At 39.8% G+C, this 140,639-nt stretch overlaps 1 protein-coding gene across 1 annotated transcript; it reads left to right on the top strand.

Annotated features, from left to right (window-relative positions):
• The first annotated feature begins 19,233 nt into the window (after nt 1-19,233).
• Nucleotides 19,234-126,567, top strand: LOC124133679 (gamma-aminobutyric acid receptor subunit gamma-2-like). The gene is made up of 9 exons (XM_046498140.2): nt 19,234-19,621; nt 75,557-75,657; nt 97,008-97,075; nt 103,099-103,322; nt 109,264-109,346; nt 113,104-113,241; nt 116,112-116,264; nt 117,322-117,530; nt 125,967-126,567. The coding sequence occupies exons 1-9, from the start codon at nt 19,578-19,580 to the stop codon at nt 126,276-126,278; spliced, it is 1,332 nt and encodes a 443-aa protein (XP_046354096.1). The 5' UTR covers nt 19,234-19,577; the 3' UTR covers nt 126,279-126,567.
• The last annotated feature ends 14,072 nt before the right edge of the window (nt 126,568-140,639 follow it).

Raw genomic sequence — 140,639 nt, 5'->3', positions numbered from 1 at the left:
CATGTACATGAGGATTGTGTTGCACGACAACAGGGATGGTATGACATGTACATGAGGGTGGTATGGCACGACAACAGGGATGGTATGACATGTACATGAGGGTGGTATGGCACGACAACAGGGATGGTATGACATGTACATGAGGGTTGTGTTGCACGACAACAGGGATGGTATGACATGTACATGAGGGTGGTGTGGCACGACAACAGGGATGGTATGACATGTACATGAGGATTGTGTTGCACGACGACAGGGATGGTATGACATGTTCATGAAGGTTGTGTTGCACGACAACAGAGATGGAATGACATGTATATGAAGGTTGTGTTTCACGACAACAGGGATGGAATGACATGTATATGAAGGTTGTGTTGCACGACAACAGAGATGGAATGACATGTATATGATGATTGTGTTTCACGACAACAGAGATGGAATGACATGTACATGATGGTTGTGTGGCACGACAACAGAGATGGTATGACATGTACATGAGGGTGGTATGGCACGACAATAGGGGTGGTATGATTTATAAATGAGGGTGGTATGGCACGACAACAGGGATGGTATGACATGTACATGAGGGTGGTATGGCACGACAATAGGGGTGGTATGACATGTATATGAGGGTTGTGTTGCACGACAACAGGGATGGTATGATTTATAAATGAGGGTGGTATGGCACGACAATAGGGATGGAATGACATGTATATGAAGGTTGTGTTGCACGACAACAGGGATGGTATGACATGTACATGAGGGTGGTATGGCACGACAATAGGGGTGGTATGACATGTATATGAGGGTTGTGTTGCACGACAACAGGGATGGTATGATTTATAAATGAGGGTGGTATGGCACGACAATAGGGATGGAATGACATGTATATGAAGGTTGTGTGGCACGACAACAGGGATGGTATGACATGTACATGAGGGTGGTATGGCACGACAACAGGGATATTATGACATGTACATGTACATGAGGGTTGTGTGAATCGACAACAGGGATGGTATGACATGTACATATGGGTGGGATGGAATGACTATAGGGGTGGTATGACATGTACATGAGGGTTGTGTTTCACGACAACAGGGATGGAATGACATGTGCATGAGGGTTGTGTTGCATGACAACAGGGATGGAATGACATGTATATGAGGGTGGTATGGCAAGACAACAGGGATGGAATGACATGTACATGAGGGTTGTGTGGAACGACAACAGGGATGGAATGACATGTACATGAGGGTTGTGTGGCACGACAACAGGGATGGTATGACATGTACATATGGGTGGGATGGAATGACTATAGAAATGGTATGACAGTACATGAGGGCGGTATGGCATGACAATAGGGATGGTATGGCATGTAAATGAGTATGGTTTACCATGACATTAAATGCGACGGCTTGTTGAACGTACTCTTGGTAACAGAGCTCCATATCTGATTATGGGTTGACAATTCTTTATAAAGCACATTTATGGAAAACATCCCTAGATTACTCTCATTATTTACAGGTTAAATACATCAATGTCAGGCTTTTGAATGATACAAGAGAACCTGAACCGTGGAATTACAAATAGAGATATTGTAAAACTAATGCTCAGTTTTTCCCCATAGTTTCATGTTAGGCTACAGCAACTGCCACTTTAAATGGGGATTTACCCAATAGACGATACATATAGGATGCTTTCTAAATAATTCATGAGGCAGATGGGACAGACATGTTTGTGTATCACAGAGTCGATGTTTCAGAAGGGGGACATAGATCAGCCCCAACGTCACCCTAGTCCGGATTATTGCTGAGCTGGCTGATTTATGTCGTGCTCAGATTAACAGTGTTCTGATACATGCATAGGGATCGCGAGTTGATTGTCAATAGCACCTGCATGTATGCCTTCTACGGGGTTTTACACGACGCAGACATGTGCGTTAAGTACGCACAAATGTATAGAATGGACACACGACAAAGTTGCATCGCGAGGAACGCACAATAATATTCTTTGTACTAAGTTCTTGACAAGAAATATAAAGGTCAACTATTATCAAATACACTATATCATTTCAATAAATTACAGGATCAACATATTTCCTGTAAGGACCCTTTAAATTAAATTTTGTGGGTCCCCTAAGTGGAGGTAAAACTATGCTTCTATACATGTATGAACAAATAGATCCAACACCAACATGACCCGTGAAGTTCCGGGTTAGAAAATTGGTCTTCAGCAGCCCATGCTTGTAGTAAGAGCCAACCAAAGGGATCGGGTGGTCAGACTCACTGACGTGGCTCATAAAAGTCATCATATCCCAATTGCGTAGATCGGCGCTCATGATGTCTATCACTGGATTGTCTGGTCTAGACTTATTTTCAGACAGCGTCACATAGATGGAATACACTCGTCTGAGGCGCCGCGATTCCTGGTGCAGAGTTGCGTCCCTTTGGTGTGAATGAAACCCGTGACCGTGGGTTCGATTCCCAAATTCGCCACGATAATGTATCTACATGTAGTTTTGTAGCACTATACTCTTGGTCATGGGTTTGACGGTGCGGTGGGGTAGCCTTGTGGTTAACGCGTCGATCGTCACGCTGAAGGCCCGGGTTCGATTCCCCACATGGGTACAATGAGTGAAGCCCATTTCCCCCGCTGTGATATTACTGGAATATTTCTTAAAGTGGAGTAAAACCATACTCACACGTAGGTTTGCCGACTAAGACACGCATCACATCCGTCTTTCCAGTTATATTAAGTTGACACACCACGATTAAGCTGACACAAGGAGGCTTAAAAACCAACTCACTTGACACACATGGCAGAAAATGGCCCAATTATCTGAATACAAGGTGTGATAGTCGAGGTAAGAAATTGATTTCACTTACATGTGGGAATCAGTGTCCGAATAGATGTCCCGCATCTATTTCTTGTTTAGAAAGCCGATAAGAATTGGAATCTGATGGTTAGTCTGTGTGACTTTGATCATTGTGTTACCAAACCCCGACGGCGAAAGACGTTGTTCATAATATCAACCACTGATTCCCTGGTCCAGACTTGATTGTTATCATGCCCTGTGATAGAGCTGGTTAGTGCACACTGCGGTGTTAACCAACACTGCACTCGATACATGACATTATGTATCTGGAGAAATGGAAAGGTGCAGGTGCATCTGTGATGCAACTAATTTTTTGCTAGAAATGATCGTTTTTCTTCGACAAAGTGTCATCGTTTTTATTTTATGTTCTAGTAAAAAGTACATTGTTGTACAATGTTTTGTAACCATATTATTGACCTTCTCCGTGGTTTAGTGGTAGAGCGTCTGTCCAGAAAGCGGAAGGATGGGGGTTCGATCCCCTGCCATGTCATACCAAAAGACGTTAATAAATAGTACTTTTTGTTGCCGGCGTTAAGGGACTAAGAAAGGTACTGGAGTCGGTATAGTGCGTATGCGTGGGGTATTCATGTTAAATTGCGGCATGCTATCTCAGTGTCCTAACCCTATAAGTGAGTGAATTGGGTTTAACGCCGCTTTTAACAGTATTACAGTTATATCGCGGCGTATCAGCTTAATGTGGGAGGAAAACCCGAAGTGATGCAGGTCTCAGACATTTACCACTTCGGTGAAACCCACGAGCACGGGTATGGTGCTGACAAACCTAGAAACATAATCGGGGCGAACCGGAATTCGAACCCACAATCATAGGTTGCTGGCGTGCACAAGGCATGAAACTCTGCACAGCGAATCGCGGCGCCTTAGAAGACTGGGCCACCCGTGTCCCCGCTAACCCTATACAATCAACATTAGTCCGGACCAGTACAAGCATAAACACACACACACACACACACACACACACACACACACACACACACACACACACACACACACACACACAGAGAGAGACACACACACACAGACACACACACACAAACACACACACACACGCGCGCGCGCGTGCATGCACCTCGCTTTATACGCTATGAACGCGACGTTAAAGCCCATTTCACTTCACCTCACCTCACCTGTGAAGGCGCTTTTGCTATTTTTGGCTATGTCGAAATACGTGGCGCGTGTCCAAGATGTTTTAATGCTGGTAATGAAAACGTTAAGCTTACACGCTGCATCGAAACGATACGCTTTATTGAGAAAGCGACAAAATCCTTTCCCTAGTCATAAAAAATCTCCCCTAAAAGCAGAGACCATTGTATGATCGGACTATATCATAAGCACATATCCCCCCACCATGGCTCAAACGCATACAAATGCAAGTCCAGTTGTCACATGGGAACATTTGGTAGAAGTCAAAACTCACAACATGACATGAATACTGACGAAGGGAAATATCATGTCAGGTTTTGTGTTAAGTTGAGCTTAGAAAAGAGACCTTTTCTGGGTGTGAGTATAAACTTCACAAAACAGTAGCAATAAAAGTGCACCAAAACATCGATTGCTGCATGCGATTAGTGTAACACACTTGATAAGGTCAATGCGCTCCATCAGCGAACATCCATCCCATTGGGTTAAAGTGCGAGATGTTGGCATTTAGTGATTTGCCAGACGCTTGCCCCAGCTGATCTCAATTCAATAAAGGAAGTCCTAAAACGGTGGACTGTTCGGTCAGCATATGATCCGTCTTAGGACTTCCAAACCACATTCTACCTTGGTCCTATAGGCATGCCTGCATTATTCATAGTCAGATGACCCTTTGGTGTTAATCTGAAGTGAACCATGTTATAAAACGTGTCATCAGCCCAACAATCAGCACCTGCGCTAGTCATCGGGGACATTCTTACAACCATATAGTGTTGTTCTTATTGTCCGTTCTACATTTATAGCGTTCTTCTGATAAATCATGCCATTTCACATATGACCTAAGCGGTGACTTAGTTCGATCAACCCCCCGTAGGAATTCCGGAATAGAATAGGTCCATAGTAATGTATGCTTGGCGTTACGAGGCGACAATATGGGTCGGGTGGTAAAGATCTTTAACTTGGCTGATTGTGTGTCAGGCTACCCCGACTGTGTAGCTCTATGCTTATGCCATCAATCACAGGTTTGTGTGATTCAGACTTGATTATTACATGCTTGAGTCCATTAAACAACAGATAAAAAACTGAAGGTTTTTTTTAAAAAACCATTAACGATTTAGAGTTATTCTAATCGTATCACTAGTCGTTAAACTGCGGCATTGTATATCAGTGGGCTAGAGCTACAAAATCGCACACGGACATAGCCAATATAGAAAGTGCACGCTCGCACGCACGCACAGAGAGAGAGAGAGAGAGAGAGAGAGAGAGAGAGGGAGAGAGAGAGTAAGAGAGAGAGAGAGAGAGAGAGAGAGAGGGAGAGAGAGAGAGAGAAAGAGAGAGAGAGAGAGAGGGGGGGGGGGGGGGGGGGGGGGGGGGCAATGATCTTGAACATTTGAACCTCACCTCCACTGGTACTCTATGCCCTATACACAAGTATAGTTGACACCGGGTATTCGTGTACGGGTCATCATACTCTAATTCCTATTATCTATCCACCCATATATCGATCCCTATAAATAGCACACAAGGCATAATGCATTACACAATGCAATGATTCGTTTATCCGGCAATAAATAAATGCCAACTACTTCACTTGTAACGGTACTGTCTGGGTTAATGACATTCCACTGGTACTCTATGGTTTAACTATTTGATGGCTCTGGTGCCAGTGCTGCACACGGTGTCACTGAAGGGTAAGATAACTCCACTCTAGATCAGAAGCAAGAAATGCTCTCGCGTATATAAACACCGAAAATACAATCAAACGCAAGTCTGTTACCTCCTTGTCTGAAGAATTACGACTGAGTAATAGACATGTTTGGAATTTTCATTTGATTTGATAAAGCTAGTCAGCGATTGTCTGGAATATCCCAAGATTGATGTCTGGACAGGAATGTATTTGTTTTCAATGGCATCCTTAGCCGTACAAAAACACCTACTCGCGTTTGAACTGTATTACATATTCAGATTCGGTCCATCAATCATGCTTAATGGCATTGTAACGAAATCCAGAGGATCCTAATTTCTTAGCACACGTAGAGGTTCAACTTAAGATTAATTTTCCTTCTTCTTCACTACGCGACACAAATTGAATACTCGACCTCAGTTGTCTGAGGTCATTCAATTCTTGTTGAAAAAAATGTAGTCTAATTTGTCAATTGAGGCGTAAGAGATATACTACCCTTTGCTAATTTCTTGTCCGCTGAAAGAGATTGGCTCTTTTACTGATCCGCGATTTAAAAGACCATCACAGATTTCAATTTCCTTCAGGCTTTAGGGATGAGCAGATGCGAGGGGATGGGGGCTTGCAATACGTTACGTTACATGCAGATTGACCTCCTCTAGATTAAACGGTTACGTTTTGCCCGCTTCCCAAAATAAATGCAGGGAAGTCAGGGTCCTTTCATCATATCTATATCAAAGGGAGAATTACAAAACCCTTTAATGAACAAAGTGTTTCGCAAAAAATGGTTCTCCTAGTTCCACAGGGTATATAGCATATTACATATGCGCATGTGTCAGTGATCTATCGAAATATAATGTTATCAAAAGAAGAAAGTGTTTTCGGAAAAAAATCATTTTTCGGTTTCGTGGTTATGTGGTCATACGCTGCCATCGCCAAGTCTGTATTGACTTGAACCATGCTGTTTCGAGACATCGGTAATGATGTTATGGTCGAAAGTTTCTACACTTGGGCGTATAATGACTTGACATGCATTTCAGTCCTCGCAGTATTTGATGTTAATTTGTTTACGTTATTTAAACTTGGCTAAATTGCTTTTAGTACCTAATGCATCTTCTTAACATGTCCATATTGAAATGTCTGGTTCATTCCATTATAATCCTATTTGCCATAACTTGTAGAAAGGAAGACATGTTTTTACATATCCTGAACGTTTATGCATTGCAGTGATGCGTTGGCTTATTTTCTCTTAAAGAATATAGAATGTGTTAGATCACTTAACATCTTCAGCAAACCAAAAGGTTCGCGTGTAACATTATTGGCGAAATCAACAAATGTGTATAGATGAATGTTTTAAAGGAATTCGTTACGAGACGGTGAACATAAAGCTATTTCAGACTTTAATTACAATGTAAATTGACGCTCGTTGTGGCTTATATCCTCTGAAACTCATCTTTTGAATTTCATTTAGAATCTTTCCGTACGATTTACATAACCAAAACTACTGAATAGCCCTTATGCATGGCTGACGCGTTTCTGAAATCAATTCCATCACATCAAAGAACGGCATGTGTACATTACCCAACATCATCGTTGTACATTATCAAACAGAATAACAATTCCAGCCTTTTATGATTACCGTGAGTTTGTTTTATATAATACGATTACTCTGATTACAACAAGAGCATTTTATGATTCCTGACATTCATTACGTCTAGCCTTGATCATGGTACCCACGAGGTAGTATTTCAAAGTTAATTTTCAACATGTAAAATATTTTCAAGATAACACCAACCAACGCTCCTTGAAGGACATTGCTATAACAACGTGCAATGAATAATACGCTCACCAATGCGACAATTCCACAAAGAATTTTAATAAAAGTTAGTCATAGTGTCATTCATGATCCGCGGCAATGGTTTCTACCCAGCGGTGTTTAATTGTGATAACGTGGCGTTAGAAGCCTTGCATCTATCCACAAAGGAGCGGTCATTCCCAGACACCTTTACAATCATAGCACCCAGACGTGAAGTGAACTACCACATTTCCAACACGGTGGGCAATGCTATTTGTGCTTTGTTTTGTCATCGAACACCCGTCAGAATTACTGTCTGGTTTACAAAGTTGAATGATCAAACAAGATGGTGTCGCGGAAAGATGATCGTGAAATCGAAGCTTTCATGTTTTTATACACAGCTAGTATTAATGGTTATCTATTGATATCGGGTCCCCATCTTTTGGAAAGATTACCCCAAAACGACTGTATTGTTTCGCATACGTTTATATTCTCACGCTTTTGAAAGATGTCTTGCTCAAGTGTAGAGACTGGTCCTTGTGAGTCGTTATGTCTTGTGATCGAAATTTTAAGTGGCTACATTCCAAGAAAATGGTCTAAGGGGTGGTTGAAAATTTTTGAGCCTGACTATGATGGACTGCGGTGGTGCCTACTGTATTGGCTATGTGACGTGCTGTGCGTCGTCGATCATCCATAATCATATCATGTATTTTATCAACATGTCCCTAATTGGTGGCAATTGAAGATCTTCCTGATCTTGGATCATCTTTGAGTCTCTCTCCTCCCCACTTGCCCACCTCTTAACAGAGGCAAAGGAAGGACGAGCATGCCTTAACGTTGACACTTTGTCCGCATGGAGGACATTGTGAGTTATCCTTTTCATTTGGAGATGCTTCAGAAGAGCGAGGTAGCAAATTGTTGTTTATTTACATCAACAAAGAATACCTAGCCAACTGCAGTAATATGCTGCCTGGTTGTGTATTTGGTTCAAATGCATCATGTAAGCATAAAAGTATTGTACTTAATCCATGCAAACTGTTATGGGTGCACTATACAGTTTTCGTCGTTAGTCTAAAAAGTTTTCAGGCACTCCCGTATAGTACTGATGCTGGAGCTCTTGCATAATTATTCAAACTGTCTACCACAAGCTAAGAAATACGATTCCATTCGCGTGTGTATTCAATCCCAATGTTTTGTGCCGTTCATGAATGGATTAAGCTTACCGAAACCTATGTTATCAACTTTGCATTAATGAAGCATATCAAATAAGTATTCCCAAATCCAACTGCGTTATTAATGAGAACAATGTATGCTAATAGAAACACGTACGCATACCAAATTGAATGTTAGACATGCAAGGTTTATTCCATGAATACCAAATGATTGCGACGGTAAAATTGACCTGCATGTTTGCTTGATATTAATCAAAACAACAACGTTACTTCAGCTATGGTGCATCTACTCATGCATATCTAAGTAATATTACTGTAGACTCTATGCTCAGAATATATGTACATAATATCATGCACTGCATTTCAACTTATTTTGCCATACTGTGTGAATGCGGAATGGAACAAAAATTCCATTCAGGAATATCTTTTCAACTACGAAACGCCATATGTTATATTTGTTCGTAATCTGAAACAGAGAAATATCGATGTGTTTAATAGGTTTATGTATTCAGTAGACGATGAAATAATATTAACTTTTTATAGATGAAATGTTACTTCAAAGTTAACGGTATCTCAGCAGCACAGCCCGTGCTCAAACCCGTGCCAACCAGCTCACAGTAAAATCGTTCAGCTAAAACACAGTGCGATAGTTCTTCTTAATATTTGTTCGCTTTAAACCTTCCATCCAAGTTACACCCTCCTGAATGGTCTCGTATTCACCGAGGACAACCTATGATAATGATAACAGAGCACCAATATCAGGAGTTTGAAAAATACTTGATGTTTGGTAAAGAAGGCAATTAACCCGGCATGAGTTGCCTCCCCTGATTTCTTCCCCAGCACAACCGTTGACGGTTCAAATAACATACTGTGGCGACAGACTTCCAGTCCCTAACTTGAAACGCAATTTCCTTGTGACTTCAATTCGCTGGAGATTTCTAGACATTATTAAATCACTTCATGAATTTCGTCTTTGATTAGATCAGCCCGGAAGATGCGGGAGAGCACCGAGCCAGTGAAAGGATGGAACTGTACAGGGGCTCACCATGGTAGTGAGGAATAATTTAACAAAAGAATGCCTCTATTACCGGTATTTAGCATTCACTGAAAACGTAGTGCCTGAAAGTGCTATTGCACAGTCGTGGTACCGTTAGTCGGCATGGTAGTATTACTACGCGTTTCACCCTCGCAATCGGATGTTTGACGGTTGGGTTCAGGACGTCATCGACACAAGTGGTCTCTCTCTGTGAGTAGGACCCGCCAATAAAGACCGAAGAGTAAAACCGTTCAATGTATTAAGGTCTTAAACTGTCTTCATATGGCGGTCGTTAGCATTTAATGCGAAATATTGTAACTTGCAAATGGTTTTCTGATGCAGATGTGAATCATTAAGCTTTGCAATGTACGAATTTCCACACTTGAGAGGGTTTTCAGATAAAGATGATATTTCCATTTTATTATCAAAACCTTGCATTATTGGTATTGTATGACTAATATATCTATTTAGTGTCGTTTTATATGTGAATGGGACATATTGGCGGTTTAATAATATGTTAATATTTCGGAAAAGTCGGCCATAAATGGTGGCAACATTATTTAGAAAGGTAAAAACTCTGTTTAGCATTGATGATGTCGAGGGGGAATACTAAATGTGTGTATAAGAAGGTTATATTGAACTAGATCAGATCACACAGTTTGTCAAAGCTTTCATGTAAAACATAGGCCAAGAGAGAACAAATATCACTAACCATTTAAAGGGAAACGGTTAAGTGAGAATTAATTTGCAATATCTAAATCAGACTATTATACTGAAATGCACTGCATAAATCTGAATCAGCCACAATAATGTGATAAAAAGCAATCAGAATTCACTGCTGTGTGGCTGGAGTTATTCTTGTGGGATGTTATTGTCAATAAGTCCCAATAGGAGATTCAAGTATGGAAAGTCGGGGACAGGGTTATTTTCAGTGACAAAAATGATTCCCAATTTTTGACTTACCACATGTTCCCTACTCTCTTTAGGTGAGCAATTGACTTGCCTAAGCATGTGTCTATCACTACCCTCATATTGAACAGTTCCGTTTCATGTCTTTAAAATGATGTTTAAGCTGATAAAACAAGCCTTTTGTGGATTTGCTTTATAATATTCAGAAACGCGCAAAACACGCAGAAAAGCACAAAAGTATAATTTTCCTCGGGGTGATAAATTAATTATACACTTTGTGGTTTTTTCAAACAATTTGGAAAAAAACTTGTTCTGTGTTTTCTACATCAGAAGAGTTGAAACAATATTGTTGGATAGTCTAACGTATGGGATTAACATTCTAAGTTAAGTTACAATATTATTTTCTGGGTCTAACCAAACAGTATTGCGTCAGAGAGGCTCAGTGGCCGGAGGCTCTGATTACCTTGGAATCACTCTTTTATCTTACTGGGTTAATCTTGCGGTTGTGTTAAGGGTAGATAACTCCTCTGTCGTTTTGTTTGATCACCGCGGCTTGATTCATTAAAAAGAAGACTTTATACCGAATGTGGAATTACCAGTTTGGCCTTGAAATGTTCAAAGTCTACGAAGTTTTCCGCTTTAGATAGGCTATTACATTTTATTCAATTTAAAATGGTCGTAAAAGATGCTTGCACCAACCAGATTTGCAATGAAACTGCTTCAAGATTGGTCACTGAAAAGTGGGCGTATTATGAGGTGAGGTGAAATGGGGTTCAACGTCGCGACCAAGATTGATGCACTTATATTGCGACGTGCATGCATGTGTGTGTAGGTGTGCGTGCGTGTGCGTCTGCTTTTACTAGTGCGGACTAATGCCGATTTTAAAGTGCTAGCCCAATGAGATACCCCACTCAGATACCATATTCTGACTCAGCAACCCATGCTTGTCGTAAGAGGCGACTAACGGCATCGGGTGGTCAGGCTCGCTGACTCGGTTGATGCATGTCTCGGTTGATGCATGCCCATTTGCGTTGATCGTCGATCATGTTGTCAATCACTGGATTGTCTGTTTCAGACTCATTTTTTTACCGATCGGCGTCATATAGCTGGCATATTGCTGAGTGTGGCGTTAAACGACAAATAAACAGAATCAGAAAACAACATTTTCTTTGTTTATTCATTCATGTCTACCCTCACTACATACTTTCCTTTGAGTGAATCCCTACACTTTGAAACTATGGTTACCTTGAACACATAATACACACTGCCCTGTTTTATTTTAGCTTAAAACTAGCTGGTGTCGTGTTTCCTCTCCACATTCGATAATGAAGGATACTGTGTAATTACTTCAAACTTGGTACATTATTTTTACCGGAACTGATAGTTCACAATTCTTTAGATTAGGCGTCATGTTATCAGCGGAACCTCAATTATTTGAGAAAGATATTAGTCCTATACAAATGACTCTATTAAATGTATAAATGAGCTTGCTTTAAACGCGACACCTCGAAACTGAATAATTCGCTGGCGCACAGAAAACCGTTGTGCAGAAATTCTGCAAGTACTGATTATTAACGCTGCAATTCACCAAAAACAATTCTAACTTTTCAATTTGCAACATGATAAATATATCGCGAGTAATTTAAATACAAAGAGAACGTTGTGAAGCCATGTGTAGTCTTTCAGTATTCGTATTATTGTATATTAATTCTTTTTTGTAAAGTCTGCAATTCTTCATACACAATAACTGTCTATTACAACGATGTCACCGTCGACTTGTTTGCATAAGTTATAGCTTAACGGCCATGGGTACTTCTAAGACGATTTTAGATATACATGCTTTTTTCGAACAACAGATCTGGGCAGTGTCTCGTCAGGCAGAAATAAATAGTTGTGTGTAATATAAAATCGATCCCTATCTTATGGTGTCTGTTGGCTCTTATACTTTCTCATTTCCCTCAAGAAAGACATCTTTGCCTATATGAAATTGTGATAGAAAATGAACAAGCTTCCAAGCTCCTACAGAAGGGCACTAAGAAACATCACTTCTTCTGGAATAAATCGGGGGCATGGTTGGCCCAGTCGTCTAAGAAACATCACTGCTTCTGGAATATATCGGGGGCATGGTTGGCCCAGTCGCCTAAGAAACATCACTTCTGGAATATATCGGGGGCATGGTTGGCCCAGTCGCCTAAGAAACATCACTTCTTCTGGAATATATCGGGGGCATGGTTGGCCCAGTCGTCCAAGAAACATCACTTCTTCTGGAATATATCGGGGGCATGGTTGGCCCAGTCGTCTAAGAAACATCACTTCTTCTGGAATATATCGGGGGCATGGTTGGCCCAGTCGTCTAAGAACATCACTTCTTCTGGAATATATCGGGGGCATGGTTGGCCCAGTCGTCTAAGAAACATCACTTCTTCGGGAATATATCGGGGGCATGGTTGGCCCAGTCGTCTAAGAAACATCACTTCTTCTGGAATATATCGGGGGCATGGTTGGCCCAGTGGTCTAAGAACATCACTTCTTCTGGAATATATCGGGGGAATGGTTGGCCCAGTCGCCTAAGAAACATCACTTCTTCTGGAATATATCGGGGGCATGGTTGGCCCAGTCGTCTAAGAAACATCACTTCTTCTGGAATATATCGGGGGCATGGTTGGCCCAGTCGCCTTAGAAACATCACTTCTTCTGGAATATATCGGGGGCATGGTTGGCCCAGTCGTCTAAGAAACATCACTTCTTCTGGAATATATCGGGGGCATGGTTGGCCCCGTCGTCCAAGAAACATCACTTCATCTGGAATATATCGGGGGCATGGTTGGCCCCGTCGTCCAAGAAACATCACTTCTTCTGGAATATATCGGGGGCATGGTAGTCCCAGTCGTCTAAGAAACATCACTTCTTCTGGAATATATCGGGGGCATGGTTGGCCCAGTCGCCTAAGAAACATCACTTCTTCTGGAATATATCGGGGGCATGGTTGGCCCAGCCGTCAATGAAACATCACTTCTTCTGGAATATATCGGGGGCATGGTTGGCCCAGTCGTCTAAGAAACATCACTTCTTCTGGAATATATCGGGGCCATGGTTGGCCCAGTCGCCTAAGAAACATCACTTCTTCTGGAATATATCGGGGGCATGGTTGGCCCAGTCGCCTAAGAAACATCACTTCTTCTGGAATATATTGGGGGCATGGTTGGCCAAGTCGCCTAAGAAACATCACTTCTTCTGGAATATATCGGGGGCATGGTTGGCCCAGTCGTCTAAGAAACATCACTTCTTCTGGAATATATCGGGGGCATGGTTGGCCAAGTCGTCTAAGAAACATCACTTCTTCTGGAATATATCGGGGGCATGGTTGGCCCAGTCGTCTAAGAAACATCACTTCTTCTGGAATATATCGGGGGCATGGTTGGCCCAGTCGTCTAAGAAACATCACTTCTTCTGGAATGTATCGGGGGCATGGTTGGCCCAGTCGCCTTAGGCGCATCAGTTCGTTGTGCAAAGTAGCGTCCCTTAAGTGTGCTAGAAACCTATGGTAACTGGTTCGAATCCCATTTCGCCCTTATGATGTTTCCAGGTTTGTCACCAAAATGGTAACGTCTGATATCTACATCACATCGAATATTCCTCTCACACTAAACTGACACTTAGTGATATAACTGAAAACTGTTTACACAGGCGTTAAACCAAGCTCACCAACTCACTCACTCTGGAACATCTACTTTCCTAACAAGAACTGCATCTCTGCAGTATTGTATAGTGGGGTCTTGCAATCGTTTACTTGAATTCGGTTTTAGGTTATTAAATCAATATGTTCATTTACAGCTATCTATACATGTGTACTCTGTAATACACAACCAGAAAGGAATTGTCAAGTCTGTCCTCAAACATTAAAGTAACTTTTTCCAAACCACTGCACAAAGGGAATATTGGCAATGTATTTACCGATTCTTTATTTTATACGTCTAAAAATAATATCAATGCAGGAACATTATGAGAATAACAATGCTTTAATTTCCCTGTTCCTGTATCATAAATCACTATTTTGACAGTAATGACAGCTTTCAAGGGAAGAGGGACAATGAGTGTCTTGCTAACGCCGACATGACCAGCACCAATGTCGGACTTGCATCGCAGTTATTGCTAGTAAACATGGACAGTTAAAGTAATTATTTTTGAACTGAGTGATGAAACAGTGAAGATGTGATTGAGTATGCAAAACTAGAATTTTACGTCCAGAATGACAGGTGTTTATGGCGTTGATACACCAAATTCATAATTGCGATGAATTTGGGATTTGAACTAACGATTAGCGGGTCCTGTCCGATCTGCAAAGGTAGCTGGAGTGCATTAAGCTCTCCGTGCTCGCTAAAACGTTGTGTTTAAAAAAAATGAAAAAAATGAAATATAAAGTAAACATTACAACATGCTGGAGAAACTGAATTCCTAGGATAAAGCAAAGTTTACTTTAAGATACAGTCTGAAGACTATGTGACATTTAAACAGACACTTTGTGCCCATGGGGTTTATGATATCTTACCGACATCAACATTTGCTGAGGTAAATGTAGCCCTTGTCAGGCTTCCACTGTGCGGCTCTAGTTCGCATTTACGTCGACAGCAACAGCAACAGCACACGACATCATGGAAGATTTAACCCGAGGGAACATAGGTAGACGTGTTTCTCACTCAGCTGTCAGGTCAGTTCTCATCATGAAACTATTCATGAAGGTTAGGATGGTTTCGTGCAATGAGCGATTACAATTCTGAAGGATCATCGGCTTTAGATTAACTTAAAAAAATGTCTATGTAGAAATGTCCTTTGCTCATGAATAATCAGTTTGGTTTAACGTCGCTTTGGATAGTATTTCAATTAAATCACGATACATCAGCTTAATTTACTAAAGTCTGGTTGCTTGTTTGTTTGTTGTTTAAAACCGTACTCATCATTCCAGTTATATGACGGCGGTCTGTAAATAATCGAGCCTGGACCAGACATTCCATTGATTGGCATCATGAGCCTCAATCTACGCAATTGGGATACGATAACATGCATCAAAGTCAGCGAACCTGACCACACAGAAACACAGTGAGAATTCGAACCCTCGATCATACGTTTCTCGCAGGTCGCAGGAAACTCAGGAAAGCACATCGACTTGCAGCGTTTCAGACGACTGGTCAACTATGCCCTTCATAAATAACAATAAGCGATATAGACATTTGTATCTTTATGATCCGTCTATTGAAGAATGTAAAACGTATATTCCAGGTTCCGCCTTTCGTTGGTTCGAATCCCAATTCCTTCTCTATTGTCCACCTTGGTTTGTCAGGACCATGGAAGGCCAATACTGAAACATCTACAATGTCTATAGTGTTTAGCTTTACCTCAACTCTAAACTGACAGACCATGATCCAACAGAAATATGGTTCACCCCAACGTCAAACCCAATTCCGGAAACATGGTGGATCATGCATGCGAAGGGAGCACACGTAAGATACATTGAACAATATAAAATACATACATTTATCAATTTAAGAGACTTATTGCCAGGCACTGAATCGGGGGCTCCACTGTAACATGAATGAACGACTCTCCAGTGTACAGAGACAAGAAGCTTTTACCCCGACTGTCCTAACTTGGTGAGTTATGTACTTTATACAGACATAAGCCGAGGTGTACTCAGTAATAAATCCATCAGTACACCATCTATTTGCTTCTTTCAGTGATGACCAGTCCGAGTATTCATACTGTAAGTTGTAGCTGTGGATCTGCATACGTGTTCTTGAGGGTATCTTATCTTTTTATATAGAAACCATTTTCTACATTGAATGGAACTTGAAAATGTTACCGTTTTTTTTCATGTGAACGGTTGACTTGCTTTTGTATATGTTTGTGACGGATCCCACCAGTGGGACAGGATACCCTTCGCGAACACCTTGAATGATAACATTTTGATAGTTAGTTATAAATATATGCACATGGTATAGCCGGAATCCTACAATGAACTCTGCTTTTAGAAGACATGTTTGATGATTGTGGAAAGGGTGTCATAAATTTAATCATTTATGCATGCATATTTTAGAGCATGGAACATGTTACAAACGATGATTTCAACCATGTATCTAAGGAAATGCATCTGCAATGCGTCGGACATGTGCATGCCATGAAACGAATTAACTACATAAAAAATAGAAGATCTTTGATTGTGGTATGTACTCTGTTTCACAACCACACTTTAAGTAGAACACTACGGAGGACATTCCTGTACTCATCGACAATTCCATTTATGCCCTCCCTCCTGACAGTAATTGCGAGTTAAGGAAAACGCAAGGGTCGTATCAAGTCTTCTCCAGCAGAGGACAGTATTACAGTGTTTGTGGTTTCACACTGCCTGATAACTCTACCAAGGGCTCTCTTGTTACTGTCTGTCACTAATGTTCAATGCATTTGACATGTTTATGGCTACAACTTCGTAAGTAACGGTCGAAACCAAGCCTGTAAATAAGCTATGTTTGGAAGATGTTAGAGCACTACAGCGATAATTACAATCACACACAAGTCCATTGCTAGGATGGCAGGAGGTGGCTTAGCTTAAGGGTCTAGCGTCATAAGTGTTTGATCAAATATCAAGGCATTAGTATTCTGTTATAGGTTATACAAACAAAGGTGTATTCAGGACATATTCTATACCAAACAGCTTCGCTGACAGATTATAAGGTTCGGGGAGTGCTCTTCATTAAAGGGGCATTGAATCAGCAATGGATTTTGCCCAACGGCGAAGGGTTTTCTGTCTCTATAAGCAGTAAAATCCAATACCAGTGTCAATCCCTTTTGAAATGTTTCCCAATCCACCCAAGGAATCATAGAAGCAAATCTAATTTCATGGTGAATACATTTCCTGTTTTTTTCAAAAATGCATCTCATCGAAACAATTTTCGAATTGCTTTTATTTTTTTCTGTATATTTTGAAAAATATGTAAGTGGGATGGAGAAAGTTTTGATGTGGATCTGGAAAGGATTGGATCAAAAGTCAGTTCTACTGATTTGCTTCTCAATTTAAAACATAATAATTTGATACTGATTTTATTAAACGAAAAATACGAACTAACAAATGAGATTAGTTTGGAATGAATTTCGTAATGGCAAAATGAACAGATATGAATACAAGTTTTTAAGATGGCGTCTGAGAGTCTGATAAATACTTAAAACGTCTTGCAAACGTTGAAAACATCTTCACAAAAATTGTAAAAGCTGGGGAAAAGATATATCATTGTAAGAATGTATGTTTACCAGTTATAAAAATATCAACATTTGAATTTGCTTTCGAGTTTCTTCAGTTTGAAAAGTAAAAGTTTGTCATAGAAAGCGCATGCCGCAGATAGATTATTGAAGCGGGAAGACGCATCTTTACATTTGTTCATACGTTTATGGGATTACGTATAGTTTTTGCAATTTCCAATTAAGAAAAACGATTATCTAAAATTAAAGAAAACAGTCGGAGTATATTCATGTATGGCCAATACTAACTTTGTTTCTTTAATATGGCAAACTTCTCAACTGGAAATATATGATAATGTAGTTCACAATCCACTTCAAATTCAGACAAAAACGGGGATAGAAAACTGTCAACTTCCAATTTGTGTAAAATACATTTCCATTTTATTTTCTCATAAGTTATGGTTTTTAGGCCAAACTATTATATTATTGTCATACTTTCGCCATTATGTGATCGGCTGTTTTTGCTTCACCATCCTGCAACGTTGTTTCGAAGATAATGAAAGTTTTCTTTTAAAGTTTCCAGATTTCTCTACTGACTCACTTCGCAACTCTCTCCATCCTCCCTCTGACACCTATTTATCCCATGGCTACATTTATCAATACCTCTCATCAAATCAATATATCTAATTTTCCATAACTTCACGTATCATTACCAGTATTTGTATTGAACATGCGGCAAAACGGCGATTAGAAATTCCAATAATTATAAAATTAACTCCTTTTTGCAAGAAAGGCGCCAAGTCTTGGCTTAAAAACGATTTCTTTAGCACCAGTAAGCCCCTGTTTCATGACGATGTCTATAAAAGGCTTGGTACCATTAATTGGTCGCTGTTTTCTATGGGTCGAAGCATCTGAGAAATGTATCCGAGGAAGAACTGTCAATGGAATATAATATAGAATAATTAATTTGGTATAAGAAAAACTCCGCTAAAGCAAAAACGGTTACCCTCACTATTCGAATCTTCGTTTGGCAATACCATTCAGCCATAAATCAAATTTACCTCAATGTTTTAATATTCCTCATGGTGAACCTCTTCAAATTAATTGGAACTTTGATCAAATATCTTGATTTGTCGGGACGGGCAGAGCTTTTCAAAAGCAGTCAATCGGTTATGTTCTCCCCTGTAGGATTCGGACTATGAGCTCGCCCAAGTCATGAGCTTGCATTGCTTCCCTTTGCAGTTCTGTGTTGACAATTGGTTGATCGGAGAGGCAAGATTGATGGGAAAGTGCCAACACACGTGATTGATGTCAGAGCGCTCCACTTCCGCGTCACGTGGTCACAGCTATAGAGTTAGAACCAATGAGGATCCATGTTGTATTTAAGCACGTGCCGCGTGCTACATGCTTCTAGTCTCCTCATGGTTCCTTCCTATCCTGGAACCAAAGACTTGCCTCAAGGCCTTCTTTGGCAATTACCCTCACCAAGTCAACGGAATCAACCGCCGATGTTATTGACAAGCTAACAACAATAAAAGAGTACGAGTCACGCCGCCTGAATCAGTGCTCCCCCTAGCCGAGTGACTGCTATATACATCCAATACCACCTGTCAGTTGCACCATCGCTTGCTCAGCTGGGAAGAACAAGTCTAGTAGTCAAGCATAGCGCCTACACGGCACAATTGTAACACAGGACTCCAGATACATCCCAATTGATTTCATCAACGATAATGGACCTCCTGTTGTCAGTGGTTTCTCTCTGCATTCATTTCAGGTAAGCCATCACTGTTATTCTTAACCTTACTACCTCATTGCAAGCGTATCTCTCACACGTTTCATTCCGAGACATCAATCATAATAGAAACCTGGTGATTATAGGTTCGTTATATATGATTAATTGACATTAGTCAGTTTCTCAGCGCTTGAAATGCCCACGTGTTCATTTCATACGGACAAGGCAGTGTCGTGTTTTAACTCAGAATACTATCGTAGGCTGGTCTAACTTAACGTCTACACGGCAATCCCTTACAGTGAGAACGAAGAAAATCAATTGTTCCATGTCTCTGTTGCTCCCTGACTTAAGCAAACACCAGGGGAACACATGTCCCGGCCTCTCTGACAACTCTTACACATGCCTAGACTGCTTAATATCTTCCCCATATCGCAGTCCATTGCAGTGTCCCAGCGGCGTGATTTATATTATTACCTGCAATGTACTATAGCAGGATCTGCATGTTGAATCGAATTGAAATATCGTTAGGTAATATTGAAAATGATGAGAAATAACTTTTATTTTTCACGATTACAAAAGAATGCAATACCGTGATCAAAATTATCCATTGTATTGCCCGGTTAACTGGCAATGATGACAATGTATATTGTCAATGCAAGAGAATAACTAGTCAAGTGTTGTCAATAATCATGATTAAAATAGGATATCGATAATAGGACGTTAGATCCTTGTTACAACAGGAACAAATGCCTTAATTATTAAACATCGTACAACCTTGACCGTTGATGTTATGGTGGTACTTAAGTCATAGCTGATAACTAATCAAATTTGTTTGGTGTGTAATTGGTCTCGTGGAGCTGGAACCGAGTTCCTGAGCTTCCAGAGCTGATAACCAACAGTAAATACGGACACCCAAACACATGTAGAATCAGGTCAAGAACTAAATAGTAATTATCTCCCCAACAATAACGGATTCCGACCAATGACCTGTCTCCGTGGCATCGTATATCAAACAGCTTGCCTTGTCAGTGAATATTAACAGTCAACACAGTATTGTCAGCAACAGTAGGCTTCATCTTGTGTCACAGCCAGACAATAAAGAAGGCGTACTTAATATCTGTTTTGAAGAATGACAAATGTCGAGCTAATCACAGAGTCCGGAACGGAACATTGATCTGTTGTGATCGATAACGTATTTTTTTAATAAAAACATTTTTTGAAATGTGATTTGCAAGTTCTACAGTAGAAATAAGGAGAGAAGCATTTGAGGCCAAAGAGATGTTGATGTGGCGACTATGGTCGATTCTGCTCGTGCCTCATGTACTATAATATCTCTCGGCACAGGTCACAGCGGCCAGCTGTCTCAATCTGAAGCACTTGGCATGGTTTACAGAGAGTCTGGTGAATTTAGGTCTCCCGTGACATTGGCATGGTCAATATTAGGGCAATGGAGTGGAAGAATATTGGTTAGAGCCTTCGAAAGCATTGGATTGCAGGTATTGATTACCACATATGTAAAGTACAAGTAGGGATCATGAACTTAAGGGTGTGTATGCATGAAATTAGCATTAAGCACCTTGGTAATGAACATTTTCAACCGTACTTTTTATGTAGAGGAAAGGGCTTATCGAACATGTTCTGATCTGAAGGAATGGCGTTGGGCGTAAAGTATTGCTATAAATACCTTCATCATAAGCGTTTTAACTTTAGAGGGGAAAGAAAGTTTTCCCACTATTTGACACTATTTAACTTCAGTTAACTGTTGAGATACGTGTTGTCATTAAGTAATAACTACACATATTAGTATGTATACCTCAGTTACGTATGCTGACTTGATCCCACTAAATAGCTTAATATAAGAAATTAAAATAAAGGTAAGAAATGAACACATTGACCCGAAACAGTGGACACGTCAATGGTATTTACAATAGAAATATACGTTCGGTGGCATAAGTGATTGCATTGGCCTACTGACAGAAAACCAGTAAATATGATTGATGAATCCTATTTGTCAAGTAGGATATTTTCAAAAGGCTCGGGGAAGCGTTTCGCTTTAATAACACAAAAAATGAATATGCACCTGAAAAGAATAGTAACCGGATTTCAGTTTGGAAAGGCTCTATGCAAACTAGCTGTTTTGAAAATGACAAATTTGTCTTTTGCCAGTAATCTTGTTATATGTCCTTCTTATCGGACAGCTAATGAAGAGTTACTCTTTTTATTGGTATTTATAGATGGATCACGTAACAAAAAAAATCTAAAGTGGCAATATTGTTTAAAGTAAAGTATAATCTATGTGTCGTGTTTCGGTGAAATGACTCCAGCACACTGTCACTACCCTTTCATCTTCATTGCTTAAATGTTGACAGCCATTCCTATTATCACCGGTGTAAAAGTTAGAAAACCCTTTTGAAACAAACTTTTTGTAAACGTTCTAAAAGGAACTCTTCATTAAAAAAATACCAATTGACTGTGAACGCAAGTTGTTTAACTTTATGACTAAGGGATGTTCCTTAGCGTTAAAAGACACTGGCTCTCCAGAGAGTTCAGCCTCAATTCTGGTTCTGGACAATTAGATTTGTGAATGTTAACGATATTACCTGTCGAGTAGTGTCTAAGTGTTGGATTTTAGGCTCTGGCCTTGTCAAAATATACAGGCACAGCGATGGTTGTTAAAAGCACTGGAGGGGACAGTGCCACGTTCAGATTGTAGTAATTGGCTTCAAACTTTAAGAGCGTCTGGTCCTTTCTCGCTCATACGTGAATGGAAAGCATTTACGACCACTGATTGTCAATATGTGACATGTCTGCTAATGAATAAACGGTTTACAAATGCAATGTACCATTATCAACACAAACCTTTGTGGACCTCTGTAACCTGTTTCGAGAATATAACAATCTTCTTGTACTATAAAATGCCAGGAAAAAGAAGGTATACACCCGTGTTTGATGTTCGTTAAATGAATTAAACAAGAAATGGTTGTTCGATGGTGATGTATTTGATACGGGTATCATAGTTGTTTGTAGTGTTTCGGCGACTGTTTTCAGCCCAGATAACGTTGGTAATATTTGATCAAATTACATTTTGTTACAATTTCTTCTGACAATTTATGTGATAATTATCAAATATCTGACAAAATAACATACTTGTGTTTACACTTTAATTCATATTTTTTTATTCCTACCAAATACACAATTGTGCTGAACATCTGTAACATAAAGTTATGATATTTTAATGCATCATGTATAAATTATCTGATGGTGTATAACATATTGTTTTTACAATATTAAATATGTTGCAATTATCTGACAATATGTAATATGATATTATAACTGTTCGTGCAAAAATGTTACTTATTTCTTTTTCAAGTTGTTAACTATCATTAAGTGATATATACATTAAGTAATCTTCTGAATTACGTAGCATTGTCCTGACAATCTGAAACAACATTTTCTCAAATAGTATAACCATTATCTGTAACATATTGTTACACTTCTTCATGTCACAATTTGTTATTCTGTCAGAATTTACACATTGCTCTGGGCAGATAACGTTACATATCTGGAGAGTGAGTGAGTTTGGTTAAACACCGCTTTGTACAGAATGTCGGTTACACCAAGTACGTGTCGGCATATTTTCGGAGGAAAGCCTGAAGTTATGCAGGTCTTACGCTTACCACTTTGGTTCAACCCGAGCACGGCTATGGTGCTGACAAACCTAGAATCATAATCGTGGCTAATCTGGGATTCGAACCGAGGATATTAGGACTCCGGCATGCAAATGAAAAGAGGAAAAATCTTTGATGTTTGTAATCTAGGAATTTATGCATGTGAAGGCAATAGGTCATTTGTTGCAGGAAAACAATCATGAATCCTTGTTGTATCGTGTACGCATTGCATTCCACAACATTTAATGGATGGTCCCCATTTCATTATGTGTCAGCTAAGTCATTTTCGTCATCGATGTGAATACGGTATACGTATATATCAAGCATGACTCATCTCGGGATGAGAGTTTTTATGCCAGGTCCCGGAAGAGCTTCGTCATCACGTGACTTATTAATGTATCAATAAAACATGGAAGCGTATTCCACACACGCACACACGCATGTATGTATGTGCACACACGCAATCAGAAATACCCCCTTTCAAGACTTTAGAAAGTAGAAAAACATGGTGACGGTGCTTGTTTTAGTTGACTGTGAAATCTTGCAATTTAAGTAATATCTAGGGTGGCCGCATACGGTGAATCCCACCGTGTGTCTTTTCATATCAAGTATATTACAGGAGTCGATAAAGTTTAAAGCTCCGAGGTTTGCAGACGTAAAAGTTATAAACTTGCATAGACTCGTGTTGACATATTTGATATCTAAAGACAGAAATGACCGGTATCTTGGGTATAGAATGTATAGCTTATTAGCTGTAGGGTCAGAAACGTAAGTGATGTCATTTGATTATGACGCCATGGCAACTGATGAAGTCTACAAAGCATTGTGATGCAATTTATTGCAGCGGTATCCCCGTGGAAGCCAGTTTGGGATGATAAATTCCGTTATCCAACGTTATTGACTTTTATATCTCCAGCAATACACTTTCTTGGGGGCCGGGGTTCATTTTGGAGAGTTACGTCAGTGTCAAGATCCTATGATGGGGGTTCGACTCCAAGATTCGCCATGATAATAATTCCTGATTTTGCGGCACCATTCCCGTCGGTTACACTAATGTGGTCCAAGAGCCGACCAGCATCTTTTTCGTGGTTTCCTCCTAAAATCAACCTGCGTGATCTACTTAAAAACTGTTCAGAGTGGCGTTTAATCCAACTCACTCACTCACCATATGAGTTTTATGTGGAACAGAGGTTACCCTTGCGATATCAGAAGATACATGTAAATCATATACCCAATACATTATACATTACAACTGAAGTAAACGGTACGATCATGTAAACACAGTCCCAGTTTGATGTCTGGTTATGATGTGAGTGGCGGGTGCTAACGGTGGGGTAGGACATGCTTACCCTTTTCATGAACACCTGGTGTCATCACTGATTTTCTGTGATCCATGTATAAACACTTTTTACCGCTACTTTGTCGTTTACGCTCAATGGAATCGGTTTCGGCGGATAATCGAGACTGGTTATTATCTAGCGTTGACGTTTTGTTTTTAATGAAGTAGCCACTGATTGGATATTTATGTCATGTTTGTTTACGATTAAAATGTTTGTTTACGATTATTGTTTAATGTGCGCCTAATATTATATACAATATACATAATCTGATATTAAAGAAGCTATAGGCTATTCATTTAGGTCAGTGTTCCAGCAACACCTTGGTTAAGTCACTCAATGACGTTTGACATCTGATTACGTTACAACATGGCACTGTATTTGACAAGTCAACATTTGAATTAAAGGCATAATCGAAGTTTAGTTCGATTGTGCCACACAGGTCACGGAATGATAGTGAAGGCCGTTCAGAGGTTCTTAGTAGAAAGGCGGTCGTTAATTTGGTGTTTCTTTAATCAATATAGAGATATCGAGTGAGGCTTACTTTTCATTCCAGTAGGAATTTCATCAAGGTTCCTGCAAATTGCCTTCAACTGAAAGAACGAAACTCTTTTTTGAAAAGAGAATGGCTAGACCGGTGCTTCCTTCCAATTGCTGCAGGCATGATTGCCTGCCTATGCTAATAGATAAATCACATATATTGTTCTTAATGTCACAGTTTTTTGAAGTTCAAAAGACTGGTTCAGACCTTTGTCCTTTTCAGAATCCTAAACATATCAGTCGAACGTAAAAAACAACAATTTAATGCGAGGAGATTGCATCTTCTGTATTGTCAGATTGAAGTTTCATCAAGAATCATTTCACTGTGGATTATGTACCCCTTATAAATGACACCCCGCCCTTGCTGCGTCTCCGTGAGGCTTCAGGGGCAGAATAATACCCCATGCTTGTCGTAACAGTCGAGTGCAGTGAGGATCATGTTGTAACAGTGTTTGGTTCTGGGTCATTGTATCGTGAAGACATGGCCCGTTGCTTATGCCGGCAGCCAAATCAACCATTATTTACAGGCAGTCCTGATATCGTTTCCATATTGCTGACTGCAAGAATATTCACTTATCTTCCATATATCGTAAAAATATAATTAAAACGTCCACGCCAGAGAATTATCTGCCGAAACAAATTTCATTGGGTGTAAAAGGCAAAATAGCTGTGAAATATATGAATGGAAAACACATTGGATTGATGACACCAGGTGTTCGTCAAATGGTAGCACTCGCCACTCACACAATTTGCACAATAAAGTCGATGATAATGTGATAAGTGTTTGTTTCCTGCCATGCGACAGCGGTCTGTAAACAAACCAGACAATCAAGTGATGGACCAGAATATCCAGTAACACGATAGCGTTTTTACTGATTTTGTTAAAAACTAGAAACGATATGATACTAGTATTCTATACAAAGGAAACAATATAACAAAGTATGATAGTTATCTTGGCATGCCATTAAATTGTTACTTGCGATGCCATCTATCAGGTGTCATGTTGCAGTTGATATGACACTAACATCTGTCAAATAGGCTTTCAAAGTAAAGTGTTGATATTCATGTATATTAACAGTAGCATCATCTGGGTCACCATTTAAGTATCTCCGTTCTCCCATCAGCGTAGACAATGTAACTGTTTCCGAATGACTACTCCCAGGTTAATATTATTTTAATTCTTATAATGTTGATGCAATTTTTTATATTTCTGACGAACTTTGATCAAATGTATCAAACATCATACAATTAATATTCCCATGTTCATACTTATCAAATAGAAACGACATATTAATCGTAACGGAATAATTGTATATTTTATTCATTAAGGACAGTCCCGTTAGCAGAGAACAAAGGGTAAAAACATGATTATCAATTTACTTAGTACAAGGTCCAACAATTATCTTTTATTGTTCATTGACCTTAGGTTAGCGGTTAATGAGTTTATCTATCTCTGTGACGTCCCCGTCCCGAGATAGCTATACAGCTGCTATCCATGTATTCTGTTTTGGTCAACATTGCTCTCACGAGAGTGATAGGATCGACGGGAAGCTACATAAATGCAGGGTATTAAATGTTATTAGATGGCACGTAAGTGATTAATGTGAAGTCAATGATCAAATCGTTGTGAAAACAAGAAAAAATGTATCTCTCAGAAATTGATGCTGATTTCTTATAAATTCAATCAGTCATCTATTCTTTAATATTCCGGACACTGTCTTGCCCGATTACGGTTTTCAAGAATGATTAAACGGCATCTGAAATAACGTAGAATAATTATTGATTAAACTCCACTGGTCTAATAATAGCGACAATAATATGCATTTTTATTGCAAAATCGAAGCTTGGGTATCTGTACTTAAGTACGATCGACGTGCCTCTATATGGTCGACAACACCGCCAGTGTTATGATAAAATAACTAAGAAACCCAACTCCGTACATGGCCCCAAAGGATGCTATTCTGGCAGTCTATATACATACTGACATAGTTCAATACATCATCATCTCGATGTAAATATAATACATTTGCAGCTTGTCTTTGTGATTTACACAAAACAAATATACTCATTTTATTCAGAACATCCCGACATAGATCATATTTCATGTATGTTATGACATTTTCGCATTAAGGATTTTACACGGCTGTTGGCACACATTGATTTTTTCCATGAAATACTAGAAGCAAGCCGTGCTTATATGGTCGAAGATAATATATTCCTTGTCAAATGGTCATTATCCTTCATATGTATATTCTTATGGCTTAGAAAGGACACCATTGTTGATCATGTTGTAAATTGGTTAGGATGAAACGGAATAGGTCGAATGTGCCAATATACTAATACATGATCAAATAGTTGAACATAACTGTTAATGGACCTGGTATGATCGATATTATATATATGTATATGTATAAATGATGGCCTGTTTGCTGTCTTGAAAAGGCACATTGGTATCGCTCCCACACTGATGCCATGATCGTCAGCACTTACCATCAGTGCCGTCGATTGGCTTTTTAGCATCAGGTTTATGTCAAATTATGTGACAAAGATTGGGCACTTTATGGATCTATTTTGACATTGATACATGAGTGAATTGTGTGGCAACATAGCAGTATTACAAATTATGCTCTTACTTGTAGATATACAACAAAGTAAGTTATCATACCATGAGGCGGAGGACAAATAGTATTCTGCGTTCCAGAGAGCAAGTGTATTATCGGATATATAAACTCAAAATTGACTATTAATGTTTTGTTGCAATTCAAAGCAGCGAAATAAACTTGTAGTGTCACAATTGGTGACATCAAAAATAAGTTTCACACATATCACACATGTGGGGAATCAAACTCAGACCTTCGGTATAAGGAGCGAACACTTAACTACTGGGTTACTAGCACCTTGAAGCGCATAACATCAGATCTCACAAATCCGGAAACATCTTCCAGAGATCAAAGTGTTTACTCTCCGTCATAAACTGCCATAAAAACAAAACAAAAAGGATATGTTATTTGATGATGATGTATCCGGGTATCATAGGTATCTTAGGTATCATGGGTATCATAGTTGTAGTTTGGACCTTCAGTTTGCTGTGTATCGGAGACTGTCTACAGAGTTACATTTTGATAAGGTTTGCAAAATTTTGGTCAAATCTAGTTTTCAAGTGGATACTTTCTTTCCCTCGGTTTTAGTATAATGTGTCTGTTTTCAAAACAAAACCATCTGTTTAGATAGTGTGTGACATATGGAGAGCTGCTTTTATTAGATGCAAGAACAGTGTCAACTGGATATATTGGTGAATGAGATTGCGTTTGTGATATCCCATATTTCAAAGTGATTCAACACATGGTTATGATCTTGTCTGAATCGCACAATGGACTCTGCTTTTAGCAGAGAGATATGTCTGATGATTATTGAAAGCGTGGTCTCGCTTTTATTAATATTATAGAATATTAATCACTGTACCTTGATAACACACTGAAAAAGTTACAATATTTCCTGAGAGGATGGGAAATACCAGATAGTTTCTTTAATATGAGTATATGAGTATATGAATATGGATGGGACAGGCTATGCATTGACCAATGATTTTTTTTCTACAATTAGTAACGTAAAAGGAAGGATGAACAACGCTTCTTGCTGTCTACATCTTAACTTTGGTGAATCAACACTGAGAAGTTGTTATGTTGCTCAGCAACGCCGTTCTCTCCTAACACGCGATTTGATGCCAGTGTAATTGTATTTTTTACAATATTTATGAGCCCCGCTATGCCTACCCTCGAAGGTAAATGTATTTTGTAACGAAGCAAGTAGAACGGTTTCAGATCTCTGTTTTTTTGTTTCTCTGTAGGGCCAACACGAAGACACACCTGAAGCACTCAGTATGCCTTCGCTTGTGTAAAAGAAATTGACTTTGAATCTAATATTAACAGGGCATCGATCCCTGCAACCTCATCTGTCAGCAGATCGAAATCAATGACGCCCTAGCCGTAGAATTTCATAGATGCGTTATGATGCCTAAATTTCCATTATCCCAAAATCAGGATCAATTGTCAAACTTAGGTCTTGAGCAGATATATGTCGGTCTTATAACGAATGGCATTGAAACATTTTTTTCATTTTAGACAAGCAAACTACTAAGCATGGAAAGTTAAATTGGTTGGATGATGTTGGTTCTTTTCTTATTGTCGTTGGTTCCATTTGATGCGTTGCGAAAAAGATTTAATTTAGTATTTGCAGTACAATTTCAATCAGTTGCTAGAAGGCTCAGACAAAGTACTGCACAGTCGCCTGGGTAATCTGTCTGCACCTTGTTTGGTCGTAACCTCCATACTTAAACGTTTAGGAGTATTTGAACTTTTCGAACAAAGCATTCACATCAAAGGAACCGCGGTATTAGTGGTTTCAGGAAAACATCAGTGGTGGAGGTCTCTCTTGAATCGGCATCAGAATGATAATACCCTTCAAGGGACGCGTCTAATTATGCAGCTCCCCATCTGAGATCTCCCACATATCTTCCAGCAGGCACATCTACACGTGCTGCTGGGGGTAGTCCATGACAAAACAATAACTAGGATAGACTCCTAGGTTTCTGGGTAAATATGTCTAGCCATCCGCTGACACGACCAGATTCTGGAGGGATAGCGTCCGTTTGCTTTCCTCTTGCCTTGCCTCTGCTCTGTGATCTTCCTTCAACAAAAGAACATGAAGTCGGGGTTATGACGCGAAGCTGGTAGACTGTGTTTGAGATGGCTCGGAGTTACACATGTAGTCTGGACGGTTCATACACCTACTATTGATCTAGTATCACACTGGATGGTCTGGACGTGAGCCTTGGATGACTGGCTGACTATCTAATTCACGTAATCCCACGTTATGAAATTACCCTTCATAGATCCTTTTGGGAACTTTGATTTGATTGTTTAAAATCATGTTAATTAACATAAAGACTGTGGGTGTGATAAATTTGGAATGATTTCGAAATTATTTTAAGAATGAGATATAACTTCTTATAAGTATGTGTAAAATTCAAAATTATTTTATTGAAAGAAAACATGTCACTGCAGGTTTTTGAAATTATAATTATACATAGATCAAGTTCATTTTAGTTTTGTTGTGAAAATTCATATTGTGCCATATCCATTAGGACCGTCCCTGTGGTCTAGTGGATAAAGCGTATGCCCGGAGCGCGGAAGGTCGGTAGTCCAGCGCGTCGCTGTACAAGTGAAATATTCTTGAACGCTCGTCGAAGCCAATTTTACCTCAACTCATATGCTGTGAAAAAGCGTCCCTGTTCGCTAGCAGCATTATGCAGTGTTGTGCATGGAAGAAAGAGTGGGCGCGAAAAACAGGCCTCACGAGAAAGACGAAGATTGAAAACTTAAAATGATCACAAACATCAAAGGATCATAGGGGAGATTTCTCCTTTGATGCGTGTAAACTGTCGAAATATACAATCTTCTGACGCAACACCCCCCACCACACAGGCACACGCAGACACACACAGACACATATACACACGCCTTATATCACATACAAACAGAAAATTGATCAATCATCACCCAATACCAAGGATAACACGTCTTTCCTGAACACCTGGTGTCATCAATATTTTTTCTGTGATCAATTCATTTAATTTCCCCAGCTATTACGCCAAATCTCATTGGAGAATGGTTATTCGTTGTCACTGACGTTTGATAGTTAGATAACGTGAGAAAGGCTTTGTCTATTTTTTATTTATGTATTGGATACAGACGAATGGTTTGTATTTTCAAATTCAACTCTCAGTCGGTTAATGCTGGGGTGTTTAGCTAACCATGCTGTCAGTGCTTGTGATGCCGAAAACAAGTGTTGACTCACTACTTGGTGAGTGAGTATGGTGTTACGCCGCTTTTAGCAATATTCCAGCAATATCACGGCGGGGGACACCAGAAATGGGTACACACATTGTACCCATGTCGGGAATCGAACCCGGGTCTTCGGCGTGACAAGCTAACGCTTTAACCACTAGGCTACCCGACCGCCCCACTTGGGTACAGTGTGTGAGACCCTTGACCCTTAGTGTCGCTGTGAATATTCCTAAAACCTCAATTACAATGTAAATGTTGGTCTTTCAACATATGGTGAACGAAAGAGGTCGATATTAAGGGTATAGACCATCACATAGTGCTGGCGCATTTACTGTGGAAAGTGCTTTTACCTTCTACTCATACGACTAATTATGATTTTAAGGTAGATGCTTTTTCTGGATACGTCCATAATGAAATGGCCTGAATTCGGAGAATCTGATGGCTTTTTGTGCACAACACTTTCACAAAGTGCCATGGATGCAATTCGTAGTGTCGACGTGATATGTTTGATAAGTCTTAAATGCATTAAAAGGACTTTCTGTTTTGGGAGTCTAGACACAATTACTTATCAAGTGCCGATCTGGATTCAAGCATGGTCGTTCTTGGTCCAAGACGTGTAATCTGAGGCACAGTTGGTGTCTTGCCCTAATTGGCCAACTTTCTCCTTAAAGCAACGTATGGGTCCTTTATGGTTGCAGTGGGAAGTACGTTTAAGAGAATGCCAGGACATTAGTAGCGCAACAATTATGGGCACGAATGGCTAGTTTGAAGAAAATGATAATGTGTATCTTTTCGCGAGCGATTCAGGAAACAGTGTCACATTGTAGACAAAACAGCAGCCTTTTTACCAATGTCTGTGGCTACTATACCCCATGACTGTTACAGCGATTGGATTTTCAACCAGTGATGTCTTTACAAAAACACCCACGTAGGGGAAATAAAAGCGACGAAACAGTTTCCATAATTATTAGCAATCTCTGCTGTAGGCAGAGTCCATTGTATTATTCCGACTATATAATAACCATGGGCTTATGAATCACAAAAAGTGATGATATCGGGTTCGCGAAATTGTGAGCGTAACCTGCCCCACCGATGGCACTTGTCACAAACACATGCAAAGGCAAGTCAACTGTTCACCTGAAACATGAGGGAAATATGGTGCAATGTTAACTCATTGTTGTTACGGTAGGCTCCATGGAACGTTCTTATTAATCCCATGAACCAACATCGGCTCTCCGCTTCTACGTTTAACTCGATATGTTCCCGAGGCATTCGAGGTTTCATCGTATTATTCATGATTTATACACAGACATTGGACATGTGGTACACTTGCATTATGACGTATACCTGTCGGCCATACATGATGATTCTAATAAAACGACACGCGATAGCGTAACTATTTAAAAAAAGGGGGATAAGGCTCAAAACAAGCAGAAAACATGACCCCGCTTGCATGTGGATGGTTTAATATGATTAAAGCACGAAACTGAATATCAAAGCAATGCATAAGCATCGAAATCAGACATAAAAACTTTGAAAAATTACTGGAAAATAGAAATTCCATAATAGCGTGCGGCAACCTCATTTGTTACATGCATCGGGGCCACATGAAGTATTTTTCATTAACTTCGGTAACTGAAAATGGCATTTACTTACGAAAGGTTTCATCACAAGGACGTGTATGGAGGCAAGCCCCCAAACCCCTTGTTAATTTAGCGAGACGGCTAAAAGTAGAGGCTAAACAACTTAGAAACCGTTACTAAGGAAGGAGTTCGAGCACATCCTTTGCCAAAATGGCGGAAGATATCCGGTATACTGTAGTCTCGCCAAACATGTCGTTAATGTTGCAGTTACTGGGGTATTTGGAAAGACAAATGCCTTCAATAGGTTCAGTCAGATTCTTCCCAGGATCTAGTTTCATAAACCGAGGAGACAAAGAAAGTATATCGAGTTTGTTTTTGATGTAATTTAAAATTTAAGAACTGTCGTTAAAATTAATTATGTCTATTTAACCATCACTCACTCCTGCAACTGTTTGTGAAAAGTTATCTGTGGCTAGGTAATTTTGTGTAAAATTTATTGGTTCAATGACTGGGGTAAGAACTGAATTTGCAACCACATGATCCTAATATGTTTAAAATGTAAATTTGTGCCGAGAAAAGAAATGTATTGATTTTCAAAGATAAGATCGTTTAGACATCAATCAGAAGTTATGGGACATGTTTTCAATGTTTAAAAAAGCAAAAGCAATGTGGAAGTATTCATTGAAAGCGGAATAAATGCAAATTCAGTTTATTTCTTAATGATATCGCTGACTTAAGATGTTTTCAATTCAAAATCCAACATATGATGAAATCAACTGAGAGCTAGAGGTTTCCTTTGCTCCTTAGGACGAATGTTGTCGTTGTTGTTGTTGTTGTTGTTTTTGTTCAACAATGTAACACCACGACCGCTTTGTGAAACGGATCCAGTTTCATTTCATGGCAATAACATTGCAATTATGTAAATACGATAAAAAAATAAATATCATCAAAAATACAATGTTGACATGATAATGATATCCTGCACAGCAATTCATTTATAATTGAATATAGAAAATGATGGTGTTTGATATTGTAAACGATATTCATAGAATAAACACGTATCATTATCCACATAGGAATATGTCAGGCGATCATTTACCAATACTAGGCAGTGTTCGTAAGTATTTATGAGTAAGCAATGAACGGTCTAGACTAATATCCATTTTGCTTGTGTGTCATACAATGTCCAATGTCAATGGCTACAGCCACTGTGATATTTGCATGCCAAACTAGCGCCTATGTTCCAACATACGCCATCATATGTCAAATATATGGCGGTTATCTGGACCCGTGCTAGCTGGAAACCGTATTTCAAACTGCCACCGCTGTAGCCATTCGAATTCAATTTGAATTACAGTACAGGATGGTCCGATTTCAAAACATTTATATTTCAAGCTGGATTTTTTGGTTTACTGCTCGAGTATGATATGAACAAACACAGGTCGCCCGTCTGCGACTGGTTTAATGTCGAGGCGTGAGGAGAACGTATGCGGACGTTTTATTCAGATTAAAATGTACTAATTCGGATGTAAATAGTCAATATCGACCGTTCGGAATTTCATATAAAACTATGGTCTTGTCTATGACTGCACAATATATTCGATGTCAAGAATATTAACGTGGTGTATTCACTCTACATACTTAGAAATTGTATCGATTTTATATGAAAACATTTATCTTCCAAGTGTTTAGAAGTAAATTGAGAGACAGTCGTGGTTCCAGAGGTGCTTGTTCCTACAGGATAGTTACTTAAAAACGACGTCTCTATCTCCTTGAAGAATAAAAATGTAAGTCGTTTATCAAATAATCAATAATACACCTTTCCAGTAATTCACGTTCATATTATTTTCACATCGCCTGAGGAACTCCTTATGTCTCGAATACATTTATCCCGAGTCAATGTAATCAAATCCTGATCTAAAGGACTATGTACAGAAAAAGGTAATGCCATACCGCTGAAAGTTGAACCAACTCTTTCGATTTATAACAGTTTCACTAATAACATTTCGGTCAATGGTTATTCATAAACCATCACTTTTGGGTCAATGTGTCTACATAATACCATCCATAGCGGTTCAACGGTCACATAAGCCATCAGTGCCATTGAATGCATGGGTTTGCCGTGCCCTTGAGGACAACCACACAGCCAAATTTTAGCCATGTGCTTCGTTAATTCACAAAATTGCTGCATTTCCAAATGTGTTCAGTTTTTATTTATAAAATCAATCTCCGAAATATGCCACTACTTGGTATGCATTTATGCTGTATGCGATCTCATAGAATATCGACGTCTAGTCTCACAACACTAGGGCAACATATCGCATTTATCACCAGTCATTTACACCTTGTGGTATATACTAACGTATTCAATGGGCTAGACACATATACAATTGCTTAAATCTTAATATGGGCATTTGTCATCCATCCACGCACCCATTCAATTACATAGTACTTGGTCTTAATGATATGTCACGTAGGAGAATGTGATTTATGTTGTCATCGGATCTCTGGAATATTACTAGCGATTATGAAGTTGCTATGAATCAACTCCTAATGTGCTTAGCCAGCAGGTTTTATGAAAGGTATATGTCTATACCAGGTTAGATCTGCTATGCTTTAATACTGTATTTAATGGTTTCTGGTTATCATGCTGGTGATGTTCATATGAAACTTTAGGATTTCTGTGGAAGTGATGCTATGGGGATTCAGGCAACAATCACTTACTTTTTGATGGCAACTGTGTGAGTGGCGGGTGCTATCTCTAGGGTAGGGCATGCTTACCGTTTTCGCGAGCACCTGGTGTCATCACTTTGTTTCAGTGATCCATTCACATAATTGTCACCGCGGTTGTGCCTTGTACGCCAAATGGAATATGTTTCGGTGGATAACGGTGACTAGTTATTCTCCTTCTCTGACGTTTTATGATTTTAACCTTACAGTAAAAACAGAAAGAGAAAATAAATTTTGAAAGACAGGGATTACGAATTGAAGGACAGTTTCGACATCTTTCTCAGATCATGCGGGTCCTCTGAAAATCTGACGCAAGAGTACGTTATTCTTGCAACGTTAAATATTTTCCATTATCCACTCTCATCTTACTACTTTTCGTTACTCGGTGAACTTTAAGCCTGAGTCCCAAAAGTATAATGAATAAAAAAGTTTTAAAGAAGACATTATCCAAGCGTCAAGTTTTTTGTTGTTTTCCGATACTCAAACTCCCATCATTGCACCATCGCCATCAGTATCAGGTTGACAAATCACCTCTGCCGTTCTTTCGATCAACTCTCTTTGTGTCCCCGTGGGGATTAAAGTGACGAATAGGTCCCCAGTAACCAATACTTGTCGTAAGAGCGACTTAAGTCTAGATCGGGTTGTTGCAATGTGTGTGTAGTTTGTTACAGTACTGACGACTTGAGTGGTGTTCATTCTATCAAACACTTGTTTGTATGGCCAAGACTCCATTATATCCAGGCGTTGATGTGCAGTAATAAATCTGACTGCGGTTCGCCTACATTTCCTGCCTGTTGCCTGCGTGGCCCTTGTCAAAGCGGCTGCCTCTGTGGTCTAGTGGTAGAGCTTCCGCCCGGAGAGGGGATCTGCATCATACCAGAAGACGTTAACATATGGTACTTATTGTTACCCTGCCTGGCGCTCGGCATTTAAGGGCTAACACAAGGCCTGGTCGGCTCGGAGTCAGTATACTGTGTCTGAGTAGGGTATTCATGTTCAACTGCGACATGGTATCTCAGTGGGCTAGCACTATAAAATCTGCATCAATCCGGACAAGTACAAGCAGCCACACACACACACACACACACACACACACACACACACACACACACACACACACACACACACACACACACACACACACACACACACAAACACACACGTGCTATATAAGAGCTTTTATCTTGGACGCGACGTTAAACTCCAATTCACATTTGCATTTCAAACATGTGTCTCTGACGGGTGCACCGACGGGGCAGGATACGCTCACTCTTTCGCGAACACACATGACTGTAATATATTGTCGCAAACGTACATTAACTTTGCTTTTAGCAAAGATGTTTATGATTATGGCGAGGGTTTTGTCGCTTTTATTTAATACAATAGTTCACTTTCAATGTCAAAGTTCCATAATGCTTACAAAAGGGCAAGTTACCCGAAGATATAAATTAATAGGTGGATGAATAGATACAGAGGTCCAGACAGCTAGATCAGAAAGATTAGATTGACCCGCTGATAAGTCAAGGTCTCAACACTTCTAGGGCTTCCGCCGAGATTTCTAGTGGCTAAGGTAAGGATTTTGTCACTCTTATTTATTGGGAGCATGATATTGAGGAAGTATAAAAGGTAGTAGGTAGCAGTCCTCTGATTGTTGGGGCATAACACGCATGGAATCTTGTTATAACAATCTCGTCCGTCAATGTTTATGTCCACATCAATATAACCATAGCGCCATATTGATTGTGTTTGATTCATTAGCTTCAACGATAAATATAAATCTTATCAGATTGCTCAGCACATTAGGGTTAGAAGGATAAAATCAAAGGCACCGTTAATTGGATGCTTCGAATTTTTTATAGCCAAAAGATTCCACCGAACATTAAATACTGCATTTATAGCCGAAATAAATCGACCAGTTATTAAAGATAAGGAGATAGCAGATTCTGAGGCGAGTGGTGTACCGAGAGCCTGGGTTAAAGCAAGGAAAACTAATATTTGTGAAATGTAAGTAGTTTGAACGACTACTAAATGTCATGATATAGCGATCCTAAAGCGAGAGGTTGGAAATTTAAAAAAAATATTTCACGCTTTGTTCCTTTAATTAACCAGACAATATTTTGGAAGGCAAATACATCACAAAATGACAATTATTTGACTGAAATATAATTATTATCATTCCGTTTTGAATGAGACAGTGGACATTTGCTGTGTCCGAAACACAGTGTCATAAACGTCTTCTTGTCACAAACTATAAAGGCAGTCTTGTTGTAGGCTGTAGCAGTGCTATAAACTCTTCTGGTCATAAACTATGAAAACAGTGTGGCGGTAGCAGTGTTATAACTGTGTCTAGTGATAAACTATATAGGCAGTGTTTGTGTAGGCTATAGCAGTGTTATAAGCGTTGTGATAAATGTTGTGACACACTATAAAGGCAGTGTTTATATAGCAGTGATTAAACCTTGTCTTGTGACAAACTATAAAGGCAGTGTTTGTGTAGGCTAGCAGTGTTATAAACTTTGTGCAGTGATAAACTATAATGGCAGTGTTTGTGAAGGCTAGCAGTGCTATAAACGTTGTCTTGTGATAAACTATAAAGACAGTGTTTGTGTAGGATAGCAGTTTTATAAACGTTGTCTAGTGATAAACTGGAAAAGGCAGTGTTTGTGTAGGTTATAGTAGTGTTATAAACGTCGTCTAGTCATAAACTATATAGGTAGTTTTTGTGTAGGCTAGCAGTGTAATAAACGTTGTCTAGTCATAAACTAAAAAACGCAGTGTTTGTGTAGGTTGTAACAGTGTTATAAACGTCTTCTAGTCTGAAACTGTGAAGGCTGTCCGACTGTAGGCTGCAGTAACGTTATAAATGTTGTCTAGTCATAAACTATGAAGGCAGTGTGGGTGTAGCAGTGTAATAAACGTTGTCTGGTCATAAACTGTAGAGGCTGTGCGGCCAAAAAATACATGGGGTGAAAGGCACAGTTATTGCTGGAACCGAATGACTGGTAACCAAGTTAACACATTTTTCAAAGCAAACTACGTCTCAATACTTTCTCTTTGACTGAACACGCAAACCCTCGTTTATTTAAGTAATTAATTTACCATCCCTAATACCTTTCCTAACTCAATATACGATGTCGAAATCCTGACAGTTATACATTTTTACTTGTTTCTAAATTGGTATATATTGCAGGCGAGACACTGAAAAAGAACAACAGCCCGATAGGTTTTCTATTGATATATCTGATAAATGCTTGCAATTAATTTGCTGTTCATCACGTCGGTAAATAGAATTCATCGGGGACATTTATAAAAAGAACGAGTTTTTTGTCTGAAAGAACCATCGCGTCTATATTAAGCCATTTATCACACAGAAACAGATTGAACAGATGTCAGCAACAATGAAACGGATTATTTGGAACCAGCAGCCGATGTACTGATGCATGTGTTTGTTGGAAGTTTTCGAATACACACTCTTGAACATTTATTGTAGTTGAGGAAGATCAACCTGGATATGTTCCTGGTTCTACTGCGCATGGTTTAGTTCCCGTTATATCTGTTCATGTGAAGGCACTCGAAACAGTTGACAGACGGTTTACATTAAGCCTATTCTAACTGAAATGTCATTGATTATTCTACAAGGAACATCAAAGAGTTCAAAATCGGGTTTCATTTGTGCTGGTCTGGATTGATACAGCGATGCGATACGCCTGTGGTTTTGAATGATATTGACTGAGAAGAGCAATATTGGTCGAATATATAATTATATTCACACGTGCAATTATGACTATTGTCCTTGACAGAACCACACTGATAAGCATGTAACGATTCTGCAAATCTCATGCAAATATGATGATGATGATGATGATGATGATGATGATGATGATGATGATAAGAACAATCTCAGTCTCAGCTCCATGGAGAATATACAACACAACCTTCCACAAGCTTTAAATTCAAATCATCATCATTATCCTACCGGGTACCCGTTCGATGCAGTGAGTGCAAAAGCAATTATAATTCTCTGTTGTCTGTAGAGTTGATCAACACGTAATATGACACGTGGGAGTGTTACATTGATATTCATGTTTGGGGAGTCATAGACTGACCTACCTCCCACAAAATGCATCACGTGTCATGTCCGTGTTCCCGTGTAGTTATTCAGATAAACAATTGACTTGCATGTGCATGTGTTTGTGACGGGTGCCACCGGTTGGGCAGGATACCCTCACCCTTCGCGAAAACCTGGCGTGATCACTATTGGATAGTGAGTCATAAACACATTCATGCTTATGATAAAGTCGGAATCGTACAATGGACTTCTACGCTTTTAGAAGAGATTTCCTGTGATTATGGGAAGATTTTTTCGCTTTTTTTTTATATAAGTATCCCATGAGTCACCCTAGCCCTAAAACCCGAACGTCCTAATATCAGTACTCCTTCCATGGCGGCGGGAGCACTAACTGTTGATTACAAACCGTCTGTGCCGTCCTACGTTATGTTGATATGATACTCGATTTAACGAAGACATACATAGGCTCGGTTTTATGCCCGGATGCAAATGTACTTGAAGGTCACCCTTGGAAATGACCAAATAACAGCTGCAGTTCCACGCGTTTTAGCTTCATTGCAGGATCTCGTAAAAGGAACATGATATTTGAAGTCGCTGTGATGTTAATCGTTTTCTCAGCGCCATAGAAAGTACGAAACATCTTGTCGGGAGTCTTGGGGTGCTTGTTCATGCAGAAAATGTCACCACGCGACTGTCTGTGGTTTCATGGGTTTAATCGTGGCTGCGGACGTTATTGCCATGATGGTGGCTGGTGATTTGGCGTGTTCTGGCACCTGCAACAAGGAGGTTATGCGATGACGTCCAACTCTGTGTGAGGGCTGATTAAAACGACAGCAGCAAGTACCAACGGCATATAGTGACCCATGATGTACGCTGGTCAGAGAATTACTTTTCTTTAGAATGTCATGTAAACGTTGTCGACGTGGTTCTACATGCAACCAACGTGGTTAACCTTTATGAAACGCAGTAGAAAGTCTCTATTATCAGGGGGCGGTGGGGTAGCCTGGTGGTTGAAGCGTTGGCTCGTCACGCCGAAGACCCGGGTTCGATTCCCCACATGGGTACAATGTGTGAAGCCAATTTTCCGGTGTCCTCCGCCGTGATATTGCTGGAATACTGCTAAAAGCGGCGTAAAACCATACTCACTCACTCACTCTATTATCAGTACACTGACAATGGTGTTGGTGTTTATAAGATTGCACTGTAATGGCCAGACATTTCAGAACAACCATTTGTACAGATGGTACAAATCGTATGCTATATTGTATTACACTTTCATTAATAATGATTAACAATCATCAAAGATAATAAAAGATGATATACTTTTGTGTTATTGGACGTTAATGTCTTTTAAACTTCGTTATACCTATGTTTATGGTTTTCACTTCTCGGATTCAAGCTGAAGTACACAATGTTACTTGGTGCAAAAAGTACGCGCCCCCCAAATAGTACAAGGAAATCAATGGAAGGTGATCAAACAAACAGGATCTCAATCCGAAAGTAAAAGGATAGCCTCTCTGGGCGATGAAACACAAAACGAGTCCCCAATCATTCCTCTGTTATAGCGAGCCATGTGAGTATCTCAGGAAAGAATTGGACCCCAGAATGGATGGGGTAGTCAGGGTCGATGGCTAGGTTGGTCACAGGTCATCGTATCCTGACGCATTAGATCGTTGTTCATGATATCAATCGTTGGGCTGTCTGGTCTTGACTCGAGTATTAACAGGCCTGTGTATTTAAACTACCGGACAAAAGAAAGAATACACACGTTTGAAGCTGCCTAAACAAACAAGAAATGGTTTGTCGATGGCGATGCATTTGATAGGAGTACCAGAGTTGTTCTTTGGTTCTTAAGTTTGCAGTGTTTCAGCAACTGTTTTCAGCCAAAGTAAAGTTGTGATAGCGTTTTTTTTATTTTTTTGGCCAAATCCAATTCCCAAGTGTATATCCTCTTTTGCCCGGTAGTGTAGCTGGAGTACTGTTGAGTATCTTATATAATGGAAAATTAAGCGGATACGACCTCCTCCTTCGCCAGTACATATATTTTTTATTTAACTGACAAATTAACTTTGTTATACAGCATTGCCCTCACAAGCATCCATTGTCAATTTAACGTTTTTACCATCTTAAATAAGTTATCCTTTAATAGGGATGACAGATGTCATTGCCCTGACAACAAATGACGATTATCTGCTCTCTATCTGCCTCTCAGGCTTGTCATCTTTCTCTAAGGTTTACATTCCGTCAGTCATTACTTGAAGTAACGCGATTAACCCTTTCGCGTCTACGTTCAATGGCTGCTCCATTTAAGGAACCACGGCTCTGTACATGAGTTCTAACCGCGCTGGCTCAGCACCAGGAGACTGCCGGATTGATGTTTGCACATCCCTTCTGATATCGTGACTGAGGAGCTGACTTATCCACTAAATCATTCCAGCTGAATTGCATGACAAGCAGCTTTGGTGTTGACGCTGTCAATGCTTCGTCGAGAAAGGTATCAGTCTTTTGTGAATGTCACTAAGTGCGTTTATATTTTTTCTCAAGGTTTTTTGACTGGAAAGTGAATGCTTTCATTAAAGAGAATGAAGACAAGAAACGTTTTCAAAAAGGTTTTGCAAATGATGATGACACATTGAATTTTTTCTGTATATTATGTTGATAATCTTTGTTATCCCCACATTTATTTTTACAAAAACCTGTCCTTTTGCCTCAAAGTCAAAGGGAAGGACCAAAGTTGATAAAGTCGCGTGATCAAAACATGTTTTTTAAAAAAAGCCAAAAAAATACGCGATGGAGGTACAAACTACAACAAAGGAGAGGATGTGTTTTTTTATTCTGAGTTATTACAAATAGTCTAAAATGAAAATATTGGGACCATATCTTCAGTGAAATGTAAATAGAAGTACAGGTTTGGTTTAAATGCAACCAGTGATGTTCAACCCATGTATGAAGAGAGCTGTTTCAATCTTCTCCAAAGTCAATACCAGAACAGCTTTTACAAAACGTATTGTGTTAATGTCAGCGACATGTTCCATATCTACGAGTGTATGTTATGCAGGTGTAGTTATATTGGTTTGAATAAGTCACGTCCATTTTACTGTCATAAGCAAGGCTGTTTTAGTCGCTAGCAGGTTTTTCTTTGTTACAGAAGTTATTATCACTTCTAACCCGTGAAGATCCGGGGTAGAATAGGTCTTTAGCAACCCATGCTTGCCGTAAAAGGCGACTATGCTTGTCGTTAGGGGCGACTAACAGGATCGGGTGGTCAGGCTCGCTGACTTGGTTGATGCATGTCATCGTAACCCCATTGCGTGGATCGATGCTCATGATATCAATCACTGGCTTGTCTGGTCCAGACTCGATTATTTACAGGCGGCCGTCATAAAGCTGGAATATTGCTGAGTGCAGCGTTAAACAACAAACAAATAAACAAACTAACAAACAAACATTATCACTTTATTACAAGAGCTATCATGTCACTGCCAGAAATAGTCCTGCTAGTAAGAGAATTAAAATACACCAGTGATAGTACCTATAACATATTTAGAGAATAACCTACGAACTAAGCTTATAGGTTTTCCGTGATATTTTGGGTCTTGGCAAGAAACTTTCAACTTTAATTCACGAGGGCAAGATAATCCGGATTTCTCAGTAGAGAATATAACCCAAATGTTTCCTGATCCCATGTGAAAACATCAGCTATGTTGGAAAATTTAGTCGTATGTCACGTCATGAACAACAATTATGGATGACGCCATCTTTAGTATTTGTGAGTCAGTTCATATGATGATAAATTGCAATGAAACGCTTCGCAAAACAATGAAAACTATGGAACAATCAGCATAAACCATAAATATGCTGTATCAAGCTCAGTAAGAATTATTTCACCTTTGTCCGTTGGTTCAGTAGCATGGAGAAATTATTACGCTGTTCTTATCATTCGTGAAATCCGGTGATAAATACTCGATTTCCGCTGACCCATCAGTGCAAATTATACAACATACAATAAAGTACGGTTATAACGAACTCAAAGGGACTACTAATTTAAGTTCGTTATAACCGTAGTTCGTTATAAGCATATATACAGCATAACCAAAGCAAATAGTCGGGACCAAAAAGTATCCGTCAGTTCGTTATAAGCGTGTTCGTTATAACCGTAGTTTACTGTATATCTGATTGATTGTTAATACACGTAACCCGATATGGCATACACTGACATGACCTGCATGTCTTATTCACACTCCTGTATGTAATACAGCCGTCAAACTGGTCTTCCTCCCATTCCCGATGAGTATCTACAAGACTGAAAGCCTCCTTCCCTTAGGCACAAATGATGCCCGATAAAGGAATCATTTGCCAGCGATAACGGAAGACTTTATAACATGGTTGTGGAGGCATGATGCTCCAAATGATACGGGGATGTTTGCTTGATGCTGTAGTTTAGGATGACTTGCATGATATCATGAGATTTATTTTCGCTCCCGAGAGGACAGGATAATGTTTCTTCAACATCTAATAACGGCATGAATACGCGACAGAATATGTTGGTGGCTTGCACAAATTAGGGAGGACCTTTCACACAAATATGACCCGATTTAATGCAAACGGAAGGTCAAAGGTCATCCGGGGACTATGTGACACGATGGAATTAAACTTAATTACTGTTAGAGGAAATAGAAAAGAGATATTTGTTTTCGAACCTTCTCGTATTATGAGAATGTAAACACAATACTAACACAAAATTTGAGTAGGACTTGCAACATACATATCACCTTGAGTCATTTTTGCTAGAGACCGAGGGTAGCACAGAGAAAGTGATAAGACACGAATGAATCAAATATACCATGTAATGACTGTTCTTATAAACCTACAGAGATAAGGAAAAATTATCATGCTTATTATGATTGCAATGGAAAAAATAAGCAATGACTACGCATGAGGTGCATTTGGTATACCCAAGTGACAATTTGTATTTTAGACTAATGTAAGCGTCCATATGCACATAACGAATTTGGGCTGCGACAAGTATTGTAACGTTCGTTCCGGAGGGTTCGCCATGTTCGTAAATTCGGGCCGGGGTGGCCTAGTCGTCTAAGGCTCAACAATTCGCTATGTGGAATGGCGTCCCTCAGGCGTGCGAGAACCCTATTATCAAATGTTCGAAGCCCAGATTCGGTCAGATCATGTTTCCGGGTTTTTCAGCACTATACCCGTGCTCGCAGGTTTCACCAAAGAGCTAAACTCGAAGACCTGCATCTCGTCGGGCATTCCATCTACATTCGGCTGACTTGCCGTGATATAACTGCAATAATTTTTTAAAGCGGCTTTAACCAAACACACTCACTAACACAAATTTGTATATTATAGTTAGATACTATCAAAGAGTATCTAACGAAAATATATGCGCCAAATTCAAAAATCACGAATCATATTAAAGTTGCATCGATAACAACAAAACCACGCGTATCAATCGTTCAGAATGATGATATACAGTGTATTTTTGGATCACGAATTCTCCTCAAGTTTAAATTTCCTAATACATATAATTGCAAATACAACCCACTCCCACATCGGGAGATGTCATTCCGGTATATGCTCTCCGAGGATTAATCTGACCGGGACAAATTCTCCGGCGGCGGGTTTATAGCATGATACCGTGGTGACACAGTTATTTAGGTAAGTGTAAAAGCTGTAAATAGCCATGCATGCCAAAATGGCTATTTCGCCTTGACACAAACCGTCCCACACATGAATCTCCACCAACAGGCCTGTTAACGGTTTAATGATAGATCGGCAATGACATACAAGTACACACACAAGAACAGAAGTAATGTTGTATAATGACGGTCATGAAAGAGGGTCAAATGTGTAAGAGCATCACAAACGTGTGTCATTTCAACAAATAGGAGAGGCCCTACGTGCTACTTTTAAGGCTGAAACCTATTTCAGAGACTGCCCATTAATTCAAGACGTCTAAAAACTACATATGGTAGACTAAAAATATCCAGTCCACAGAAACGTTTAATTTGTGTTAATTAATTCTTAATCGAATCGATTTCAGCGGCAACTAGTGGGGAAAAAAATGTTACTCGTAGCGTCCGGGATCTAAATTTCGGCGAATTCGTTTCGAACCATCGACCGGGACGCAATTTCATATTGATATTTGGTATTACCTTGGTTTGTGTGAATGAGGCAAGGATTACACAGTCCACTTTACTGTAAGCGTCCCCCGTCTCTGTGGTGGGTAGAGCGTCTGCCTGGGGAGTGGTAGGTCGGTGGTTCGATCCCCTGACCTCGTCAGAAAGACGTTAATGTGGTACTTCCTGTTACCCTGCCTGGCGCTTTGCATTAAGGGGATAAAAGTCAGTATATTGTATCTGAGTGGGGTAGCCATGTTAAACCGAGGCATGGTATGTCAATGGGCAAGCAACATAAGACCGTACTAGCACAAGTAGCCGAACAAACACACACGTGCATACAGGTCACTGTATAAGCGTAATGATTTTAAACACGTCGTTAAACCCGATTTCACCTAAAGCAATGTAAGCATTTTTGTGCAATACTTTACATGCGTTATGTAATCGAATTAGCACCATACTTGTCTTCATATCATGCATGCATAGATTCAGATAAGCCGCAGAACATGAACGTAACATAATTATGTGTCATGCGAATAATAATTATCATTTTATAACACCCATGTGTATATATGATACAGACTCAACGTCATTAATGCCCCATGCTCCGTTAAATTAGTCTGTGACTATATTGAACTGTTGTGCGCTAACTAACTACACACACGTACATTGTACCGATAGATTCGACATGCTTTTTGCGAACATCACGAGACGTCCGTAAGTACGGACACGCGCGTAAACATTGCCAGTTAGATCAGACATGCTCTTCGCGAACACGCTTTGGCGTAAGTTACTTCACGCACGTAAATACTACGAGTTATATTAGACATACAAATAGCGAACACCACGAGACGTCGGTAACTACGTACTTGCGCGTAAACTTTGCCAGTTAGATTAGACATGCTCTTCGCGAACACGCTTTGGCGTAAGTTACTTCACGCACGTAAATACTACGAGCTATATTAGACATACAAATAGCGAACACTATGAGGCGTCGGTAACTACGTACAATCACGTAAACGCTACCAATTAAATCAGACAAGCTCTTCGCGAAAGCTTTTTGTGTCAGTAACTACAGACACGTTATTACCACGAGCTATATTAGACATACACTTAGCGAACACTATGAGGCGTCGGTAACTGCACCACGTTAATGATAACACCGTATTGTGTTGTTAACTGCAGGCACAAAAGTACTAGGGGTCGGGAATGACCTGCTCCCGTTACTCTAATTCTCTAACTGTCCTGCACTAACTGTCCTGGTATACTAACCTGTTTGGAAAGAATTGTCACATTTTTTGCGAACACTTTGTATCGTCAATATTTACAGAAACGTCATATATCTATAGGCGAAATCATTCAGTCACTAACTCTGCGAACATATTGTATCATCAACAGTTACAAACAATTGACTAAATCATACAGTGACTAACTCTGCGAACACAGAAACGTCATATATCAACTGGCTAAATTTTTCAGTCACTAAATTACTAATTCGGGGGGGCACGGGTGGCCCATGGCCAGTCGTCTAAGGCGCCGCGATTCGCTGTGCAGAGTTGCGTCCCTTGGGCACGCCAGAAACCTATGATTGTGGGTTCGAATCCCGATTCGCCCCGAATATGTTTCTAGGATTGTCAGCACCATACCCGTGCTCGTGGGTTTCACCGGAGTGGTAAACGTCTGAGACCTGCATCACTTTGGGCATTCCTCCCACATTAAGCTGACACGCCGTGATATAACTGGAATACTGTTAAAAGTGGCGTTAACCCCAACTCACTCACTCACTCACTCACTAATTCGGTGATTATATCATCAATGTTTACAGAAACCTCATGTATCAACTAGTCACAAACTCACTAACTCTCCCAAAACACAGCCGTTGTATCATCAATGTTAACTGAAAGTCAAACATCAAGCGACTAAATCATTAAGTCAATAACTTACTAACTACGGACACAGTCATTGTATCATCAATGTTGACAGAAACGTCAAATATCAAGTGGCTAAATCATTCAGTCACTAACTCATTAACTCTGCGAACATCAAACGTAGTAAATCGCAAGTGATTCGTGAATAATTGCGTTTCATATTTTTCCAATTTCCATTTGATGCATGTGACAATGATATCATTTCTCCGAATCTCCTTTTTTATTCCGTTTTTCGCATTCACACCTGATGAGAAGACGTTTAAGAATTTCCCTGGGGAGGTGCACTACTTTCCAATAGATCCCTTGGAAACAGTGTACACTTTCAACAACTAACCTAGAATCCTAATCCAAGAGAGCTGATTTCTTTTCCATGGACTAAGCAGATCCTCACATATTGTTTCCCACCCAGTAAAACCAATCGATGACCACTTTTTCCGATGGAAATTACACAGTCACCAGAGCCAATTCGATGAACTTGTTTTCATTTTATGAAAGGTGAGGATTTCAATCAAGAAACGTTGTCTAGTTATTTACGTTCGGACAAAGATAACACAAACACCAATCATAAGGTCATGCAATATTCTGGGCGTTAATTGAAGCAACTGATAGGGCCGCGCTTCAAAACAATCACTTATCGCCTCGCTGGTTTCTTGGGCACGCCTCGCGTGATGGTTCTGCCAAAAAAACATTTCAACCAAAGAATCTAGATCCTTCAGAAACTAGCATTGGCCTCTACCGTCATGAGCCAGCTTATATTCGTCCAGATCTTATCAGAAACCTGCCTCTCCAATGCAATCATGAAGTCTTTTGCAGACAATTCCCAAACACGTACAGAATCGTTTATAGTCTGTCGGTAGATAGGACCTGAGCACTAGCTCCCGAGCCACTCATCTGCGAGGCATGACATTCGATGTGTCTCTAAGCCATTATAGGTGCTTGCAACACGTCCTGGTGCATTGTCTGTGATCACTTACCGCTCCATTGGACTTTATTTATCCCTTACAGCTCTTCTTTGCCAATCACAAAATTAAAGTAGGATGGTTGGAAAATATGGGTACGCGCTTCGGTGAAATATCAATTAAATTGACGTTTTCTATTTGTTGCCTTTGTGAAGAATGGCTTACTGCTTGAGGGTAGAATGAGTAAAAGGGGTTTATCGAGAAGCGAGCTGTAATGTTCAGTTAAGAAACATAGGAACATGCATCACGTTGTTGTAACACGTAGTGACGATAGAATACGCTTGATTGTAATGGACACACATTCATCAACCAGAGTATGAGGACACTCATCATTTCATTATTTAGTAAAAGCTTTGAAAAAATAAATCAATTTAGAAGAAAATTACAGAATCAGTGAAATTAGAGGCGTATTCTATCAAAGGGGCTTTCCGATAAGTACTTAGTGTACGTTTTGTCATACAAGTGACAATGCTTTTTTGTAATATAAGTGTCAATGGGTCATATTCCCCTTGAGGGGGCACGGGTAGCCCAGTTGTCTAAGGCGCCGCGATTTGCTGTGCAGAGTTGCGTCCCTTTGGCACGCCAGAAACTTATGATTTTGGGTTCGAATCCCGGTTCGCACCGATTATGCTTCTAGGTTTGTCAGCACCATACCCGTACTCGTGGGTTTCACCGAAGTGGTAAACGTCTGAGACCTGCATCACTTCGGGCTTTCCTCCCACATTAAGCTGACACGCCGTGATATAACGGGAATACTGTTAAAAGCGGCGTTAAACCCAACTCACTCACTCACTATTCCCCTTGAAAGGGTTAAGTGGCTTAAGTTTACATAATATTGTTACATAAGTGACAATGGTTTGTATTTTGTTCATAGTTCTTTTAAATACATGTATATAACAAACAGGTTTCCTTTTGTCTATTAGTGCACAGTGTTAAAGCAAATACTAAGATTATGTCTGTTATTTTGTTCAGTGTCAATATGTCATGCGTTCACAAATCAGATGTGAAAGAGGACTATGATTCAAATGATCCCATGCTGGAAATTTGGAAATTGAAACAAAGTTTGCTCACACATGTATGTAGCGTTGGCACAGGGGACGTCGACATATCGTCGTAACGTTCTTGCGTTCGTAACGTTGTGACAATGGTGAGGAGGTAGGTAAAGGTACATAGGTTCAGAAAGGTGACCTGCAGGTCATATATACAAGCATACCTATCTACAATATCCCTTATGACAATCATATTTATGTCAACAGTACGTATTTTGTTATATGAACTAGATCCGAATGTGATCCCTCTTCTAGATCAGCTTATTCGAACTTTGAACGCTTTAGGAATGCGACCTCAATGCACGCTTTGATTTTATGAGAGTCACATTGAAATAATTCATTAGAGTGTTAATTGGCAATATGAAATACGGTTGACAGATGCCAAATAGTCAAGTACTTTATCAAAGTAATTTAATGCCTGATGGACGATACTGATTATTTATTTTCAGTAAGATGGGGACGTTCAAGTAAATGATACACTATCACATGGCCAACGTTCATCTCGTCAATTGTTCGTTTGTATGTCGTCAAGTATGACATTGATGTAGGTAATAAATATCAAGGGTCGTATAGCGACAGCTCCTGGTGGTCAAGGCGTCACAGGTCTCCGAGAAGAGTTGCGTCGTTTAGCCGTGACAGGATCCGCTGTTTGAGGGTTCGATTCCAATATTCACCCTGATTATGATTCGTGGTCTCTTAAACACGTGGGTTTGCAGGGTCGTTATAGATACCCAGTAACCTAAGCTTATCGTACGAGGCAACTCCGTCGAATGGGAAGTCAGACTCGGTGGCTTGTTGATTTGCGTACCATCGTATCCCGGTTGTTGCTCATGATGTCAATCACTGGTTTGTCAGGTCCAGGCTCGAGTATTTAGAGGCCCCCGTCTTGCAGATGGAATATTGCTGAGTGCTGAGCGTCTATAACCTACCCCCTGTTTGGCTTTCCTCACACATAAATACAACTGGAATATTGTTAAAAGTGGCACTAAACCCACCACCCTCACTCACTCAGATATAAGTATGTCACTGATGAGATCTACCCTTAACGTTAACTCATGGAAAGACACCAGATAACATAGAACATTAACGTTCGCAGACTAGAAAACGTGGACCTATAATTTAAGACCGAACGTCAAATCATTTTGGCAGAAAGTAGTTACATCTGATCTTAGAAAAAATATTCAAATCATCTCTTTGGTTTTGCGTTAGTATCCCCTGTTAATTAAAAGATTACATGCTTTGAGAAGCCAATTCTAGTATAAAGTTGTTAAACATCATATAATGATAAGTTAACTAGTCGATGGCTCGTTACGGACAAACAACGTACGAAGCGTATCAACGTTGTCTTTCCCAATAATTAGCTTGAATTACCAGCGGAACTGCTCAGTCGTGGAAAGCACCATACGGAAACAAAGTCAGTGATCAAAGGAGAAGACGGCGTATTTCTGTTGTGGAATGAGTAAATAAATTGTTAACTCTGTGAAATGATTATGCTTGAACTGTTACTTAGTGCCACGTATCGGGAGTAATCTGCTCATGGTGGAGAAACCGTTTTCGCAATTTGAATAAGATGACTACGGGCAATTTCGAGCAATTTTCTTCATTGGGCTGATTAATTCTATAAAAGCATGAGTAATCAACAAAAATGAATATTCAATGTCGATCAAAACTGTGTAAAATGAATCTTTGGTAACAAGTATTTTTGTAGAATATGGATTACGAAATTAGATTATTGAAGCTGAATGATCCCCAGGTTTCCCGCCTCGAGGTTATTAAACCGATGGATATAATTCCTCACGGATGATACGGAAGGTACGAGGACATCTTGCCATTGGAGGAAGCATAACATAACTTTGATGAAGGGACTTGGATGACGCATGCGACAGAAAATACATTTGCAGCAGTTTTATTCATGCAATTTTAATCCTGAAATATAATTACTTTTGGTTTTTGTATGTTTTACAAAATAAACCGTTGAATGAGGTTGCTTTTTCCCTGAAACTGAACACATGCTTTTAAATCAATATGCTAGAAGGAGCGCCACATTGAACGCATTGTGTGTGAAACATTTGACCTTAGTGCAAAATGGTCCGTTATAAATATGCATCGTTATAGTGCCATGCAGTGTGCAGAAGGGAGACACGTTAGATAACATGTGTAGGGAAAGACGAGATGTTTGAGATAACTGCGAGATTTAGACATTGATCTTTAGGGAAACTGATTGTTGTGTCAAACACTATGTATATATATCGTTACTTCGACATAGAGCGGGGGCGGCCGGGTAGCCTAGTGGTTAAAGCGTTCGCTCGTCACGCCGAAGACCCAGGTTCGATTCCCGACATGGGTACAATGTGTGAAGCCCATTTCTGGTGTCCCCCGCCGTGATATTGCTGGAATATTGCTAAAGCGGCGTAAAACCATACCTACTCACTCACTCACTCACTCGACATAGAGTGGTTCGGTTAAAAGAGAAAATCGGTAAAACAAAACAGTTCGTACAGACATAGTCCTTGGTGAAGTGAAATGGGGACTATTGCACTTATATAGAGACGTGTGTGCATGGCTTCCTATACTAGTCAGGACTAATGCCGGATGTATAGTGATAGCGCACTGAGATACAATGCCGCTGTTTAACATGGATGCACCACACAGACACAGCATACGGACTCCTTACCGACCAGGCCTTTTTATGCTCTTAATGCCGAACATCAGGCTGGGTAACAAGTACAATCGTTTAACGTTTTTGGTACGAACCACCGACCTACCGCACTATCCATTAGACAACGAAGGCGGTCTTCTTTATGAAAAAGTCATTAAAGTTTTAAAGTTTTGAAGTATGTTTGTAAAGCTAAGGGTGAATTCTACCAATTCAATGACACGCACAATCTGTGACGTAGGAAACTATATGTCGCTGCCAAAGATAATGACACTTTATGACTGTGCGAATGGCAGAGATGAATACCTCTTTTGCACCGAGGTTTAATATTGAGGTGATAAAAGCAATAATCATACTTGACTAATAAATTCACTTCATTAATTGGCTAATAACCTGAGCGTTGATTACTGGGAGGCATTTTATTACACAACCTTTCATACTTAATTCTATTTTGGACAGGAGGACGTATTTGCATATGTCTTCTACTCACAATAAAATTGGAAAATGCAATTTAGATCGACTTTATAAAGCTGTAAACCAAAAGTACTATCTTTTTACTGCCAAAAAACGTAAATGGTAAGGAAGACATTCCTGAGCACTGAAAAGTCTCCTCTAATTCAGGATATCGCAAAAAAATACAAAAAAATGCAAAACAGTTTGGAATGTGCCCAATTCCTGATAAGAAACCAGTTGTAGAAGGACTCTATTGCTTCACTATTTTCTTTCTGCCAATCACAGGAAATTGCGCATTTTCGCCCTATAAAAAGATCGTGCTATCTGCGCTTGGCTGTGGGATATAGCCACCAAGCTCGTTTGTCGATATGAGGAGGATCCGTCCTTTTCCACAATAGCCTGTTCATAAAATCGATTCAAGAAATCAGAAAAACTTGGTCCAGGGCATATGGCATTTTGTTGTTGGCGTAAAACTGTGTGTTAATCTACATTTACGATCACAAATAGAAAAGAAATGTTAGTTTTAGGTCTAAAAACTGTATCTTGAGGTCTAGCGATTTGATTGACAGGGCAGCCATTCAAGTATCTTCAGAGTAGATAGTCAGACGATGTCAATATGCAATGCTCTTTCATAACGATATAAGTATATTAAGTCTGACCTATCAGTTTTCAAGTTGATTGGGTGGTCAAGCTCGGCGATTTGGGAGCGAGTGAATAACTTTTGGTTTAACACCGTTTTTAACGGTATTTCGGTAATGTAACGGTATTTTCGGTTTAGTTTGAATTCCGAAAGTTATGAAATACTGTGGGGGACATTCTTGCGTTCTCGACATATGGAGTTGGTTTACAAAGATCGAGATCACAAGAACGCAACAATGTTCGAATTTACCTTACAGTATTCCATATAAAGTGACGTAATCTTTCACCGAATTTGAAAGCACGACACGGCAAGGACGTTAATCGAATTGGAATTCGAACCCACAAGTAGCAGAAGGAGTTACCATTCTGCACTGCGAGTCGTTGATGGTATAAGTATAATTCTTCTACTTACTTCAGGGGGGGCGGTCGGGTAGCCTAGTGGTTAATGCGTTCGAAGACCACGGGTTCGATTCCCGACGTGGGTACAATGTGTGAAGCCCATTTCTGGTGTCCCCAGCCGCGATATTGCTGGAATATTGCTAAAAGCGACGTAAAACCATACTCACTCACTCACTCTAGATCTTACCTCACGACTACTGCCAGGTAGTGTCAGGCAGCAAACACTTACTTGTATGCCTATTGTTGGAGTCGCGTGTGCTGCGGGGACGACAGGATCCTTTTCTCGAACACCTGGTGTCATCACTTGATTTCAATGATCCATTCATATAAGTTTCACCGCTATTTTGCCATTTACGCCCAGTGGGTCAGTGGATAATCGAGACTGGTTATTCTCTGGTGTTTTTATATTTGCTCCTACTGCTAGTACTACGATGACGACAACGTCTACATCTACGACTACATCTACCACTGTTCTTACTGTTTCTTTAAGTCATTATTATATGACGTAGTTGGGGACCCAGTTATCTGATGCCTGTTGTGTGAGGTAGTTTAATTGGTTCGGGTGGTCTGGCTCTATGATTTTGTTGATTGCTGTGCTACTACTACTACTACTACTACTACTACTACTACTACTACTACTACTACTACTACTACTACTACTTCTACTACTACTACTACTACTACTTCTACAATGCGACCACCACCGCTGCTACTACTGTTCCTGCTGCTACTACTAATACACATATTACTATTACTACTGCTACTACCACTTCTACTACTTTTGCTGCTACTACTACACATATTACTGCAACTACTACTACTACTGCTACTACTACTACTACTGCTACTAATTCTACTACTACTACTACTACCATTACTACTAACAGTGCTGCACCACGACCACCACTACTGCTGTTGCTACTACCACTACTGCTACTGTTACTGCTACTACTACTAATATTTATACTTATATTGCTACTACTACTACTACGTTATTGTTCTACTGCTACTACTATTACTGCTACTGCTATCACTACTACCACAACGACTGCTACTGCAAAAAGAACTAACGAACAATGCTACTAATACTGCTGCTATAACTACAACCACGACGACGCCCACTGCTGCTGCTATTGCTCTTGCGGCTACTACTACTACTGCTGCTGCTGCTACTACTACTACTACTACTGCTACTACTACTTCCACTGTTACTACTGCTATCACTACTGATACAACTACTACTACCTACTACGACTACTACTACTGTTACTACTGCTATTACTACTGTTGCTGCTGCTACTACTACGTAGCTGCTACTTCCCTTCTACAACTACTACAATGTACTACTCCTTCTACTACTACATAGCTGCATAGTACGTCTGTCAATAGTGCTGCTACTGCTACTGCTACTACTACGACGACGACGATGACTGCTACTGCAATAAGTACTACTACTACTACTGCTATTACTACTACTACTACTACTACTACTTCTACTCCTACTACTATTACCACTGCTCCTGCTACTACTACTACTATTTACTACTACTGCTGCTGCTACTCTTACTACGGCTGCTCCTGCTACTACTACTACTACAACTATTTCTGCTGCTGCTACCACTACTACATTGTACTACTGCTTCAACTGTTACTGCTACTGCTACTACTCCTACTACTACTGCTACTACTCTTACTGCTGCTGCTATTACCGCTACCAGTTGCCACTTTTGCTGTCAGCTGTTATTCCTACTACTACAACCACTACAGCTTTCATTACTGCTGCAACTACTACATTGTACAACTGCTACTTCTACTATTGCTGCTACCACTACTACTACTACTACTACTACTACTGCTACTTCTGCTGCTACTACTTCTTCCATCAAGATATATCACAACTGTCACACAGACAAATCTTCGCGGTAAAATGTGTATTTCAGGAGATAATAACTCAATTTTCCAATCACTGAAATTACGCTAGATAAGCGAATTCGATGTGTCACATTAATTCTTCTTTTGGCATATTAACTAGAGCTGTGTTGCGAGTGTGAAGCATGATATGATGAGGGAATATGTTGAGGAAACGTCTGGCCTCTGGCCGTGACCTGTGTGAAGCTGTTTACTGACATTCCATCGTTCAAACGGAAATTTTCTGTTGAGCCTTATAATCATTCATTTCCCCTTTCACTTCCGTTACGTTGTCTTCAGCGTCACGTGACGTAAGGTCGTATAGGGTATTTCACTCTGCCGTGATCCCATACGTTGTCATAAGAACACTACAAAAACATTTTGTCAGCTGAGTTTAACGTTTTTGTGTATTTAATGTATAGGTGTATGTTCCGCAATGGCTAATGTGATAAAGGAGGTGCTTCATTTTATTTATAACCCTCACACTGAGATATTGATTTTACTTCAGCTTTGAGATGATCCCTATACCCGTGCTGCTTCCTTTTTATGTTTCAAGATGAGTGTAACCTCTATAATGCAAAAATATGAGTAATCCATCTTTATGTGATGAAAAAGCATGCATTAATATGAGATCTTATGAATCAGATTTTATATCGGCGTGAAACCGTAAGATACCGCTCGCGTTGAAATCGCCCGCAGTAATGAAGTTCCGGACATTGTTATTGAGTATTGTCCTTTGAATATACAGTGTACGCGCATGTAGCCGTTTGCTACACTCATTGTCCGGAAAGCAGATTGTCCAAACTATCGGCGTAAGGATTAAAGGGCATTGCTAGACAAATGTATTTCTTGAACTTCATGACTTGTGACAGTACATGGTGAATAGGGCAAAGCACACAATTTGGTTAGTGTCATACTGTTGTGGTTAGTCGTTCTGTTTTTCAGACGGCGAGGTTGCAATTGAATCACCTAAGACATTTATTTGTCTTTAACCTCTCCCGTCTAGGCATCCCGCTGGCACGGCTGACGCTGCGCGTACGGTTGATCACGTTCACTCTATAAATCACTTAGTCCCAAAGAACGACCTTGCAGGACGCCACGTGTGTTCTTGGGCCATATGGTGCATATGGACTTATTCCATCGCAGAACGTACGTTAAAACGAGAGGGAGAGTGGTGTTTTACGCCGCTTTCGAACATATCAGGACGGGGAACACCAGAAATTGGTTAATTGTATCCATGTGAGGAATCAAACTCGATTCTTTTATGTATTGAGTGCGAGTGAGTATGGTTTTACGCCGCTTTTAGCAATATTCCAGCAATATCACGGCGGGGGACACCAGAAATGGGCTTCACAAATTGTACCCATGTCGGGAATCGAACCCGGGTTTTCGGCGTGACGAGCGAACGCTTAAACCACTAGGCTACCCGACCGCCCCTTTTATGTATTGCTATACAATCAAAGCTACTGTTCTAACTACCTTATTTTTAATTCTGTTGTATTTCCTGTAAGTACGTATTCAGTGAAACACATTTCAGAAAGGGGCACGGGTGGCCCAGTCGACTACGATGCGGCAATTCGCTGTGCAGAGTTACGTCCCTAAGGCACGCCACAGATCTATACCCGTGGGTTCGAATCCCGGTTCACCCCGATTGTGATTCTTGGTTTGTCACACCATACCGTGCTCGTGGGTTTCACCAAAGTGGTAAACATCTGTGATTTGCATCACTTCGGACTTTATTCCCACATTAAGCTGACACGCCGTGATATAACTGGAATACTGTTCAAAGCGGCGTTAAACCCAACTCACTCTCATTTCAGGAATAATCATTCAAAGCGTAATGTTCCCAAACTTATTCTTTGGTAAGTTTACTTTTCCGAAGTGACATCAATTTGTTATAAAAATTATATGTTTGCGAAATCATTTATGCACCTGATCATATAGTTCCAGTAAATCATTTGAACCGTGTTAGTGTGTCATATGATGACTGTTTTCCTCCAGAAAGAAAATAAAACTATATACTTGTATCGTTTGCATGCTCAGCGCCATAGACATCTAATAAAATCTAGTTTTTTTGCCGTTTGGATTATGGTAACTGTAGATCTGTGCATATAAAATGTCGAGCTTGTTTGTCTTTGTGGGAGAAAGCCATGCCATTTCTGAAATAGTGAATAACGATTCTTAGATCTTTTCTTCAGATCACCATCTGACTTCGCAATGCAAGGGTTTCTAAAGACTCACTGACTGGAAGCAATTTTAATATTATTATGACAAAATTACAGTTTATATCCATATTTTCTAATATTGTGCTTACAATCTAACCATAAACAAGGAAACTTGGAGTGAGTGTGTCAGTGAATGAATGAGTGGGTGCCAATTCAGGACATGACAGTACATGTGATGCTCTTCTTTAATATATTTGGTAAAACTAAGCTACACTATATCAAAAATATTGAAATATAAAAGAAACAGACATAAACGGACGTAACCATGTATTTGTGTAACGGAAACCTTCAGACGTCCGTTTTCAAATGGTTTCAGAACAAATAAAGGAATGTAGTCCGAATATTGAGGCAAGTGTGAATAAAGTGTGAATAAGGGTTTCAAAACTATAGATCATTATAAGTTTTATCACTTTTGACATTCAATTCTAGATCATTTTTATATCGAAGCGTTTATTCTCCACGCCCATTAATTCTCCACACAATGGCCGTAGCGAGCACGTTGTGATATTTATGAGACATGTCATAATTGTCTGAAGAATGCTATGCTTCCGAGATGCTGTTTCACTTTCATTATGAAGAGGATCATCAAGTTGCGTGATGCACACTTTTTCCACCTCGAGAGAGCAAACTAACGTCTTTTCATTCCCCGTAGGACTATCTTGAGTAAATTTATTATTTTGCCGCAAAGTAGTACGGTTGCGTTTTGTAATAGCGCTGCACTTCGTGTTGGAACATGGAACACGTGAATAATCGCCATTCATGGTCATCATTTGTGTTGCTTGTCTGATGTCGTGACTTACGTGAATGTTTTTCTCAAACAAATATGTTATTAACGTTCGTTATACATGGTATCAAGTGTACTAACTCGGATGAAGGGTTTGTATGTTTAACGCGTTTCGGCATTGACATTTGTTCTGTTAGCATCCATATAACAAGCATTCAAACTGAGTCATTTCAAATCAGGATCATACTAGCTTGTGAGAGTACGATGAACTGTAAGAAGAGGTGATATCATAGTCGGACGAGAAACTGCGTCGGTTTGCTTTTTTCTTTTCTTGGAAATATATCTCATTTTAGATTGTATTGCATTGCTAGCTGGTTGATCGTAGATACGTATGTCAGGTTGATGGTTTGATAGAAGCCGATGCAGGTAATAGCTATACAAGAACGCATACGCAGAGGAGTTTCCTAGCTGGTTGATCGTAGATACGTATGTGACGTTGATGGTTTTATAGAAGCCGATGCAGGTAATAGCTGTACAAGAACGCATACGCAGAGGAGTTTCCTAGCTGGTTGACCGTAGATACGTATGTGACGTTGATGGTTTTATAGAAGCCGATGCAGGTAATAGCTGTACAAGAACGCATACGCAGAGGAGTGAAGTGACTGGGAGAGCGGCAGGTGAGATTGGAGCGGTGTTGATGGTGGCAGTTAGGGGTAGTCGAAAGAAGTGGAGTGGCGTGGCAGTTGGCAGTGGAGAGGATTGAGTGAGTGAGTGAGTGAGTGAGTGAGTGAGTGAGTGAGTGAGTGAGTGAATCAGTCAGTCAGCCTTGCATCATCGCGACGGAAGACGTCAAGGACAGGCTACGCAAATTTTACCCATATCAGCCCAATATCTACGGCTGGTCGAACTAACGCTTCAACCACCGGGCTACCCCACCAATCCTGACGTGCAGTGGGCATAGTGAAAGAAAAGCTCCACAAGATTGAAAAAAAATATCACTGCTAGAGGAATATGTCTTTAGAGTTTCGTTGGGTTTAGAAACTTCAGTGCAAATTCACATGCGTATCTCCGATCAGCAGTGAAGATAATAAGGATTCCCATCACAATGACAATCTCGAGGCATGCAAATACATTTTCAGACATCTAAGTATATGGTCTTGGTATTTTATCCTTTCTTCGGCAAAAGAGTCCGATGTGCCTGATACCCCCACACAGCAATAGGAATGTAGACGGACACCGGACTTGGTTCCATCCGAACCTTTACGTTTAAAATACCTTCAATCATTCAAATTCCCTAACTCAGAAAGAGGGATCAAATATTCATAGGATGCGCTTTGGAGAAGGCCAGTAATAAACGAGTGGCTTCAAACGGCTTAGCTTATCAGAGCTGTGGTTCGGTGTCGTTATTACAGCAAAAAACCTGCTGATGACATTCCAAAGGGATAACTGCATTAGGAGTGATTTCCACATCGGAAACGGACGTCTTTCACGACGTTTGGCTTTGTAATGGAGCATACTATTACAGTTTCCAGCTCATTATAAAGATCCTAACTAGATCAAAGGATCTTAAACGTATTCCTTGTATGATGGTGTTGATCACAAAGACAAGACGAAACCCTCATTTAACCGATGGTCATTTGGAACATTTTGGGACATTTGGAACAGATCTGAAAAGATGGAATCTTTATCATCACTTCGACATAAAAAATAGTGTTGTGTCGTCTTCTGTTGTAGATGTGTTACTTATCTAAACTACCGGGAAAAGAAAGCGTTCTCCGGGCTAAAAGGACCCCCCACCCCCCCCCAAAAAAAAAAAAATAAAAAAATAAAAAATAAAAATATATATATAAAAAGAAAATATATTGATATTTGATGGTGATGTATTTGATGTGGGTATCAATTGTGTTTGGGATATTAAGTAACGTTTTGATAACTTTTGTAATTTTGATAACGTTTGTAATTTTGAAAACGTTTGTAATTTGTATGCTTTCTTTTGTCCAGCAGTTTATGTGCAGAACCCTTGCTATTAAACTAAACCTTGTTTTCAAATAGTCGTTGTTAGAAAGATCAACAAATAGATGCTGACTGTATATGTTTAAAATACTTAACACCAAAGAATCAGAAATTAATCAACATGATTACTTTAACCAGAGGATATAACCTACTCGATGGTATCTACCTACAAAATAATTCAATTTCCAAGAGACCCTTAATGTTTATTTACTTGGGGGAAAAAATGCAAATTTAATTAAAGTCGAATCACTCGAGGCCCCAGGAGAATTGTCTTGGTAGACCAACCTACTTAACCATATGTTCCTGCCTGTGCTAATCTAAGTACAATTTCTTTAACCTAACCCAGTGGCTGTAAACGTGGCCTTTTACTGCAATACATAAGATGTTCGTACACGTCCATCTTCTAACCACTGCTGTTCACAAGACGCACCTGACTAGAAACGATTTTGCCTTCTGCCAGCTTGAGGCATCTAGAGTGCTTTGCCAGCCCTAACAACACCTTGTAGAGTCCAAGGCAGCGCTTGAAATCGACCCAGACGGTATTTAAGGGGAAGTCTTGGTAGTTTACACCAATTATTTTGATTTGCTGCACGCCAAAAAGTTGGATGAGGCAAGAGGACATCTTAATTAACCTGCGTCGGATTGTTAGGTCCGCAATAAACAGTCTTATTAAAGGGGATTGAGATTAGGGCATTCTGGGCTTACAGAATTGCCCAAACTTCCCGGATTTACATGATTGCCTTTAACCACCAGGTCGAAGTCTGGGTCGATTGATGAAGTAGAAAACGCATACACTGTTCTACTCTTTGAAGGACAATATGATCGTAATTCTTCCTAAAGAAATAATTATGGAATGTAATTTCGCTTTTGGAATTCTTTTGATCCTTTTTTTCCCCATGTTCGTGAGTATGGTAAATCAAATATATTGTCATATATTGTGTTGATTTACTCAAATATGACAGCAGGGATATATGAACAAGACAAGTTGTTAGAGGTGTACAAATTACACAGTACACTATTAAGTTTGACTCATCTCAAGCTCCCTGATATATAATGTGTATCCTTCAGTGTTCTCGGAAGTCAGTGATAAATTAATTAAAAAGCTGACGCCTAAGTACTAATTACCGAATGAAGTGTAAATAATTTATAGAGTGCCTCTTGACTATATTTGGTATGTGATCTTTGAACGCCAGGCGTACAAGTCAGGCCAGGTAATTAAGCCTTCACTCCTAACTAGGTTCGGAAATTAATTTCCAGTATGGCTGATGAATCATCTCTAGGTTGTCCTGAATGCACGAAGGATGCTCGTTTCCTTTGACTGTATTTCTGGCTTGTGGTAAAAGCAAATAAGTAACATGTTCCACAAGAGGACTTATGGTGTCCCGAAATAGCAATATGTAAATCGGACTACGTTTCAAATATCAATATTTCTCCTAACTCGCGATTCTTCGTGACGCATTTCCAAGAAAAGATGACATTCATAAACGTAAGTTATAACTCGGAAAATCAAAGTGTACTCCCAAGGTAAAGAATTCATTTCACTTGCATAACCAACTACAATAAATTACACCCCGTGTAAACAGAACTGCCAGAAGCATTAGCCGCAGTTGTATATACACATACTATACGGCCTCAGGGTCAACCGCGCCGCGGATATCAGCCATGTATGTAGAAATACCCATTTTTTAAAGAAGAAATATGCACTTAGATGGAGTCAAATCAATAACTCCTTGTTTCACTCTGAAAAGTTTGCAGTATTTGTTTTTGCCACTGGTAGTTTTTAGAGGGAGTGAGAGAATGAGGTGGGTGAGTGTGTGAAGGAGCGTGAGACTTAAATAATGGAGCGAGAATTGCATAACCTGTTTTATTCAGATATTGAGTTAAATTTCAAATATATTTTGTGGTTTAGAAGGTACATCACTATTTTGCCTTTTACACTCAATGGAATCTGTTTCAGCTGATACTCGGGACTAAGTATTCTGTGGCGTTGACGTTTCAGATATAACTCAAACGAGGCTGTGATTTCATTCCCTTGGCTGTCACCCATTTACCATTGTACTTATAATTTCACAGGTATATGTGGCGCGTGTTGGTTAAATGAGACACTCAGCGAAATGTGACAAATGATCATGACCTACAAATACTTCTGGTTAGCCGCAAACGCCCACCTTTGAAAACAACTTTTGCAAAAGTGATAAGTTTTTTGTAAGACGGTATTGATTTTGTCACAAGGTAGCGCTGCATGTGTCAGGGATCAGATTATGAATCATGCCTTGGGAAATGACGTTTTTTGGCAACACCCTCATGCACAGGATGTGGTTGTGGGGATGCTTAGATTTTGTATCGTATCCAGTCTACTTGGGTGCACGGCTTAGATAGGCATCGCGATGGGTTTGTGAGTAGGACCATTATCCGTGAAGGAATCCACTGGTCTGATCATTCGTTCGAATCGTAAAAACTGTAGGTTTGTCAGCACCACTCTCCAGTCCACAAAGACCTGCGCAACTTTGCACTATTCTCTTCATCTCTGACATGCCGTGTAACGTTAAACCTAACTCACTAACTCAAGTCATCTTCAGATGTGACCAGGGCCCACTTGCACAAAGCGATCTTAGCGCTACGACTATTGTAAGTCAATGTTAAAGTATGGGATAGACGATCATCTTAGCGCTAAGATCGCTTTGTGCAAGTGGACCCAGGTCATACACTGCGATATCTCGGATCAACCATCTCATGTGTTATCCAACCAATTGAAGACGTCTTGTTTGGTATCTTTAGAATCGTTAGCGAATAACGTTGTACAAGAAACTGGTATGTGAGGTTTTTTAAATATATTCTATCCGGAAATGTATTTACATTTCGTGTGAGAAGGTCACATCTCAAGACCTTGTAACGTATCCAGATCTGATAATGAATTCGAAGTTATTGTCACTGTCTGTCAGTCAAGCTAATTGATACAAGTGTGAATGAATTGTGAGCCTTCATCGACGTTTCTGCACGACATATACCCATTGAAAATCACCTTTCACGAACCCAATGTCTGAGGGATGTAAGATGTAGCCCAATTAATACTGGGAGCGTGTCGACACAAACAAACATGTCTTTCAATTAGAACAGAAACATCTACGAGAGTTATGCCTTGCGATAGGAAGTACGTTATCATGTGAAGCCGACAATTCATAAAGTACGTACCTTATAAACTTCGTCCCCATCAATATTCTTTACGGTGATAGGAAGACAATGTGTGTTATTATGACGGTTAAATCAAACATAAAGGACCGTGTTCGTGATGTGAAAGATTGGTTGGGGACCGTATTAGCATTTTGCTCTAGGTTTGCTATTAGTTCAGAAAAGGTGATTATCTCTATGCCTCTAAAATATGACAGTTTATCGGTAATGGTGTAAGTTTATGGTGGTCGTTGATGCAAAGGTTGAATACTTTTATGTTGATTTAATGTTGTTTGATTCAGCAGGATTGCGCACAGTCATAAATTTCTTCATTTAGATTGAAAATTGTCACAATCGGCATCTTGTCCAATATTTCGCGTCCATGAATGCACAGTGGATGTTATTAATGAAACGACGTCCATTCTAGAACTTATAACAACACAATCAGATCTAAGTAGAAATCGGATGAACATTCTTGACCTTAATCTTCACAAGGCTCAATATCCCTACGCATTTCCAGTTGGCATTTGATGTGATATTTTAATTTTACTAAAACTCTTTTACCAGGTGATGCATGGACATATATATGTCCTGTGTAAAGTCGGTACGTGTATTCAGCACACGTTCCAGATCGTATTGCATCGAGATATATTGAATTTGGTATCACTCAAATTGGCAGCTACCATTCTAAACTTTTCCCGACAAAGTTAAATGTCTTGACTTCACCGTAAACTTGATCTGATCTTCCGCGACAAGGACCTATATGCATTAGTATTGCCCTCCAATCGAAGGGGTATTACGGGTTTTTTGCTTGAAGCCATCTTGTGAGAGCTCCACCATCAATCGTCCACTAATTCCAATAACAGTTCAACCTGTGATTAATTCTAAAATTATTTGCACTACACTTGGTGTGAATTTAAGTGCAAATTCGTCTAGCTTTAAGGTTTCTGAACCTCTCGAATGAAATTGAATTGTGTTTTTTGTCGACTAGAGAACTTGACTGTCTGGTATCCTGCACTGGTGCTAGTAATTGCAGCCTTGTCTAGAGCTTCTCTTGAGGAGCATCCAATCAACCATAATCCTCCACAGTCACTCATTAGACAAGAAACGTTGAGTCTTAATTCAGTGAGAATATTCTAATGTACATTCTATATGCCATGATCAAGTGAATATCTCTGCATAGACATAGCCTACGGGGAAATGCCACAAAGGTCAGGAAAATGTTCACAAAGACATTGAAGACGTCAGCAGTTGTTTTCAAAAGATGAAAAATCTGTCAATATTTTATGAGCAAAAATTAAAGATTGAGAACGTGATTCCACTACGAAATTGTTTTACTTTTCTACAATGTTTTATAAAAGATGCCAACGGCGCGTGTCGTTATTTCAAATGCATTCGGTACTCTTCTAAAAACAATAAACCACAAACAGTTGCAATCAGAGATGTTGAGTTTATTTGCATTTTAGCTGCATATGTTTGACCAGATCCTTCTGTGCACACATCCTTCTGCAAGGGTTTCTTTCTGTGGGTCATAAACCACACAAGGGAGAACATCACAAGTGTAGCAGACCTTATCAGGTCCCCATAAGCACGATTCGTTTATTTGCAATTGGCATTCGTTGCATGTAGTAAATCGATTGCAATGGCTTATCACTGTGACTTTAGTGGCCAAATAGGATTAGAAACAGATTTGGTGTTTGGAGGGTAATTTGGGAGCGGTATGCAATCAAAATAAGAAGCGATTTGATATGCCGTTAGCAGTTATTTTGATTTATCATTTATGGTAACCTTTGGGGTATTTTCAAGAAAAGCGGTTTTGGACCAAATCACTCACATTTATAAAGCTGAACTGTCATATATTCATACAATCAGCACATTTGTGCAAAAGGCAAAAAGTTTTGATGCTTCAATCTTTTCCAAATCCTTTTGATGCTTATTTGCACATTTGCATGATCGTGCCATTACGTGGTTGTACGTTTTGTCATGTTTTCTGAAGTATTTGTATTTCACAGGACGTTTCGGTTTGTTATACGCTGGAAAGCAATATTTCGATGCTTCTAAGAATTCGCATTAATAGCAGTGTGACTTATAATGTGTGTTAGCCTTTAGACGAATATTGCACAAAGTAATCCGTGGCAAAGTCTCAAAAATCCCTTTCTTTTTCAACGCACGGAGCAATATGGTGATGCAACCTGGAAAGTGTGAACTTATGCAAACCATGAATGCACCAATGATAACTTAGTTTATGGATATTTGTTTGTTTGATGTCCTTACGCCGTCGTCAGCAATTGTCAAGCTGGGTCACGGCGGCCTTTTGGTAATGGAGTCTTTACCAAACATTCCAGTAGTTGAACATTGCATGTAGTCAGTGTAAGATGTCACCGAGATTACCCACCTGGTCCAGGTTTTATGGTAGACATATGGTTTTTCAGGTGAACAATTGACTTGCCTTTGCATGTGTTAGTGACGACAGGATACGCTCACCTTTTCGAGAACACCTGGTATCATCACGATATGATTGTGATTTATAAACACATTCTTATGATATAGTCGGAATCGTTCTATCGACTCTGCTTTATGCAGACATTTCAATTGGATATGGAAAGGGTTTCGTCGCTTTATGTTAATTGAACAAGCATAAGAATAATTGGGACCTGATTTTCTTGCCGCTTTGAACAGTATTCCACGGCGTGTAAGCTTAGTGTGGGAGGGAGGTCGGAGGTGATGCAGGTCTTAGACGTTTACCACTTAGAGAAACAACGAGCATGGGTATAGTGCTGACTAACCTAGAGACACTTATTGGGGCAAACCGGATTCGAACTTACAAACATAGGTTTCTGGCGTGCCCAAGGGACGCAACTCTGCACAGCGAATCGCGGCGCCTTAGACGACTGGCCATGGTCAACACAATACGGTGTAATCATTAACGTGGTGCAGTTACCGACGCCTCATAGTGTTCGCTAAGTGTATGTCTAATATAGCTCGTGGTAATAACGTGTCTGTAGTTACTGACACCAAAAGCTTTCGCGAAGAGCTTGTCTGATTTAATTGGTAGCCAAAATGGTTGTCAAAATATATCACTGCATGTCAAATATTATGCTTGTATGTCAAGCAATATATGTTTCCAAGCAGCCAAAACAGTTGTCAAAAATACTTTTAGTTTTAATATACTTGCAATCTTACCGATTTGGTGATAGTTTACGATGCCTAATGGTAAAAAGTTGCTAATGTAAAGCTTGATATTTGCCTGTATGATTCTGTTGTACAAGTGCATCGTGAAATATGTTCAACGTGTCAGTTTTCTATTGCCATACGTTCATATTATCGTGGGAGTTAAAGTCACATTCGGCTTAGTAATGTTACCATTATGCATTATTGCATTATTCAACAACCATACTGGGGAAAAGCTGCTATAAAATGATATCCAAATTAAAGGGATAGCATTAATACGTTGACCTGGATATGTCATAAATGACAGGCATCAGATGGCAAGGAATAATGTCTGAACGTTCTGTGCAATTTAGTCGTTGATGATGAATAAAAGAACTTCAGCATATAAACTTTTTATTCAGAAAAGCGCCATTCGATGATTCAATCTAGTATGTACATGTATGGACCAAGACTGTAAGTGAGTGGGTGGGTTTAACACGGCCTTGAACAGTATTGCAGTTATATCACGGCGTGTCAGCTTGATGTGGAAGGAACACCCGTAGTGATGCAGGTCTCAGACAGTTACCACTTTGGTGAAATCCACGAGCATGGGTATGGTGCTGACAAACCTAGAAACATAATTGGGGCGAACATGGATTCGAACCAACAATCATAGGTTTCTATGTGCCCAAGGGACGAAAAGTTCTACGAATAACGAATTTAGACGACAAGGACCCCTGTGTCCCCAGTATGAAGAGAAAGTAGTCATGCTTACTTTCTTTCTAGGTGTTGTTTGTATACCTCTTCATACAAGCAGTACACCTTCAAGTATACGTTGAGTCTGCTCAAAAATCGGGTTCGGTCAGACAATTTATACCAGATCTGTTTAAAAATCGGGAAATTTTATATGGAAGTATTTTGATAGCGGTGTGTATATCATGATTAATTCCAAGTCCTCTTCATGCTTTGTTTCTGTACCAAACCTTTCTTATCTTACTTGCACGTTTCTGCACTTTAAATATTAAATTAGTTAACGTTTTGCCCCAAATGGCAAGTGTTTCAAATTTATTCATGATATTCGATTTCGGAGAGTACAAACAATACATCTCATTGCTTTATTTACATCTTCTCTTTCAACTATATGTATTTATCTTCATTCTGACAACACAAAGACACATGCAAGAACATCTTCATCTGGCATCAATCATCTCTTGTCATTTCCCTTTTTGAAAAGAACCTCCTACTACTTTTATCATACATTGACAAAGGAATAATCCTTCAAAGTCATGTCCCACACGGAATTGAATATGTTTGATTTATCGCAGCAATATTGAGAACCCAAAACATCGTACTACATGTACTTGTCATCAAGTCTGTCCACGAGGGAAACATGTGGACTCAATTCCCTGGCCACGAAGAGAATAAATCAGAAATCTTGTTACGTCTTCACTGCCTCTGCTTTGTAGTAAGTGGGACTGAGCTGCACATTAGGCCCCTGGGGAGGTTATATCGATTAAACAACTATGCGTTGTATTGTTCTTACTTACTAGCCATTTGGGCAGTGGGAAAGGGAAGAATATAGTTATGAGATAATGAATAAAGTGGACCTTCACGGAACGGTTTCCACGTTTATCCAATGGTTATTGAATTTGGTTATCAAATACATAAAAATACATAATAGACTATGCAACATGCAGTTGTTATCTCAGGAGAACTGGGGATATACATAAAGTATTAGCATCCTTCGGATAGGGGAGGGTGGGGGGGGGGGGGGGGGGGGGGGGGTGGATGGTCTTTAGTTCGAGTCCCAGATAAGCAATGATTATCAATCTTGGTCTGTCAACACCGTAATCATGATTCAACTGAAACGCTGTGATGTTACAGAAACACTGGACTAAACAGCGTGGAAACAGCTCCACAACTACTCACTCACTATCCAAGGGGATGATACAGAGATCACCTGTACCACCAGTATACGGTGACTTGGGAAGGGCCATCTTTCCCGAGTGCTGTACTCTGATCTTCATGGTGTTAAGCCCTTTTTCTGAAAGTATTCGATCACTGCACGTTCCTCAAGTATATCCATTCTCCAAGGTCACAGAGCTTGCTTATTTTGCTGACTTGTCACAGCGAAACACTTTGCTTATTTGTCTTGTGGATCACCTCCATGAGACAAGGTAAAATCCAGCTAAAATATTTCATTATTACACACTTCCTTCTGTGTGAGGCTCAGACAACCTTCGAAGATATAAAGAAGGGAAACGGATTCAACACAGTATGAAAAAGACAAAGCAACAGTGAGGACATTAGAGGACATTAGGTGTTCGTGACATGGGTGTCCTCCCCCTACCAGTAGTAACAGTCGGGATTGAGGTGGAGGTCAGTCTACATTTCGAACCAGACCGTCTACGTCAAGGAATTTCTCTCCTTCTAGTAGTAATTATAATGGCTTGTCATATAAGTGCCCGGCGTATTACTGGTCTCATTTGTGTGAAAGTAGTGCAGTTGTTTGGGTAAGCACGGAGACGGAAGTTGAACTGACAGACTACAGGTAACCATGACGAATTAGTATATGAATAATATAATAACGCCGCAGTCAGCAATGACTGGACCAGGCAAATCATGCGCAACGATCTACACCAGCTTGGTACTACGAAACGCAATCAACAAGCTAAAAGAGACAAGACCCTTTCCACAAGATGAGGTGAAATTGGGTTTTACGTCGCGTCCAAGATTATTGCACTTATATAGCGAAGTGCATGCACGTGCGTGTGTGTGTGTGGCTGCTTGTACTAGTCCGGACTTATAGTGTTAGCTCACTGAAATACCATGCCGCAGTTTAACATGAATAGTCCACTCAGACAGTATACAGACTCCGAGCTGACCAGTCCTTGGTTTATTCCCTTAATGCCGAGCGCGAGACAGGGTAACAACAAGTACAATCTTTTAACGTCTTTTGGTATGACGCGGCCGGGGATCGAACCCCGGACCTTCCGCTCTCCGGGCAGACGCTCTACCACTAGACCACGGAGGCAGTCCCCTTTCCATAAGAGTAACAAATCTCTGCTAAAGGGTGAGACTAGTACACAATTCCTACCATACCATAAGTATGTGTTTCTGAACTGTTATATATTGAATGTTTCAGTTTTAGATATTTGCAGTAAGTAAAAGCGAAACAAAACACACTTTCCATAACCATTAGAAATCTCTATTAAAAGCACGGTATGTTGTACGATTGTGTTCATGAATCACTATGAAATAGTCATGACAACAGGTGTTCGCGAAAACGTTCTGTTTCACCGTCACAAACACATGCGAGGGCGAGTAAAGTATTTGCATGAAAGAAAGACGGGAACATGTGGTACAAGTCAAAACAGGAAATGCATCGGACATAATTTTGGGGACTCAAATTTGGAAATATCATCTACATGTCTACCATAAACCTTATTGAAAGCTTTAGTAAGGTCTCGAATAATGTAACCCAGCTGTCGTATGAGTCCCATATTATTATACCTTTCATAATCAAACAGTATTTAAACCATGTTAAATTTTGACACCTTAAATAAAAGTAATGAAAATGTGCACTTTGAATTATGAACACAATTGAAACAATCATGAAAACGGCACGATGTCTATTTACACAAAGTAGACGGAAAGTTTTGGCTAGTTTGAATGAAATCAAACCCGAAAACAGCTGTTGTATTTTTCTGAAAAGGCGGCACTTTATAGTGGATTCCGTTTCAGTGTACAACTATCTGATTCTAACAAAATAGAATACTTAAGTAGTTCGAAATTTTAGTTTGCCAACTGATGGGACACCTGCGCCCGAAGAGCATTGTCTGCATCCGAAACGTGAGATCCCATCACAATTGAAGCTCCTTCAATTAATACCACTTATAAGTGGCAATCCCACTTTAATCAGAGCCTACAACATCTCTCTGTGCAGCAGCGGCTTAAGCACTTCCTGTGTTTTGACTCTAATTGTGAAAAGATGCTCGCAGTTAATCACAACCTATGGACAGTAGCAATTTGTAATTGTATATTATTGTACATCCCACAATGATGCAGAAACTGACACCGTGTACCATTGTCCCGTTACTTCCAGGAATCCTTTGATCATGCGTTGTCTATTCTCTAAGAGCTGTAATCATGTATGCTCTCCAAGCGCAAGTTCCGTTAATGGTTATACTCTATATCAGCATACATATACTTTATAAATTTACAACTTTGACGGTCCAATTTGTGTGAGAGCTCATGACCAAACATAATCAGGTTATAAATAACACTTCACTGTAAAAGTATACCAATTGTTTCCGTTCGTGTGTGTGACCGGACAATTGTTTCTTATCTTTTAATAATGATGCTGTTGGCTTTTGCAACGTTATTGTCTTGATAACCGAAGCAGGAAATTGCTCTGAGGGCGTTTGGTGTTAACCGTTATAAATGTCGATTCTTCAGTTCACCGGAATAACGATTGAGTGTTATGTCTCCCTGGTGCAGAACTGCTTATAACTGCTTATAACTACACGTGTCAAGCTCCACACAGAGTAGCCGTGGATATATGGTGTAAGGATGTACGTTCAATGGTTGTCATTTTTGTCGCGGGGGTTCGTCGAATCAGCGAGAAAGTTTTTGTTTGTCAAAAACGTTCGTGGAAGGGTCCCCGAATTGCAATTTCGTGGCTGTATCGTAATCCATTCGTAATTGATCCTTATGTTCCGTAACAGCTTCATATTTGATTCGTTTGCATTCTTGGCTATTCTTAGCGATTCGTGGCTCCCAAAATTTCTTTTCCTCAACCCGAAAACATCCCGAAACAGCCAAGAATGTCCCGAGTCAACTACGAATCATGTAACAAAGAGGAGTAAGAACAACATTCGTAACTTAGTCGAAGGTGATTCTTACAATTCGTGCATGATCCGTACATGAATCTTGTAATTCGTACATGTTTCTTAACCCATTCCTGGCATTCTTCATATTTTTCAACCCGATTAGCCACGAAAGTTTGCATTATTGGCCGAATCATCACGTGGTCGTAGCGAAAGGGGGCATTAATGTTTACAGCGATTCGAATGAATGAGAATAATGCGTGGTGGGAACAGAGTGAGTTAGTGTTTAACTCCACTGACATATTCAAGCTATATTATGACGAACTGTTAATAATCGAGTCTGGACCAGACAAACCAACCGCCCTTAACATGAACAGCGACCAACGTCATCAGGGCACGACAACACCGTATTCATTCGAAATACTCATAATAATATTTAAATTGTATGTCTTTCTCGGCCATATGGTCTTTGATTAGGCAACCGCTTCTTCAAATTCAATATCTCCTTTCTGTCTTTATTGCGAAATGTGTTTCGCGATTCTCGTACACATATTAGCATCATCACTAAGGTTTCGCGTGATAACACACTGTCAGGTCACAGAGCCTGAACAACCAATCCCTATATAAGACGACTCTTACGAAGACAGGGGCGGTCGGTTAGCCTAGTGGTTAAAGCGTTCGCTCGTCAAGCCGAAGGCCCGGATTCATTTCCCGTTACAGCTGAGACCCATTTCTGGGGTAACCCGCTATGATAACGCTGGAATATTGCTCAAAGCGGTGAAGAAACTCACTCACTCACTCACTCACTCACTCACTCACTCACTCACGTAGTACAGGAGACGCATTTAGACCAGGAATCCCCCACGCAAATAAACGTATATCCCTATTTAAGATAAAACGTCAAAGCCAGAGAATACCCAGTCTCGATTATCCAACGAAACAGATTCCATTTGGTCTAATAAGGGGGATATGGTTTTACGCCGTGTTTAGCTATATTCCAACAATATACCGACAGGGAACACCATACATGAGCTTCACATGTCGGAAATCGAACTATTACTTGTCCGTGAAGAGATCACCCGTTTAATAAACATAGAGCTGTATTACACATTGTGTAATACCAAAACGCGTGCGTATGTACTCTCGGAACACGTTTCACGAACAAATATTGAAAGCTCTCAACATCACTTGCCTTATTCAACGACATTGCGTGTGGAGATGATAGATCACTGAGAGGAGTTCATGTACACTCGATTATCCCAGCAACCCTGTTGCTAGGCTGACGTCGAATGGCATTGTTTTGCCGGTGAATCTTGCAACAAAATTCCACAAATTACGTCATAGGGCCCTGTGACGTAATTGTAAACTATGCAGTGCGGGGCCCCCTTCCACAAGGCGATCGTACTGCAGCACAACGACAGTCGAAGTCTATGTTAATGTATGTGAGTTACGATAACCATAGCAGTACGATAACTTTGTGGGTTATAAAGGTGGGCCGTTGTATAGTATAAACTAAATACCTGTCAACTTTTGATGTGTTTGAAGTATTATTCTATTTTTTGGAAAATGCTGTGAATCGTGTAAATGTCTGCCTATTCAAACACGACAGTGAAATTCTAAAATAGTTGACAAGTGGCAAGTAATAAATATGATACTAAACTTGCTCGTCAGATACCAGATTCACTCTTTTCATAAAATTGGTAATACACGGGAGCTCGTTTAGTATTCTATGTATATGCCATCAGTATTCGGCGAACGCTTTAACCAACGGGCCAACTTGCCGCCCCTCACAACGGTGACTGTATAGCAATACAGCGGAAACAGTTTTTTTAATATACTACTAACAATTCGTTCATAACTACGATATGGCATGACAGATTAAGCCTATCAGGAAAGAATCAGGTGGTCCTTTACCTTTGTCGAGTAGTATATAATGAAGTTGTACGAATAGTCACCTGCCTACGAGTTGTGTTTAACGTTACCGTGAGGGTGAATAAGTTCATCCCACATGACGAACGGCAGACCCCTTGGTGTTCCCTATTTCCGGAGTTGACAGTAGTTCTAAACTCCAATGCTCTCGGGCTTCGCGTACGTCTGTCACATCAAATATGCAACAAGTCAAGCCAGCAATAGACCTACAGATCCACACGCCTTCCTAAACGAATCATTTAAGATAAGGCGATACTGGGAAGGAAGGGCGAAATCATTCTGCTCCGACAGTGTCTCCCGTCGCGTTGGAAGATCATGAACATGTTTGTCATGAGACTCTGCATCCTTCAGTGTAGATACAGTTTTCTGAATTTCTGTGTCTATTGATAAAGTAATTGGTTAGATAAGCGATAAAAAAAATGCTTATATGTTCAGGATGTGTTGACTTGGGAAAGGGTTTGTTCAAAGTTTTAATGCTAAAATATCATCACATTGTCTCTTACCACTTAGTGGTCAACACCCCCTTAGCCTCCTCTCATCAATGGAAGAAAGGGATTCCTTTACCTGGCCCCAGCAAAGCCTTCAGAAGGTTTTATGCCAGGCATGTGGATAACATTTCCAAAGTTGACATCAATTCACATACATTTACACATGTATATAATTTTATGTCTAAATTTACAACCGTGTAAATATGGTAAAAGTGACGTTTTCGTCTGGTCCATATCACGATATACATCATTGTGTCATACCTATTCACAACACAATTACAGAAATCTTCGATATCGTACTATACTAAAGGGCACTGGTATATGTGTTCATATTTGTGTTTTCTTATTATAATTTACAAGCCCATAGCTAAACACTATTTTCTTAAAAAATAAAGGTATTTAATTGCATTGAAAATATATCTAATTTAATTTCTCCAGATTTGTAAAAGTGAAATATAAAATATTTAAATTTCAAATTTTGCAGAGCAGTTAATGTGTTCTATACATAATTTATGTTAATACAAATAAATTTGGTTCAGTTACCGTCTGATACATGTATGTCCAGAGGGGGAAGTTGTCGTCCTTGTGTAGAGTTGCGTCCCTTAAACGTGCCAGAAACCTTTGCTGAATCCTAGATTCACCCCGATTATTTTTAGGTTTTTGAGGACCGTGCTCGTCTAAGCATGCATCACGTCGGGCTGTCCTCCCGTATAAGGACAAAACGCAGTAATATAACTGAGCTTATTTTCAAAGCGGCGGTAGACCAAACTCACTCCCCCACTCACCAATACCCCTGTGTTCTTACAACAGCATGTTATGTCGGTGACCCCCAATAGTTCTTCTCTGTATATATGAGACCCGTGAAGATCCGGGGTAGAATAGGTCTCAGCAACCCATGCTTGCCGTAAAAGGTGACTATGCTTGTCGTAAAAGGCGACTAACGGGATCAGGTGGTCAGGCTCGCTGACTTTGTTGATGCATGTCATTGATCCCAATTGCTTGGATCGATTTTCATGATATTAATCGGTGGATTTTCTGGTCCAGACTCGATTATTTACAGACCGCCGTCATATAGCTAGAGTGCGGCGTTAAACAACAAACCAACCAACTGTATATATGACGCGATCAGTATTGTGAATGTGAGTGCATATACCATCACAGCATGAAAAGTCAGGTTTCCGTATCTCGAACCCCTTCCGGACACCTTCCCACTTTGAATCCGACCCTGAAACCTTCGCCCGAAATTGTCAACAGTTTAGGGTGCATTTTGTTCATTTACACACATAGATATCAGACAATTACCAAGAAGATTGCTAAATGTATCCTGAAGGTTACAGTGCCGGGGTCAAAGTGGAAGGTATACGTAAGGTTTCCAAAAACGGAAATCTGACTTTTCATGCAGTGTATAAATCGTACAAATGAAAATCTGCCCCTTTCGACTTACACATATAGTATTCTATCACTAGCAACAAACAGCGTGTGTAAATTTATACGATATGTTATATTTTAGATAATCCAACAAATTAATCGCTTCTATATTATTATTTCAGATATGTGTTGGGGGCCTATGCTTCTCTGACGGATGAGGTCTCCGCTGTGCTGGACAAGCTTCTGGACAATTACAACAAAGATGTTCGCCCGGGACTGGGGGGTAAGTCCTATGTTGCTAGACGTCCTCATCGTTACATACCGGGGGCACGGGTGGCCCAAGGCGCCGCGATTCGCTGTGCAGAGTTGCGTCCCTTTGGCACGCCAGAAACCTATGATTGTGGGTTCGAATCCCGGTTCGCCCCAGTTATGTTTCTAGGTTTGTCAGCACCATACCCGTGCTCGTGGGTTTCACCGAAGCGGTAAACGTTTGAAACCTGCATCACTTCGGGCTTTTTCTCCCACATCATGCTGACACGCCGTGATATAACTGGAATACTGTTAAAAGCGGCGTTAACCCCAACTCACTCACTCACTCACTCACTCACTCACTCGTTACATACCTGGACACTTCGCAATACAATACGATACGATACGATACGATACGATACGATACGATACGATACGATACGATACGATACGATACGATATTATACGATACCGCAAACTACATGGACGTATCGTTTTATCCCGGTATGGTATAACAGTAGTGATCGTTTCAAAGTAATACCGCGGGATATAACCATAAGGTACTACCACAATACTTTCACGAATACAACGATACCGCTACATTGCGACGACAACGCTTTCACGTAATACAACTACACTGTCATAGTGCTACCACAACACCTTCGCGTTATGTAACCTTATTGCTACCACAATACTTTAACGTAATACAACCTTACTGATACCACGTTACATCAATACTTTCACGTAATACAATCTTACTGCTTCCGCAATACTTCCACGTAATACAACCTTACTGATACCACGTTACATCAATACTTCCACGTAGTACAACCTTACTGATACCACGTTACATCAATACTCTCACGTAATACAACCTTGCTGATACCACGTTACATCAATACTTTCACGAACTACAACCTAACTGCTACAGTGATACGTCAATACTTTCACGGAATACAACCTAACTGCTACAGTGCTACGTCATTACTTTCGCGTAATACAACCAAACTGCTAAAGTGGTACGTCAATACTTTCACGTAATACAACCTAACTGCTAAAGTGCTTCCTCAATACTGTCACTACCTACAACCTAACTGCTACAGTGCTACGTCAATACTTTCACGGAATACAACCTAACTGCTACAGTGCTACGTCAATACTTTCGCGTAATACAACCAAACTGCTAAAGTGCTACGTCAATACTTTCACGTAATACAACCTAACTGCTACAGTGCTTTATCAATACTGTCACTACCTACAACCTAACTGCTACAGTGCTACCTCAATACTTTCACGTAATACAACCAAACTGCTAAAGTGCTACGTCAATACTTTCACGTACTACAACCAAACAGCTGCAGTGCTACGTCAATACTTTCACGTAATACAACCTTACTAATGCCACGTTACATCAATACTTTCACGTAATACAACCTTACTAATAGCACGTTACATCAATACTTTCACGTAACACAACCTAACTGCTACAGTGCTACGTCAATACTTTCACGTAATACAACCTAACTGCTACAGTGCTACGTCAATACTTTCACATAATACAACCAAACAGCTACAGTGCTACGTCAATACTTTCACGTAATACAACCTAACTGCTACAGTGCTACGTCAATACTTTAACGTAATACAACCAAACAGCTGAAGTGCTACATGTACGTCAATACTTTCACGTAATACAACCTTACTAATACCACGTTTCATCAATACTTTCACGTAATACAACAAAACAGCTACAGTGCAACGTCAATACTTTCACGTAATACAATCTTACTTATACCACGTTACATCAATACGTTCACGTAATACAACCTTACTAATACCACGTTACATCAATACTTTCACGTAATACAACCAAACAGCTACAGTGCTACGTCAATACTTTCACGTAATACAACCTTACTAATACCACGTTACATCAATAATTTTACGTAATACAACCTTACTAATACCACGTTACATCAATACTTTCACGTACTACAACCTAACTGCTAAAGTGCTACGTCAATACTTTCACGTGATACAACCTAACTGCTACAGTGCTACGTCAATACTTTCACATAATACAACCAAACAGCTACAGTGCTACGTCAATACTTTCACGTAATACAACCTAACTGCTACAGTGCTTCCTCAATACTGTTACGGAATACAACCTAACTGCTACAGTGCTACGTCAATACTTTCACGTAATACAACCAAACTGCTACAGTGCTACGTCAATACTTTCGCGTAATACAACCAAACAGCTGCAGTGCTACATGTACGTCAATACTTTCACGTAATACAACCTTACTAATACCACGTTACATCAATACTTTCACGTAATACAACCTTACTAATACCACGTTACATCAATACTTTCACGTAATACAACCTTACTAATACCACGTTACATCAATACTTTCACGTAATACAATCTTACTTATACCACGTTACATCAATACGTTCACGTAATACAACCTTACTAATACCACGTTACATCAATACTTTCACGTAATACAACCTAACTGCTACAGTGCTACGTCAATACTTTCACGTCATACAACCTAACTGCTACAGTGCAACGTCAATACTGTCATTACCTATAACCTTACTGCTACAGTGCAACGTCAATACTGTCATTACCTATAACCTTACTGCTACAGTGCTACAGTACGTCAATAGTTTCACGTAATACAACCCTACTGCTACAGTGCTACGTCAATACTGTCACTACCTAAAACCTTACTGCTACAGTGCTACAGTACGTCAATACTTTCACGTAATACAACCTAACTGCTACAGTGCTACGTCAATACTTTCACGTAATACAACCTAACTGTTACAGTGCTACGTCAATACTTTCACGTAATACAACGTAACTGCTACAGTGCTACGTCAATACTTTCACGAACTACAACCTAACTGCTAAAGTGCTACGTCAATACTTTCACGTAATACAACCTAACTGCTACAGTGCTACGTCAATACTTTCACGTTATACAACCTAACTGCTACAGTGCTACGTCAATACTTTCACGTAATACAACCTAACTGCTACAGTGCTACGTCAATACTTCACGTAATACAACCTAACTGCCATAGTTCTACTTCAATACTTTCACGTTATACAACCTAACTGCTACAGTGCTACGTCAATACTTTCACGTAATACAACCCTACTGCTACAGCGCTTCCTCAATACTTTCACGTAATACAACCTAAGTCCTACGTTGCTTCCTCAATACTTAAACGTAATACAACATTAATGCTACGTGCTACCTTAATACCTTCACGTTGTACAACCTTCCTGCTACGGTGCTACCTCAACACAAAATTATGATTCAAGTAGAAAAAAATTCACTCCATATTACGTGTGGCAGGAATACTGCTTTGCTGCGTCAGGCAACAAACAAACAAACACTTACTTTTTTTATGAAAATTGTGTGAGTGGCGGGTGCTACAGTTAGAGCAGGACAAGCTTACCCTTTTCGCGAACACCTGGTGTCATCCCTGATTAGCGGTGATCCATTAATATTTTCACCACTCTTTTGCCATTGACGTTCAAGGGAATCTGTTTCAGTAGATAATCGCGACTGGTTCCTGGCGTTGACGTTATATGTTAACAATAGCGAGATATACCAATGCTTTTGTTTGTTTGTTTGTTGTGTCACGCCGCACTCAGCAATATTTAGCTTTTTGACGGAGGTCGGTAAATAACCAAGGCTGGACCAGACAATCCAGTGACTGATATCATGAGCATCGAGTCACGCAATTGGAAACGATGACACGTATCAACCAAGTCAACGAGCCTGACCACCCGATCCCGTTACTCGCCTCTTACGATAAGCATGGGTTGCTGAAGACCAATTCTAAACCGGATCTACATGGGTCGATATATCAATGCATTTTATGCAGTGTTATTCATCTTGTTGGGTTGGAAAGAAATTGACAACATAAGCCTACTTTGTATATATATATATATATATATATATATATAAGGCAGCCTGTGCATTTAATTGTCTAAAAAAGTCCATTGTATATTAATTCATTAATCACTACTCTCCTCACGACAAACTAGGTCACAGACCGATAGATATAGATTGTCTAAGACAAGTAGTATAAAGTATCATAGCATAAGGGCTTACCGAATGTGAGGCCAAAGAAGCCTGACGCTATGAAATATTTAAAATTAATTCCAATTCTACCACCAGTTCTGGACAAGTGGGTTCTCGTTGAATGTAGATCTGACATTTGGCCTCGCTTAATAGATTACTCATGTCCCTGTGTGACAATATGGTATGTTTTATATATAGGATAATTCAATTATAGGCACGTCAAGTGCAATGTATAGGGAATGGTCGATCAATTTTAATGATCCTCAGTAAACAAAAGGCCTTAAGGAATTGCCCAGTTTATACTCCTCAGAGTCATATACGGCCACTGTAATATTGACCGCTACTTACTGGGGTCATGTAGAGACGGTAGCTCGGGTTCTGCTTCATTGTGAAACGGTAAATGTCAGAACCATGAAAGGTTGTCTAGGTTTGGAATGTCTTGGAAATGGCTATGGAAAGAATAACACCGACGTGACTTAGTGATTTATGGTGATCTTATGAAGCCAGCTATTTACTCCATCGATGGTAAAGAGCGCCAGACAAATATGAAGATATTTTATAAATGCCATCATAGTGAATGGTGTGATTCCACTATTAATGCATCAAGGGATTTCTCTATATGTTATATATCTGTATTAACAAAAGTCGGGATTGTCTCTTTAATGATAGCAATACGCATTACTCTTTCAGAGAGGTAGCCATCATGCAATGAAATATAGACCGCTAAAGCAAGAGAATAACCAGTCTCGATTATCCGCCGAAACATAATCAGTTCAGCGGTGAAAAATATGTGAATCGATCACTGAAAATCAGTGATGACACCAGGTGTTCGCAAACCCCCGTTAATCCGGAAATCCCGCTACCTGGACGCGGACAGGAAAGAAAAGGACATTTGTTAATCCGAAAATATGACAATTAGATGGATCACACCACTCTGATGATCGTATTTTGATCAGCTATATCATTATATAATACAACGCTCACGGTGTACTTACATGTATACCAAAGTCCAGTTCATCCACAAAACATTTCGATTTTGTGTACATCCTTTTGAGACATATTTTTTGTGGGAATTGTTTAACATGATCAGCTGCAATATGGTAGAATAGGGTGAAACGACATAAACACACAACGCTCTATCACTCAATCATGACATCCCCAAGTACTCTAATTAGGATATTTTCATGCAAGTTTGAGTCCAAGTTTGCCCATAATATACATCCTATCGGTAATGAATTTATACAAAGCCCGATGAAATTGTCAATTATCTCATAACAATTTAGTGCTTAGCATTTCTTCCAATTTGAATGGTTGTCAAACTCCCAGAGCAGGATCCTTTGACGACTGATGCCTTGCGAAATGTTCACCGGCATTATTGGCCAACTCGGCTTCATTATTCAGTGGTGTGTGCGGACCCGATAAGGATGTAACTCTTTAACCAGCATGTGTGGTGTTTGAGTAATAGGATGTAGGACTGTATAACTTCGCAATTCTGGAGATAATGGCCACCAGTACCCTTTTCAAATAGTCGAAAAAGTCTAAATTAAGCTTTGAATTTTGTGAAATCTTGTGGCATCGTTTACTGTTTGATCAAGTTAGAATTGGGTTTTGAGAGTGGTAATTTTCTGCGAAGTAAAGAGCTATTCCTGTGCTCCATTACGGAAAACCAAACAGAAATGGGAGAGAGATTGTTACCAAATGAGACTCTTCATTCTCGACAAACATAACCACAGCCAATGCGTTCAAAATCAATGGAATTTTCAAAAGCAAACAACCATTGAAAAAGGCAATGGAGATGCTCAGGACTTCTATTGACGGACTCAATGTGATCGCGACGTAACCCCTGGCGAAAAGCGACCACGGATTCGCTGATCTATGCTTACCATGAAAAGGAATAACGGCTCATCAATAACTCGCAGCGAGTATTTCTGTGTAATAGAATTCCCCAGCGTTAACTACTGCTGACTTACACTCGTCCGAATCAAAGGCTGTTTGACCAGAGATTGTCCAGTTTGGTCCTAGGTGGACCTAGATTTATGACGTTACGTGGTTGTGAATGACCCCCCCTCTCTTGATTTATTCATCGGCTTGTTCCTCGAGGTTCGGTCGATTCATGGCTCCTAATTTTTAAACCTCAGCATACTGTTTGGCAGAAGTTTGTTGGTCCTGTCTAGTAATTGGGCACTAATAGCCCCAAGGTGGATTGAATTGACAATTACTACAGCTTTTTTATTCACTGCCTTTGTGAGCTAATGCGCTGGAAACATACCTGCAAGGATGCAAACACCGTGATCGAATCTGTCTTTCTCCCCTCCCTCTTCCTTTTGAAGAGTTCATTTTTTGTGAATTTTGCTTGTGGCCAAACAAATTTTATTCCTTGAAACCTCACGGAAGCTGTTTGCAAGTTGTTAGGCGAGACTGGAAAATAACGTCGTGAGGTTCTTTGATAAAAACATCCAATCAGCTGAATGCAGGGAATGTTTTTTTATTCTTCTCGAAACTACCTCACTGCATTCGTTAACTTGAGATCAAGTACCGTTTTGAGAATAAGTTGATGCTCACAAAACGCCTTCTCCATCAAAGAGACTGCATTAGTAGCGTGTGTGTGTTAGTCAAGTAAATGGAAAATACTGATTTTTCGCATCCTGACATGGACGTGCATTTGCCGTTAACATTTAAAGTAATATTACCGATTGAAATGAGTGTCACTTTTTTGTACACATAGTTTTTGCTGGGTGACATCAAGTGCATTTAAAACAGCAACATAGAAGTAGAAGGTTTAGTGATACCAAGAATTTTTTTATCAAGACTATTCAAAGTTGTGTATTAATGATCGCTATCTGTATTTTCGGCTCAGGCAATTAGTGAGTGAGTGATTTTTTATATCCACTGTCAATATTGAGATATTTTATAAGATAAGATAAGACAGACTTTATTATCCCGAGGAAAATATTATCCTTGCAAGAAAATAATCCAGGATTCTTAGCAATAGAATTTAGTTCTTATGGAAGACCTGTTTAATCAATGACCGATAGCATTAGCAGCGAACCTTGCCATCAGTATACATTAGTTAACACACGGAAATGTCACCCAATGCAACCGCCAATCCCAAATTTTGTCTGTAGCTACGAGAATGACGTAGTACGGTGGACCTATAAGTATTCCACCATACAGTCATACTGTAAGTGTTCCCGAATGTTGTGTAGGAGAATTTACCTCTGTGTTGAACCTGACAAGAATAGGTCCCCAGCACTGGTGCTGGTCCTATGAAGAGTGAGTGAGTGAGTATGGTTTTACGCCGCTTTTAGCAATATTCCAGCAATATCACGGCGGGGGACACCAGAAATGGGCTTCACACATTGTACCCATGTCGGGAATCGAACCCGGGTCTTCGGCGTGACGAGCTAACGCTTTAACCACTGGGCTACCCGACCGCCCCTGTCCTATGAAGAGATTAAGTGGATCGGGTGGCCAGGCTTGGTAACTTTGTTGATTGCTGTCACCGTAACCCAAAAACGTGTCACATACTGGTGGTTTGTCTGCCCAAGACTCGAATATTTATGTCGTGATATAGACAGAATATTGCTGACTGCTGTGTTAAACAATATTCACTATGGCAAAATTAAAAGACACGGAAACATACGGGAAAAGTCAAATTAAGGAATAACAACAGAAACCACTTTAGTAACTGATGGAAATATCATCAACTTGTCCGTCATAAAACATTTTGAAAGCTTTGAGGCCTTGAATGTTGCAACCTTGATTAAACAAATTTTGAGCAAGAGTTTGAGCAAACCACGCCAACACCGTTATACTTCCTCCTTAGGAATATCAGTTCCAGTCGCATTCTGATCACAGTCATGGCGCTTGTAAAATATGTAAATTGCACAAAAAATCATCTAACGGACGGTTTTAGCTTCACTGATCTTTTAAAGGCCCCTGGTACACTAATTAAGATTGTTGTCTTCCCATATTGAATATCAGGGCCTTTGAAGTTATTTCTTTCTGAATACCAAGTTGTAATACACATCACGAGGTTCAGTTGTTGAAAATCTCACAGAACTTATAAGCCCATGCCACAGAGTACATCGGAGCCGAACAACAATGTCAAAACAATCACCATATTGATTGGCAAAAGGCGTAGAATCCAAGAAGGCGTCTCATGATTGTCATTATAATGTCCGTCAGTAATCCTCTCCGATCAATTTCACCGACGCCTTAATAACTATTGAAACGCACTCCTGTATTCAAAGTGCCATGTTGACGGACCACTGGCGTCACTCAAACGACAAACAGAGGTGTACTTAATGTCTTGTCAATATGTTGTATGAAATCTAGAAGAAACAGCGGTGTGCAACATATGTTAAAGCATATGTCTTCTGACGTTTACAAGGGGCGGTCGGGTAGCCTAGTGGTTAAAGCGTTAGCTCGTCACGCCGAAGACCCGAGTTCGATTCCCGACATGGGTACAATGTGTGAAGCCCATTTCTGGTGTCCCCCGCCGTGATATTGCTGGAATATTGCTAAAAGCGGCGTAAAACCATACTCACTCACTCACTCTGACGTTTACTGAGAAAACAACACGTGAAATGCTGGAATCCCTCGTCAACAACATGTACATGGAATTTGGGGATAATCCATTTAAACAAGAAGCAGGCATCCCCATTGGCACAAACTGTGCTCCCCTTCATGCTTATCTGTTTCTTGATGCATATTTATCGCAATTTCTGCTTGGACTTGCAAAGTAAAAACAAGGGAATATGTTCAAGAACTTCAGCTTCAGGTATATCGATGGTCTGATATCTTTCAATCATGGTCAAATGGCTAATTCCCTTCCACTGATGTACTAACCAAGTATAATTTAGAACAGAAATTTAACTTAAAAGCTTTACTAAGGCCTTGAATGTTGTAACCTTGCTCATACATCTTTTGAGCAGGAGTCGAATGACACTCTTTGAAATCGTAGTAGAAAGAGCATGGTCGATTGCACCTTAACAGTTGTGAAATGTAGTCATCAAAGGACGGAGCTGCTAGAATACTGGACGTTTGACTATTGGAAAGTTAAAGTCATCTCTCTTGTCATACAGTCGTTTGGGGAGTTTTTGACAATCTGAAATGTTATGCATAGATCTAAATATAGAACAGACGATGCGGTCTCACAGGTCTCCTTTACTTTGAATTAATACATTTACGATACGCATTGTCACAATTCTGGTCCATGTCATATATATAAGGTACGTTTAGTTATAATTCTAATTTATATCAAACTATATTTCCGATACAGATAGTTATAATTCTGGTCTACATCATAATATTTTTACGATACGTTTGGCTATGATTCTAGTTTATATCACACTATATTTACGATACGGAGAGTTATAATTCTGGTCTACATCATAATATATTTACGATACGTTTGGTTCTAATTCTGGTTTGTATCATAATATATTTATTATACGGGTGGTTAGAAGGCTGAAGCATGTCATACTATATTTACGATATAATGAGTACCCCGGGTATGTCAACATGTCCATTCAAATTCTACAATGCCATGTTTTCCTCCAATTTCAAAAGCAGTGCATAGCTTCCCAATGCTTTTCAATGGTTTTTTACACTTTCCAAGGCTTTCCATAGATTTCCAATTTTGGAAATATCATTGGATAAAATCCTTCAATCTACCCTTCAATCCACAATTTTTGGAATGAGAATTCTTTCGAAACTGGGGCGGTCGGGTAGCCTGGTGGTCATAGCGTTCGCTCGTCTAGCCGAAGACCCGGGTTCGATTCCCGAAATGGGTACAATGTGTAAAGCCCATTTCTGGCGTCCCCCAGCCGTGATATTGCTGGAATATTCCTAAAAGGGGCGCAAAACCATACCCACTCACTCACTCACTCGACATAGAGTGGTTCGGTTAGAGAAAATCGGTAACTCACTCACTCACTTTCGAAACTTGGAAATGTTACTATTTCCCCCAGTGACATTTAGTGACCAGTTCACCATGGATCAAGGAATGAAGTTCCAGACGGTTTTTATGTGATGTATGGTAGTCAGAGTAGAAAAGTAAAAACATATTTTGACAAAATTGAATTTGGTTCCTTTCTAAGATTGCAAATAGAAAACAAATCATTTTCGTCGTTTTTGTTTCAAATACTTTATGTGAATATAAAGAAAACCCTTCTTTGATTGTATTAAGGATTATAAACTGACGTCCAAAAGAAACTTTACCAACTGAAAATATAAATTTCAGACAAAGAATACATTTTTTTTCGATGAAGTCTATCTAAAACACATAACCTAAATACAACAATAGTGTATGCAGAAAATGTTAATAGTCTGTTACATGTTTGCGAGATAACACGCGAAAAAGTGAAAAACACGTGCACCACGGACAACTGCAAATGCACGTGCGGGTAAAGGTATAAAACGATTGCAACGGCAAGTCAGACATCCACAGTGATAAAAAACACACAAAAGAAATGCCACGACTCACAGTCGAACGACGTGAACGAGCCTTAGGTATGGTACAGATGGGAGCCACCCACGTCCATATGTGGCAACGACGTGACTGGCAGAGGGTTGTCTTCACTGACGAAAGTCGATTCTGTATGTTTAGGGCTGATGGAAGACAACGTGTTTACCGCCGAAGGGGTGAACGAACGGCGGCGTGTTGCGTGCACGAGGTCGTACCATATGGTGGAGGGAGTGTCATGGTGTGGGGAGGGATCTGTGGGCAGGAGAGGACACCGCTGGTCATTGTTGACGGAAACTTGACAGCTCGGCGTTACATGGCTATTAACATTCTTCGTCCAGTTGTCCTACCATTTCTCCAACAGCAGCCACGTAGTGTCATTTATCAGCATGACAACGCTAGAGCCCATACAGCCAGAATTGTCACTAACATCCTCGCAGCGAACAACGTCAACGACCTGCCGTGGCCTGCACGCTCACCCGGCATGTCCCCCATAGAACACCTCTGGGACTTGATGGACTTCGACAACGACCACACTCTCCAGCCAACCGGCAAGAACTGATCTTTGCCCTCCAAGAAGAATGGCGTCAAATCCTACGTGACCTCATCAGACGACTGACTTTTTCTGTGCGTCGAAGGGTTTTTGCGTGTATTGAGGCATTTGGTGGTCACACACGCTACTAATGACTTGTTATTGAAAGTGAGCGATTGTTTATGTACTCTGCCTATTGTCCATGATTCTGAAAGCTCGAGTTTTGTACCACACCCAACTTTGGGGGGCTCTGACGTCATTCTCGGTCGCGATATGATTGTCATTTTTAGTGTTGATTATGTTGATATATTGATCTTCTCAATACTCTTTACTTCATGCATGTATGTTTTGTTGTTTTTGAGCAATAGTGATTTCAAACTCTGGTAAAGTTTCTTTTGGACGTCAGTGTAGTTAAACTTTGAGACACGGATTTGGTGGGACGTTTGCTGTGCCTTGGAATGTATTTCTCTTTTTACGGATTTTTCTGGAGTATGGACATTCCAAAACTTGATAGTATTTGGTTTTGGCAGATTTCTTCCTCAATTAACATCTGGCATTATTTGATATGTCACCCATGCCAAGTTCTTTAACAATCAATGTAGTGATTCTTACATATAATGCATATGTTATTTGAGGCCTTTAAAGTGGGAACAACTACTCATCTACAATTTTACATCCAGGGCAGCCAGACTTTGGATGATAGATTTGGCTTCTTGCTATCTGTATCACCCGATGTGATATTGCTTGAATATTGATGTAACCATACCCATTCACCCATGTTGAATTTAATAACGTAGACAACATACTTAACATGTCTGGAAAGACGTACTGAGGTGACGACTGATTCTCCAAGGTCACAGTAAATGCGTCCGGACTCCTAGCCTGGCACTTAAGGTACCAGTAGTTATATTAAACTTGGACATGGGTGCTCTGTTCCCTCAGTTATTACACAGTTGGGAAGACATTTCCACAGGTCAGTGGTGAATCATCCTGATATGTTGCCAACGGCCTTGTCATCTATCTACGCCGTGATATAATTGAAATACTATATTTTGCAAGTCGGTAAATGATTCAACATATAGTCAGCATAAATAATTATGAAGCCATACATTAATAGTGATGATTTGTGTCGACATACGAAAATACATTTTTACTAAAAGCGACTTTTCAAGCCAAATTGTTGCAAAACACACAATTGTTTACGGTTTAAAGGAGGCATTTGTGTTTTCCGACCAGCAAATTATATTTCAGTGAGTGAGTGAGTGAGTGTGGTTATATAACGGCATGTGAGCTTAAAAAAAGTCCAAAGTGATGCAGGCGTTAGACGTTTACCTCGTCTAACGGTGCTGGCAAACCAATAAATCAGGATAAATCTGGGATTCGAACCTACAATCATAGGTTTCTGGTACATCTAAGGTAGAGAACTCTACAAGGTAGACAACTCATGAGATGTATGAAACAGGGCGCCTTTTCACAAATATCTGACATCTAAAACATTTCAGATGACGAAATGTGTGCAGCTAGAAATCGCCCCCCCCCCCCCCCATGTCATGATACGGGAGAAGACTGTTTCAAGAACAGATGGATATACATAGAATCAAATTGCATTATTAGGAAGAGCAGAAATTACAACTAAAAATACTACTGATCAAATGTTGCTTTGATGTCGAATAGTTCACAAGAAAGTTGTGTCATTCTTATGACTACATACACACTCGCAGAAACTAATCAACCACACTTGGCATCAAAATAACTATATTTTTAAAAAGTGTCATAGTTTTGAAATTGTGTTAAGCCCTATTTTATTGGGCCCGTGTTGAAAAGGGAAATTAAATTTAAACCCTTCTTTACTTAGGCTCTTGGACACTAATTGGATTGGCTGAAAAAGCCCTAAGGAATCTTAAAACTGGCACGGAATCCTTTTCGATGAAAGAGTTTAAGTAAATTTCAGTGCCTTTTTACCCATTTTATTCTTTAGACTTGATTACATCATCGGGTAATGTAACTGTTACTTCACTAGATTAGATTAACAAATACTCTTGAATAGCTTTCATCTATGATTTATGGATGACTTAATATACGAGAACAATAACGCTACGAATGAATTAAATAAATATCCATTCATCTTGCGAGAGCAACAATGCAGCCACTCAGTGGTCCATTCTCCATACACACAGCAGATGCTTCCTTTCTGACCTATTATTTATTATGGCCTAATCAATTCAATCTTCCCAAACGTGCTTCAACCTGGATATCTTTAATTGACCAATCCAGATTGAAAGTTTAAACGTTTTGATATTGCCAGTTTTCGGTTGACAGTATAAATGAAACTGATTGCTAAAGTGATGGCATTAACCATAGTGTTTAAGTACAGCCGTTATACCTCATTACGACACTTTGCAGGATTCATGTTGTTGGAGATGCTGGCGCAAAGAGAGAATAGGTCATCTGTGACGTCCTTGTCGTTTCCGACAAACTTTCTTGAGATAGCGTCATCATGGTGTCTTTGCCATCTAAGGTGTAAAGGATACTAAGTCTGCCCGGAGAGTGGAAGTTCGGTTGTTCGATCCCCGGCCGAATCATACCAAAATACGTTAAAAGATGGTGGTTGGACTAAGGACTAGCTCGGGGTGGGGTTTCGATGTCAAACTGCGACGTAGTATATATAGTAGCAGTGGTAGTCCACGCTTCATTTAAAGACACCTCCACACTTCTAAATATATTATGTGTGAAAACTAACTCAGACAGTGTCTCTGTGTCATTAGGACCATCGTTAAGGGCTTGATTGATATATACTATATACTAATTTTTATTGGTAGTAAAACACACACACACACACACACACACACACACACACTCACTCACTCACACACACACACACACACACACACACACACACACACACACACACACACACACACACACACACACACACACACACACATACACGAGCATGCACGTCGCTATAAAAGTGCAATAATCTTGGACGCGACGTTAAACTATTTCACCTCACCTTACCTTTACCACCAAGCCTCTGTGTAGTTTGATAGGTGGTATGTGTGAAATGAAACCTTTGAGTCCACATTTGTGTTTCTTGTTAATATCTCTGACATTTATATTTGTAGACCATTCAAGCCCCATTTATTTGGTAGTAGGATTCATTTATTAAAACAACATTCCTTCAATAAGTTTGAACTATATTATTAGACGATGAAGCACTCATTGTATTGATGCTTGGACTGTGCAATAACTTGTCTCATCAAGTCTATCTGTGTGTACAGCTTTGATTTCCCTTCACATAAGCACCGACTACGAAATGTGTTCCATTGAATACAAGGAGAGTTTAATGGTGCAGTCATATTTATTTGATTTCAAATCACATTCAGGACAACATAAATAAGAGAAACGATGATAATGTGTGCTACTGGGGATGCAAGGATGCATTTATCTTGTGCGCTCAGACAATAGGAGTTGTCTGCAAATGAAATCTCTATGATGTGTCACACCACGGTCGGCCACTATGCCATAAAGCCTAGACGTGTTTATCACCAGGGTACAGATCTTCACTTGTAACTAAATGCAATGGGCAACAGGGGATTTGAAGAAAATATCGAATGTGAAGGGGCTTGTCGATAACAGGATGCTTCAGCAGACAAACACACATCCATATAGATCTTCTCGCCTCTCCATGAACTTTGACGAACGTGCATAATTGAACATGTTTGTGTTATGGAACGCGAGTCTTATTACACACACATGTAATGTAATTCCATACGCATTACGGGAAAGTAAACATTGACATTGAAATATGATATTGATGTTTAAGTCGATGTAAACGTTGTTCATTTTTAGAGTCTTTTGGGAACATTTTGATTGATGATCATTATTATCATCATCATTAATAAGACAATGGAAGTTGACGGTTATTTGAAAGCTATTTTCATAGTTACAGCCAAATGCAGCCAAATACAGCCTTGATTAAAAATATTTGTGTTTGGACCTGAAAACGTTATTTTATCCTTGGGTGCTTTTGCTTTTGAAGTAATTTTTGTGGAATTCCCCCTCTAATATTTCGTATTTATTTTCCCCTTAAAATCCCATTATTCATCAGCAGTAGTTTCAATACGGTCGTTATACACCCAATAACGTCTTTTGTCATTATCAATTTCCTAAGTATGTATATATGACTTTCCACAATTAATACAAATCTATATATTTTTTGTGATTATAAAAATGGGGATATAGTGTGAATAGTACTTTAACATATGTGATGGACGATGCAACACTTAAACAATTAACATTCATGTACTTTCTAATGCACCACGTCCCAATGCATAAGAAGCCACCATCAAAGTAAGGTGCTAACAAGTTACCATGACCCACAGAAAGTGTGAACTTTGGGGGTGAAAATACAGTCTGGAAAAGAAGTGCAATTAAAATCTCATCCGCCACAGCATATAGCAAGTAATGAAATTCTCGACAATCTCATTATTCACTACTGCCTTTTATTTTCATTCGATTTTTCTCTTCCCATTTTATTATTCAGCAATCAATCTGTTGGGATGGGCACAGATCGAGTAGAAAAGGGGAAGAAAACTGTTTATATAGCAACAGTACATCATCAGATTAACAGACGTTTTTGAAAAGGTTACCAGTCTATAAATTGAATTATTGTCTTCCAGAGCAAATGTGAAATCATAATGGTGTGTTTGTCGATATCAAAGGAGTATATGTGAAATTGATGATAAAATGTATTTCAGACGTGTATGTACATTTCAGTCAGGAAAGATTTATTGCTTTGATTGTAAAAAGTATAAGTTTACAAAGGAGCCATGTGAAGTATGGGCAGACATTCGGTAATGACTTATGACAGTTCCATATAACGATGTGTAATCGGTGGCTCTGAGGGCGATAAGGCCGGATCCGTGAATCAATTAAGTTGTTTTTGCGCCGAGCTGTCCTGTTAGTTTGTCGGTATGTATACAGGAGCAAAATATATGCAAATGACTTAACTGGTCATATTTTGTCGATCCAGAATCACACCTATCATTGCGTGTTATGTTCTCAACGTTGTCTGGTATGTGAGATAAATATTTCACGCCAGACTGTGAAGTAGGGTTGTTAATATCTCGAGGGTCTATCAAAGGAGTAGTGTGGATTTTTCTCAAATAGAAATGAAAAAAACCTGCAAGGTGTGAATTTGTATTGATGAATGTCCCCATGGTCGTATCCTATAGATTCCGGTCTATCAAAGTGTAACAGTGTAAAAGAAGAAAAAGAAGAAAAGTAATTTATTAAAGTTTTAGACATTGTAACATGGAAGTATGACAATAACAAAAGTCCTAAAATGTATACAATGTCAGGTCATATGGCCTAAGAACTAACATTAGTTTTAAAGTACATACATATGCTTGTATATTTCGTTATTCGCCATCCCTATATTCACAAAAAAACGAAATTACAATTTAATGCTTAGTATACATAACAGCGACAAAACCTTTATTTTCATAAGAAATTTCTGCCGTAAACAGAGTCGATTGTGCGATTCCAACTGTATCATGAGCATGCGTTTATTAATCAATGTCAATGCGGGATGATAAAGTGTTCTCGAAAATGTTAGCGTATCCTGCCACATAGGTGGCACCCGTCCCAAACACATGCAAAGTTTATTGATTTGTTCGCTTGAAAACACACGGGAACATGTGGTACAAGTCAAAATAAGGGAACTGCATCGGACTTAATTTACAGTTAATACAAATGCATTGTGATTAAGTATTGTTGGTCAATCTTTCATATATAGTACCATTCATATAGTTTGTTATCGCATATTCTTAGATGGACATGCTTATATTCACAAATGCAAACATTTACAAAAAGAAAGCAAATCAGAAGGTAGCCTTATAACACTTGTCATTAAGTACTTCCTGGTCAGTCTTTGATGTGTTTCACTCTTGATTTCATTTGTCATCGCACTTCTTGAAATGGACATCACTCTATTGGCAATAACAAACATGTGGCTGCCAAGGTTGACAGCAATCTCATAGGCGTGTCAGAGAAGGCTGCAATGAGCAAGTCTGGGGCTTTTGTGAAACATACACATTATCGAGTAGCATGCTATCAACACTCTTGTCCCATCGATCACAGTGGTGGATATTTACACGGTGCTAGTCACTGCCTCTGACCCGCGGAACACAACCCTTTATCTACACTATTGGAGCCAAGAGAATGCAATTTCTGCGTTAAGTGGTTATATTTCTTGCTACAGAAGACCAAATGTGACGCCACGATGAATTGCCTTCGCAAGCTTCCTCTCAGGGAAACCACTTATGTTCTCAATGGTTTCTTTTTTTCCGCCTGGTACTGCCATGAACAATACTCATCTGTGCAGGACTACTTTGCGTTGTCAAGGTCTGTTGACGCAGGCCAAGTTCTGTTTCTTAAAAAGACTGTCAAAATGATACTTTGATTTATAACATACTAAATGGTATATTTCTGTATCCTTAGTGATGTACCCTATCTTCCAAAAAGCCCACTTAAAGTGTTTTTTACATTTGATTTCATATTTATATAAAGCGACACAATCTTTTCCTTAGTCATTCTCTGGAAATCGTAGACTCTACGATTCCTACTGCATCGTGAGCATGTTTATGAATCAGTAAGAAACTGTGTTTGTACCAGGTCTTCACGTATTTGGCAATATATTCTAGATATAGTGGACACTTATGAGTCTGTTAAAACGTTCATGACACAACGCAATACCGATATACGTGCAGCTCAGGGACTAGGCATTGCTTCGCCACAGCTTCGGTACATCCGATCTTATTACTTCATATGATTATAATTCATATAATATATATTGTATATTATAGTATGCTTTATTTGAAATGGGTCTGACCACGTGGCAACAATAAATCAACATTTGTTTGTACTGTTCACTGTTGATTGACATATTTGATATGCCGATATCTACATGTTGTTACGTCCCTACTACCTATGTCTTAGACAGTTTAGAAGCCGCAGTGTCTATTTAGTCAGAGCTGATTTAGAGATTTTAACAGTCTTCAAATAAGAAACGTGTTCTAGCACCTGTACCGAAATATTGCATTGAAATAATGAAAGATGAACTATGTAAGTCCGTTTTGTCTTTATCTATTGACTGGTGTGACAAAATTGACTCTATTTTGACTTGTACCACATGTGTTCTTATCAGGTGAGCAACTAACGTACCTTTCCATGGGTTTGTGACGGGGGCCACCGGTGGGTCAACATACGCTCACCTTTTTGTGAACACCTTTTTATCACTATTGGATAGTGATTCATAAATAAAAGCGATAAAGCCCTTTCCATATGTAAAAGAAATCGTTGCTAAAAGCAAAGTCGATTGTACGATTCCGACTATAGCATAAGCATGTGTTCATGAATCACTATCAAATAGTGATGATACCAGGTGTTCGCGAAAAGCACAGCGTATCCTGCCCCACAGGTGTCATCCGGCACAAAATCATGCAAAGGCAAGTCAATTGTTCACCTGTTCACCTGCATCATACATGGTTCTGGTCACTGAAGCCTAGAATTAGGAAATGTCCTCTACATGTGTCCTCCAAGCTCTTGCTGGGGCCTTGAATGTTGTAACCATGATCAGACAACTCTTGAGAAAGAGTCTGCCTGACTGAGTTTGGTTTTACGCCGCTTTTAGCAATATTCCAGCAATATCACGGCGGGGGACACCAGGAATGAGCTTCACACATTGCACCCATGTCGGGAATCGAACCCGGGTCTTCGGCGTGACGAGCGAACGCTTTTACCACTAGGCTACCCGACCGCCCCTGAGAAAGAGTCGCATGACGCTCTTTGGAATCTTCATAGAAACACATGCTCATGATATCATTGAATGCGTACACTGGAATCTGCTTCTGGTAGAGATTTCTTATGAATAGTGTCGCCTTTATTTGAACTACCTTAAATGACTTGACGATAGTACCCTGAAGGATTCAGGGACAGAGTAAGTGCCAAGTACCCCATATTATACATTGGGCTTGGTGGACAGACTGAGTGACTGGTCCAGAGTCAGTTATAAGGGATAGCCCCGACAGCTGGAAATTTGCTGACTGGGCGTAAAACAACCACAACAAAATTAAAGGGGATCCCCACCATGTTAAATGATGTGTCGTTCACGGCTCAAACGTCACATAACTCCACTGACAAAGACACGAGTTGGACTATTCACATGGTTTGGACGCTCCTGATCACAACATGCATAGACCGGGAGGATGCAAGGTCTGTGTACAGCCAGCATCAGCACACAGCGCTTCTTATCGGAGACTGTTTTGTCTGCCTGCGTGTCCCAGCTAAGATTTATGTTATGCTATTCTGGGCATCGCTTTTCATTAAGCTAATGTGTGAAAAGCAGCCAGTAAATACACCATGCCGTGTTTTATCTGGACGAACACCAAACGCAGTGTTTATCTTTGAGTGCATAGAGTCAAAGTTTATGTAACACCTTAGCTGGACAGTGCAGAGAGGTTTGTTTTATTGATTTTAGAAGGGTATTTGAATGATGAAACTCTTAATTTTCAGAACACTTGAAAAAGTCCATGTCAATGATGTTTTAACGAAATCAGAGTTACGTTCATAAGGAATCTGATAAATATTGGTTATTGCTTGTATCCCGCCTAGTTTATTATGTTCTGTATAAAATGTAAGATAGGGAATCGTATCAGTAATATTCAACCGTAAAGTGCAAAGAAATAAGAGGAAAGTTCCATCACAGTGTTTGAAATATAGAAACGTAAATTACAGCAACTGTACGATGTTTATTCCTGGGCAAGGATCAAAGTGATATAAACAAAGCGATAAGATCGCCTGTCCATAGATAGGAGGTATTGTAGAAAGTAGATCTTATCGAGATTAATTATCCTATGTTTAGTGTTGACGTGTGCACTTCGCGTCACCTTTCGCTCACATAAAACAAATCTAAAGTAATGTTATTAGGGGTATCACAGTAACGGTCACTGTGGATGGTCGCGTGGCTCAATGAAGCCTTGTCTCACCGTCTAGACTTCCAGGGAAGATGATGGTGCTTTAAACGTGGTGATGAATTATCTCTGAGTGGGTACTCGTCACCTTGCTAATGACACGGAAACGTCACGATCGTGTTTATGTGACGCCCTTGTAATTAAAGAGGAAAATGCACTGGATTACTTATTCATTAATGTATTAAGTTATTCCCTTTCTGTAAGAATCAGTGTTATATTAAATGATATTGTAAATATCAAAGGACAAACAGGTACATTTATGTCTTGTCGAAGAGAGATACTATTTGCATAAATCTCTCAAAATCTATATTGAGATGACGTGGAGGAAGTAGTGACACAAGATCTAGTTGGACATGACACAGAAATAAGAGGGTGCAGAAACGAGCACAAACTATATATTGCACAAATATTAATGTACATTTGTACGATTATGGAATTAAAAAACAACAACACATCAACTAAATGAAAGAAACCTAATAATAAAAAAGTATAAAATGACACCGGAATGTGCCACAGACTATTAGAGCATCGGAGTCAGGAAATAGATTTGTTTTCAGATGAGGGTTTTAAGAGTTGTTTAAGGTCGTTTAAATGAAATTCATCCACATGCTCGATTCTTTAAATTTGGCATTTGTCAACAGACAAGCAGTCATATTGCGATATTTCAAATGTCGTAGTTAAAGCTAGTTAAGACCGATATTATGAACATTGAATCCCAAAGCACGTCCAATACGCCAAACGTATTTAGACCCGTGACGGCGTCCGCCAATGTTACGTCACAATGAGCTTCTAAAAAACATTGTCTGAAAACAAAGTATGAAAATGTAAAAAATAATGAAAATGAAAGTCTCGTAGCGAAGACCTGGTGGCAAGTGAAAGCGCCTTGAGGCTTTTGGGCGTCGGGTAAACAGCCTTGAGTGACAGCAGCCTTCTCTTCTGTTTGTTTTTCTTTTTTCTTTTAACATCCCCGTGTTAAAGAACAGTGTTTTTAGAACAGAGCGTATGGCTTTGAAACAGCCGTAGCTGAATTTATTTCAGGTTATAACACTGATCAAATATTTACTTCAGCTTCATTGAGAATAGTTTTTGTAAATCGAATATTCAGGATGCCATTCTGCACTTCGGCAAATACCGCTTGAACGTATACGACTTAATCATATCACATTGCATGGAACGTATAAAATATGATTAATCATTAGTTACACATTTTCATTGCTCTTGCTTTCATTTCAGATCAGCCTGTGCTAATCGAGACCCACGTATCTATAAGAAGTTTTGGAAAGATTTCTGAAATGGAAATGGTGAGACATCTTTGACGCCTTATTTGGCAATATATACTGTTGTCAAAAATATGAACTTTTGTATACTACTCACGTTTTTGTGGGAATTTTCCATGAGATCCCAAACTGATGTTAATTTACGAAAATTCCGCCTGTGCGATTATAGGTTGTACTCATCACGTGGTCTTCACATGGTTAGCAGGTGATCGTTATCATCGTTATGTGGTCAAGCGTGCTGTTCTATGCTCAGCATGTGATCATCGAGTGGTCCCAACATTGTCGTCTTGTGTCCATCTTGTGACCACCAAGTGTCCATCGTCATATACGCATGTCACCATCTTGTGACTACTAAGTGTCCATCATCTTATAAGCATGTCACCATCTTGTGACCACCAAGTGTCCATCATCTTATAAGCATGTCACCTTCTTGTGACTACCAAGTGTCCATCATCTTATAAGCATGTCACCATCTTGTGACCACCAAGTGTCCATCATCTTATAAGCATGTCACCATCTTGTGACTACCAAGAGTCCATCATCTTATAAGCATGTCACCTTCTTGTGACTACAAAATGTCCATCATCTTATAAGCATGTCACCTTCTTGTGACTACCAAGTGTCCATCATCTTATTAGCATGTCACCTTCTTGTGACTACCAAGTGTCCATCATCTTATAAGCATGTCACCATCTTGTGACTACCATGTGTCCATCATCTTATAAGCATGTCACCCTCTTGCGGCCACCATGTGTTCATCATCTTATAAGCATGTCACCATCTTGTGACTACCATGTGTCCATCATCTTATAAGCATGTCACCATCTTGTGACTACCATGTGTCCATCATCTTATAAGCATGTCACCATCTTGTGACTACCATGTGTCCATCATCTTATAAGCATGTCACCATCTTGTGACTACCATGTGTCCATCATCTTATAAGCATGTCACCATCTTGTGACTACCAAGTGCCTATCATCTTATAAGCATGTCACCATCTTGTGACTACCATGTGTCCATCATCGTATCAGCATGTCACCATCTTGCGGCCACCAAGTGTCCATCATCTTATAAGCATGTCACCATCTTGCGGCCACCATGTGTTCATCATCTTATAAGCATGTCACCATCTTGATACTACCATGTGTTCATCATCTTATAAGTATGTCACCATCTTGTGACTACCATGTGTCAATCATCTTATAAGCATGTCACCATCTTGTGACCACCAAGTGTCCATCATGTTATAAGCATGTCATCTTCATGTGGTCGCTATGTGATCATTATGTTATAAGCTTTCATAAACATGTGGGCATCATGTGTCCATCATGTTATAACCTTGTTAGCAACATCTGGTCAACGTGTGTTCATCATGTTATAAGTATGTTCTCATCATATGGTCTTTATCTGGGCACCATGTGTTCATCATGTTATAACCTTGTTGGCAACATCTGGTCAGCGTGTGTTCATAATGTTATAAGCATGTTCTCATCATATGGTCTTTATCAGGGCACCATGTGTTCATCATGTTATAACCTTGTGAGCAACATCTGGTCAGCGTGTGTTCATCATGTTATAAGCATGTTCTCATCATATGGTCTTTATCTGGGCACCATGTGTTCATCATGTTATAACCTTGTTGGCAACATCTGGTCAACGTGTGTTCATCATGTTATAAGCATGTTCTCATCATATGGTCTTTATCTGGGCACAATGTGTTCATCATGTTATAACCTTGTTGGCAACAGCTGGTCAGCGTGTGTTCATCATGTTATAAGCATGTTCTCATCATATGGTCTTTATCTTGGCACCATGTGTTCATCATGTTATAACCTTGTTGGCAACATCTGGTCAGCGTGTGTTCATCATGTTATAAGCATGTTCTCATCATATGGTCTTTATCTGGGCACCATGTGTTCATCATGTTATAACCTTGTGAGCAACATCTGGTCAGCGTGTGTTCATCATGTTATAAGCATGTTCTCATCATATGGTCTTTATCTGGGCACCATGTGTTCATCATGTTATAACCGTGTTAGCAACATGTGGTCAACGTATGTTCATCATGTAAAAAGCATTTTATTAAGAATGTCGTCATTATGTTGATGAGCATATCTCATCATGTGTTCATTTGTTCATCATACGGTCATCACGTGGCCAAGGCTATAACATGTGCTTATCGCGTGGAAAGCAATGTGTGATCATCGTGTTGGCAGGCGCGCGGTAATTACATTGTCATGCATATCGCCATCGCGTGGTCACTACATGTGTATGTGGTCATTATTTGGTCAAGTTCCTTCCATCGCCTACTGAAGCATTGGCGCTTGTGATAACGCTTTCTCAAACATCCTACTGTCGTTTTTGTTATTCAGTGTAATGCATCGTCAGCAGTTGTTTGGCTGATCTCGCTAAATTTTGTTATTAATACACAAAAAATATCATATTAGTTAACGGTAGCTAATTAATTTTGCGATCATTGTAGATTTTATTGTAGTCAATATGAGACACTGGTTTCATGATAACATGTAAACCTGAGACGGGAACTGTTCCAGCCTTTTTTATTTGATTTTGTCGACGAACTATACAGTTTCTGAACTTGATAATGTCCCATACACGATATATCTCGCTGTTCTTATTGAGAGGTAATATGAAACCCTGTTATGAATGTAAAAGGACAAACAAAATGCAATTTCCAATTAAATAGTGTTAATTGCTGCAATTAATCATTCACATACGATATGTTGCAATCCTGTTTAATCTGTTATGTACCATTTTCTGAAAGCTTTCGAGTTGTCAGAAATGTAATTCTACTTTCACAATGAGGTCATCGAGTAATAATCCCCTTTCACAGATTCAACATCAAAGCCTGATGCGCCCATCAATTAGGTTCAATATCACATGTTAACATTACCACGGTAGTTTCTATGTAATAAGTTAACGCAGAAGCTTCTTGATGCTTGTCAATTGCGGTGATATATTACAGGAATCGAAATCATCATCAATCAAACCAATAGACATGGTCATCCGAGGTCAAAATATAATTTGACAACCCAATATCAGATTACCGATAAAATATTGTTATTGCCCCTGTACAAGGAGGCGACGATCATTCCTAACCAGTGTGGCATCGTTGGTTTGTTCTAATTGCAGTCAGGATAGGGTTGATGGGGTATAAAACGTGTCAGCGGCGTGAAATACTACAAGGAATGAACAAAATGTTATCTCTGTCGGCGGTTGCCATTAGCAGGCGTATATATTTATATCAATTAAAACCATTTTTCCCATTGACTTCTATGGTAACGCTGTATACATGTTTAAATAACTAGGCATCCAACAGCAATTACATGTATATGTATGCACAGTCTGGTCTTAAAGAAGCAATATAAACAAAAATAGCTAGCTTAACCAGTTCCGTTTCCGAGTATAGGAAGCTAAACACCCACAGATGAACTGCACATGTGACTTCTATCCGGACTCGTACAATATAAATGTGAGTGAGTGAGTTGGGCTTAACGCGCTTTTAACAATATTCCAGTTATATCACGGCGTGTCAGTTTAATATGGGAGGAAAGCTAGAAGTGATGCAGGTCTCAGACGTTTACCACTTCGGTGAAACCCACGAGCACGGGTACGGTGCTGACAAACCTAGACACATAATCGGGGCGAACCAGGATTCGAACCCACAATCATAGGTTTCTGGTGTGCCCAAGGGACGCAACTCTGCACAGCGAATCGCGGCGCCTTAGACGACTGGGCCACCCGTTCCCACATACCAAATGTGAACTTGATACGTCACCTCATTCATTTAAAAAAACCAGTTGAGGAGGTACGCACGGGTAGGCTGGTGGTACCTGCTACAGACGATTTCTTTGAGGCTGAGTGTAAACCAGTGATGGAGATACCAGCTAGGGGATACAAAAGAGGGGTAAATCGCGTGCACTTCACTTTTTGAAAATTAACATGTATGATGTTCCAGAGGTTGACGCAGAACGTTTTCGCTTGGTTGCTTGCCTCTGATATGTCCTTGAGTGAGCAAGTGCATGGTTATACAAGAAACTATATATGTCGTAGCTTGATTTAATACGATAGAGTTACTTGGATATCGGTATCGCGTAATTCGTCGAGTGTATTTGTCATGTATTCAGTCGCGGCAATTTCAAGCAATAATGTACACATTTCACAATTATTTATTATCTGAGGTGAGCGTTACCGTCTCTCCTTTCAGTCATGACTTGACAAACGTGGCATATTAATTACATTGGGAGCGTCTGGAACGGCTGGGTAAATAGACCGTTCCTAGACTTAGGTTTGAATATTTATAGTCAAGTATGGATGATAATATGTGCCCTCATCGATTAATATGTTTCATTGGTTTGAATTGATTGTTGTTCAATCCTTTTCGTGTCGTTTGTGAGATTATGTTAAAATTCCATCAAAATATGCTTCGAGTTAAGATATAATTAACGCATTTGCTGTGTAGGAAAAAGACTTAGGCCTCGTTACACAAAGCGATATTATGCAGAAATGATCGTAACTGCCATTTGATATCATCAGTTTAAGATAATCGTAACGTTAGAAGCGCTTTGTAGAACGGGCCCTGGACCGTAGAGTGAGTGAGTATGGCTTTACGCCGTTTTAGCAATATTCCAGCAATATCCAGCCTCACACAGTTTACCCATGTGGGGAATCGAACTCGGCATAACAACGCTTTAACCTCTAAGCTAACGTTCTGCGTCAACCCACACCCGAACCGTGGATTGAGTATGGCGTGGAGGCAACGTGACACAAAATAATACTTCCTTGTCTTGACATGACACATAACATATATCTGGGCCACTTGGCCGAAATACTGATTAATCACGTCTGTCTGTCTGTATGTGTATGTATGTCTGTCGGAACCGTTGACAAGAGCTTCTACACAAACACTAGAAGAATACGTCTTTTAAATCACAAGCGACATCTATAAATGTTTAACATAAATTTATTTTGCTGTCAATGATTTCCTCTCAACATATATTATAATTTCCAACAGCGCAAAGGGGAAGGTAGACCTGTATTCAGTGGTATTGCACCTTTGTTGAGTTGTGTCCCTTCATCGTATCAGGATCCGCTGGTAGTGGGTTCGAATCCAAAGTTAGACCCAGTTACGATTATGGTCTTTCAACTCAATGCTGCAGGGAGTCTAAAAGTGACACAGATACTAAACTTTTAACCTAACCATATGTCGCTGGTAATCGAAGGTTCATAATCTGGTTTTCACACCAAGACCAGCTGATCCAATCAGACCATAATCTATAACTCACGTAGCATGTATGGTGCTAAAATGTATAGCAACTCTGCTGAATAATTATGTTCTTCGTTATTATTGATTATTACCAGAGGGAGAATTATTGATAGTGATAAACCGTGTGTCAATGAATGTAATGAAAATGGCACTATAAAGCTAAATCTAAATGTTCAAATATTTCTAATACTACGATTTAAATACATAACGTTACGACCAGAGAATAAGAAATCACGATAATCCGAAACAAATATAAGTGAAAATAGCGGGGAAAATATATGAATCTAACCGCAAAAAAACACGTCGGGACAAACATTTCATTCACAACCCGTAACAAAAGATAATCATCGGCGCCGCCCTTCCCGCAGCATTAATCACCCTTGCATGTCACGTGAATGCAAAATCGTACGTAATAATAATAATCATCGGAACTGATAAATCAATAAGAAGTTAACTATTAGATATATTATAACAACTCGTGATAAATATAACGTCTGGGCAAGGTGAATGTGAGGAAAATCATCTGTACTCATTGGACCTTAAGGCTAAACTGCCTTCCCTTAAAATAGCAGCCCCTGGACGGGCGACAAACTTATCCTTTGCTGAAATCTTGAGTATAGTAATATTACACCCTACCATAAGCCCTATTTCGGTCATCGCAAATTACACATGGGCGTCAGTTGTCTATCCAAACACTTCAGAGAACGTAAAAACAGAGAGCTAATCCTTCTTATATTTATCTATAATTTTTGCTCCACAGGATTATTCCTTCCAGTGTTACCTCCGACAGAGATGGCACGACGATCGTCTCAAATTCCATATGGACAACGTCACTGAATTCACCCTGAGCAATCGCTTTCTTCAGTATATTTGGAAACCAAACACCTATTTCCTGAATGGCAAAAATTCCAAAGCGCACAACATCACCGTTCCCAACGCATTTGTTCGGATCCGAAACGACGGGCATCTGTATATGTCTCGAAGGTGAGTCTAATATCCGGTGCCCGGAAGCAAATCCCGCAAACCGGATATCCGGTGTCTCTCTGTCGAGTTTAGGGAACAAGGAAGCGTGACAAAGGAGCGGAATTGAACAAAGCTGCTGTGCCCCTGGCAATGAAACGTGCAGACATTGTCTGCCATATGCGAGACGCACCGGTGTCCATTTCTTCTCTGGAAATAACAGATTGAAATGTAATTAAATTTCGGAGACTCTGTTCTCTCTTGGGCCATTCTGTCGCCCAGCCAAATACAAGAGAAACATCGTAAATTGGCTTGTGTAAGTAATTTAACTCATTGTAGATTGGGCCACGCTTCCCTGGTTCTTGCTGATGTTTGTGGTGTATATCAATTAACCAACTGTTGGACTTAACAGCTATTAATTCGGATTCAAGCATAATAAAAAAGTATGTTTTTCAGCCAAGATAGACCTCAATGTATTCTGAAAAACCTTTGCAGAATTTAGCTGAGAAATTGATTGTTGTATCACAGGTGCGTATGTTGTGTAGTACATGAACATATTTGTTTACTGCTAAACATGGGATGTAATCCTTCTAGTTTACGTGAGTGTAGTTTCATTTACTGTTTGTGGCTATAGGGATTCATTTCGTGATGCGAGTTGGAGTACCCATAACACATTGTATTTAATGTAAACCCTTTTGTTATGAAATTGGTGTTCCTCAAGCCAGTAGATATAATGTGATACAGATTCCGTCCTAAATATAATTACTCTAAATTCCAATCATAGTGAGGATATCCTTCACTTTCACTGAACAAAAAAACAAACTTCACACGGTTAATTCAGATTCATAAAGAAGTCAGCAGTGTCAAAGGCATTTGCTTGCTAACATTGCGACCATATAAAAACATTAGATACTGTTTTTTGGCCATCTGCAATACAAAATGTTTTTAGTTGCTTCTCATCGGATTGAAATCGCCTGGCAGATGTTAACGCTACGGCCAATCTATTAAATGGCTATTTTTTGTTCATCTGCAATTTAAATGTATTACGTTGCATCTCATTTAATTACCATTACTTCATTTAAATTACATGATATTATACTGCGGTGAAGTCCAATCTTTTGTTTCTGCAAATTAACAGTACATAAAGAATTCTTACGTTTTTGTCATTTCGTTTCCAATTTAGTCATGATCAGTCATTGAACATCGTATGTTTGTCACTGGTGGGCGTAAGACGTTATTTAAAGACTTACTTTATATTACATTATTTGGGATTTAAGTAAAAGAAACCACGAGCTTGGATGCGCTTTTCAATCGCGCCTGTTGAACATTTATGTCAACTACATCTTACAAAAACACTTGTACATGTTGAAACTGACGCGCTGAATGTTGAAAGATTTCAAATCTGTCTGCTTTGACACCAGAATCGTATTTATGCAATGGCCATAGTGCACAGTGAAGACATGTGCTTAGAATTACTGAAAAAGACAAGTACTTGACTTCTAATGCACTGGTGTCCATCAAGCTAACATTGATGTCAAAGTGCACCAGGGCACAGTGACATGCATGCCATTGACGAACGGATATTTTTATCTCCTACTTTGGCTCTTCAGGGCCAGTCGACCCTGCTGTGATATTACCATGATCTTCCCAAGCGATGAAACAGTGATTTGATATATTGTATGCTCTTGAAATAGGCTTGTTTTTTTCAACTTGATTGCATGTTTCCTTCATTTGCGCTGAATATAGACACAAAAGGTAAATCTGTCGACGAATTCTAAAAAGGCAGCATGGAATTTGAAGTCATCTGAAATCATTTCCCAATTCACTAGTTGCATGTCGGAGTTGTCAAGGTGATGTATACCCCGCAACTAGAACCGTAGACACACTCAATCATCATCTTGCGATTTCAATATATATGTATGATCTTATCTGTATGATTAACTTGCCTCGCGTCAGGGATTCGGGAAAGATCGTCTCAGATTGAATCACGAAGTGAAGAATAAGGGATTTACGAATAAACACAATAGGTGAAAATACCGATGATTGGATCGGGGAAAAGGGGATCAATGGGGCCGCGAGATAGAGAGAGTATTTGGTTAAGACAATAGGTGAAGTGTACTGGAGTTTAACGTTACTTCCAAGATTATTGCATTTATAATGCGACGTGCATGCACAAGTGTGTGTATGGCTGCTTGTACTAGTCCGGACTAATGCCGATTTTATAGTGCTAGCCCACTGAGAAACCATACTGCTGTTTAACATGAATATCCAAAATCAGACACAGTATACTGACTCCGAGCCGACCAGTTCTTGTTTGAGCCTCTTAATGCCTGGTAACAACAAGTACCATCTGTCAACGACTTTTGGTATGTCGTGGCCGGGGATCGAACCTCGAACATTTCGCTCTCCGGGCGGAAGTTCTCCCACAAAACTACGGAGGCTGTTGATTAAGACAAGAAGTGAAAAGAGACAAGAAGAAGAAACTATATAAGGTTGAGAGAGTAAATGTTGTTTAAGGCCAGCAATATTACAACATATACCAGGGTCTGTCAAAAAGCGAGTCTCGACTAGGCAAAGCAGTTGATAGCATGAGCAACGGGACATGTCAATGGATCGATGACGCCATCAAATATGTCAAACATTGTTACCACCCGATCCTCGTTTCTTTCGGATTTTACAAGAAGCATCGCGGATTGGGGACCAACAGGGTTGTATGTGTGTGAAAGCTGAAGAATATCACAGGGACACGTTAAAAGGTAGTCAAGCGATTGATGTTTGAAGTTGAGGGCTGATGTCGTATTACTTCTCCTAAGAAGCAATCCTGGATGAAATGAAGGACACCATGCCATCACCGGCATATTCCAGTGTACTGTGCACTTCTATAAATGAACCAGCCAATGTTCCTGCCCTTTAAACCGAAAGCAGAAAGTCCTTGTCAAGAAAATAGACTTCGGAGTGGCATTACCTCCATTGATGTGATCCGACCGTCCTGCTCCCCCGGAATTGAAAGTTCTATAGATCAGAACCCTCTCAATCATATTTCACCAACCGTCGCAGCCTGATAAGCGAACCCCTCAGTGCGGTTATTGAAAGATGATAGATCAATGATATAAGTATGCCCCGTGAAGGAAGTGTCATTCAAGATAAATTTTTCGATTTCTTTACCCTGAGGATAGTTCGACAAACTCACCCAATCAACGGATGTGTAACTCCTTTATTTTGAAGTAGAATGATATAGAGAAATCAGTGGCCGTGGACTGATTTCCCGCGGTTGGAAATCGTGATCTCTTCGCACGCCAGAGAAAGATCGTTTTTGCAACGCAGGAGACAAATGATGTATTGGTTTTAATGGCACGCTTTTTGAAAAGATGGGATTTAATTGCGCATGGTGTCAGCTGCTACCAGTAAAATGCCACCAAGTTCCAATTGATCGGATTTCTCAGCAGTGAAATAGCGACATGAAGTTCCTGATGGTTCGCTCGTTAAAACGGAACCGTTTCTTAACCGTAGCCAAATCTCGTTGTTAACCTGTCGACCCAAAACTTCCCCAGCTTACTATAAAAACATGAGTCCATTTGAAACTTCTCCGAGCTCAACTCGATCTTTTTATGCAGCTTTGATGAAGCGTTTTGCTTTGTAGTCGGACACTTTTCTTCCGAATTCGATGAAAGAGCGAAACGATCTTAATTCTTTAAACATTGAAGCTTAATACACCTAGAGGTAAGATTTAGTACCAGATTGATTTCACATAAACCTTTCACAACTTCAAATTTGAGGAATCTTTTACCTTCCATTGACTCCTCCTGATCAGAAGGGGCCGAAAGTAACGATCTGTTCCCATAAAGAATAGATCATTCATACACTCTGACAATGTTCATATGATTAATAAATAGAGACTTAAGTGATGATTAGTAGGCTGGATTATCGTGTCATAATGTGTCAGAAATTCTCATAGCATCTCTGAGATGGGATAAAGGAGACAAGGCAATTATGATCGTCACATCACAGTCACGTTCTAAACTCAATATTCAAATTTTGGTAACTCATTCTGATACAGAATTATAGCTATTTCATAAATCTCCCCGTGGTTGACAAGCTGATTACAAGCTAATGTAGAAACCGAGTTTCAGAATTCAAATCATTTATTCCCTTCTCGAGAATCAACCCGTGGCAGTAATGATCTCATTAAGTGTCGTTTCAAACTGAGTATGGTAGTTTAAGGTGATGAAATAAGCAGTATTTTCCTCTAACATTTACATATGTGAGAGAGATTATCTTTGTCCTTCTAATACGAATATTTCTTTAGTCCATAATAGTATGATATTGATCAGGGACACAGTACATTTTCGTATGTTGGAACACGATTGAAATAATTATATCATTTACGATAATCATAGATTGTAGTTGCATCAGGTCATGAATATGTATATGTATATAAAAAATGTTTTTGTTGGGATTTTTCCAAAAATTAAATTAGACTATCAAATATTGACGAGTCATCTACAGAGGGCATACGTGATGTTCCAAGGTTTGAAGTTGGGAAACAGTTACAGTTCCAGACTAATTCTCTTCAGGGCAGTAGTTGGTTTATATCTGATATTAAATGAGAATACGATCTCCTGACACACGCAAGGTTCTCCCTAGCAATGTCAGTCTTATGATTTCACATTAGATAACGAAATTAATCCCATGCATTCTCACTGACAAGGCACGGCTACCGTAAGTCCAAGTTAGACGACCGGAAGTCCGATGAGAATACAACGCTAGGTGTGCTCGATAAGGGCTTGAGGAGTCAGTAGAACCTGTCTAACCTGAGTTATATACGGTCAGATATTTCCCAGGAGTATGATCAGAATTACAATGTAGCATGCTTTGGTATTGCATCAAGATACGTAACACTTGTCTGGAATCCTGATCGACTCACAAGTAGGAAACATACTTGCAGCACGCTGTACCTCATTGCAAAAGGAACTTTTACATTAAAATACATTTTGAAGTTTTATGAAAACAAAAACACTTCAATAGAAGAAAACAAGAACATTCACAATGGATGCATGTCTTAGAAAAACAACACCACAGCTGTTTTCGGAAAAAAAGACATTACGCGATAATGGATCTTTGAGAAATATCGAAAAATGGCAGGTGTATTTTAGAATAATTGTTCAACAAAACTATTAGTGTACTGTTTTGCACAAAACAATGATGTCTGGTAAAACTTTTAAAATGTTACTATGGGATCCCATTCCAGAAATTGCTGTTTTGCTAAAATGTAGATTGTGCACGTTATGTCTAAAAGTATTCATTTTTATTCGTTGTCACATTTCAAAATGCGACTTTAACCTTTGATGGAAGATGCATAGGCTCGTTTTCAGGGACGGAAGGAATTTCATTTCACGACTGATTCTGATATAAATGTATATCCAAAGCTTTACGATCATATATATCTGATAACATCGATTTGTAGATAAGTGTATCCTTTAGCGTCTCCTCAATAGAGGTAGGTAATATTAAACCAAATACGTCTTTGCTTCAAGGGTCTCATTTGATCAACATTACATTCGATTACAAAGATTATACCGTAATGATCATAATATATAACGTCAACCCCAGGGAATAATCAACCTCGACTATCTGCCGAAACAAATTCAAATGAGCGTAAAAGGCAAAATAATAGTGAATCCTTATGAATGGATCACTAAAAAACATTTGATGACACCTGGTGTTCGTGAAAAGTGTGTTCATGATGAAGTCATTCAGATACGAACGCTAAATGATCCTGCTGTTTAGACCTTAATCTTTAACCATCGTTCTTCCAGCAGTATCCTGTTTTTTCTTGCTTTACGCTGCTTTCATCTTAATTGTGGTTTGCCAACAAGCGTTCACGTCAGCAATCGACTTGATTTACGAAAATGAACCCAATTTGCAAATACAAATGTACGACGGATGCATATCTTTATCATTCCAGATTGACAGTGAATGCTAAATGCCCCATGCATCTTCACAGTTACCCTATGGGTAAAATCAAATGTCCTCTGAAACTCGGAAGTTGTAAGTATGTCATTGTATTTATTCTATATTCTTTTATTTATTGTGTCATTATAGTCTAGTGTTTGTGTCAGTGTAAAGAATAAAGGGACAAGGGCAGGATAGAGAACGATATGTATGGGATAGGGGGATAGAGGGCAGGTGATAATACGGATGGAGAATGAGATAGGGAATCGGGCTTTCAAGACAGAGACATGTCATGAGAAAGGTGAAAAAAAATGAGAGATAAGGAGGGGAGATTGGTGGTCAGAGATGGAGAAAGCTTGGAGGGTGAAAATGTTGAATTGAAAGAGTATGGGGAGATAGTGAGAAAGATATAGGGTTCAAAGGTAGAGAAGGGGGAAGGAAGGAGCTAAAAGAGAGAAATGAAGATGAAGAAAGGAGAGAAAGATATGAGTGGGGTGTACAGAGAGGTGGGAGACAGATAGGAGAGATATAAAAGGAGAGATAGAGTGTGTGTGTGTGTGTGTGTGTGTGTGTGTGAGAGAGAGAGAGAGAGAGAGAGAGAGAGAGAGAGAGAGAGAGAGAGAGAGAGAGAGTAGCAGTGTACCTGAGGTGCTACACTCAATGATATATCTCCATAAAAGACAACGATCGGGCAGATATCCCATGGCGTTACTCTCTGATCCTTTAATACCGTGGATCAACCCTATACCCGATAGGAAATTATATTACGCATTCACTGGTTTTCTTGTTACTCGTTCATGCTTATACGACATTACCGTCGGCTCCATTGGTCGACGAAGAACATTGGATGACTTCCATTGTGATGCCGGTTGTATCTTGCCACGTACTGGAGACATTATCATTGATTCTCTATGGGGAGGTGGGCCAATTTATATGCAGGCTGTGTATCCAGAGGGCTTATTCTAAATCCTCCGATTACGTCACTTCCGGCGAAGACGAGTTGCTACAGTTGTCATGTTGTGCCGATCTATTGTCTCTGTAACTCTTCGTGGATAACTGCTGTATTCATATGTTGCAGTTTCTGAGAGGCATTCTCTGAATTATCTCATGGTCTCGCGGGTAGAGCGTCTGACCGGAGAGGGGAAGGTCGGTGGTTCGAACGTTAAAAGATGGTACTTGTTGTTTCTCTGCCTGGCGCTCTGCATTAAGAGGCTAAAACAATGAAAGGTCGACTTGTAGTCAGTATTCTGTGTCTGAGTGGGGTATAAATGTTAACCTGCGGCATAGTATCTCAGGTGGTGAACACTATAAAATCGGCATAAGTCCGAACTTGTAGTAACAGTCACAATCTGGCTCTAATCCCCGCATGGGTAAAATGTGATAAACCCATTTTTGATATACCCTGTTGTGTTATGTCTCAATTATTGCTAAACCAGGCGTAAACCTTGTTCACTCACTCACTAATTTCAAGCATGATAGATGCTTTATTTCTCTTTTGAGTCATTCAATGGTGACTAATAACACACATTGATGCTATCATCACTGATATTAGTGAAGCAGTGACCAGATCACCAGTGACTGACGCCATGACCATATACCAATCGGGGCGAATCTTTAGCGAATCCTGACAAAGCTAACGGACATAACTCTGCAGTCTATCTCCCTCAATACAGAGACATTGATAAATGATCCTAGAAGAACGACTTTAATAATGTGAAGCAAAATAAATGCCACAAGGCAAACGCCGCTCATTAGTTGTTTGATCAATGTCTCAACATTTAGGAACATTTCCAAAGTTGATGCTTGCAATTCCCTATTTTGAGTGGTACCATATCTTCCGTTTAGTGGTGTTATTAACTTGCCTTTGCATGTGTTTGTGATGGGAGATACCGGTCGGGAAGGTCACGCCCAACTTTTAGCAAACTCCTGGTATGATCGCTTTTTGATGCCGATTCATAAACACATGCTCATGAAAAAGTCGGAATCGTACAATGGAGTCCCCATTTAGTATTAGTTTAGTTATGAATATGGAAAGGGTTTCGTCATTTCTATTTATAATTTATAGGTAATGTAAATAAGTTACGGACGCGAGTGTGCCTCCTGGAGATAAAACTTCCTTCCTATTTGTTATTTGCTCTATATTATTAAACTTATCACGCCAGTAGACTTTCCATCACGCTTTTTACCCCTGCACAAGCAGAACAGGATTGTATTTTGATATATTTCTCACAATAAATACATTTTATTAACATCCGGGGCCCGGAGCTCCACCATCTACACCTTGTAACCTGACATGTGTCTCAGATTTATGGAACATCGATGAAACGCAAGTGCTTATTCAAATGTGTTCGAAACCCAACATTATTTCTGAATGTTTTAATTGGAAATAGATTACCGTTTGTCAGGCAAATATCTCAGCCACGATGAAATAAGTTCCATGTCTTCCCCGACCAGGGACCTTCAACCCATAACAAATACCGCGTCTGTGATCCATGTGAAGATATGATCGCTCCGGCAACTTCTTGATGGGGCAGTAATGAAATGCAAACACACAAAAACACATGAAATGCGATTTTGAGCGGTAACCACCTCTGAAATATAACTCCCTCGATCGCTTAGAAAACAACACTAATTTAAAAACCAATACATTGGCTCCTCTCAGTCTTTCTGAAATTGGGATATTGATCAATTTCACTCACTCATTCCGATGTTAGAAATGCGATAGACATTAAACAAACCAAAATTGTTTCGAATAATCGTATTCTGTCGTAGAAGTAATTTATTGTAATAGTTTTTTAAATTTAATCTTTAACTTTGAAGGGAAACAATAACGTGATATCAACATTATGAAGGAAGAAATTATAATATTCTACAGTATCTATTTAAGGCACCTGCATCAACCAAAAATGATTAGGATTTTGTCTGAGTAACTGGTGTCTCAGGGTGATTAGCTGTGGAGAGTTATCCCCCTTAGTTGTTCAAGGATTCGCTCGTAGACAATGATCCAATGTTTGTCAGTACCATTCATATATTACTACTGGAATTCGATGCCAAGAGTTATCCCCCTTAGTTGTTCAAGGATTCGCTTTTAGACTCTTGAGTCCTTGATTCGCCTTGACAATGTTCTGTTGTCAGTACCATTCCTATACTTATGGGTTTCACAAACGTTGAGAATCATCTACAACCCATAGGCACGTCACGTTTGTTTAGTTCTCACGTGATATTGCTCTGACACTTTGGTATACTTCTAGGCGTTTGACCTTGACTTACTTCCATATATCATAGTTTCAGTTGGCTCAAGCACAGACGACATGCAGTACTTCTTGAACTTAGTCTAGTGGTTAAAGCGTTCGCTCGTCGCGCCGAAGGCCCGGGTTCTAGTCCGAGCTTGATTCTGGTGTCCCCCGCTGTAATATGGCAGGAATATTGCTAAAAGCGGCGTAAAACCATACTCACTCACTCACTCGTTATGTTTGACCTGGACCCTAATATCATATTGTTTCAGTTGGCAAAACCACGGATGACATTGCTTATTTCTGGAAGGGTGATCTGGTCCCCAATATTGTTTGTTTGACTTGGCTGAACCATGGATGCCATGGTGTACCTATAGAGGTTTGGCCTGGACTTTGGACTAACGGGATCGGGTGGTCAGGCTCGCTGACTTCATTGATGCATGTCATCGTGTCCCAATTGCGTGGATCGATGCTCATGATGTCAATCACTGGATTGTCTGGCCCAGACTCGATTATTTTCAGACCGGCGTCATATAGCTAGAATATTGCTGGAGTGCGGCGTTAAACAAGAAACAAATAAACACACAACCTGGACTTAACTCCATATCTCATTGTTTCAGTTGGCTATACCACGGATGACATGCAGTACTTCTGGAAGTCTGGGCACACGTCGGTCGATACGTATGAAGGTCTGACCATGTCCACGTTCGAGCTGGGAATAATCGAAACATACAACACAACGTCGAGCAATACTTTAGGTAAATATTTTGATATAGCTTATTACTCGCGAGATTACATTTTAAACAACCCATGAAATAATTTCTCTTCTTTCTAATGTGCCAATGCGCCTATGTTGACTTGTACTTTGTGTTCCCGTGGTTTTTTAGATAAACAATTGACTTGCCTTTGCATGTGTTTGTAACGGTTGTCGTCAGTGGGGCGGGATACGCTCGCCTTTTCGCGAACACTTGTTACCATCAATATTTCATTGTAATCATTCTTATGATATACTCGGAATCGTAGAATGGATTCCACGTTTAGTATTTCTTTTGATTATGAAATAATTTTGTCGCTTTTCACCTAAAGGGAGGTTTTGTCACCTTTTCTATACATCAGTTCTTAAACCTGTTTCATTTTAGTATCAAATAGAGGCTTTATTGGTGATAATCGAGCTTGCACATGCAGATGGGTTAACGGTTCCGCCGATGTGCACTTGCTAGACCTGCAATTCGAGATCCTCTTTTCCCGACATGACTAAGATTGATCATTGTCTGTGTTCAAAGGGCGCAACAATGGTTTAATTAAAATTGTAAATAAAAGCGACCAAACCATTATCATCAGAAACCCCTGCTGAAAGCACGATACGATTTCGACCGTATGATAAGCATGTGTTTATGCATCATCATGAAATAGCTATCGAGTGATGTAGAATAGGGACTGATGACAATATAATATGATATTATATATATATATATATATATATATATATATATATATATATATATATATATATATATATATATATATATATATATATATATTCGTTCTTGCATATCAATTTGGTCATCACTCCCTATTTCATGTTAATGCATAAACACATGATTATCATACGGTCGAAATCGTAAAAACATTTATGTCATTTCATACCTAGCAATGTCACTAAACATCCACGAAACTCCTCTTACATGTATATATGAATTTATCAAATGGAATGCTTGTAGATGTACATGTACGTGTTCAAATCAGACACTGAATATTGCAATATTTTATTACATAAACATGATGCAAACCGAAAGAGTACATTCCTTTTCTCTTCAATGGCTGTAACAGGCACTGAATGTAGTAGTTGTTTCACATAATCATTACGCGAAACAAAGAACGAGTATTGGGTCAGTTAATCAGGTCACACTTTCTGGAAACAATGTAATCAATCAGACAATATTTCATTACCACGTCGAGCCAGACAGACAGCAAACAGCATTGTGATATACACTGTCTGTTCCACGAAGAAGGAATCCTTCGATCATTGAATTTCACAGATAAGATAGCTTAAACGGGCTTCATGAAATATTGATGATAATACGGAAACAGAGCCATCATGGGGGAAATTGAACAAAATAACATATGCTTGCCTTTGGTTAAACAGTAGATTGGCTCATAATTTTCATTTCGTGTCTAGTCAGGTTACTTACTTCCTACGATATTATTTATGAAGTCGAGCGGAGACCTACAAATTGAATCAAGTCATATATGTGGGAGCGTGATAAGGTCATAACGATAATCTAAGGGCATTTAATTGTGCCTCCAGAACTAATATTTGTTTCTTGAACACGTGTTTGGGGCTGTCGTCTAAGGCGCCGTGATTCGCTGTGCAGAGGTGCGTCCCTTGGGCACGCCAGAAACCTATGATTGTGGGTTCGAATCCCGGTTCACCCCGATTATGTTTCTAGGTTTGTCAGCACCATACCCGTGCTCGTGGGTTTCACCGAAGTGGTAAACGTCTGAGACCTGCATCACTTCGGGCTTTCTTCCAACATTAAGCTGACACGCCGTGATATAACTGGAATACTGTTAAAAGCGGCGTTAAACCCAACTCACTCACTCACTCACTTGAACATGTTTTATCAATTTCCACTATGACATATTTTACATTATTAAGCAATGACTAGTGTTGATAGAATTTAAAAATGAATTTCATAAAAACAAAAACAAAAAAACATGACCAGCTTTCCATCGTAATCAATGGATCATTATAATTTATTAAGAAAATAGTATATATATTTATCAAGTTAACCATTATGGTGGTGTATACCTATCCTAGTTTTACACCAAGGAGATAAAAAAAAACTTAAAAGAGGAGCACGAAATATGTAAACTATTAGATTATGATATCGCCTACAAATGGAGTACAAATATGACAATGGTGAGTGTGTGTATGCGAGTGTGTGTGCGTGCGTGCGCGTCTCTGTGTGTGTTTGCTGTTTAACGCCGCACTTTGCAATTGTCCAGTTACATAACGCCGGCCTGTAAATAGTCGCGTCTAGGCCAAACAATCCAGTGATTGATATTGCGAGCAAAGATCCACGTCGTCGGGGTATGGTGACACGCCGTCAACCAAGTCATCGAGTCCGACCACCTACATTGTTAGTCATTAAGTCGCCTCTTACGATCGGCATAGGTTACTGGGGACCTATTCTAATCCCCACGGTGGTATGGACGATGAGTATACAATGAAACCTTGATAGTCTGGAATTTCCGCTTTCCGGGTGACTAATGCTAGAAATATATAACCAAATATATACAAGGGACAAAACTCTATGTTAATCAGGTCATTTGTAAACTTAGATGATGTCATTGAAAAGGTACGTCCGTATTATCGGGGTTTCGCTGTACATCTGCATTCAATAGAATTGTTTTCCGGTATTAAAATAAAATTTGTAAAAGAAGCATTTTTGAAGTATAGGGGCTATTATCGTGACGCTCTTGTGCTAAAAGCGGCTCGGAAGTTGAATGCTGCACATATTTCCGAAACCAGCTGGATATACTTGCACTCTCCATGATATCATTCTTCTCGTAGGAAATTAACTGTACCAACTTAGAAAGTCACATTAACACATTTTCATTTCAGGGAAATTTTCTATTCTGGGAGTTGACATACATATGCATCGCCATATTGGATTTTACATCCTTCAGACTTACCTCCCTTGCTACCTGATTACCTCCCTTTCGTGGATATCATTTTGGATCAACAGTGACGCTGCACCAGCGAGAGTCTTGCTCGGTAAGAACATGTATCATTACAACAGTGTGTTCCTATGTATATATACCATTAGATAATTAGGGCGGTATGGTATCCTACTGGTTAAAGTTAATTAGTTAGTTCGTCATGCCAAAGGACCGGGTTCGATTCCCTACATGGGTACTATGTGTAACGTCCATTTCTAGCGTACCCCGCCATGATATTGCTTGAATATTGCTAAAAGCTAACCTTGCATCTTGTTTCATGTGTACAGTGTACATTGCATAAATGATGTCTTCTATTTACAAATAGGAACCTTACGATATTCTCAATATGATTATTCCTACGTCCTGTTACTTGCATTTGACATATCTTAGTCTTGTCAGGGTCCACTGACCGTTGCATTTATTAACAAATGAGAGTACAAATGTACTTATATTAGAAGACAATGTGGATGTAGATTTTTTTCTACAAATCAAATACATGAAAATCCAGTGAGGGTCAACTGAAGGCTATTCTTTATGGAGATAGGCATATTTCGGGGGCGGGGGGGATGCGGGGGGGGGGGGGGGGGGGGGGGGGTCGTGGTGTAACTTGGAAATATTCACGAATAATCGCAACGGTTTACATCGAGGTTATAAGCCAAAGAAAAATTAAAGATTTAAAGATTCTTGTAAATATACGTCCTTTACGTAAATGTTACTTGTTTAACGTTTGTTATTTCCATGAAATGTATTTATTATTATGTTGTAACTGGGATGTATAATCGTATGGTAGGTTCAAGTAAGTGTTATGCTTTCGTCAAAACGTTTTGACTTTCTCAGTGCAGTATGTCAAATACAAATATGTTAGCTTTCGAATCGAAAAATATCAGACCTAGATGTCATATTTGCGTTGCAAGGTCTGTACATGTGCGTCCATTAGTCTGGCCAGGATCCGCTAAATTCACGGGTTTGAATCCCAGTTTCGACATTTGGCATGTAAGGTTTCTCTTCCACATGGAAGATATCACACAGTTCTCATAGACAAGATGTCTACATCCACAATTCACAGTCCTTTATTTGCCAGAGCGTGACATATATACCGGATCTTTTTCCAGGGGTGACAACGATCCTGAGCACCGCCGCTATTGGAATGACTGTTAGGGAAGGGTTGCCCAGAGTGCCATATGCCACGGCTTTAGACATTTTCCTCAACGTATGCCTAGTGTATGAGATGGCAGCCCTGATCGAGTATGCAGCGGTCAACTACTTCATTACAATATGCTCCAAACTTAATGCACCGCCCGAAGAAGACGAAGAGGAAATTGTAAGTGAATAGCATCAGTTCCATAGCCTAGACATATTTTTTGTACGTAGATAAACATATCCTTTGGATTTGTGTCAATGGAGATGGCATGCTTTATACATTTCCTTTTTTACTATTTTTCTTCTAGTCCTATATTTGACATTTGATATTCCACGCCATATTTGAGTCGTCATATTATGACAACCAGATGCTGCAGTAAGAAAGCATAGAACAGAAGATTACAGACCAGATTTCTAGGTACATAATTGCCATGCCATTTTTCTACTGAGCAACTCCCAGATCTGTCAGTTGCCGCTGGCTTGTGGTTCGAATCCAATATACACCAGGGGTATGATCCTTAGTATGTACGGGCACATCCGAGTTGTAAGGTTTCATCAAAATGGTAAACTTATAGGACCCAAGTGACTTTGGTCAATTCCCTGATAAAACGGCTGATCCGAATAGTGACGTCATCCCAGCTCATGGGATATGAGAACCGGAGAAGTTTATAATATCTATTTTCAGACGTTTCTTGACATTGAAACATGCAAATCTCCAAACTGCCAAAGATTTATGCATACTGTTATTTTTGTTTTTTGTGTGTGAAGTAAGCTGTTTCATGTTCCCTGTGTGTTTGATGAAATGTTCAAGATACTCAGCGGCTTATCGTCTCGTTCGACGTATATATATAAAAAAAAACGCCATTGCCTTAAGAGGCTATACACTTGGTACTCTGTCACAAGAAATGAAACAGTTAGCAAATAAAATGGAAGCGAAATTGTTATCGAGACACACTAACCACTGTTGCATCGGGATTCCGGGTCCCTAGCAACCTATGCTGGTAGTGAGAGGCGACACAGTGTATCGGGTGGTCAGGCTTGATTGTTTGCGTGTCATCTTACCCCGACGGCGTGGGTCGTTCCTGATAATATCAATCATTTCATTATCTAATACAGATTCGATTATATAGCGTTACTTTTAATGATTGCGGTGTTAAACAAAACACACACAACCTTCAGTAATTTGGGTCATGCATACGTGGGTCAGCTAGGAAGGAAGAAGGTCCGTTGGACCAACAGGTGGTTATAAATGCAGTCATTACACTCAGTATGTTTATTTGTTAACGTCGCACTCAGCAATATTCCAGCTATATGACGGCGGTCTGGAAATATCGAGTCTGGACCAGACAATCCAGTGATTGACATCATGAGCATCGATCCACACAAAAGGGATACGATGACATGCGTCAACCAAGTCAGCGAGCCTGACCACCCGATCCCGTTAGTCGCCTCTTACGACAAACATAGTCGCCTTTACGACAAGCATGCGTTGCTCAAGACCTATTCTATTCCGGATCTTCTCGGGTCTCTCACTCAGAGGTGAGTGAACATAATTTTGTCAAACGCCGTATTCAGCAAAAGTCCTCCTAAATCGTGGCGTTGAATAGAGTTTCAATCAGGCAACCAGTGAGTGAAGCACAGTACACTCGCATTAAAGTCAGATAGTGTTCGGAACTGGTACACCAAAGATCTGAGGACATACCACTACAGATCACGTCAGACTGACCTTTTGACTAACATTAAAATGAAATGAATCTGCCCGCGAGTACACAGCCCGTGTTTGGATGCGAGACGAATCGGCTGGTAGCTGCATATAACAATGGCTGCTGAGATAAACTTGCTTAACAATAAGCAATTAATACTTTAAATAAAGAAAACAGGATAAATCACATGCTAAGATTACCTCAATCTTATTTATATTTATTTAATATTTTTTATTACGTGTTTGAATCCTACCTATCGTGTAGTTGTCCGATTTTCGATCACTCGTTAATCCGACATAATCATATGCAACCATCGATGTCGGATTAACGGGACTTGACTGTTTACGCGTGAAGTCGACTTGATCGTATCAGACAGCAGCTTTCTAGAGCTTTACGGCTGTAGTTTAAAAAATGTCGACGATATTCCAGACTACGCTTTGAAAACAATTTCGAAAACAACTCGATTCAAAATTTGACAACTGAACAAAAGAAAATTCTGGAATGACTAATAGATGGCCCAGATTGTAAGGCAGTACTTCCCATAGGCTTTGGAAATTCTCTTCCGTTACAAACGTTTATTCCATTGAAGCGAGAGAGAGACGATGTCTTGCATTCAGAATCAGTCGTACAGCCCGTAGCTGTCGTTCGAAATGCCCCGTGTTAACCTTTTCGAGGTTGAACGAATAAAATGCACATGCGGACCTGTACTTTCGCGGTATCGTAAGCGACGGTTGGTCGGAGGACAGGTCGTTCTGACGTGACCTGTAATGAGATGTCCTCAGATCTTTGTGCAGCGGTAGGGAACATTTACATCTGATTTTAACGAGGTTGGTGAAAGCAGGGGCAAGTATCCACGACAGTGGACACGATGACACACAATCAGCGAAGTCACAGAGTCAGCCGACCAAGACATCCAAACGACTCTTACAAAAATAGGTGAGTGAGTGAGCTGGGTTTAACGCCGCTTTAACAGTCTTCCTGTTATATCGCGGCGTGTCAGCTTAATGTGGGAGGAAGGCCCGAAGTGATACAGGTCTCAGACGTTTACCACTTCAGTGAAACCAACGAGCACGGGTATGGTGCTGACAAACCAAGAAACGTAATCTTGGCGAACCGGGATTCGAACCCACTATCTTTGGTGTCTGGCGTGCCCAAGGGACGCAACTCTGCACAGCGAATCGCGGCGACGTAGACGACTGGGCCACCCGTGCCCCCTACAAAATTGGTTATCGGGACCCATACTACCCTGAATTCCCAATAGGGATGTACCATGAGACTCTTACTGCTGCCTTCGGGTAGGCTTCCGAAAGGAACTCCCCATTTCATAACCACTGCTGATACATTTTGAGAGTTTAACATGGGAAACTATGGATAATGAAAGCTTAATACCTTAATACCAATATTTCACCGCACAAGTTGAACAGAAGAAACAAAACGTTTCTCTGTGTCTTTCTGGAATCTGTGGCCAATGGATAACAGGTGTTAAAAGGGCCAACTCCAAAAGGTTGTCCAACAAAAGTTATCCGTATGTTCACGCAAGAAGCCATAGATATACACGAACCGTAACAATAAATCCTTTAAAAACGTATCCCATTAATACGCTTAAACATTAAACTAATTAATTGTTTCTCACATGCCGAAGTACAACACTTGCACTCGCAACGTCAGCATGTTAAATTTTCATCAGGATAGGTTAACCGTAAGAAATGGATCATAACGTGTTAGAACACTATGATAGGGTAAGGATTGTTCAGCCGTCTAAGCGTCGCAATCATCTTTGCAGAGTTGCTTCCCTTAAGCGTACCAGTAGCCTATGCCCGTCGGTTCAAACCCATATTCGCCCTGATTATGATTCTAGGTTTGTCAGCACCATACCCGTGCCCGTAGTTAAAGCATGCATCTTAGTAGCCTTTTCACCCACATCCAGCTGAAACGCCGTTATATAACTTCTTTGAGAGGCATTTAGAAGTTTGGGGTCTAAGTAAGTAAGGATAAGATATATGGATGAACAACTAAGGATCTCCTAATTGTAATAAAGAAGTTGTTCATCTATATATCTTATCCTTACTTGCCGTTATATCACTGAAATACTGTAACGTTTCAAATTTGCGATAAACAAACTCACTCACTAGGGCGGGGGCTAAGGTTTCATAATTCTTAGAAACTCTTGGAATAAGTGCAGTTCCCTTTTTTGTCCGGGCTCGCGAGGAAATCATATCTATGAAATTTCAGCTGTGAGAGAAGTGTCTCGCCATACCTAGTGGTAGCATAATTATCGATTTTGTCCACGTGAAAGGAATGCGATGTTGGTTAAGTTTTTTATGGGTCTGAAAGGACGTAACTCATCCCGTTCCTCGTGTATGCTTACAAGTGAAATAACAGACTTGTCAAACATATAAAATTCCTTCACTTACTATTGGAAACAGCATGACACAGAACGATATCACCAATTTTGTTAAAAGGAAATATTGGAATTCTCTGGGTTCCATCATTGTCAATGCAATCATACGACGTAATGTAATTTTTGCATCACAGAAAATTGGGACAGCTTTTTATCAATTTTCCATGCAAACAGATGCGAACACAAGCCACATACGTGGATCGGGTTCGTTGCAGTCGACCAATTTATCCATTATGTCAAACATGACATGTTCCACAATTCCCTTGGAACAAAATATAAGAGTTTAGGTCGTAGCTTCTATCACATTTGGTTGTTTGGAAGCACACGAGTCAGGGGAGCTCATGCGATCTTGGTAAGGGCGTCGTCCTGAGTTAGACGTTTCAGAACTTATTGCTGTTGATCTCGATAAGTAAGGCTCTTACATGTCTATAGTGTACATTGTCATTGTCATTTGTCTGAAAGAGTGAGTTGGTTTCAACGACGTTTAGAACCGTATTTCAGTTTGATCAAACGTGTCACCACGAAGTGAAGAAGGTCTTTGACGTATAATACTTTATCTTTAAGCATTCAGAAGCTGTAGTTTCAATGACGACAAAGTTCAATAGAAGCATCCGTCCAACGTCCTTATTCTTTGAGTCAACTCTTGTCTTTGTTGGACACTGTGAGGACACCACTGGAATCATGCTGACAAACCAAAACATCCTAACGAGGGCGAATTTAATTGGAACCATTTTCTTTGGGACGTGTAACGCATGACGACAGATCAGTCAACTTGAAGAGAGTCATTTCTCTGAAGGTCTGAATATTTGGCATAAGCATACTCTTGTGGTTGCATTAATGGAAGTGGATCTTTTAAAGATGGAAATTCAAAACTAGACTCCTGTCTCCGTGCCTTCACTCGACTTGGGGTGACATAGAAACATATGTAACTAGATGAATTATTTAATAGGCATTACGAGATATAACTTGACGTTATGGAACTTTCTGTATGAGGATATCTGGAAGAGTGTGGTACCACAGGCATATGCCTTATATAACAGCTGCATATAGAGATATTGGTACCGCATATTTGAAAACACCGACCAGTAGAAATGCAGATATATTTTGATAGAAACTTTCGATTCTTGAATGCTACAAATGTGAACAGAACAATCTATTTTCAAACTTGAGCAGATTAGCAGACCATGAACGTTAAGCACAAATGTAAGTACAGTAAACTACGGTTATAACGAACTCAAAGGGACTACTAATTTTAGTTCGTTATAACCGTAGTTCGTTATAAGTACATATACAGCATGACTACAGCAAGTAGTCGGGACCAAAAGGTAAGTTCGTTATATCCGTCAGTTCGTTATAAGCGTGTTCGTTATAACCGTAGTTTACTGTATTAGACAATGTGTTTTACCTGTTCGTTCGTCTATGACAGGATCAAATATCAGATGATTCGAATAAGCGTTGTCTAAGATACACCACCCACAGTGTATGCAAGGAACCAGTTTTACAAACAGCATGTAATGTGCTTTATTACCCTTGCCGTTTGTCTGCTAAACTGGTCACCGGTATCGATTGTTTCCCCAAATCTTCAATCCGAGGTGTTATTATCGCAGTGAAGATTTGGTGGAGCAATTCCAGTGTGAAAAAGCAATATGTATGTGTCTAGTAAACTCATTCTCCACTACTTCAGACGAAGGGCTCTCAGAATGATGATCTCATAATGACAATGTCTGCTACGGGACACTACAGACCATTTACTGTGGATGTCTGAATATGCTTCTGATGAAATATGATGGAGTGTTACAAAAAGTTTGATATCGGCTCTTCAACGATGAAGATGGACTAAGAGGTGTAGCAAAACGTTCCTGGTCTGTTTATGTCTCTGGATACTTTGATAAAAATGCTTCAGAAAAGGGTGATACATTATATGTTTCACTCATGACACTATTTGGTAAAGAAGTTTCAAATTGTTTTCATGAGAGTCTCACAAATGCATTCGGAAAATGTTTAGAGGAAAACGACTTGAAGTTCATTTCAAAGACTTTTAATATAAGAAATGTATTAATGTATTGGAACCTGAGAGTAAACATAATTCTGTTGATAAATATAATACATGCTGGTAATTGCATTCCTCGTCACGATATGGCTGAAATGTTGCCGATGTGACGTAAAGCATTAGCTCACACACTCATTAGTATTTGCATTTACCGAACAACGAAACACCCACTCATCCCTTTTCCACATCCCACATCATATCCTGATTTTATGATGGGTTTTTCATTCTTTCTCCAACAGTCATCGATGACACTCATGATTAAGAAGGTGCAAGTGTGATATTGTTACTTTTGGCACAGTTAATCGGATTGGTAAACACGACCTGAAACAGGTGTGCCGTCTGCCAGCAGAAGTCTAATCTAATGAGGTGAGGTGAGGTGAAATTGGGTTTAACGTCGCGTCCAAGATTATTGCACTTATATAGCGACGTGCATGCACGTGTATGTGTGTGTGTGTGGCTGCTTGTACTAGTCCGGACTGATGCCGATTTATAGTGCTAGCTCACTGAGATACCATGCCGCAGTTTAACATGAATACCCCACTCAGACACAGTATACTGACTCCGAGCCGACCAGTCCTTGTTTTAGCCCCTTAATGCCGAGCGCCAGACAGGGTAACAACAAGTACAATCTTTTAACGTCTTTTTGTATGACGCGGCCCGGGATCGAACCCTGGACCTTCCGCTCTCCGGGCGGACGCTCTACCACAAGACCACGGAGGCGGTCTCTAATCTAATGAAGAAATAGTAGAGACTGTATGTAGAAAAAGCTTGGAAATATCATATTTTATGGTTACAGCTAATGCAAGTTCAACAACGAATAAGAAAAACTCGCACGGCTATGAAAAGGAATATGACGTTACTCTCGCTCATTTTAGATGCATAAAGATTCAGATTTAAATCAATGCATAAAGATTCAGACTGACAAAACACTCTATACAAGACCGTATGATAAGAGGGATGACTTCAACTTTCAAGTTTAGTCAAGTTTCCTTTCATTTCGAGCAATATATCATCTTCCCGATGCAAGGAAGTTAACTGACGGTAAAGTCCAGTTTCCACCCTTGCCAAACTAGGCTGGATTTTCTGGGTTCGATGGTAGTGCAAACAGTGGCTATAAAGAGTTATGTCCCTGTTATGTCCCTCCTAATGACCAATCAGATTCAACCTCTGATATCACTTGCATTCGCTTCAAACAATATGATGGCGCCAGATCTGATCGATAAACAAGATCTGTGATGTAATAAGACGGGCCTTACTTCGGGAAGTGCATCAAATCACTTGAGCACCTTGATTAAAAACATGAAAAGGTTTGGAAGATATCTGTTGACGCTAAGTTGACGGTACACATGCTTTGTAAATCCTGCAATCGACCGAATTCTGAATGTCAGTTTATGAACCGGAAGTTGATTTCGGTACGCGGTTTTGATTGGACTATGCATAGACTCATTAGTCTAGCCAAAATGTAAGTCCATACCGTGTGCGAAATACGCATCAGTCGGAAAGCGCACGTTAAATCTCCAAAGTAAGTAAGTAAGTAAGTCCATAATTCTAGCCTAGTTCTGGACTTTTATAGGCAGTGAACTCCCTTGCCTCGGGAAGATAGCAATATTCCAGCAAGTCCAGCCTTTGGTGTTTACATTTCATAATCGAGCATGCTCTTTCAACCAAGATTTCAAGAACGTCATACATTGTTTGATCAAGGTTACAACATACAAGAGCTCAGTAATGCTTTCAAAAGGTTTTATGGTAGACATGTAGAGGACACTTCCAAATTTGACGCATCAGTGACAAACACATGTCCGATGCAATTTCCTATGTTTTTTACTTGTACCCTATGTTCCAGTGTTTTTTTCAGGTGAACAAGTGACTTGCCTTTGTGTGCATAGATTTCTATTGAATATGGAAAGGCTTTTGTCGCTTTTATTTATCTACAATGCAATGACGTAATCGTAGAATGACTCACTTCATTTGTTTCACAACTGAAAAGGGCCGGTCGGGTAGCCTGGTGGTTAAAGCGTTCTCTCGTCACGCCGAAGCCCCGGGTTCGATTTCCGACATGAGTACAATGTGTGAAGCCCATTTCTGGTGTCCCCCGCCGTGATATTGCTGGAATATTGCTAAAAGTGGCGTAAAACCATATTCATTATTGACTCATTCACTCACTCACAACCGAAAAACCCCGTGAAGATGCGGGTTAGAATTTGTGTTCAGCTACTAGAATTAGCCAGACTCAAATTTTTCACTAAAATGCCAATTAAATTTACAAGATATCATTTACGCGAATACGAGACTCGTATCGCCGAATTGCAATCTTTCTCCAATATAGACAGCGAAACATTGGAAAGTTGGCACTGAGGTATTTATAAGCTGTGACAAAAGTCAAGAAGACCTCTGATCCTCGTATCCGATTTTATTTAACCAATCACATTTCAGCACACACTCATCTTTGTCTCACAATTTCAGGTGCCGCCGCCACCTCAAAGAAAAGCTATCTACGTGAACGAGACGGATGAACGGGAAAGGGAGATTCTGATAGAGGGGGACGAATACATCGAGATGGAGACGTCTCGGTACAACAACAGCTGCTGCGCAAGTTCCTGGCGTTGTTTGATTGGCAGCAGTAACTATAGACCAGCAAAGTGCGAACTACTTGATTACGAACCCGGGACCAACGTGAACCGTATAGACAAGACAGCTAGGATAATGTTTCCGGGATCATTTATTATTTTAAACTCTCTTTATTGGATAGGTTATCTTTACTTGATGGAAAGCTGACGATTTTCACTTTTCTCCTGTTTCAAAAAGTTGGTTGCTAGTTCGTTACCTTTGTCGTTATGTTCTTATCTGGCATCTAATGCCCCCTCCGTTAGTGTTTACTGAATGCATGGCATTACAAATCTTGAACATATTTAAAACTATTCTTTCTGTTCTATTTTGCTTGTAATTTCACATTTTGGGTGAAAAGTGAAACAGCTTAAAAGGCAACGTTGTATAGAAGGAAGGTTGATGTATTATGCAATAAAAGACATGTCTTGTAAATAAACACAATGTTCACAACTTAGCACTTGTTTTGCTGGGGACACGTCATCGCATTACCATGTCTCCACCACATATCAGCTCAGGTGGGACTACTAGAAATGTCGTCTAGAAAATGTTTATGTCATTAATACACTCCAGCCTCTTTCACTGGTGAGTCAAATTAAGGAATTCTTTTCAAACAAATGCGAAGTAAATCTCCAACTTTCATTGTGTGGGGTAGTCGAGGCAGTCCATTCCTGTCACCAATTTCGACTTGATTTCTCAGGAGGATCCATCTGTACATTGTACATTTCCATGAGACTTCTTGTCATTGATCCACAGACCCTAATGATAAGAGCAAGGGTTAAAGGAACACTTCGCCAAATACCCAATCTAGCAAATCCCCTTTTCCAAATTGACAACAAGCGGTAATGAGCTTAATTCCTCTACTTTTTTCAATGAGGTATTTCTGGAGAAGAGCCTATTCCGCCAGTGGTTATTCATCTGTATATTTTGACGGTTTCAGCATGGCTGTGGGACCTTGAGTAGTGAAATTGGCTTCCAAGGCCAAATGGTCTTGGTCGTTCTGTCAAGCTGTAGCGTTGGATCCTGAGCTGTCAGGGGAATACACTGATTAAGGATATTGTTGGTGAATTCGTTAGGACCATGATGTCAGACAGGTTTACTGGGGTTTTGACTCTCTGGAAAAGATAAATGAACTTCTGTATTGAGGCCTTCGATTAGACGGTATTGCGATATTTGATTGTAAAGATTCACTTTATAGTTTCCGAGTTTCCCAATATAGATGCCAATCATGATACTATATTTGCTCTTATCAACGATCATGTTAATTATGATAGCCGAAAAATAATTTGCTGATCCGGCTTAAAATAGGTTCGTTCGAAGGATTTCATGTAATATTGTTTGCAATTGTGGCAAGCTAGTTATTCTGTACTCATATGAACTGGTATGGAATTCCCGCAGGAAAGTAGACTGCAAACAATTTTAAAAATTCAAACCAACACATAATGAATCAATACCAATCTCATGCACCACACACAATGTCCACAGTGTTCTCTTCTCATGCCACCCATAACCGATGAATACCTATAGCTAGGAAAGTGAGGAGAATGTTGGTTGGTTGGATGGTTTGTTGTTTAACGCCGCACTCAGCAATATTCCAGCTATATGTGAGCGGTCTGTAACAAAATCAGGACCAGGAGTCAGGACCAGACAATCCAGTGAATGATATGAGCATCGATCTAGGCAATTGGGTAACGATGACATGCGTCAACCAGATCAGTGAGCCTGACCCCCCGTTAGTCGCCTCCATAGTCGAGAAGAATGTAACACCAATTTTAACCCATTAATATCAACAAAAAGGTTATTGTATTCATGGGCGGTATCGAACCCGGTCTTCGGTTTGAAGAACAACCTAACCCACTGAGCTACCCCACCGCCTGGTAATATATAAAGATACGTAACGCCAATAATTTATGTTCGTTAACATATATATTCCTTAATTCAATACCCCCTGTGTTGTAAGTGCGTGAGTTAATTTGGTTTAGTGAGTGAGTGAGTAAGAGAGTTGGGTTTAACGCTGCTTTTAACAGTATTCCAGTTATATCACGGCGTGTCAGCTTAATGTGGGAGGAAAGCCCGAAGTGATGCAGGTCTCAGACGTTTACCACTTCGGTGAAACCCACGAGCACGGGTATGGTGCTGACAAACCTAGAAACATAATCGGGGCGAACGGGGAGTCGAACCCACAATCATAGGTTTCTGACGTGCCCAAGGGACGTGACTCTGCACAGCGAATCGCGGCGCCTTAGACGACTGGGCCACCCGTGCCCCCTAACGCCGCCTTCAACAGTATTCCCAGTTATATCACGTGTCAGCTTCTTGTGGGAGGAAAACCCGAAGTGATGCAGGTTTCAGACGTTCACCACTTTTGTGAATCCCCTGGGCACGCGTATGGTGCTGACAAATCTAGAACCATGAACGGGGCGAACCGGGATTCGAACCCGTGACCATAGGTTTCGGGGTCAAGGGACGCAACTCTGCAAAGCAAATCGCGGCGCCTTGACGACTGGGCCACCCGTGCCCCCTCCTTAATGCACAACATTTGATGATATTAAATAGCGTGAAGGTATCATGTCTTTTGTTAACAAGTCTATAATTTTCCGTAACGAAAACAAACCTTCATATATTTCAGCACACGCTTTAATTATCATAATCAATCAATGTCAGTAATAACAACAGAAAAGATGCATTGCACAAGTGTTTTTTTTAAACTCATCTCAATCCCATTACTTCAGCATCTACGATAATCACCAACGAAGAAGTCCCTAAGGAAATTACACAACCTTATTTGGATCCTTTAAACTTTAAAGATATTGCCAGTTTAACAGTTTCAAGACAAGATGAAGGGCCTACTCAGGACGGTTCATCATATGGCTATGTTTCGCCGTGATCAAGTTACCAGTGGTGTCGTCTCCCACTGTGGCAGGAAGTGGTGTTGGTTAAGATGACAGACATTCTTGGGAAGGTAATTTGTGACATTACCTGTGATTCATTTATCACTTTCGTCTTAACATTTGAAATGATAGTAGGTGTGCGGAGGATCTGTCTAGACCACATCATCATTTATATATGTGAAAATGAAGGTCATTGTAATTGACATAAATCTGATTGGAGTTAAATGTCAAACCATTTCAAAATTAAAATCTCATCTGCTATTTTGATGCTGTTTACTGTAATTTACCTAACACTTGGAGACTGGATTATTAACAGACCGCCGTCATATAGCTGGAATATTCCTGAATGCGGCGTTAAATAACAAACAAACAAACAAACAAATCGAATAAGATAGGTAAGTTTACACATCCAAAACATAGATCGTTTGAAGTCTACACGTCCAGAATGAAGGTGGCGGACGAAGAGTGAGTGAGTTGGGTTAAACGCCGCTTTTAACAGTATTCCAGTTATATCACGGCGTGTTAGCTTAATGTGGGAGGAAAGCCCGAAGTGATGCAGATCTCAGACGTTTACCACTGTTGAAACCCACGAGCACGGGTATGGTGCCGACAAACCTAGAAACATAATCGGGGCGAACCGGGATTCGAACCCACAATCATAGGTTTCTGGCGTGCCGAAGGGACGCAACTCAGCGAATTACGGTACCTTAGACGACTTGGCCACACCTGCCTCCACTTCAGACATGAGCTATCGATGAATAACCAATATCTGTTTCAGCAGAAACAGTTTTATTTACAAACATGTATGATGATATGACGCGTCACTTGAAGACAACAATATACTAGACACCATTGTAAAGTATAAATTCACAATACTTAGTAATACAATAATACGATTATGATATTTTACAATTAAAACAGCGAACCTTTTACCTACTTTCCAATATGGTTTAAAAAAATTGTAATAAGTCATGTGTAGGTTACATCAAATCGTTAGGTAGATCCTGTTTGTGGGGCCGAATCAGGGCAGCCATGATATATCATCAGTGTCAACGCTTTAAAAATAAAGTCTGTACATATGGGTATATGTGAGGGTCATCGGGACCTAGACGGTGAAGATCGATGTTATTACTATTAGCTCAGTAAGTGCACCAGTACTTATTAGGGATACAGGCCATCTAGATATTTTTTAATGTATCTGAATACAGTGATGAAATTGGTGTTGCCTTCCTGGATTTGAGGTTTATTAAAGACTTGATACAAAAACACTGCCGTCATGGTTGTAAGGAAAAACAAATATTCAATAATATTGTTCTATATGTATTCTTTTTTTTGTTTTAAACCAATAGATTATGTAATAAAAAATGACAAACATTTTTTTTATGAGTGATCTCTTATAAAACAGGTCATGAAATTTGATAAGTGTTGTCTGGATTTGTTTGACAAGTTCACCAAAAATTAATGTTTATAATGGTCTTCCAGGTTATTGAAATGTTTGGTCTGCAGGTCGTAAACAAGGCCATATGAACAAAACTTGTTATAAAGAAATTGAGAAACTTTTTACCCCGCAACATTACACAGCCATGCACTTTAAAGAGAAGGATCATTAAAGCGAGATCAATATCTGTATTCAATGTGAGTTGGTTATTGAATTGGACATTTAAAAACAGATCAAATCATAATCGTGCAATCCAAAGGAGGAATATAAACAAAACACAAGACTGATCCCATATCACCTTTACACATCGCCATATAGACGATGGAACATATAGACGCACGTAGAGACGTCTTGATTGTAATTTAGAAGTTGTTATGACAGGACTACATGAACCTTTATGGATGTAACAAATATATTATCACACAAACCATCGACCGTTTCTTCCCAGTCTCCTGATAAAGTCGTCCAAGCGTTGCTAATGAAGTCTTTGAACAGACATTTAGTACTTGCTACGACAGGACGACATGGAACTTTATGGATACCTCCTTGTTTTCGTATTCCTGTCACAAGCATTGCGCGCTGGTTTTTGCCCATTCACCAGATAAAATCGTCGAGCTGCAAGTAAATCTGGCATCATGTGCCTGCATGGTCCCGTGACAGGCAGTTCCAGAGCTTCTAAGCCTTTGGGCTGATAACTCCAGTAAGGATTACTGTAAAGCCCGATAAAGAAGTTATCATTCCTAGATGGGCCAATTATAGGTCGTTTATCCAGTTACTAGCCCCTGGTATCCTTCTAATCCCTGTGTTTTGTTCGTTGTCTTTCATAATCAGTCCACATAAATATGATACATATCAATCAATTCTTGATTTCTGAAAGAAGACGGTCTGTCCAAATTGGAATCTGATTGGTTGTCACTCAAGCGGGCTTCAAAGCAAGCACACCGAAGTGGTGTTCGACCTAGGTTCAAAGGTCACGTGCTACCAATCAAAATGCAAATATAGTTAGTAGAGGTCTCGAATCCTTCTATGCCCATACAAAGCATAGTAAGAACAGAGGAACCATTTATATTTACTGACATGATGCATCCTTTCATTCCACGAGGACCAAAAATTGAGACGTGATTAAGAACCTCCGAAGGGGCTATGGAAAATTATTTTTCAGAGGAATCGTTTGAAACGTGGAATGCCTCTACGTCAAAACAGTAAAACAGGGTCCTTACGTCTAACCTGACATAGTTTTGTAGTAGAGTGATTCCTCGGTTTGTAGTTTAAGCTGTGAACATCGCTTGAGATGTGCCGGCGACTAGTTGGCGGGCAGGATCAATCAAAGACATCTAATCGCCCAATTCACCTCTTTATGACTGCCACTTGCTAAATGGACCCCATGCGGGGAATTTCATTATACTTACCATGCCAGGACCTTAGCCTGTTTGCCATATACAGATCACACATATGATCTCAATGTTCGCCCAATTTTATGCAGGTTGTAACCTCGAAGTTTGAATTATCTCGACATGACGTTTTCTTTAATCTTACATCTTTATACTCGAAATACGCTCCTAAGAATTAATGTACTGGTTATTTAAGCGTAAATCGGGTTTGACTTTATGCCATGCCAATGTCCATCGCAACAATAACTCACGGACCAGTAAATACAATTTCTCCATATAACATCTTTATGTCGACTCTTCCTATCTCGCTGATCCTTGACACACCAGAACCAACATGTAGCGAGGACTTGTTAACGTCAATCAGTCACATATTCAGCTCATTTATTAAGGCCATGGCCTCGTGTATCGGATGATAGAGTCGGGGAATTGTACTGATATCGGAAATCGACAGAGTGAGTGAGTGAGTTAGGTTTAACGCCGCTTTTAACAGTATTCCAGTTATATCGCCGCGTGTCAGCTTCATGTGGGAGGAAGGTCCGAAGTGATGTAGGTCTCAGACGTTTACCGAAACCCACGAGCACGGGTATGGCGCCGACAAACCAAGAAACATAATCGGGTGAACCGGGATTCGAACCCACAATCATAGGTTTCAAGAGACGCTACTCTGTACAGCGAATCGCGGTGCCTTAGACGACTTGGCCACCCGTGCCCCCTGAAATTGTCAAAGCAACGTGCATCGTCCTGCACGTGTTTTCTGCATACTGTGTAGGCGATGCATAATTTTAAACAATAATCTGTGCAAATTTGAAAATGTTTGCGACCCAAGTTTTAATCCTCCGGTGGAGGTGAGAATGACTCTTTTGTCCGAGTCGCCCAATTTGTGAAGAGTTGTCGTTATTGGTCCTATATATACAAGTTCCACACCCCTCTTTACGGGACATCCAAGGAATCATGTTGTGTCTACGAGGAAAAATATTTTTTTAAATATTTTTAGAAAATTTATATCTATTTATTATAACATGTATTATGTTTATGCACTCTCAGAATAGGTTTCATCACATCTTACTATCAATCGTTAGGGAATACTACCCTGTTCTATATACAATGTGTTGTGTCTTCTGATTGACACTATTCACTGTTACACTGTCATCTGAATACACCTTAACGTTTTCCAGGGAAAGTTGTTCGTCTCGTTCCTACTTGAAAACCGGAAATAAGTTCATTTCATCATTAGGAATTTCTTTCAAAAAAGGAAAGAAAGATCAACGGGATCAATTATAACAAATTACGAAAACTGTTCAAAGACGTCATTGATTTGGTGGGATCACGTATACATAGATTAACAACAGAGCCACGTGGCTCAAATTAACTACAACAGAACGTAACAAGGAAATTACCCCAATACAATTACACATTCACACGGTCTAGACTACACTCGGCTTCACAAAGCACAAATTAACCTTTATACATTTGCCTTCCCAACTATCTATAGTGGAATAATGACCCCATTGCCATTGTGTACCACCTTCTCTACCATCTCGACAGAATACTGACGCATACCCTGTAATTACGCCAATGGTAAAATTGAAGTTGAATATTTCATTGATTCCCGAGTGTGTTCAACAAATTAACTCGCCTGTCTCACATACAGGTAACTGTGAATAGTTGATTATTTTTTTATACTTGCACATAACACTACTTAATGTGCTTCTTTGTTAATTCTGCTGCTAACAAGACATCTGTGTCTTCCAACATTCGTTTGATCGTTCCTATTCTTCATTTCAGTAAAACCCTCGTCTTGATGCAATGTCATCAGTTTCTCCTGAGACATTAATATGGCAACTGAATGGGGACATAATGTGCGTGTTGATATCGCTGATGTATCAGCCGCTTACATTGCCACTACTTTGAGTTTCGCCGTATGTAGTAACGGTGTGTTTAAATAAATTCAAGTTTCGAAACATTATTTCGTAAGTGATATGACAGGTCAGGAGAGGTTCCATGCGTCCGTGTTAATGTTGTGAGCTACAGAAGTGATTTGAGTGTCAAAGAGAAGCTGTCAGCTCCAGCTGTCTTGTATTGCCTAAAGGAAAGTACTAATTCCACGTATTGGGGCCTGCATGGTCACTTCCCTTCGTTCATCATAATACTGATGACTTGTGTTCATTTTAAAGTTTTTCGTGTATCACGCTAAAGACTCAGGTTCATTTCTCCACGCGACTTAAATACTCATTGACAACATGGAGACGATTTGTTTTGGGTCTAAGCTCGTGAACGGGCTTCGACCATTGTTATCTGCTAAGATATAGTCTTAAACAATTATCAGTACATGTATACACCGAGAAACACTGGAACTAAAAGCGATTGTACGATTCCAACTACATGTATATCATGAGCATGTGTTAATGAATCACCATCAAATAAAGACGACACCATGTGTTCGCGATACGTTGAGCGTATTCTGTTCCAATGGTGTTCCCCTAAAAGAACCGGGAACATATAGTACAAGTCCAAATAGGGAACTGCATCGGACATAACTTTTGAAATTGATGCGTAATATTTGGAAATATCCTCCAGGTGCTTACTACAAAACCTTTTGAAAGCTTTACTGAGGCCTTGAATAATGTAACCCTGATAAAAAAAACTTTTAAGAATTTCTTCAGATTCCTCAAGAGACAACATATTCTGAAGATCGTACTGTAGGCAGTAAATATCCGTGTGTTTTTTCGACCACATTAACCGTCAATATGACAAAAAAAGATATTACAAAAATACAGAGTACTTTAAAGTTTCCCGGGAGGATTTTATAAATTTGAAGACAGACCGAGTTATTTGTAAAAAAAAAAGAAGAAATCCCTTTGTTGTTCTTGTAAGGGTTTACATTGAAGTAGATTATGGACGTTTTGGCATGCATATCTTAAACATGGACGAATATATGTTAGTACTTTACACGCGCACTAAAATACCACCCAGGCACTCGGACACGCGCACACATACTTGTAAAACTTGCCTCAAACGTATTGTTACATCATAGTGCCTGAGGTGTAAAGGTGACTAACTAAAGTACGACAGGGCCTCGATCTACCAAAAACTAGCTTCTTCCTAGTCCTTCGAACGTCATAAGTATGTGCTAAGTATGAGGGACGACTGTAAAGCGCTAAGATCGCCCTGTGAATGAGGTCAGAAGCATCTAGTTTATCGTGAACCATTTCCTAATGGGAAATGTAAGCATGAGTTCATTGCTCCTGTTTGTCAATATTTTTTTCTTACCTCTTACCGTTAAATCAAGGTCTGATCATGTCACATAAGTATGACTTTGACATTCATATTTAGATCAGTTGTCAGTTGTGAAGTGTCCGCAACGAGCATTAACTGATAATTACACTTCGTTGCTAGGCGAATTGTAACAAGGGAACATATTTTATTCATTTTGACGTTCTAAGATTAAAAACAACAACATTCCCATGACATTCGAGATTACGAGATTATTATTGAGATGTAGTATCTTCTACGACAGAACGCATTGTAATAAAGTAAACATACCACGATGTCATCGGGTGTACGGGAACATTTGTCATAATCCAATTTAGAGAAAAACAGCTATCTCGTCAATTCAATAACGAGTTTCTTTTTTAGAAAACAATGTTTTTTATCGATTTGTAGATCCCACGACGGGACATGTGCAAAGCGAAACAAATTCACATTCAAGCTGTGTTCATAGATGCCTCTTGGGATAACAGTTTCGCGTTAAAAAGGATATAACCATTCAACATAAAAGAAGCATTATGACTATGGGATTAAAAGGTTATCTCACCGAAGAGCCCTGACCATAAACGAGGGAACACGATTAGAAGCAGGATAAAAGCGGCGTTAAGTAAAAGATGTAAACCATAAAATTGTAAATGTTTTTGATACTGAGGCCGTGGCTATGTTGCAGAAATTCATGTATGTCAACCAAGACAAATCTGGGATTTGAACTCAAGACCAGCAGATCCTGACACGGCTTTGCACAGCGATTTGAAACACATTACACTAATGGGCCACCCACTGCTCAACGTATTCTCCACCGTATATTTGTTATCGAGATTTGTGTATGAAGGACATTATTTGCATATTGAGTGAGTGAATATGTATTGGTGTACGCCGCTTTTTTTCAATATTCCAGCAATATCACGTCGGGAGACACCAGAAATGGGCTTCACATATGGTTCCTATGTTGGGAATTGAACCAGGGTCTTCGGCGTGACGAGCGAACGCTTTAACCACTAAGCTACTCCACCGCCTCATTTACATATCAAGGATATGTTAAGCATGAATATGATATCATTTGGTACCAAATAAATAATGTCGTTGTTTGAATATCGCTTCAGAAACTTGTCCATTGTTAGTTACGATTATAAGTTGAAAGTGATATAACTATTATGAAAGCTGACTGTACCTATTTAGTGCAGGACGAGGGCGATTCGAGGCCTTCTATGATCTGACTTGCTCCTAACACCTTTTTTCTGGACTCAAGAACAGAGCACGTGCCTCACCCAAGAGGGGGTACGGGTGGCCCATTCGTCTAAGGAACCACGAGCTTGTTTCTAGGTTTGTCAGCACCATACCCGTGCTCGTGGGTTTCACCGATGTGGTTAACGTCTGAGACCTGTATCACTTCGGGCTTTTCTCCCACATTAAGCTGACATGCCGTGATATAACTGGAATAATGTTAAAAGCGGCGTTAAACCCAACTCACTCACTCACTCACTCACTTCAACTGTGACAAATTCTGGACATAAGTGAGTGCACTGACAGCTGTGTAAATGAGCCTGTTTTGTATTGCTGTTGCCACATATTGTAACCCATTGTATTGCCTTTTATCACTGCAATTACCCCAATACTGTGCTTCCATATGTTTTGTTCCTTATTAATTGATTTTGTGTGGTTATGTATTGATTTAACCATTTAGTTCTGTAGTACCGATCTCTGGGTTAACCTTCGCGTTTTAGCTTTGAAATCAACTCGTAACATTATACAATTAGTTTATCAAAAACCTGGAGTAGAAGGTCAATAGCGAATACTGCTCCAACTGCGATTATTACTAATTTTCTTAAAAGTATAGCTGCTTTTACCATTACGACCTAAAAGACTTCTTGATATGTTATTATTGTCAGTTGTACAGTTTTGTGGAGAGAGCATTCGCTCGTCACACAGGTCCTGGGTTCGATTCCCCACATGGGCACAATGTGTGAAGCCCATTTCTGGTGTCCCGCGCTTGCTAATAGCGGCGTAAAATCATACTCACTCATGCTGCTGCTGCTATATGTTATGTATCGTAAGTATGCATGATATTTTTTTGGTTTAACGTCACACGTTATTCCAGCCATATGACGGTGGTCTGTAAATATTCAAACTCAAATTCAAATTACGCATTTATATATCGCTACTTAACCAGACATACTGCCTGCCCAAGAGCGCTCAGTCGTATGCTCTTTTAAAGAGGATGGTCTTGAGTTTTGATCTAAAGGTGTTGACATCTTCAGATCCCCTGACATCAATGGGCAGTGCATTCCATATTCGAGTCTGGACCAGAACATTTAGTGGTTGACATAATGAGCATCGATCAACGCAGTTGGGATCAACATGCATCAACCAAGTCAGTGAGCCTGATATCGTTAGTCGCAACTTTCGACAAGCATGGGTTGCTGAAGACCAATTCCGACCCAGGTTGTAACGGGGTTTTTCGTTTGTGATGGAAACAGATTAAGCTAGTTGTTCTATGATGACGTCATTGCATTCTATGTATTTCTTCATAGCTCGTGCCCAAAGTGTATGTGCTGCTTATATGTTTTGTATTCGCATTTGTAAACATAAAATGTCATACCTGGAACCATCTACATATCCCATGTCTTCATTAGTTGGACTTCTGAAGTCTGTTGGTAGAAGGTACCTCTGTCTTACGTGGTGTTTTCAGTCAGGAAATCTGATTTAACACTGTACCCACCTGTGCTTGAAGGTCAGTTTTAGCCCAGATTTTCACGTGGGGAATGTATGTATGAACAGACACATCATACAATCTATAAACTAATTGCTTCCGAATGTTTTCAATATTACCAACAGTCTCTTTTCATGTCCAAGTAACTTGTCGCTTCTACAAAAGTAAACATGTAGTTGCGCAACTCGTCGACGTTTAACACTCTGGTGAAACCCACGGGAATGGCTATGGCACAGACTGACCATCACTCTTAACCAAAACAAATCTGGGATTTAACCCGATGACCAGCAGACTGACACGACTCTGCACAGCGAGTTAAGAGCACCCATGGTGCAACATATACACTTCCAACGCACCAGCATAGGTATTATTGATATCATGTATGAAAGACATTATTAATATATTACCAATATGCAAAGCAATATCAGTTGTCATTTGGTTCCAATGTTGGAAAAATCAGGTCCCAAACATAAATATATCTTTTCTCGAACACTTGATATCATCGCTATGTTTGAGAGTGATTCATAAACACATGCTTATGATTTAATCGGAATAGTACAATGGACACTTATTTTAACAGAGATTCCTTATGGTTTTGGTGAGGTGAAATTGGATTTAACGTAGCGTCCAAGATTATTGCACTTATATAGCGACGTGCATGCATGTGTGTGTGGCTCTTGTACTTGTCCGGACTGATGCCGATTTATAGCGCTAGCTCACTCAGATACCATGCCGCAGTTTAACATGAATACCCCACTCAGACACAGTATACTGACTCCGAGCCGACCAGTCCTTGTTTTAGCCCCTTAATGCCGAGCGCCAGACAGGCCAACAACAAGTACCACCTTTTAACGCCTTTTGGTATGACGCGGCCGGGGATCGAACCCCGGACCTTCCGCTCTCCTGGCGGACACTCTACCTCTGGACCACAGAGACGGTCTCTTATGGTTATTGAAAGGGTGCTGCAGCTCACACTGTGGAGTTTCCATAGATGGCGTCGTGATTCAGTAACAGATGACGGATTGATTCTGAAAGCTTGATGAGAGTAGACTTGTCCTCACATCTCTGGTTAGGCTAGTCCTCGCTGGAGCTCTAATGTCGAAGGTCTGCGCTTAGCCGCACACATACAACAGAAGCTACTGTGTTCTTCAAATGGCCTATACTTATTACTTATTTCCAGATGGAAATATAACGTTCACACCCTGAAACAATCATGTATACAATGTGACTTTCACAAGCTCAGACATTTAAAGCAATGAAGGGACAAGAAGCCCCGAAACGTCGTTCATGTACATTATAGACGTTGTTAACAGATGACTAAAATCTGTTACTGCCAGATGTCTTCAGCTGGATATTTGTCCATTCTTGTTCTGTTTACTCATTACTCAAGTGCACAATAAATGTGTGTTACTTCTCATTCTAAGAAGACCAATTACATGTATTTTACGAAAGCAGTAATAAAAGCACTCAATGTAACAGTATCAGTAATAGTATTAGCAACGGTAGCCGAAGAAGCAGAAGACGAACTAACATAAATAGGTGTTGCAGAATCGGTTCTTTTCGTGTACGCCCTCATAAAAGTGAAAACGTCCCCGGTCGTTTGTGTTTAAGATCACCTTTGGTTTAGTATGTATGACACACTACAACTTGTAAGGGACAGGCTCCTCCATTAGATCTGCTTTAAGAGGCAGACAGACATGTGCATTTTATTACATTTCAAAGGTGTTCTGCTTCAAAGATCCATTTTAGTTATGCCATTAACGAGAGGTACCTCGGTTTGGTATATTGGTTCGACGAAAGTAATGTCCGGTAGACAGTCTGAAGACGAGAAGAAAGCTTTCAGCAAGCCCTCGATGGAAAACATCCAAATCAGCTGTGACTGGCAACTATGGCCCGACAGGCTACAACTTACTTACAGCCTGGGGCGTTACTCTACGTCTCTTAACACTGGCTTCATCTGACTAGGTGTATAATTATACAGAGGTATGAGGTTTAGACTCTTTGAGATTCCAAAGTGTAAACCATTAGTAATTGGACAGGCAGCCTTGCGAGATATGCATCCTTGTTCGGCTTATATTCCTTATATACGTTAAATAATTTCTTATAAGCTCATGTCTTTCACGTGAGTACATGGACTTAGTAACGTGGCTGATATGCGATTAGGCATACCGTATTTGGAAATTAATCTTGTCCTGTAAAATATGAAAATTGGATATAATGGGCAAACCTCATATAAAATGAAAATATCACTTTTCTCGAAATCACAAATGGAACATGAACACTTATCTTACCTTACATACGAATGTCGGATTCTGACTGACTGTGACCCATTCTATTTTTTTCAATTTAAAGTGTAAGGTACATAACATTTCTTAAGTTCCCCGCTCGAATTGCCGAACTGTTGTCAACACTCGAATTGATTAATGTAAGATATAGTCTGGATATTTACGATATTTTCCGAATGAGATAGATCATGGGGAATAACGCTTAGTTTTTTTCTGCCACCACTAAGCGGATAAATGCCTAACGGTGGTATTCTTACCGATTTGGACCAAATCATGCATGCATAAGACATACCTGCAATATAATTAGTTGTCCAATGATAAATTCGTTGTCCACCGGTCCCTCGGGGGACATCGATTGAAGTATCCTTCATGTTATTTTCTGTTCCCGAGTCTGAAGGACCCGAAGGGCGAACAGAAGGTACATCGAGACCAGTGGACAACTAATAATGTACCTAGCTTTAGGTTGGAAAGTGTCTTGCAGGCCGACTTCCCCTGTGTATTATATGGAACATTATGTTTAACTGTATATAGGGATGAAGGCCGGTAATAC

This window comes from Haliotis rufescens, unplaced genomic scaffold (genome assembly GCF_023055435.1).
Source record: "Haliotis rufescens isolate VD_foot unplaced genomic scaffold, xgHalRufe1.0.p SCAF_7, whole genome shotgun sequence".
Classification (NCBI taxonomy): Eukaryota; Metazoa; Mollusca; class Gastropoda; order Lepetellida; family Haliotidae; genus Haliotis; species Haliotis rufescens.
The sequence above is the reverse complement of the archived record's forward strand: the minus strand, read 5'-3'. Positions and strand labels throughout refer to the sequence as shown.

Bases quoted from the DNA above. Each gene is read 5' to 3' on its own strand.
- LOC124133679 (XM_046498140.2), top strand. From the start codon at position 19,578: ATGGACCTCCTGTTGTCAGTGGTTTCTCTCTGCATTCATTTCAG. The intron at 19,622-75,556 runs GTAAGCCATCAC...TTATTATTTCAG, and splicing joins TCTCTCTGCATTCATTTCAG to ATATGTGTTGGGGGCCTATG. The intron at 75,658-97,007 runs GTAAGTCCTATG...CTTTCATTTCAG, and splicing joins TGTTCGCCCGGGACTGGGGG to ATCAGCCTGTGCTAATCGAG.